The sequence below is a fragment of the Cervus elaphus genome, chromosome 25 (genome assembly GCF_910594005.1).
Source record: "Cervus elaphus chromosome 25, mCerEla1.1, whole genome shotgun sequence".
In the NCBI taxonomy this organism is placed as follows: domain Eukaryota; kingdom Metazoa; phylum Chordata; class Mammalia; order Artiodactyla; family Cervidae; genus Cervus; species Cervus elaphus.
Genome location: NC_057839.1, coordinates 20,033,477 through 20,177,655, shown reverse-complemented (window position 1 = coordinate 20,177,655; position 144,179 = coordinate 20,033,477). Strand labels below are relative to the sequence as shown.

At 38.2% G+C, this 144,179-nt stretch overlaps 2 protein-coding genes and 1 pseudogene across 9 annotated transcripts; 2 read left to right on the top strand and 1 right to left on the bottom strand.

The window, feature by feature from the left end:
- Positions 1 to 18,797: 18,797 nt before the first annotated feature.
- On the top strand, positions 18,798 to 18,987 carry LOC122683526 (annotated as a pseudogene).
- Positions 18,988 to 59,058: 40,071 nt separating this feature from the next.
- KIF2A (kinesin family member 2A) lies at positions 59,059 to 130,651 on the top strand. Of its 5 annotated transcripts, XM_043887149.1 has the most exons (21): positions 59,059 to 59,402; positions 100,362 to 100,456; positions 100,850 to 100,969; positions 102,744 to 102,798; positions 103,834 to 103,956; positions 104,515 to 104,615; positions 106,363 to 106,458; positions 108,436 to 108,490; positions 108,859 to 109,021; positions 111,174 to 111,264; positions 111,362 to 111,425; positions 111,985 to 112,076; positions 112,426 to 112,568; positions 112,877 to 113,081; positions 114,366 to 114,476; positions 115,540 to 115,607; positions 118,657 to 118,770; positions 119,822 to 119,972; positions 124,336 to 124,437; positions 126,661 to 126,796; positions 128,945 to 130,651. In XM_043887149.1, the coding sequence occupies exons 1-21, from the start codon at positions 59,339 to 59,341 to the stop codon at positions 129,028 to 129,030; spliced, it is 2,235 nt and encodes a 744-aa protein (XP_043743084.1). In that variant the 5' UTR covers positions 59,059 to 59,338; the 3' UTR covers positions 129,031 to 130,651. The 5 variants fall into 5 exon arrangements, with proteins under 5 accessions (XP_043743084.1, XP_043743080.1, XP_043743083.1 ...); XM_043887145.1 differs by lacking the exon at positions 118,657 to 118,770 and having other exon boundaries at positions 59,063 to 59,402; positions 104,497 to 104,615; XM_043887148.1 differs by lacking the exon at positions 118,657 to 118,770 and having other exon boundaries at positions 59,064 to 59,402; positions 103,834 to 103,899.
- Positions 130,652 to 132,071: 1,420 nt separating this feature from the next.
- On the bottom strand, positions 132,072 to 143,757 carry DIMT1 (DIM1 rRNA methyltransferase and ribosome maturation factor). 4 transcript variants are annotated; one of them, XM_043887150.1, is made up of 12 exons: positions 143,539 to 143,757; positions 143,117 to 143,190; positions 140,989 to 141,075; positions 139,226 to 139,287; positions 139,043 to 139,136; positions 138,905 to 138,954; positions 137,993 to 138,116; positions 137,262 to 137,354; positions 136,375 to 136,439; positions 135,345 to 135,408; positions 134,043 to 134,149; positions 132,072 to 132,599 (listed from the first exon to the last, which is right to left on the bottom strand). In XM_043887150.1, exons 1-12 carry the CDS (start codon positions 143,615 to 143,617, stop codon positions 132,557 to 132,559), a joined length of 942 nt encoding a protein of 313 aa, XP_043743085.1. In that variant the 5' UTR covers positions 143,618 to 143,757; the 3' UTR covers positions 132,072 to 132,556. The 4 variants fall into 4 exon arrangements, with proteins under 4 accessions (XP_043743085.1, XP_043743086.1, XP_043743087.1 ...); XM_043887151.1 differs by lacking the exon at positions 143,117 to 143,190 and having other exon boundaries at positions 143,539 to 143,692; XM_043887152.1 differs by lacking the exons at positions 143,117 to 143,190; positions 143,539 to 143,757 and having other exon boundaries at positions 139,226 to 139,289; positions 140,990 to 141,059.
- Positions 143,758 to 144,179: the final 422 nt, after the last annotated feature.

Sequence of the window (144,179 nt, the reverse complement as noted above, 5' to 3'; positions counted from 1 at the left end):
GGAGTTTCAGAGCATTGAAGGCTCTTGCCCTCTCTGTCAGCTGGTACGTGACAGAACTGGAGTTAACACTCACATCTTCTGACTCCACGGCTGGGGTTCTTCCCATCATGCCCAAGTAGCCATAATCTAACTACTATGCAGCCTGACAAGACGTGATTTAAGATATGCAGGTATAAACAACAAAACAGGGATGTAAGGTTGCCTATAAAGAGGTCTAAAATAATCAAACCAATTGAAATAAAAAATAGAGACATCACTTTGCCGATAAAAGTCTGTATAGTCAAAGCTACGGTTTTTTCAGTAGTCATGTATGGATGTGAGTCTTGGACAATGAAGAAGGCTCTGCCCCAAAGAACTGATGCTTTCGAAGTGTGGCACTGGAGAAGACTCTTGAGAGTCCCTTGGACTACAAGAAGATCAAACCAGTCAGTCCTTAAGGAAATCAACCCTGAATATTCATTGTAAGGACTGATGCTGAAGCTGAAGCTCCAATACTTTGGCCACCTGCTGCAAACAGCCAACTCATTGGAAAAGACCCTGATGCTGGGAAAGATTGAGGGCAGGAGGTAAAGGAAGTGAGAGAGAATGAGATGGTTGGATGGAATCATCAACTCAATGGACATGGGTTTGAGCAAACTCCAGGAGACAGTGAAGGACAGAGAAGCCTGGCATGTTGGGTCACAAAGAGTCAGACACAACTTAGTGACTGAGCAACAACAAGGGAGAAGTGAATTTTCTAGGGTGGAGACTGATGAAGAATAATAGAGTTACTCAGTCTTAGACACAGCAGCCAAGCTCTGGAGACCACGGCCTGTGGGAGTGGGGGAGATATGGTTACCACAGGGTGGGGGTAGGAGTGTGGTCAGCACAGGCAGAGGTCAACACACGGCCAACTTGACAAAAACCGGAGTCACAAATCTGGTCTGATCAGAACCAAGAAACAGATCAATGCCCAAGGTAGGCACTATTAGGAAGACCTAAAAAAAAGAGAGAGAAAGAAAACACTACATGATTCCTTTCAAAAAAGCAGGAGGAAATGTGAAAAATTATAAAGATGGATGCTGGTGACGGCTGTACAACAATGTAAATGTATTCAATATGACGACAGAGGATGAGATGGCTGGATGGCATCACTGACTCGATGGACATGAGTTTGAGTAAACTCCAGTTAGTGATGGACAGGGAGGCCTGGCGTGCTGCGATTCATGAGGTTGCAGAGTCGGACACGACTGAGCGACTGAACTGAACTGATGCACTAAAAAGAGTTAAAATTGCAAATTGTATTATATGTATTTTTATCACAGTTTTTGAAAAATCATGACATAACTCAGGTTAACCTATTTCTCTCTACCTCATAGGGAAATCCTTCTGGGTCAAAAAGAGAATCTGTTAAAGCAGTGGTTGGGATGAAATAGGGGAAATATACCCTCCTAAGGGGACACTTTGTAATCTTGTGAGTGTTTCTAATACACAAAATAAAAAGGGTATAACTGGTCAGGGTCCTGGGATTAGGGAAATCCAACAATCTGTGTCAGTCATGCAGACAAAGAACTGTCCATGTCAGAGACAGCTTTGAATGTCATTTGTAGGTGAAAAACACTGTTTACAATGATCTGAGCCTAAAACCTAGCTTCATTTTACATATAAAACAGATTATTTTTGAATTGTTTTAAATGCAATGAATTTTCTAGGAATGCAGCTACCACATAAATGCAAGGAAGACTGGACATTTTCTCACTCGTAACTTCACTCAGAATTGTTTATTATTTTGGGAAATCACTTTCTCACTGACAATGCCACGTGTGGTATTTGAGCCATTAATACATTATCTCAGTCTCAGTTTGCATTTGTAGCTGCCACAATCACAGTGATTCTGTAAGTGTCACCAACTGACTATAATACATATTTATTATAAATTGCTTTCTTTTAATTTCTCCTTTATCGTATACTTAGGGCTTCCCTTGTTGCTCAGATGGTAAAGAATTTGCCTGCAATGCAGGAGACCTGGGTTCAACCCATGGGTTGGGAAGATTCCCTGGAGGAGGGCATGGCTACCCACTCCAGTATTCTTGCCTAGAGAATCCCCATGAACAGAGGAGCCTGATGGGCTACAGTCCCTGGGGTTACAAAGAGTCAGACATGACTGAATGACTAAAACTTTCACTTTTCTTTGTTATACTTAAAAGGCTATCTTGTAAAATTATGTATGGGACTAGGCTATATTATCTATTCATTTCATTTTAGAATAAAAGATATTTGCAATGGAAAATGGGAGCTGAGACTGGTGAGATGTGTCTACATCTGGCCCAGATGTCTTGGTGATCAGAGTTATGAGTAATTTTCTAAACACTTTGGAGGAATCTGCTGTCTGAACAAGACCACCCCTTTATCATTGGCCTCCTACATTCCTTTTGTGCTGGATTAAGACTCTACCCTTGTTCAGACAGACCAGAAATAGTTCTTTCAGTAGTCTGCGACATCTTCACTGGGGAAGAGGAATATCAGATATTTGCCCACTAGTCTGACAATGGCACCTAGCACAGAGTGTAGTTAGTAAGAATTCTGAGGAAAAGAGTAATGATCAGCCAGAAAAAGAGTCTATAACATGTTGTCTGGCTCCGAAGATTGCTTCTAAATTAAGCAAAAACTTTAATAGATATTTGCAAAAAAATTTACACAATCAAAAGCAAGTTGAACTTAACTATGATTGCAATTATTTACAAGATTGGTCAACTCCTAGATCATTTTGAGGAGTTGATCACATTTTTATGTGCCTTGGGGAAAACACTGAAAAAGTTATTAAAGCAAAGGAATCTCACTGGGAAACATAGTCTCTGTCCTCACTAAAAACAGTTTCCACACTTTCTTTTTGATGGCCAAACCAATTTCCTTTATAATTATTTTCCTCTGATAAATAAACATCAGTTTATTTTCCTTTGCTACATTTAATTCCCTTGGAAATTAAAAAGAACGTTATATATTTCTTTCAGAGCACTTTAAAAACAACTCTTCTTTGTACAACTATTTTATAAAAGCAAAGCATGCCCAAACTTAATTTCATAATCTAAATTGTAATTTGAAAAAGCCAATGGTCAATTATGAAATTTAAATTCTAATTACTTTATAGCTCTGTTGTTTATAATAGCAAAAAGTTGGGAAAAACTTTAATGTCCACAACAGGAATCCAGTACATTCATAAATGGGATACCATGCAGCCTCTAAAATAATCTTATGGAATTATTAACATTATTGAAAGATGTGCATGATATATTTAAATCATGAAAACACTACTCAATTTTTTAGAAAAAAAATAGATATGTATTTAGAAAGAACTGAAAGTATATGCATCAAAATGTTACAAGTCATTATTAGACTGTATTTGGGTAACAGCAACAATTTTTTGTGTGTCCGTCTGTATTTTCTACATTTTCTGCATACATATCACTCCTGAAATTTAAAAAAGCCTTATCAAAATAAATAAATACATTTAACTTTTATTATATTTCATATATAATGCATATAGATTATATATGTTATATCTGGGAGATAGTGAAGGAAAGAGAAGGCTGGCATGCTGCAGTCCATAGGGTCACAAAGATTCGGACATGACTTAGCGACTGAATAACAACAACTTTTATTGACTACCAATATTTTTTCTGGGGGTCTCACATTTTTTATAAGGCAACAGGAAACTAAGCAATTAGACAGAATAGGAAGGTAAAAAAGTTAAGCTCATTTTCTTTAACAGTTACTCTTGGCCATCATTATCCAACTTCATCACCCCCAAATTCCAAACTCTTCTCCAGGATCCCTTTCTCATAAATGGTATCATCCAGCTAACTGATCAACGAGACTTTGTTTCCTTTACCCCCAATCCGGGTGCCCACTTCTCTCTAATGGTCTCTCCGTATTAGCTCCCAATTCAAATCCCCTCCTGCCCCTATCACCCTGCCCTATGACTGCAGCAAGCCTCCTAATTCCTCTCCCTTCACAAGGCCTGTCCTGACCCAGACTTGCCCACATTGCTGTCCTAGTGAGGTTTTTAAAATTCTGGGCTGGTCATATTACTCCCTGCTTAAACTCCTTCCACAACTTCCACCACCTTCAGGAAAAGGGATAAAAAAAAACCCTTCAGATTTGGTGCTTACTTATCCCTCCAGCCCCATCTCTCACTGCTCTTCGCAAGCAGGCACACAAGGCTGTTCTCAGATCAAATGTCACAGTGTATATAAAGGTGAAATTAACTCATCCTACGTCTTATCTAATTTTCTTTATATTCTGCTGTGTGTTTTTCTTTTTGTTTGCCTGTTTTGCTGTGCTACTCCGCATGCAAGATCTTCCCAACAGGAAGCTCAGAGTCTTAACCACTGGCTCACCAGTGAAGCCCCTGCTGTGTGCATTTCTTACTTATGAATCCTCTAACTTCCTTTTATTAGAAAGTGGCAGCGTGGGTATAAATAAATGAATACAGAACTGGAAACTCCTGCTCACCTTTCAGAACTCAGAATTGTGTTACCTCCTTCAGGAAGTCTTCCTTAACCACCTCCACTCTCCATGCCTGAGTCTCATTTAGATGATCTCCTACTTGCTCACATATCATCTCTGCACAGCTCTATAATTACAGGGCACAACCATGACTTGCTCCCTTGGCTAACTTTTCCATCCTCTTTCCTTAAGGAAAAAGACAACGTCTTACTTTTCTTGGCACCAGAAGATCCAGAGCAGTGTCTGACACATTCCAAGTGCTCGACAACTGTTTGTTGAAGACGTGAAGAAATGGCCATTCACAACTACCTCTTACAACCCAATTAATTCCCTTTAGACTCTTTCATAGGTGACTTCCTGGGACAGTTTTGAATTTTTTTTAAATCTCTGAAGGGTCTCCAGCTCCTCCTAGCAGGAGAAGAGGTATTTCAAGTTGACACCTCGGCTCTTTTCATGCCATTTGCCCAAAGAAGGCCTGCCTTTCCTTCTTGCCAATGTCAAGGTAGCTTTGATGTTGGTACCACTGAAAACATTTCTCATCCATAAATCCTTTTTCAAATTCTTCCAGTAATAAACAATGAGTGATCTTTCATCCTTTGAATTCCTTTAACATATAAGGTCTACAATTATTAACCCAACAATCACCATGTACTGCTAAGCACCTCTTTTATATTGTTATACTCAACTGCTACTTTCCTTCAGTCTGTAGTTTAACTTCCTTAAGTTTATTTCTTTTTCCCCCAACAGAGAGAGTGTATTCCTTGTAGTAGCTGCCAAGTCTTGCTCATCGTGGCCTTTCCTGCAGTGTTTTGCATGTGTGTGCCCACAGATGTTTTTTAATCAACTTGAAGACAAAGAGACTGTGTTTAAGGAGCTATAGTCTCTGTTTACCAGTTCTCACTGATCCCCAGCCCCTTGACTCCCTCAATCCATCCTCTGCATTTTTGCCTTTTTTTTGTCCTTTCTCTGAGGGCAGATAACACCACCTTCCATCTTTCTCACCAGGGCTCCTTTGCCTTTTGGCTTCCATTTAGTTTCAGCCAATTCAATGCTATAAAGAGCAATATTGCATAGGAACCTGGAATATTAGGTCCATGAATCAAGGCAAATTGGAAGTGGTCAAACAGGAGATGACAAGAGTGAACATTGACATTCTAGGAATCAGTGAACTAAAATGGACTGGAATGGGTGAGTTTAACTCAGATAACCATTATATCTACTACTGTGGGCAAGAATCCCTTAGAAGAAATGGAGTAGCCATTATAGTCAACAAAAAAGTCCAAAATGCAGTACTTGGATGCAATCTCAAAAACGACAGAATGATCTCTGTATGTTTCCAAGGCAAACCATTCAACATCACGGTAATCCAAGTCTATGCCCCAACCAGTAATGCTGAAGAAGCTGAAGTTGAACAGTTCTATGAAGACCTACAAGACCTTCTAAAACTAACACCTAAAAAAGATGTACTTTTCATTATAAGGGGACTGGAATGCAAAAGTAGGAAGTCAAGAAACACCTGGAGTAACAGGCAAATTTGGCCTTGGAGTACAGAATGAAGGAGGGCAAAGACTAATAGAGTTCTGCCAAGAGAACGCACTGGTCATAGCAAACACCCTCTTCCAACAGCACAAGAGAAGACTCTACACATGGACATCACCAGATGGTCAACACCGAAATCAGATTGATTATATTCTTTGCAGCCAAAGACAGAGAAGCTCTGTACAGTCAGCAAAAACAAGACCAGCAGCTGTGACTCAGATCATGACTCCTTATTGCCAAATTCAGACTGAAATTGAAGAAAGTGGAGAAAACCACTAGACCATTCAGGTATGACCTAAATCAAATCCCTTATGACTATACAGTGGAAGTGAGAAATAGATTTAAGGGACTAGATCTGATAGACAGAGTGCCTGATGAACTATGGACGGAGGTTCATGACATTGTACAGGAGACAGGAATCAAGACCATCCCCAAGAAAAAGAAACGCAAAAAAGCAAAATGGCTGTCTGAGGAGGCTTTACAAATAGCTGGGGAAAGAAGGGAAGTGAAAAGCAAAGGAGAAAAGGAAAGATATTCCCATTTGAATGCAGAGTTCCAAAGAATAGCAAGGAGAGATAAGAAAGCCTTCCTCAGCGATCAATGCAAAGAAATAGAGGTAAACAATAGAATGGGAAAGACTAGAGATCTCTTCAAGAAAATTAGAGATATCAAGGGAACATTTCAGGCAAAGATGGATTCGATAAAGGACAAAAATGGTAGGGACCTAACAGAAGCAGAAGATATTAAGAAGAAGTGGCAAGAATATACAGAAAACTGTACAAAAAAGATCTTCACGACCCAGATAATCACATTGGTGTGATCACTCACCTAGAGCCAGACATCCTGGAATGTGAAGTCAAGTGGGCCTTAGGAAGCATCACTACGAACAAAGCTAGTGGAGGTGATAGAATTCCAGTTGAGCTATTTCAAATCCTGAAAGATGATGCTGTGAAAGTGCTGCACTCAATATGCCAGCAAATTTGGAAAACTCAGCAGTGGCCACAGGACTGGAAAAGGTCAGTTTTCATTCCAATCCCAAGGAAAGGCAATGCCAAAGAATGCTCAAACTACCGCACAATTTCACTCATCTCACACGCTAATAAAGTGATGCTTAAAATTCTCCAAGTCAGGCTTCAGCAATACATGAACTGTGAACTTCCAGATGTTCAAGCTGGATTTAGAAAAGTCAGAGAAACCAGAGATCAAATTGCCAACATCCCCCGGATCATTGAAAAAGCAAGAGAGTTCCAGAAAAACATCTATTTCTGCTTTATTGACTATGCCAAAACCTTTGACTGTGTGGATCACAATAAACTGTGGAAAATTCTTAAAGAGATGGAAATACCAGACCACCTGACCTGCCTCTTGAGAAACCTATATGCAGGTCAGGAAGCAACACTTAGAACTGGACATGGAACAACAGACTGGTTCCAAATAGGAAAAGGGGTGCATCAAGGCTGTATATTGTCACCCTGCTTATTTAACTTATATTCAAAGTACATCATGAGAAATGCTGGGCTGGAGGAAGCACAAGCTGAATCAAGATTGCCGGGAGAAATATCAATAACCTCAGATATGCAGATGACACCATCCTTATGGCAGAAAGTGAAGAAGAACTAAAGAGCCTCTTGATCAAAGTGAAAAAGGAGAGTGAAAAATTTGGCTTAAAGCTCAACATTCAGAGAACGAAGATCATGGCATCCGGTCCCATCACTTCATGGCAAATAGATGGGGAAACAGTGGAAACAGTGTCAGACTTTATTCTTCTGGGCTCCAAAATCACTGCAGATGATGATTGCAGCCATGAAATTAAAAGATGCTTACTCCTTGGAAGGAAAGTTATGAACAACCTAGAAAGCATATTAAAAAGCAGAGACGTTACTTTGTCAACAAGGGTCCGTCTAGTCAAGGCTATGGTTTTTCCAGTGGTCATGTATGGATGTGAGAGTTGGACTATAAGAAAGCTGAGCACCGAAGAATTGATGCTTTTGAACTGTGGTGTTGGAGAAGACTCTTGAGAGTCCCTTGGGCTGCAAGGAGATCCAACCAGTCCATCCTAAAGGAGATCAGTCCTGGGTGTTCATTGGAAGGACTGATGTTGAAGCTGAAACTCCAATACTTTGGCCACCTGATGCAAAGAGCTGACTTATTTGAAAAGACCCTGATGCTGGGAGGGATTGAGGGCAGGAGGAGAAGGGGACAACAGAGGATGAGATGGCTGGATGGCATCACTGACTCGATGGACATGTGTTTGGGTGGACTCTGGGAGTTGATGATGGACAGGGAAGCCTGGCATGCTGCGTTTCATGGGGTTGCAAAGAGTCGGACACGACTGAGCAATTGAATTGAATTGATTGAATAGAACACACAGCTAGGACACCAATGACGGGAAGACAGCATGGTAGGGAATTGCTTTTCTTTCTTGACCAGTTCTGCAGTGTTTGAGTCCTTCCAAAACTTGAGCTTCTCTAGGGCTGCCCCTCTTCTAAGGTTCTACCTCTCACTTGGGCTCTCATAACATCACTTGCTCCCTTTGTTTTAGGCCTGATGTCTTAACATCCTTACTTGATTCCCTTAACCCTGGGCACACTTCAGTGAAAAATCCTGTCATTGAGATCTCTTCAGAATCCTAGTAGAGTGTGCTATTTCCTGCACAGGAGACTCTGGTATAGGCAGGATAAGACTATGGTAACTTTACAGGTTATCATCCAAACCAGGAATATTTTTGAGACTGAAAGGGGCACTATTAATAATTAATTACACCATGTCAACAGGTATAAATCACAGCTGCCTCAGGCAACCTGGAATGAATGGAGATGCTCAGTAAATCAGCCATGTAAAAAGAGAACTGTCATAATGAAGAGCTAAAAATTTTCTAAAAGAGATAATATTACAGGAGAGTATAAGATAAGTGCCAAAGGGTGGATTAGACTCTCAGTGCTACAGACGTTCCAGGAAAAGAGAGATCATTTCTCCTAGGGGAAGACATCTGAGTTCAGCATGATGCTCAGCATTCCTTCTCCAACTAAATGATATAATGCAATCCAAGTGTACTTGGCCCATTTTGTAGGTTTTCTCCAAGAAACTTCATTCCCTGTTTAGGCCCCACCTCCACGCCTCCCCCCCCCCCTCCCCCCCCGCCACACACACACATACCCAGCATAACCCTCATCATTTCTTTCTGTTGCAGAGCTCTGGGTATTTAGAGAAAGCAGATAATTTAAATTTTATTCAATTATTCCTTTCCAAAAAAAACATCAAACACATTCCTGGTTCAGCTATAAATCACTGTAGAAATATGCTATTTTGATTCTTTAAAAATCATCTTTTACCTTCATTTTGAAAAGATATCTGAGGGGTGGTTTATAAGCTTTGCTCTCAAAACCAAGCATTCTTTTTAAAAATAACATAAAGCCTAATAAGTAACCAAGGAATATTTTTAATGTATGTGTGTACATTTTGCCTCTCTAAACAAAGGTTTGGACAATTAACAAATGCTTTAAAGTCTTGTCATCCTTAGCAAGGGCATCATTCCCTACCTTCTAGCTGATTCAAAGCCACTTGGCAAGGAAGTGATTCTAATCTTCATGTTGCTAGTAGAAGCAAGTTGCTATGAACCCCAGTGTGTGGCTTCAGGCTTGCCAAATCACTGCTTTGTTAGGCATTTCATAATGAGAATATTTCATAAAAACACACCCCTACCCAGGCCATGTGGATTAGTAGCAAGAATTTCTTTTCCCCTACTTCTTAACCAGCACAGCCTGGTTGGAATTAGACCAGTGAAAATGGGGCTTGGAAAGATCCCTCTTGGGAGATTCATAAAGGGTTCTATCAGACCAAGACGAACAGGAGAGGAAAGCAGTCACTGGAGAAAAGAGCAGGCACAGAAGCTGGAAGGAAATGGGACAGACGGATGCAGACAGGCGGGAGTAAGGGGGAAAGTCAGTGAAAGCGATGTGAGAGCTAGAACAGCCACAGGGCAGCCTCTTATTCCACACTGGCAAGCCATTAAGATCTGAAGGGAGCAGAGCACATAGAGCAATTTTAGCAGGATGCGAGGTTTAGGCAGGAGGCAAGAAGACGCTACAGTGTGCCTTTGATAGCAGAAAAATTAGAACTGACCTAAGTGGTTTTACAGATTCGTTCCATTTCAGGCCCCATCAGATTCTTCTGAGGCACTTTCAACCTCCTGCTCCGCTTATCATCAGGGAAGATCTCCAGCTGCTGGGCTGATGGATGGAGCGCTTCTCTCTCCCCTGGTAGCCAGTAGATGTCATATTCTGTAGGGGGAAAGGGAATACTGGAAACTCCCTGATGAGAATATTCTGGGTCCATATGGGATGGAACATTCTATCAGCCTGTGAATTTTAAAAACCACCCCAAGGCCCAAAACTAATCCTTCAATTATGGGCCATCGCCTGCCATGCTTTGCATGCATTATGTGAAATGGATTATAACTAATTTTTCTAAGTCAGCAGATTGTTATTTACCCATATGTTGACAATCAGTTCGAAGAGGTGGAAACTGTGTGTCAGCTACTCTACAAAACACACTACACCTACTCAAAAGTCCTCATTAGCAACATGTAGATTAGTAGCCAGTGTAGATCATTAGCCAGTGTAGATGCTAATGTAGATTCTTTTCAGAACTATACTAAAATAATTTTTATTACATATAAAATTACTTATAATAAATACTTTAAAAATTATCCATATAATTTTATAGCATATTATATAGCTATAGAAATTTATATTAAAATGTATAAAAAATAATAAGGTATATAAGGTATACTTTATTATATATAGATATCATAATATCTAGAAATAATTTATATTATATAATATATGCATCTAATAAGCATATAATATAAAATTATATGAAAATAATTTTACATTATATATTATTTTTATATATCAATAATTTTGTTATAGATAATTTTTCAAGTGAAAACCAATGTAAATGTTGCTAATCAGTGTGTGTATGTGTATGTGTGTGTGTGTGATACATAATATTGATAAAAATTTTTCTAAAATATGCTATGGCAAAATGTCCAAATAAGTGTATGCATTTTACAAATTTACCATTACAATGGTTCATTGAAAAGTAACTACATTTTTATATAATTCATTTCCATGCATCTCACAAACACACTATGAAGCTTACTATGTGACAGGCACTATGCTAAATATCCTGATATAAAGATAGCTGGTAAAGAATCTGCCTGCCATGCAGGAGACCTGGGTTCGATCCCTGGGTTGGGAAGATCCCCTGGAGAAGGGAATGGCTACCCACTCCATTATTCTGACCTGGAGAATTCCCATGGATTGTATAGTCCATGGGGTCGCAAAGAATTGGACATGACTGAGAGACTTGGACTTTCACTTTTCATTAAGAACCATGTATGTTAAGCTGGCCACCTGAGAAGAGTTTCCGCAGTGACATAGCTTGATCAGATGGTAGAGAAAGAAAGGATGAGTTTAAGGAACACGGGTTAGAGGACAGTCTTGGAGGCTTTAAGCCACCCATGGAAGAGGGGATGAAAGACAGTGGAAAGGAAGAGGTGAAATGACTCAAGCTGATTAGAAAGGAGAATCTAACATCTCAGGACTGCTTGAATTGAGAGCGTTTGTGGGAGGAAGTCTAGGCTGTTTCCCATATTCAAGCTAACATCACAGGGTGAGTGAGTAGTGGTACTATTCCTGGATACTGGACTTTTGGAGGATGAATATGTAACCATTGTTGGTTATTTACGTTTTGGGGTGTTTGGGAAGGAAGGATGTGGAGATAAAACATTCCATTTGGGGGTATTTTTGTTTGGGGAAGTTATATGGCTCTGGAGCTCAGCAACAAGGCCTGAACCATAAACTTGAAAATGGATACAACCATTGTCTAAGCAGACGCTGAAGTCATGTGTTCTGGGAGAAGTGAGTGCAGGGAGAAGAGGAAAGGTCAAGAACAGAAACTTGGGGGACAGCATTGTAAGGCAGGCAGCAAGCACAGATTATAGTGGGGCAGTCAGAATTATGTTTCTTCTTTTAAACGAAAGGGAAAAGTTTTAAGGAGAGAGAGGCTTAGAGTGTCAGATGCTCCACGGAAGTCAAGAAAGGGTTTTTAAAAAAGAAAAAGGAATACTGTCTTGGCAATGCATTTCAGTGTATTCAGAAAAATTGAATTCTGATATATAATTGGTTGATAAATTTTAATGTGGCAATTTAATAATGAAAGTCATCGATGGACTTCAACGCAGCATGTAGCTACTCTCTAACAGTGGCTGAAAGATCATCCCCCCAGCCAGACGTAGAACTGTTTTAAGGTGATTCACTTTATACCATGTCACAGGCTGGGTTATCAAAAAACAGATGCTGAGAAATGTGGAGATGGAATCTAGGATGAGAGATGTTTATGAGAGATCAACACTGAAACGAAAGGGAAGGAGGAAGGTTGAGAGAGAGACTTGCCCCTTCGAGTTCCCGTACCAGGCTGAGTGCCCGGCCCCTGAACCGCTGTTTCACTCAGTCCATGAAACGGCACAGCATCACCTTAGGTCTCTACTGCTGAGATGGACCCTGAAGGAGCAAATGGCTCAAGTACTCTCCCACAGCAGGGCCGCAAGCCCCTCCGTGAAGGAAATTTGGGCACATTTGTTCCAGCCTCACATAGCTTGCAGCATCTTTGGCCAAACATGTGAAGCACGTTTGTGAGCCTCTTCCAGCTATGATTATGGGTATCTGTTAGCCAACTATTAGCTCTTTGTCCCTTACTGGTATTATAAAGCTGTTTCTCTGTCATTACAAAATACGAAAAAAATTTTGATAGTAAAAGACACTAAATTATGGTCCTATTACTATTACATTGGTGACTTGGGTGTAAAAATCTGGACTAGACAAGAATGTCATAATTACATTTGCTTTTGAAATTAAGTGCTAGATGTGTTTTATATTTGAAGAAAATAAATTGAAGTATAAGACAATAAGGCAGTTGAGCTGTTACGATAATATTTAACACAAAGTTGGGTTATGCAAGTTGAGAGGAACATCATTTAATAAACACTTTCCCAAAAAGTGCTCTGTAATTGGACAGCCCTGAGAAAATAGAATGAGGCAATCATATTTGGTTATATATTGCATTTATACCATTTGACATCTCCCCGTTTGCAAAATAAATTTCCTCTGTGCCAACTGTAATTAGGCGCTGAGATAAAGCTGCCTTAATATTCTGCATATTTGATCAGAGCTGCCAGCAGCTGTCGGATCACTGCTCTGTTCTCCTGTACAATGAAAACATCAAAGACATCTGTGGTTTGCCCTAAAATTAGTGCCAGAATTGGCCTCTCTCCTTTATTGTGTAACCAGATTGACTGTTTGCATAACTAACAAGGGAACCTCCAGACATTGCTTCTGGGTCTGTGAGGGAAAACAGCCAAAGGAAGATTCTGGAAAGTGGCCAATATGTCCTTGTGCCCCATGTAAGACTTCAGTGTCTGGGGTTTGGAGTCACAGAGACCCCAGATTCAGACCTCAGTTTTTACTACTTACTTGTGAATTTAGGCAACTTACATACAGTCTCTCAGCCATAATGCCTTTCCTGGAAAAAATGAGAATGATAACAGAACCTACTTCATAGCTTTGTTTTGAAGAACAATGAAGGTAACTTACGTAAAGTACTTAGCATATGCCCAGGGCTTAGTGAGCACTCACTGACATTAGCTATCTTCATTCTTTCATCTAGTGCCCTTTCAAGAAATAATAACTTCAGTGGCTTTGAAACATTCACTTATACTGATAAAACAAAAGTAGGAAGAGAGCTCTCATTAGATTTAAAATCGTGAATACATAACACGCACATACAGTGTCTTAAGAATTCTAAAATTTATGGAAACCTCTTGAAGCTTTCCCTAGCAAATAATCAAAGTCCTTTTCACTCATGTTTACAATTTTGTAGCAGGGCCCAAAGAAGACCTTTCATTTCCTTCATTTCACTTCCTGTCAAGACACTGCCATCAAGTGATTTGTAAGGACTCTTCAGGAAAGTATATCAGATAGTTGTCCTTTAACTGCAGGTAACAGAAAGCTTGATTTGACTGCCTTAAATGATGAACATTTATTATCTCACATAATAAGAAATCAACAGACAGCTCCAGGGCTACTCCGTTCAGTTGCTCAGTGTCCCATCAGGGATGTAGATATTTCCTAGCTCTGCAGTCTGCCGTTCCCTCATGTTGACTTTGTCTTCAGGTGAGCTGCCACGTGGTTGCAAGATGGCTGCCATATACGAACAATTATATCTGCTCTTCCTGTGTCTCTTTTTAAGAAGAAAGAAACCTGACTCAGAAACGTCCCAGCCAGTGTCTCCTCAGATCTCATGGCTCAGAACCAAATCACATAGATATTCCTAAACCAATCAGTAGCAACAGAAACAGAATTACCATGATTGGCTTCATGAAGCACAAGGTAGAGTGGAAAAAGATGAATTATCTACAGAAATTGGGGTTTTTATAATAAAAGAGGAAAGTGGTGGAATATGTGTTTATCTTCTATAGTATCTGTATGGTATATAACTGTGTATAGTTATTTCAAGGCTAAAAATCAAAATCCTGCTTTTCTCACAGTCTTCCAGAAAGTACTTCCAGCTTGCCATAAAATAAAATAAGCCACTAAGCATATTCCAGCAAGGCTCCTATACCTGAAGTGCTCCAACATTTAAAATTAGAGCTATTTAATGTCCTCCTTCCTCAACCTCTGGGTCCAATACTGTTATTAACCTGGGCAAGTAAGGTACCCCAAGTAGGTACATTAAAGTCAAATCAGCCTTTCCAATTATTCTTCCACCGTCTCAATGCACTAGCATTTTCCTCTGCACCATAGCCCTCTCTGGGCATCCCAGAATCCTCCCACTAACAAATTGATTTTATGTCTTTGAATTCCAGTCTGCCTCTGACTGGGCGTTAACACTGCCACCAGGCCTTTTCAAAGCTGACAACCTATGGAAGAGGACTGCCATTGACAGAAAGAAACATGTCTTATAAAGACACCACTTTCAAAGGCATGTGGTTGACCTCAAATGCCCAGACCTCCTCTTGTCAGTTAGGATTGCTTGTGTTCCCACTCTCATAAGATTATCTGTGAGAATTAACTTGGGATTGTATAAAAGATAATATAGGATTAATTGAGAATCCAGAAAATAAGACCCATATCAGTTCAGCTCAGTTCAGTCGCTCAGTCGTGTCCGACTCTTTGTGGCCCCATGAATCGCAGCACGCCAGGCCTCCCTGTCCATCACCAACTCCCAGAGTTCACCCAACCCCATGTGCATTGAGTCAGTGATGCCATCCAGCCATCTCATCCTCTGTCATCCCCTTCTCCTCCTGCCCCCAATCTTTCCCAGCACTAGGGTCTTTTCCAATGAGTCAACTCTTCCAATGAGGTGGCCAAAGTAAACCATGGCCTTGACTAGACGGACCTTTGTTGGCAGTGTAATGTCTCTGCTTTTAAATATGCTATCCTGTTCATATATTTGCAATATAGTCAGTTTTAGGGGGGAAATATATGTGTGTGTGTGTATGTGTGTATATTTAGGATTCCAATTTAACTTCCATTTTTTTCTCACTAGGATTTAGTAAATCCTTTCAGCAGATGTTGAGTGGGGAATGGAATCTGCTCTGGTCTAGTTCTCTTTTCCTTTCTGCATTAGATGAGTCTCTGCTGATTATTTCTTCTTTGAAATGACTACCTTCTTGAATTGTACTGGCAACGCCAATTGTAGAAAATAATTAATCAATCCCTGCTTTGGGTAGTCTACTTTTTCATCTGAATTTTGAACAAATTCAGACAAAGTCTTCATTAATGGATTTCTAAAATAACTTTGCTTTTCACCAAGACATTTCCTCAAAATATCTGCTACTAGTGAGCTGTGATGTTGCAATTGTTTCTCTATTTGCTCAGTCCTACAATTCTTAGTGCTGTGAGGGCTCTTTGCTCCTGATTTACTCTTCTGTCTGTACGATGATGATAGAGGGGAACCTGTGAAGTGCAGGCTGGCTGTGTTCTCTAGGGAAGAAGATATATGATGTGGTGAACACTGCCCCAGGGAATTAGAGGGAGATGTCCATCACACCATTGCTTATGAAAGCAAAAGACTGGAGAAAACTGAGTGCTCCTAAACAAAGGTATGGTTGGGTGGATTATGGCACATCCATATTATAAAATGTGAAAGCTGTGATTAAATAGAAAGTGGTAGTTCTGTGTGCACTAATATAGGTAAATGCCTACAATATATTGGTGGGTGAAAAAAAAAAAGTTGTATAATAGTAAGCCTGATATGGTATAATTTTTATTGCACATAATGTTAACTGGAATGCAAATAGTCTAGCCTCAAGATAAGGTCTTGTTCAAACAAACTTAAGCCTATTCACATAATGGAATGCTGCCTGCTTGCTAAGTAGCTTCAGTCATGTCCAACCCTATGGACTGTAGCCTGCCAGACTCCTCCATCCATGGGATTCTCCAGGCAAGAATACTGGGGTGGGTTGCCATGCCCTTCTCCAGGGGATCTTCCTGAGTCAGGGATCGAACCCACGTCTCTCAGGCCTCTTGCGTTGGCAAGTGGGTTCTTTACTGCTGGCACCACCTGGGAAGCCCATGGTGCTATGCAGGTATTAAAAAGAATGAACAGCTCTATCTATACTGGTAAAGAAATATCTCCAAGAGGGGTTATTAAGAGAAAATGTGAGATGTTGAGCAGTGGATAAAAAATGCTAACTATTATATAAAATTTTTAAATGTTTGTTCACATATTTTTGCATGCATAGAGAAGATGAAAACCTCAATGTTTTAAGGGTGGAAAACTGGATAGATAAGGAACAGAGAAAGAAAACCTGGGCTAAGACAGGCACAACTTTCATAACAATTAACCTTTTGTACCTTTTACATTTTGTACCATGTGGATTGACTATGTAAAATATAATTTTTAAACCTCCAGGCCTGAGGAAGTAGAGGTCAGGCAATTAGAGGGAGAAGGGGTAAGTCAAGTCCTCTGTTGCAGACAGGCTGACTTTGAGATTGTCTATTAGACAACCCAGGGGTGATGTCAGGGAGCAGCTGGCATATAAGTCTGCATCTCAGGAGAGAAACCATGGCTAGAAATTTAAATAAGGGAGTTTTCAGCATATAGATGATATTTAGGCCCATGAGAATGGATAAGATCACCTAGGGCGAGTACAGATAAAGAAAACGAAAAGGACCTAGGCCCAAGTCTGAGCTACTGCAAAATAATGCATGTTCATGGCCAAAAGTTTGGAAAATGCTAAAACTCACAGAATAAGAAATAAAAATCAGCTATAACCCCACTCTCTAGAAATTAAATCAGTGAACATTTTTGTATAATGTCTCTTTCTAGTCTTTTCTCTCTGCACCTAAGAATATGCCATTATGAACCTCCTTGTATAAAAAAATCTGTACATTTCTAAACAAGGAGAAAGGGAAAATGGAGAAAAATAAACCAGTATTCCAACAAATCCAGAAGATTTGAAAAAGAAACACACTCTTTAGGGAAGTGTCATGTAACCATTTAAGAGCGTTCAATTTCTTATCTACAGCAAGTTTCTTTAAAAATCTCTTTTACATCTCTTGGGCTTCCCTGATGGGTCAGCTGGTAAAGAATCTTCTAGCAATGTGGGAGACCTGGGTTCAATCCCTGGGTTGGGAAGATCCCCTGGAGAAGGGAAAGGCTACCCACTCCAATATTCTGGCCTGGAGAATTCCATGGATAGTCCATGGGGTCGCAAAGAGTCCGACACGACTGAGCGATTCTCACTCTCTCACACTCTCTCTCTCCCTCTCTCTCTCTCACACACACACACACACACACACACACATGCACACAAGGATCTTCTGCTTTCTCTAAATACCCCAACCCCTCTTTTCCTTTGTCTGCAGGGCTCTGGCAGTATTTCCCACTCCTCTTCCTGCCTGCTAAGATATATATTTTCAGAAACATGTTGTGCTGGACATCCCCCAATCGCCTCTCCAGCCTCCCCCGCTATCCTGCTTTGTGGCCTGCTCTGAGGCTGACCTAAACGGATGATATCACCAGGCCCCTTTGTCTTCTGGCTTCCAACTGAGCGGGGCCAGTGGGGAGTCTTGGCAGGAAGTAGAAGGAAGGGAGGAGAGTGAGGTCAAGTTCTTTTCCCCCGGGGGGCCCTTCCTGCTGAGTTGTCAGCCCGGGTTCCAGCAGCAGCAGCAGCCCACCCCCCACTCCTTGCCGCGGAGGCTGGAGGAGGCAGCAGCTCACAGGTGTTAGGAGCCCTGGGGTACTTCCGCACCTCTGGGTAGCTCCTTTAAACCCCGCCCACCCCTCTGTAAACGATCCTTCAATTAAGCTTTTTTCAATGCCCCAGCCTGAGTGTGCCATCTGTTTCCCACCAGGATTCTGACTGATACAATCATCTCAGGCTCCTTCCAGTTCTATTTCTTTTAGCTCCACAACCAAAAACCTGAGTTTCAAGTAGGCAAAGCTTCTTCTCTTCATGATGAGAGGAGTGGGAAATTCATAGAGAAACTTGGTGAATGAGGGCTAAGTCACTTCAGTCGTGTCCCACTCTGTGCGACCCTATGGACTGCAGCCTGCCAGGCTTCTCTGTCCATGGGGATTCTCCGGGCAAGAATACTGGAGTGGGAGTTGGGGGAACAAGGTCGTGAGGCAGCAGCGCGCGGTTTGCGGCCGCCATTACTTCCGCCTTCAGTCTCTGGATCTTTGGTAGAGCTTCCAACAGCGCTATGTTGGGACAGAGCATCCGGAGGTTCACAACCTCTGGTTCGTCGGAGCAACTACGAGGAGGGTCCTGGGAAGACTATACCATTTTCAGTGGAAAACAAGTGGAGGTTACTAGCAATGATGACTTTGTTCTTTGAGTATGGATTTGCTGCACCTTTCTTTATAGTAAGACACCAACTGCTTAAAAAGTAATCCATGAGACAGATAGGAAGAGGAACATTTTAAGAGGTGCAATCTCTTAATAGGATCAAACCCTTGAACTCAGCATCCTAAATATGTTTGTAAATAAACTTATGGCATAAATCCTTAAAAGAAAAAAGAATACTGGAGTGGTTTGCCATGCCTTCCTCCAACTTTGTGAATACTATTTAACAATTTTTTAAATCCCATATGAGACATTAACATAGATAACATGAATACATTTCTATATGCACAAACAAAATCTATAAGGAGTGGCTAATCCTAGGGAGTTGGGAGTGGGGTAAAAGGGGAAGAAAGGAGAAGGTAAGCTTTCAGTTTTGTCTTCATGCATACTTTTATTTCATTTTGACTTCAATAGGCAGGTACTACTTTTGAAAAAAAAATACACTTTTTTTACATATATACACACATATATAATATATATGTATATATTAATATACAAATTTATATACAATTATATACATAATATAGATACATATACATATATACACACATATAATATATATGTATATATTATACAAATTTATATACAATTATATACATAATTTATATATACATATATATATACACACACACACACACATAATGCTTTTTTTACTTTAAGAAATAAAATACAGGTTCTAGGACCCTACCCCAGAAACTGAATCAGTGAGTATGCAATAGGGGCCCAGAATGAAAACCGGTGATGCAGTGGTACACTGATGTGATTGCTTTCAGAGAGCCACTGTGCACATTTGCGTAGCAGATCCCACATGTGGGCCCTGGTTGTTGGGAGCTGACATCAGCCTACAATTCACTCGCACCAGCCCTTGAGACTTAACATTGAGCAACACCTCCTGGGAGGCGTGACTTTCACTAATTTGCACCAAAGCACCTTAAGACCAGAGGAGCCTGGAGGCCCGCAGTCCATAGGGTCACAAAGAGTTGGACACAACTGAAGTGACTCAGCACTCACACACCGAGGTGGCTCTCTCCTGCTTGTCTGCTTCTGTGCTGATTCTCTGCCACTTAGAACTTTGGGCTGTTGTCCTCACTGTCTTTACTAAGACTGAAACCTGGACTTGGGGCTTGAATTGGAGTTATGCTTTTTATATGGTGAGCTCAGTCATGTCCGACTCTTTGCAACCCCATGAAGTGTAGGCTTCTCTGTCCATGGAATTTTCTAGGCAAGAATACTGGAGTGGGTTACCATTTCTTACTCCAGGGAGTCTTCCTGACATGGGGATAGAACACGTGTCTCTTGTGTCTCCTGCCTTGGCAAGCAGATTCTTTACCACTGCGCCACCTAGGAATATATATATATAAACTACCGTGTGTAAAACAGCTAGTGGGAACCTGCTGTATAATAGAGGGAGCTCAGTGTTCTGTGATGATCTAGAGGGATGGGTGACCCTGCTTATTTAACTTACATGCATAGTACATTATGCGAAATGCCAGGCTGAATGAAGCACAAGTTGGAATCAAGATTGCTGGGAGATATATCAATAAACTTAGATACGCAGATGACACCACCCTTATGGCAGAAAGCGAAGAAGAACTAAAGAGCCTCTTGATGAAAGTGAAAGAGGAGAGTCAAAAAGTTGGCCTAAAACTCAACATTCAGAAAACTAAGATGATAGCATCTGGTCCTATTACTTCACGGCAAGTAGATGGGGAAACAATGGAAACAGTGACAGACTTTATTTTCTTGAGCTCCAAAGTCACTGCAGATGGTGACTACAGCCATGAAATTAAGAGACGCTTGCTCCTTGGAAGAAAAGCTATGACCAAGCTAGACAGCATATTAAAAAGTAGAGACATTACTTTGCCAACAATGGTCCGTCTAGTCAAAGTTGTGGTTTTTCCAGTAGTCATGTATGGATGTGAGAGTTGGACTATAAAGAAAGCTGAGTGCCAAAGAATTTATGCTTTTGAACTGTGGGGATGGAGAAGACTCCTGAGAATTGCTTGGACTGCAAGGAGATCCAACCAGTCCATCCTAAAGGAAATCAGTCCTGAATATTCATTGGGAGGACTGTTGCTGAAGCTGAAACTGCAACACTTTGGCCACCTGATGTGAAGAGCTGACTTACTGGAAAAGACCCTGATGCTGCAAGATTGAAGGCAGGAGGAGAAAGGGATGACAGAGGATGAGATGCTTGGATGGCATCACCAACTCGATGGACTTGAGTTTGAGCAAGCTCTGTGAGTTGGTGATGGACAGGGAAGCTTGGCATGCTGCAGTCCATGGGGTCACAACGAGTCGGACACAACTGAGCGACTGAACTGAACTGAACTGAGAGGGATGGAATGGGGAAGTAGGAGGGAGACTCAAGAGAGAGGGATGTGTGTATACTTACAGCTGATTCATGATGTACTGCAGAAACTAACACAGCATTGTAAAGCAATTATAGTCCAAAAAAAAATTTTTTTTAAAGAATTCGTTGTCTTTTTTTTATTTTTTTGGCTGAGCCCACTCTTAGTTGCAGCTCATGGGATCCAGTTTCCTTACCAGGGATCAAACCTGGGCCCCTAGCTGCTGCTCCTGGGAACATGGAGTCTTAACCACTGGACCACCAGGGAAATCCCTAGAGCTAAGCTCTTGATACTTAGATCTTGCCTGTCTTTTTTCCCCACTCCACCCAAAACCCTGCTTGGACTGCTGCTGCTAAGTCACGTCAGTCATGTCCAACTCTGTGCGACCCCATAGACGGCAGCCCACCAGGCTCCCGTCCCTGGGATTCTCCAGGCAAGAACACTGGAGTGGGTTGCCATTGCCTTCTCCGCTGCTTGGACTAAGGCTGCTTAAATCCCCTGTCCGTTGGCCTTATTCTAGAGTTCTTTACTAGACTAAACTTCTGCCCTCTAATTTTTCTGACCTAGCCCAATCCATTATTCCTCGAGCCCCAGGTTAGAAACTGCAATGATTCTCTTGGAAATTTTCTCGAGTGTTTAAATAGCTGTTTACCACTTCTCCGCCACTAACCAAGTCACCAAGAGTTACATAATCTGAATCTGTGCTCAGTCACTCAGTTGTGTCTGACTCTTTGCAGCCCCGTGGACTGTAGCCTGCCAGGCTCCTCTGCCCGTGGAATTTTCCAGGCAAGCAAACTGGAGTGATTTAGCTTGATTTTCGATCTCTATTCATATCTGGTCTTTTTCTCCCCCATGAGTAGCTTCCATTTGAAGATACATTGGAGTATTTCCTTATTTTCCTTACCTTAATGGCCATGACTTACAATGTCAGCACCGCAGCCATTTCTAAAACAGTCCCATCTGCCCCAACCCTGACTCAACAACCTTTTTAATAAGCCAATATATTCTGAACTATTTGTTATAATTTCAAAGTAGTCATTAAAATATACATTTAAAAATGAGGGAGCACTCTTTAAGATCTCTCTACAATGACATTTTTTAATGATGAATACAATATCCATGGCTGTCTCCAATTTTCTAAAGGGTTCCAGAGTGAGCCGAGGTTCTGTTTACATTAATACTCCCTGGCACAGTTCCATTTGACTCTCCCTGAAACAAAGGGGGTGGTTTAGGGCCAACCACATCTCCTCCTAATCTTTGAATCACCTACAGAAGTTGCTTCACTACTTCCGGAAGCTCAGACATCAAATAACAAACTGAGGCTCCATTCACTTTTGGTTCAGCAGACTCCTATTCCATTATCTTTCCCTCCCACTCAGGAGCAAGATTTAGTTACTCATTAATTTTCAGGGGATTTCCTAAGAGACACCAGGAGAGATTTACTGGTGATGTGGGCTGACAGCTATGAAAGCACTAACAAGGGAAGTCATAAAATCTCTTCCCTGGGAGTCTTATGAAAAGCAAAATCAAATGAGTCTTGTTGAGAAGCTGTATTAGAAGGATGTGGATAACTTGAAACAGGTGAAATGTCAGCTGATTCTATGATTTGGTAGTAACAAATGGACTACTAATTCAAAATAAGCAACCATCAAGTGACAGAGTTCATGATTCCCATATTCCATGAGTCTCTTAACCACAGATTTATGCTAACTACATTCTCTACCTTCTTCAGACTTAATAAAATGTCTACCTGAGTTACAGTGCAGTATTAACCATTACACAAATAGCAGGTTTAATTTGTTCTTTGATATCTGATAGCAACCTATCTCCCTCCTCCCATGTCGTTCCAATTTCTAGTAGAACAAAGATTTTCTGATGTGGGTAGAATGTAGGATGTGGCTATTTATTATTCAAGTTCCCTGTTAATTCTCTTTACCCTTCTTGTATAGGAAAGGATGAACCAAGAATACAGCTTGTCTGTTGTTGTTTAGTTGCTAAGTCCTGTCTGACTCCTTGTGGCCCCATGGGCTAGAGCCCTCCAGGCTCCTCTGTCCATGAAATTATCCAAGGGAAAATACTGGGGTGGGTAGCCATTCCTTTCTCCAGGGATCTTGCCTACCCAGGGATTGAACCCATGTGTCCTCCATTGCAGACTTCCCTAGCAGCTCAGATAGTAAAGAATCTGCCTCCAATGCAGGAGACCCAAGTTCAATCACTGGGTCAGGAAGATTCCCTGGAGAAGGGAACGGCTACCCACTTCAGTATTCTTGCCTGGAGAATTCCATGGACAGAGGAGCCTGGTGGGCTCCAGGTCCATAGGATAGCAAAGAGTTGGACATGACTGAGTGACTAACTCTTTCACCCCTCCATTGCAGTCAGATTCTTTGCCACTGAGCCACCAGGGAAGCCCTTATAGTAGCTTTAATCATTATCAAAACTGGAAGCAACCAAGATTTCCTTAGGTGAATGGGTAAACTGCAATACATCCACGGGAAAAAAAAAGATATTACTCAGCAAAGAAAAGAAATGAGCTGTCACGCTATGAAAAGACGTGGATGAATCTTAAAAGCTCACTGATAAACCAAGGAAGCCAGTCTGGAGAAAAGGCTACACACGACATGATTCTAAATACACAATATTCAGGAAAAGCAAAACTATAGCGATGGTGTGATTGCCTCTTGCTAAATCAAAACGGAATTCAGCTTTGACATAAGTTCCCACACCTGATTTCTCCACACAATTTACAATAGTAATCACATGCTTTAACCAAATTGTTGGCATACAGTGAACATAGCAGCAATCCTTAACTTTACCTGTGAAATCAAATATTTATATCATTCGTACAGCAGAGGTCTCCAACCCCTGTTAGGAACTGGGCCACACTGCAGGAGATGAGGCCTGGGTGCTTGAGCTAAGCTCCATCGGCCACTCCCCATTGCTTGCATTACTGCCTGAACAACTACCGCCATCCGTGGAGGAGTAGTCTCCCACTAAACTGGTCCCTGGTGCCAAAATGTTAGGGACTGCTATTTTACAAGTTTGCTGTGGTGACCCTATCACCATCAAGTACAAATCCCCTACAGAGACATGTATCTGTGTTTTTCTTTTAAGGACTTTGTTACTACAATACAAATGCTTTTGAACTATTCAAGTAAAAGAATGTTATAATGGTTGAGTCTCAAAAGCCAAGCACCTGAGGAGAAGAATCAGAGCAGAGGATGTGGAGCTATATTTATTTACTGTACACTGAGAATTTTTAATTCTAACATTCACAGTAATAGAATAATATTCAATTATTGAGCCCCTAGTATACACCAAACATTGTTCTAAGGTCTTTCTTATATACCTCATTTGAGTCTCTTAATGACCCTGCGAAATACTCCTACTATTATCTCCTTATTAAAGACAGGAAAAAGAAACAATGAGGTTGAGTAACTTGCTCAAAGTCACAAGCAAGGGAGTAGTAGAGCCATGATGAGCCACTTGAGGTTCAAACAAGCTTTTATTATCCAAAAGGGCTTTTGCATCCAGAAAAGCATATTTACAATGCTTATATTTTGAGTAATATTCAGTTTAATAAAATACATATTTTAAAATCAATTTTTGTTATGAATTTTTATACCAAAATAAGAACAATCATTTCTACTTCTTCTTTGATTGACCCTCATTTATTGTGTTTGACAGCTCTCATAAATATTCAGCTACTTACACATTTAATTAATCAGATTCTCTCAAACATTCTAAATTAGAATGACAGAAACTCACCTGACAAGTCAGTATTAAAACCTAGAAAAATCTTTCTCATAGGCAATTTTATGTACCTGATAAACACAGATCTTTACATTTAGGAGCTCAAATCCTCTTAAGCCTAAGACACAAACAGAATATACAAAAGTGGCTTAATTACAAACCTAGTTATTAAATATGTTCTTAGATTTAATATAAAAATATTAAACTACAAGCTTCTGATCTAGCAATTCATTATTTCTTCCTGAAGTTACAAATTTATTTACCCAAACAAAGAGAACTGTTACCCCTCCAAAACTAGTTGTTTTAGGGGCAACAAGTATGGGCACCTCTTTCAAGACTAAGCCAGTAAATATTGGAGAGTGCCTCAGTTTGTGGTTGGATTTTATCTCCATATCTTCTGGCATTCCTAAACCTGTCCTTCCAGCTTGAAAACTATATTTACAATCCCCCATCCCTTAAAATACTGGGGGCTTTCCAGGCCCTCAGTCTTTAATTTCCTCTTGATTAAGGCCTGGTTAATAATAAATGTTTGAAAAAAAAAATAATAAATGTTTGAACCTGCTACTCAGACTTCAATTCCCCACCTTTCACTTTCATCTTTCTTATCAACCACTATTTTATGGCAATATTTCCCCTGTTCTACATACCCTAAAAAACCTTCCTGTGCTTTCTGTAGCATCTCTACCTCTGGGAATGAGTTTCTAACCATTACCATCTTCAACAGCAAAGCACGCTGTTGGAACACTTCTTTTTCACTGTGGAAGTCTTACTGCAGTGTCAGGCTGTGCCTCCAGGAAGTGCAGAACTGAATTGTCCTGTTCAGAGTTCCACATGAAACCAGCATAAAGTATTTTTCCCATCGGAGTGTGTCAGAACATAAGAATACCAAGAAACATTCAAGTGAGTGAAAGTCACTCAGTCATGTCAGTTTTTTTTTTGACCATGGCACACGGCATGTGGGATTTTAGTTTCCCAACCAGGGATCAAACCCACAGCCCCTGTACTGGAAGCATGGAGTCTTAACCAGTGGACTACCAGGGAATTCCCCACAGCGCTTCTTTAAGCTCTGTCCATGTACCCTCGGGCCTAAAAGCCTTCTTAAGAAGTCATACACAGTAAAGCGGCCCAGGAAACAGGGTCAGGTATGTCTGAGCAGGAAATTAAGGGGCTCCTTGATACCCAGAATGTGGTCAAGACATGGGTAAACAGCTTCCAAGCGGGCATGTCCCACTGGCCCTGTGGACTCCTCACCCTATGCAGAGTGATAGGCCCAAAGGTGGTCAGCATGGAGGCCTACAGCCCATTTCTAAGGAAAATACTGGTGGTAGAGACATGGGTTTCCTGAAAAGTATACCCAGTTTATTTTACTAAACAAAGCTGCTCTGTTGGATGCATCTGTTCCTGAATAACTCCTTTGCATTAAAATTTTTCCCCAAGAACAATGGGAAAGAACTTACTTTACTTTTCAGTACAGCTTTCCCCAAAATAAAGAAACTGTCTGTTCCACAGGCAAGTTTAAGTATCAAGCTTAGAAAGTAAAAAATGCTTACAACTATGAAATGGCAAGTTTTGAAAAAAGCTGCCACACCCATGAAGTTTTCCCCAAGAATTAATGTTTTGAGTACCCTAGCACACCACAGCACCCTATTACCTGAACTTCAAACTTCCTGGAGTCAATCTAGATTTAAGAGGGGACAATGTAGAATGTGATGCTGAAGCTGAAACTCCAGTACTTTGGCCACTTCATGGGAAGAGTTGACTCATTGGAAAAGACCCTGATGCTGGGAGGGACTGAGGGGCAGGAGGAGAAGGGGACGGCAGAGGATGAGATGGCTGGATGGCATCACTGACTCGATGGGCATGGGTTTGGGTAGACTCCTGGAGTTGGTGATGGACAGGGAGGCCTGGCGTGCTGGGATTCATGGGGTCGCAGAGTCGGACACAGCTGAGCGACCGAACTGAACTGAACTGAACTGAATGTAGAATGGATATTATCTTATCTTTGATGATATACAGAGTTGATACATTTGATACCCAGGAACAGATATTGGGCTCTGTACCAAATGATGTCTCTAAGACAGAAAGTCTTAAAACATAAAGCTATTTCCAGCTAACCATTAATGCAAACTTTTCACCATCCTTAAGGTAAATGTTCCTGGAATAAAGACAACAGCTCACTGCCTCCTTGATATCACCACTGCCTAGGACCCTGGACATTCCTCTTCATGAATGCCACTGTGGTGGCCGCACATGAAGCTGTCACCTAGACCTCTTCTCTGGGGACTGCTCCTAGGCCTGGATTGTTTCCCAGAGGTCAAGTCTGTGTTATAAAACTCTGCAGCTTTGGCAACAGTTTCTTGGTCTGGGGGCACCTGACTCCAACTGGGTCAGCTTGATTCCCTTTGAATTAGGAGAGAAAAAGAGAATGTTTCTCTATATAGCTGAACCTGAAGTAGGCAAATTTGGGCGCTGAGGACCAGTGATGAATTGTCCCATGCAGGTAGGGCACCAAGGAAGCCTATCTGCAGAGACATAAGTGAACCAGATGTTCAGAGAAGAGAAAGGAATACTCCCCATGTTTCTACAGCAGCTGCATTCCTGGCTTTGTGGTCTGTGGGTCATCACTGGAACCTGATGGCAAATTCTTTGGAGGAGCTTAAGTTAACTCGTAAGGGTTTCTGTTACTTACAACTGTTCTACCCAGAAAGGCACCACAAGTGGTGCACTAATTTGACTCCACTCCCTCCTTTAGGCCACCATGCAAACCTTCAGGAATTCCAATTCATTTCAACTCTTAATACCCTATGTTCACTGCCACACCTTCATTTAGGCGCACAACTTGAAGTCATAGAGACCTAAATTCAAGTCCCAGTCTTGGCACTTACTAATTGTGTGACCTTGAGCAAGTTACTGAACCTTCCCCAAATAGGGATAATAGTAGTATTTTCCTCATGAGATTGTTATAAAAATTGAACAATACTTCATGTAGCAAAACACAGACCCATAATGCCCAATAAATATCTATTATTATGGCTATACCTCTACTGGTTTTACTTATACTATACTATTATTAGGGCTTCTCTGGTGGCTCAGATGGTAAAGAGTCTGCCTGCAATGCAGGAGACCAGGGTTCGATCCCTGGGTCAGGAAGATCCCCTGGAAGAGGAAATGGCAACCCGCTCTATTATTCTTGCCTGGAGAATCCTTTGGACAGAGGAGCCTGGCAGACTATGGTTCATAGGGTCATATAGGGCTGTGACTTACTGACTGAACACACATACTATTATTAAAGGAGAGAGTTTAAGTTACTGAGAGTTCCCAACTCAATTGCTAATAGACTCAATCATAATTTTTTTAGGAATCTATTTTAATGATTGTAATAATGTATATAAAGGACTTTGCTTTATTACAGTATACTAAAGTTATTTTAATTTAATTCAGGTTTCTAAAAGGTAGGATATATTGATATTTATAGAAGATTTGATATACCAGATACTCTAATAAGCATTTTACATACATTTTCTAGTTTAATTTATAAAGATGATACTATCTCTATTTTAAAGATGGCAGAACAGAGGCTCACAAACATTAACTTACCAAGGGACAGATCTGGGGTCCAAATCCATGTCTGTCTGACTCCGAAGTCCATACTCTCTGCACAGTACTATTTAATCTCCTGATTCCTGGGTCTATTTTTTAAATATTCATTTCGCTGTGTCAAGTCTTAATCGAGGCACGCGGGATCTTTCTTGTGTCGCGCTGGGATCTCCCCATCGCAGCACACGCACTGCGGCTGCGGTGCTCGGGCTCAGTAGTCACTGCGCGCAGGCTTCGGCAGTTGTGGCATCTGGGCTTAGTAGCTTCGCAGCATCCGGGATCTTAGTTCCCTGACCAGGAATCGAACCCAAGTCCCCTGCATTGCAAGGTGGAGTCTTAAACACTGGGCCATCCTGGATATATTTTTACACTGGACGGAGATTTAGGAAGATTCATGGCAACAATTTTGGTATATGCTCTTGTAACCATATCATTTCAACCTCGTGTGATAGCTGCCAAGAATCTATTTTTAAGGAAATAATCATCTGAGCATGCTGAGTACCCTGAAACTCTGCTATCCCTAAGTCGAACCCCTTCATTCCACCTTGCACAGCAAACTGAAATGACCGTACTAGCCGCTTAGATGGCGCTCCGGGCAGCTTTAAAATAAGCAGAAATTTGAATTGCTGATGTAACAGATATAAAGAGTCTGTCAATATACCAAATGTTATAGAGGTATAGATATAGGTATAGATGGAAATACATACTGAATTCACAAGATATTTGGCATCTAAGGCTTTAATAATAGGTAATTAACATGAATTTGGAATACATACAATTTTTCTTCTTGGTAAGAAAATTCAGAACACTGCAACTTTTCCAGAACTTTCTCTTTTTTGATGGGAACCATTAATGCAGACATGTTTATAACTCTTCTTGTCTGAGGGTACGTATTACTTTCAGATAAATTTAAGAAAAAGGAAACAAATTCAAAGGACTTTTGATGCATCAAAAATTAAAAATAAAAACTAAAAAAGGTATTTGCTTTTATCATTTCAAAGACTTTTGATGTTCTGAAGGTTATAAAAACAAGTTACACTGTAAGAAAATATGCTTTCCTTAAATATAAATTCAGATGAAATAAAAAGAAAATACTTTAAAAATGTGTGCTCGATGTTTAAAAAATCACTGTCCTGTTTAAGAACAAAGTTTAATTTGCTTCAATACAAAAAGCAAAACATATAGTTCATCTCATTCTTTAAAAATCTGACTGGTAGGTAAGTCACTTGGCCTAATGCGAAGAGAATATAATTTCTCCTACACAGTGTTTTATGTTGAGTCCTCAGAATGTGAGAATGCCTTACAACACAGACCACTGTTTGTGTCTTCTTGAAACCAAAATATGTTTGAGAGTGCACTTTTACTGTGGTGTTTAAAAAAAAACACTCAGGGATATTTTAAAATAGGAAAATATCTTTAGTCGAGAATGTTGATTATATTGCCACTACTACGATGGTATTTTCCTAATCCTATTTTCCCCTCCATAAGCTTCTTCAGTGTGCATTCTCTGCTAAAATTGAGGGTCAGAAGAGAATCACATTTCTGGTTCCTGCTGATAGTGTGAACCCAGAATAGCAGCCAATGAAAGCAATCATCTGTCAAAGCTTAGTCAGAGCAGTTACTCACTAGTAACATCTCTTGAAGTGCCCCTGCTTTTACTCTCAGAAAAAAAGTCTGATGTGCTTGTTCAGTGTTTAGACCAGCACCCTCTAATCACCAAAGCTATCGTCCAGGGAAACGATGTGTACAGAAAAATAGCTTTCCCACCAAAATTGAAGTGGGAGATAATGCACACCACCAAAAGTATTGAGAACTCAGTAGTACAGACATCAATCAATACAAATGGGATATAGACATCAGAATTTCCAAATTCAAAATATTTTATGGCAAAGCCGTACCCGTCATTGAATAAGATCATACGTATTGATACAATTGGTGCTTTTCACTAAGTAAATATCATTAGTTAAGAGTGACATGTTAGTATTCAAATTCATCAACAATCCACTGAACAAAAAATTTATTTCTCAGTTTTAAGGATACTGATGGAAGGCTTGGATGCAAATGGAATGACACTGATTCTCCCTTGTAGATGACTCATCCAGGGAAAAATACCTCGGAAAAGCAAAGCTATCTACACATGGTGTATATATTTATAAATCTATGTAGCTTTCCTAACATAGATTGCTAGTGGTATGGCAAAGTTCCTTCTTAAAACATTTTTGCTGACCATCCTTAACAGCAAGGAAAAACACAGAATGCCCCACCACAGACTCTAGCAATATCATGATGCCCAAGAAATCCATTCATTCATCCAGTTCTTTATTGAATGAATTATTGGGACTTCCCTAGTGGTCCCATGGTTAAGACTCCAAGCTATCATCGCAAGGGACACAGGTTTGATCCCTGGTCGGGGAACAGATCCTGCATGCCATATGGTGTGACCCAAAAAAGTATTAAAAAAAAAAAACTTCACTGATTATTAAGATATGATTAAGAAAAAAATGTTATAGAAAGTCTCTTTGCCAATTATTCATATATCACAACTGGATCTGACTGATTTCTTGCACTTCTAGCCAATGTGTTAGTAGTGTTGAAGTGAAGTGAAGTGAAAGTCGCTCAGTTGTGTCCAACTCTTTGTGATCCCATGGACTATACAGTCCATGGAATTCTCCAGGCCAGAAAACTGGAGTGGGTAGCCTTTCTCCTCTGAGATCTTCCCAACCCAGGGATTGAACCCAAGTCTCCCGCATTGCAGGCAGAATCTTTACCAGCTGAGCCACAAACATCCATTTTACTAGAACAACTATCTTATCCTGAATCTGAAATTATACATTTGGATTTCATTATTTTATGAGTAATTAGGGTCACCAGACGTCAAACGATGGACACTCTTTGTCCCTGGCCTTGTTTTGATGCATTTTGCATGGCCAGCCCTATCAAGGTCAATTTCTTAGACTGCCTCATATCATTGACTCTACAAAGAAATCTGCTAAAAATGTGGATATGACATTCTTGATTTGCTCTCCCATCCCCATTCTGTAGACTCTAATTTGCACATAATGTTGACCCATTTCAAAGTGGCACTAGTGGTAAAGAACCTGCCTGACAGTGCAGGAGACATAAGAGACCTGGGTTTGATCCTTGGGTCAGGAAGATCTCCTTGGAAAAGGACATGGCAACCCACTCTAGTATTCATGCCTAGTATTCAGGCTCCCATGAACAGAGGAGCCTGGTGGGCTATGATCCATAGGGTCACAAAGAGTCAGATATGACTGATCAATTAACACTTTCACGTGCATGGTTTGAAATTAAGAGTATAACAATGAATCATTATCATTAGTAGGCTCTCCAGAGAAACAGAACCATTAGGATGGAAAAAGAAAGAGATTTTAAGGAAGATGCTCACTTAACTGTGAGGGCTGGCAAGTATGGGATGGGCAGGGGGGCCAGCAGCCTAAAGACCCAAAGGCAGACTAGAGCCAGAACTCCATCTTCCTCAGTCTTTTCTCTTAAGAGAAGTCAAAGAGGAATCTGGCTGTTGCAAAAGGATACTGTGGTAGGTTAAAAAGTTGGCTCCCTGAAGATCTGCCCACATGCTAATCTCCAGAACCTGTGAATGTCATCTTTAGGTGAGATTGCCCTAGATTCTCTGGGTGGCCTTAATGCCAACATAAGTGTCCTTATAAGAAAAAAACAGAGGACAGTTTAACACAGATACATAGAGGAGAAGATGATATGAAAATGGAGGCAAAGACTGGAGTGATGGGACCACAGACCAAGGAAACTGAGGAATGCTGACAGCCACCAGAACTTGCAAGAAGCAAAGAAGAAATTGTCCTTAAAGTCTCTAGAGAGAAGTTCTTTATTTTTGAGCTTCTGGCCTCTAGAACTGGAGGAGAATAAATTTCTTTTGTTTTAAGCCACAAAATCTGAGGCAATTTGTTACAGAAAACCTAGGAAGCTAACACAAGTACCTTTACTCAATTCATCAACTTGACTTTTCTGGTCCTGAAAATTCAGTTTCATTAGTCCACTCATACATGCTCTGATGCTACATGCCTACATCCCACTAATCAAATTCACAAAAAATGAAATAAAAACCAGATTATGAATCCATTCATTTACCAAGGAAAACATCCATGCTTTAGTAACTGGAGCTAATGCTATACTTAGAACTTGTTCTATGTTTAGAAAGAACAAGATTCCTCAGACTCGGGCACTAGTTTCTGGGACCTCATTAGCTTAGTCTGGGGAGAAGACAGACAAGACCTAGGGACAGTGGGAGAGGTTAGGAGAAAAGTGATCCTGCTGTAGAACGGATGTTGGCAGAAGTGAAAGTGTTAGTTGCTCAGTCGTGTCTGGCTCTTGGCAACCCCATGGACTGTAGCCCACCAGGCTCCTCTGTCCATGGAATTCTCCAGGCAAGAATACTGGACTGGGTAGCCATTCCCTTCTCCAGGGGATCTTCCCAACCCTGGGATCAAATCCAGTTCTCCTGCATTGCAGGCAGACTCTTTACTGTTTGAGCCAGCAGGGAAGCCTGCTAAAGACCACTGGAAAATAAAATGTCCAGTACTCTAAGAAATGGAAAAAATCATGTTTGGGACAGGCAGGTAATAGCACTGGTGAGAACAGATACAAATAAAGTGACAATGGGAGAAGAACCAGCAAAGAACAAAGAACAAATCTCAAAGTCAAGGGGTAAAGTCATCAAGGTTCAGAACAATGAATCATTATCATTAGTAGGCTCTCCAGAGAAACGAACCATTAGGATGGAAAAAGAAAGAGATTTTAAGGAAGATGCTCACTTAACTGTGAGGGCTGGCAAGTATGGGATGGGCAGGGGGGCCAGCAGCCTAAAGAGCCAAAGGCAGACTAGAGCCAGAACTCCATCTTCCTCAGTCTTTTCTCTTAAGGACTTCAATCAGTTGGATGAGGCCCACCCACACATAATTTAAGGTAATCTACTCAAACTGTGCTGATGTAAATGTTAATCACACCTTAAAAATACCTTCACAACAACATCTGGCCTGATATTTAACCAAACAACTGGGTGACATAGCCTAGCCAAGTCAACACATAAAGTTAACCATCACTCTGCCTATTCATGACAGGACTCCAACCAAGAGACAGAGAGCAGAAAATGCAGGCTCTAGCTCTCCAGAGAAGAAGCTAAGGAAGTGGAGTGAAGGACCCAGAGAAACCAAGCCTGGGAATTATTGAAGATTATGAAGAGGAGTAACGAGCGCTAAGGATTGAAGCCTTATCTATGGCAACGTTAGTACAAGATACTATCACCAATAGAAAGGGAACATCTATCATATTTAAAGTGGGGTCAGGTCTTAGATAAAAGGGTTCGCTTTGCGTTTTACCTTAAAATATAGTTGCAACGTACTGACATCTCTACATTTCGCATTAAGATGTAGGTGGCTGCCCAGTAAGTCTAGAAGCAACCGGAATCATCATTCCAGCCAGCTGGGTGACCACACAACTCCTGGGCTATGATGTCAGTAGGCACAGGGAGACACAATCAAAATCATTCCAAAATCTACAACCAGAATGACTGGAAACAAATCCAAAACAAACAAGGTGATGCTGCCATCCAAAAAATTAAAGCCACACAGGGTGAAAAACAAAATCAGAACCATGTCTTTGAGATTTTGTTAATTAGAGGGCAGTGAGGGTGTGGTAAATAAATACCTGTCTGAAGTATCATTTATTCCTCTGGAAAGAGTGGGAATAGGGGAACTTCTGAGGGTTGCCTGCAGGAGATGAAAGGCAAAGAGCGAAAGTCTGAAGGTCAACTTTCGTGAGAGACTTTCGGAAACTCTGGGCACAGTAGGGTTACTTTGGATCCTGAGATGAAAAGAACTCCATGACCCAGAGTCATGGAGCAGATGCCAACATCAGGAGATGGCAGCCTTAGGACAAGACACTGTCATCAATAGAAATTTCAGATATTTTTATACCTCATTATAGTTGTTGCAGATGTCTCAAAAAATCATTATAATCAGGACTGTAGCCCATAGGGCTCCTCTGTCCATGGAATTCTCCAGGCAAGAAAACTGGAGCTGGTAGGCATTCCCTTCTCCAGGGGATCTTCCCAACCCAGGGATCAGACCCAGGTCTCCTGCATTGCTGGCAGATTCTTTACCATTTGAGCCACCAGGGAAGCCTGTATTCATCACCATGTACTTCAAAATTATGGTAGTTATTGGACACAATCACTTGATTTAATGGATTGATAAAGAAATCCATGCATTATTTTAATCTCAATTTTCAGGAATACTTTATTTCTTCAATATATTTGATTTCCTTTGTAATTTTGCATGTTTTATTTTGTGTATTAAAAGCTTTATTCTGAAGTGGCTTCGTTAGACTGCCAAAGAAATCCAGACACAGAAAGTTAAGAAGCCAGAATAAAATAATCTATTATTATGTCCCTATTTATATTTATTCATTTAACAAATATTTATTGGAACTTACTTTGTTTCATGCATGAATTCCTAAGCCAAAAGTGTTTGGGAGGAATTTGGGAGAAGGTTTTTAAAAAGAAAACATAGAAGATAGTAAAGTATTAATTTAAACCACAGCATAAATGCTACAAAAATAATGACACAACGAAAGCCATGAATTTAGAGACAAATCCATTTGAAGGATTTCTTAGCACTGTGTAATTTGTTACTGCTAAGCTTCTGATTACTATATAATCAGGCTGACAGATGACTAATACTGGGCAGGTCCAAACAAGTGAATTCTAGCTTTGTTTGGGACTCTGTCTCCCCATCTCTGTGCAGAGTCTTACAGAATGTAATGGCCCTACCTCCCTTTGAGCTGTCTATCTCTCTGTAACACTGACAAAAGTTTTATAATTTTTCTTATCTAGACCACAGATGGATTGATTACCCAGAAGCCTAGAACACATTAACTGTACTTATTATTCATTTTTAAAAATTATATTCAGAAGTGGAGAGAATATACAGATTTTTCCAAAATGTGAAACATTTTATAATAAAATACTTGAAAAGAAATAGAAGACAGAAAAAAGTGTAAATCTGCCAAAATGCATAGAATTCACTTTTAGGAGTTGACCATTGATTATTTAAAGGAAACAGAATTATAATAATAATGAGCAGTAGATGCTGGCCTTGATGAGTCTGAGAAGAACATTGCATCGAAATTTGAACCTCAAAGTAGGTAAAAAAATCAATGAATGAGAAGACTCTAGATGAAGGCTAAAGTTTAATGGAAAAGCTAGTGGCATTAAACATAGTCCCAGAAATGTGAAAAAGCCCAAAGTCAGGAAACATGGAAGGCCAGGGAAAAATGAGCACGGTAACTTAACAGGCAGTGGGGGAGGCTGGCATATGCTTCCTCCTCTTTCAGCCCACACATAGGCAGAAATGAGTGGGGAACACTGGTGTTGTGGCAATCATGCTTCCCTGGTTCTAATGCTGACTTCAGTGGTACCACTAAAAACATGGTGGGCGTAGTCTATGATAAACAATAAAATGGATAGTTTTGGTTGGGGGGCATTGAAGAAAGGATCTAATAGGCTTCATTCTTCCTAATCCCTCCCCTCATAACACACACACACACACACACACACACACACACACACACACACACACACACACTATCTTATCCTTGCTGACTTGAAGCCATTTACTTGATAGCAAACTACTGGGGCTTAAATACTTTTGTGCCCCCCAAATTCATATGTTGGAATCCTAACCTCCAAGGTATTCGGAGGTAGAGTCTTCAGGAAGTAATTATGTCTTGCAAGCAAAGCCCATGGAATTCCATCCATGGAATTAGTGCCTTTTTATTTTTTTTTTATTTTTATTTATTTATTTATTTATTTTTTTATTAGTTGGAGGCTAATTACTTCACAACATTTCAGTGGGTTTTGTCATACATTGATATGAATCAGCCATAGATTTACACGTATTCCCCATCCCGATCCCCCCTCCCACCTCCCTCTCCACCCGATTCCTCTGGGTCTTCCCAGTGCACCAGGCCCGAGCACTGACCCTGGGACTTGCCTGGTGCTTTAGTGGTAAAGAGTCTCCTGCCAATGCAGGAAACAAGGTTCGATACTTGATCCTGAAGATTCCACATGCTGCAGAGCAACTAAGCCTGCGTGTCCCGGCTATTGAGCCTGTGCTTGAGAGCTGGGGAACCACGACTACTAAGCCCATGGGCCACAGCTACTGAAGCTTGTGCGCCCTAGAACCTGCACTCCACCAGAAAAGAAGCCACGGCAAAGCCTGTGCACCGCAACTAGAGAGTGGCCCCCACTCACCTCAACTAGAGAAAAGCCGGTGAAGCAACAAAGAGCCCGCACAGATAAATTAATTAATAAAATTATTTTAAGAGACCCTGAAAGTTTCCTTGCCTGTTCTGCCATGTGAAGTTATGACAAAAAGAGAGCCATCAAAGACGCCAGCTCTCACCAGATACTGAATCTGCTAGTGCCTTGATCTTGGACTTCCCAGCCTTCAGAACTGTGAGAAATGAATATCTGTTGATTATAAGCTACCAGTATTTTGTTATAGCAGTCCAAAACAGACTAAGAAAGGAATGTTGTAAAGAAGTAACTTTACCGTGATCATAATTTCTCTCCCTTTAAAAACTAGATCAAGAACATATTCTTCTATACTTTCACATTCAGTAGTCTTATATTTTCTATTTTTACTGTAATAACATTTGTAATGGAGGTCTTAAAACCTTTTAGAGACACTTTCTTTTTTGCCAAAGTACATGAAACAAAAAAGAGTAGGTAGCATCAAAAAACATTTGTGTTTAAACATAGGCATTAAACTCCCAGATGCTGAAGTCAGTTATTAGCAAATCTACCGCTGTTGTCACCAAAATTTTAGAAGGAGGTAGGTGTTATAAAAGTCATCTGGATCCTCCTTTACGGCTAAATAATGTAGTTAATGCTGTAATCTATAGTTAATCTCTTCTGACACCTCAACACATCAGGAAAGGAAATTAAAATCTTAATTAAACCCTTTTCATTACATGGAGCAATACAGACAGTGATTTCACCCCAGCCAGGATAATGTTGTAATTATGACAAGAACATGAGAAATGTTACCCTGCCTCAGACCAAGATTCCAGCCAATCATTTCTCACAGTGACATAGAGACTATCTTGGGACTTCACATCAAGCTCCAGAAACTGTGTTGGACCTTGGACAAACTTCATGTTTTATAATGAATATGTCATCCTTTAACTTATCTAAATCTTCATGGAAGAGATGCCTATTATTTTGTCTACCCAGCAGCTCTTTTCCAGGAATTGCCTCCACCCCATGGTCCAATCTCTAGGGTTGCAGCAGCTTTTGCAATATTTTTTACAATGTGACACTGCCCCCCAAACATGATCAGTTTGTTTTGGGAAGGGAGACTTGACCTTAAAGGAGTCTATCAGTCATTTCCCAAGAATTTTACAACTGGAACTGAGAGGAACAGATCATCTCTCTCTAATCTACTCTACTATAAATACTAACTTGAGAACCGTTCCTACTGACATGTGGTTTGAAAACAAGAAAGCTGGTCAACACTGAAAAAGTGAAGCAGATGTGAGAAGAGAGTAGAGACAAGGGTCACGAAGAGAAGAATTTCTGGGTTTCCTTTTGTGCTACAGTTAGTGGTTCTAGTCTTGAGGACCTGGAGCCTCTTGGATTCCATTAATTACCCCAGTTTACCCTCTTTTTATTGTTAAGCTAATTTGAGCTGGGCTTCTGTTCCTGGCACCAACAAATAAGTCTTATCAAATTTTCATTTATTCAATAAATGTTATTTATTTAGTGTTGAACATAAATTATTCATACTTTAGCCTATTCTAACTTTTGCAGATACAAATTCCATAAACTTCTAACTCATTTCATCTATAGAGCATGTCTTTCAAGTGTCAAGAAATTTAATCTGAGATCTGATGTTGATTCTATATACTAACCATACCTTGAATTATTTAAGAACTCTGTTCATGTCCTCCTCTGTTTGGTTTCATTCAATTCATGTATATTTGGCTGTCTACTTTGTGCCAGATAACGTACTTGGTGATGTAGACTCAAAGATGAAAAAAGAGATCTCATAATCTAGTAGAAAAGAGATAATTGTAAATTGATGACTGGGATATAGAATGCCAAGAGGTAACACAGAGATTCACTCAAAGCATGAATAATAGTGTTTTTAACACTGTGACTAGTATCAACATTTATCTTTCCCCCAGCATTCTTCCCCTGATTTTTCCAGATATTTCTTTTTCATCTACTCTGTCCATATAGTGCCTCTTCCCTTCACTCAAGGGAGTGGAATGTTTTCCTGTGATATCATATTTTATCCTCACTCTGCCTACATAGACCAAGAACCTAATGCAAGCTGTGCAAATTACAAACACCTTGGCATCCATTGCCTCAAATTACCCCAGTGAATCTCACCTCCTGTCATTCACACATGCGGGTAGTCTCCTCCCACACTGAAGAGGCTGACCTATATAACTATTAGGATACTAAGGAAAAACAGAGTATGACTTCTATGTCTAGGTCACAGAAAATATTATAGCTTCATAATATATTACTATATGTGTTATACCTCAATAAAAAATAAAAATAAATTTTAATAAAAAGTAAATTAAAAATGATATTACAGCATCTTTCTTGCTCCTTTAGATCACTCACTTTGGGGGGGAGCCAGATGTCATGTCATGAGAACATTCAAACCATTCAAGCAGCTATGAATATTTCCACATGGCATGGAACTGAGGCCTCCAGCATTAACTTAGCAGGTGTGTTTATTTTTGCTTTTATTTCCAATATTCTGGGAGGTGGGTCATAGAGGATCTTGCTGTGATTTATGTCGGAGAGTGTTTTGCCTATGTTCTCCTCTAGGAGTTTTATAGTTTCTGGTCTTACATTTAGATCTTTAATCCATTTTGAGTTTATTTTTGTGTATAGTGTTAGAAAGTGTTCTAATTAAACTTAAAAGCTTTTGCACAACAAAGGAAACTATAAGCAAGGTGAAAAGACAGCCTTCAGAATGGGAGAAAATAATAGCAAATGAAGAAACAGACAAAGGGTTAATCTCAAAAATATACAAGCAACTCCTGCAGCTCAATTCCAGAAAAATAAATGACCCAATCAAAAAATGGGCCAAAGATCTAAACAGACGTTTCTCCAAAGAAGACATACAGATGGCTAACAAACACATGGAAAGATGCTCAACATCACTCATTATAAGAGAAATGCAAATCAAAACCTCAATGAGGTACCATTACACACCAGTCAGAATGGCTGCTATCCAAAAGTCTATAAGCAATAAATGCTGGAGAGGGTGTGGAGAAAAGGGAACCCTCTTACACTGCTGGTGGGAATGCAAGCTAGTACAGCCACTATGGAGAGCAGTGTGGAGATTCCTTAAAAAACTGGAAATAGAATTGCCATATGACCCAGCAATCCCACTCCTGGGCATACACACCGAGGAAACCAGATCTGAAAGAGACATGTGCACCCTAATGTTCATTGAAGCACTGTTTATAATAGCCAGGACATGGAAGCAACCTAGATGCCCATCAGCAGATGAATGGATAAGAAAGCTGTGGTACATATACACAATGGAATATTACTCAGCCATTAAAAAGAATACATTTGAATCAGTACTAATGAGATGGATAAAACTGGAGCCCATTATACAGAATGAAGTAAGCCGGAAAGATAAAGCCCAATACAGTATACTAACGCATATATATGGAATTTAGAAAGATGGTAACGATAACCCTATATGCAAGACAGAAAAAGAGACACAGATGTATAGAACAGATTTTTGGACTCTGTGGGAGATGGTGAGGGTGGGATGATCTGAGAGAACAGCATCGAAACATATATATTATCAAGTGTGAAACAGACCGCCAGTCCAGGTTGGATGCATGAGACAAGGCTTGGGGCTGGTGCAATAGGATGACCCAGAGGGATGGGATGGGGAGGGAGGTGGGAGGGGGGTTCAGGATGGGGAACACATGTAAATCCATGGCTGATTCATGTCAATGTATGGCAAAAACCACTACAATACTGTAAAGTAATTAGCCTCCAACTAATAAAAATAAATGGAAAAAAAAAAAAAACTTAGCAGGTGTGTAAATGAGTCCCCTTGGAAGTAAATCCTTCAGCCTGGTCAAGCCTTCAGGTCATTGCAGCTCCAACTGACATCTTGACCGCAACTTCATCAGAGATGCCTTCTACTTCTGCCCAAGGCAGAAACCTAGCAAAGCTGCTCCTAAATTCCTGGTGAACAGAAACTGTGAGATAACAGACAGCCATTGCTTTCTAAAGCTTCTAAATTTGGGAGTAGTTTATTATACAAGAATAGATCATTAATATCTTACTCTATCCTTTGATACTACATAATTTATCCAAGGATGGAAAACTAACCCAAGTAAAACCGTTGAGTAATTTCCCGCAGATTTTTTTTGATGGACTATCACAGAAAGTACAAAGACAGTTTAATGATTTAAGTGACCACATTTTTACCAGGTGAAGGAAAGCAGTTTTAAGTGAAAAAGGATGAAGTTGACACAGACAAACAGAATAGCAGGAAGAAAGCCATGGTGGTTTAAGATGTTAGTTCCAACTATTCCTGACACTCAGCTGAAACTTGCCTTTCCTTTGGCTTAGGTATTTGACTCTTCTCCGGAGTTCCCCATCCTGATATTATTGTTTTAAGACTTTTGCATATCTTGGTCATCTTATTCTGTTGGCCCAATCTGTCACTTTAGTAGCTGTGGAAATGTCATCTCACCAATGAGATCACCCTGCCCAAACTAGATTATTCAATGTGTGCTGTGTTTCTTAATTTATCAACTGGGCTGAGTGGAACATTTCCTAGAATTCACTTTCTTTTATGTGTCCAGTTACAGTGAATCACAAGGAAGATTCTTGAAAGATTTAGAGGATATTAGGGAAACAGCAACTGTTCTATCTTCCCCTGGATCATCCTTCAGCTCCTCCAACTCCTGGTCCAAGTGTGTATTTTTTGTCTCCATGCTGAAGAGCCCTAGCTTCTGCAATATACACTTATCATCATCAGGTATCATCATCAGAGGCAACAGAACAAAAATACAGGTTACTGTTTGTCCTTGTGGGATTACACCTCAGGTTTATTGGATCCCTGCCTGTCCTTAGTCATCTTTCCCGCTTTACATCCTTCTTCCTTCCCAGTATCAGCAGAGATAGAGATAATAGTCCTACACGGAGAGCACTCAACTAGCTCCAACAGTTGCATAAGGCCAAATATAGATGATAGATAAGATGCGTATGTATGTGTGTGTATCTACATTAGAGAGAGAGAGAGAAAGTAATAAGATTTTGAAGGCTAAAATGGTTTTCATGAGCTTAAAGAGAGTTGAGGGAGAAAAATGCTCCAAACCAAGGAACTAGCATATTCAAAGACAAAGAAATATGAGATGGCTTATTAGGAAACATGTTTCCCAAAACAAAGATGGCAGTGATAGTGGTAGCACAAAAAAATTAAGAGGTGATAGAAGTCAAATGCTATAGAGCCTTATACACTCTGAAAAGTTCAGATTTATCTTACAGATTAGCATTCACACCTAAATTTGTGTATAAAAACCACTTTCTAAATATACAAGTCAAAAATGCAAACTTCAGGGTTATGTCCCCAGAGATTCTAAGTCTTCCGTAGGGCTTAGGAATTTGTATTTGTAATATCCCATCCAAGTGATTCTAGCCAAATGTGTTCTAAGGACCACACTTTGATAAACAACATAGTAGAGGCTTCCCTAGTGGCTCAGACTGTAAACAGTCTGCCTGCAATGCAGGAGACCTGGGTTTGATCCCTGGATTGGGAAGATCCCCTGGAGAAAGGAATGGCTAGCCACTCCAGTATTCTTGCCTGAGAAATCACATGAATGGAGGAGCGTGGCAGGCTACAGTCCATGGGGTTGCATAGAGTCAGGCACGATTGAGCAACTAACAAACAAACATAGTACAGTAGTGACCTGCTGGAGGGTTTTATTTTTTTATTTTTTATTTTTTTGCTGGAGGGTTTTAGATAGGAGCATCACTTCCTGAGATCTGAATTTTAGAAAGACTGCACTAGAGCAGTAAGGGAAAATTTGAAGGTAAATCTGGATGTAGAGAAATTGATTAGAAGGTTGTTGCAATAATTCAAATGGAAAGTAGTCATAACCTCAACTAAAGCAAGAGAAATAGTGACGAGATTCTAGAAAGATGTAAAATATAAAATCTGTTGATTGACTGGGATAATGGGGAAGCTAAGGAGAATCCAGGATGATTTTCTATAGTTTTTTCCATGAATAAGTAGGTGGGCGATTAGATAAAAATACGGTTGAAAATACAGATTACAAGATTGGAACGCATTTGAAAATAATGAGCTCAGTATGAAAGACTTTACGTTCAATATACCTATGTGACATATCTTAGTGTAGTTGTATACTAGATAGTTACATGTGAACTATTAATCAGGAACATTTCTCCCCCCACCTGATGTTACCATGTCATGGCACTTCTGTTAGAATAAACACTTCAGTCCTCCTTTTTTCTCATCACCCACTGACCTCCACAGAGCAGAGAGGCATCTGATAGATGAATTTGGAGGAAGAAATTAAGACAAGTTCAATTCAGCCTATTCTTTCCTCTTCCTCTGAGATTTGCCTGCCTGTAGAATGCAAATATTGTATGTATGTACAATTACATATAGAAAATGTATTAATGAAGGGGACTTGAGGACAGATGTTGTAAGGCTGTCCGGGCAACCACCAGCTGAAAGAGGTGATGTTCTTTCAGAGAAGGTCTTTGGAGTTGTCCTAATCTACTCAGAGTGCTGCAATAGAATACTATGGACTGGGTGGCTTATTTGTTAAACTTTATTTCCCACAGTTCCTGAGGCTGGGAGATCTTAGGAAGTCCAAGATCAAGGCACTGGCAGATTCTTTGTCTGGTGAGGACTTGTTTCCTGGTCCATAGCTGGCCACCTTCACATTACATCCTCACATGGTGGAAGGGGTGAGGGACCTCTCTGGACTGTCCTTTATAAGGGCATCAATTCCACTCATGAGGGCCCCTTTAAGAGCTAATCACTTCTCAAAATCCCAAGCTCCTAAAGCCATTACACTGGAGGTTAGGATTTCAACATATAAATTGGTGGGAGGGGGCTGGAGAACATAAACTTATTTAGCCCATAACAGGAGTAAAGGATGAAAGAGATCCTTAGCATGAGAGATAGCCAAGATGACTCTGAGAAGTACCCAGAGAAAGTCTCACTTGCCATCTACAAGGTAGAAGCCATCACCTGGCAGAGTCCAGCTACTGAGAACAGGTCTGGACAGAGTCAGAGGAAGACCAGTTATACAAGGCAATCCTACCTCTCCTCCTAGAGAATTCTTACCCAGTGAATGAGAAGAGAAGGGTTGGGGGAAGAGCCAGAGAGCTGACTTTGAAGGTCCTTTGACCACCGATCAAGTCCTAGTTGGTGGAAAAGTGGAAATGTGGTTAGAGTTTAAAGTGGAGTCCACTGCTGTTTTTAGTCTAGAAAGCTGTGGGCTCTTCCTGACCCATCATGAAGGACCTATTTTAAGGAAGAGTTGATATAACATTGTTAGAGATGGGAGAAAAGTAAAATCTTTAATGTTGGTATTCTATTAAGTTATTCTACTAAATAACTTGGTGATGTTTATATGGACAGTTTTCTGGGGTTGAAGGTCATCATATTCTCAAAGAGTTATATGAACCAATAAAGGAAAGGAATGCACAATGATTCACTGTGAGAAGAGGAGAGGACTAAGGGCAGAACCTAGGAAGCATCCCAGCTTTAAAGAGTCAAGAATGGGAAGAAGAGACAATAAAGAAGACTGGGAAGTCAGACGAGGCAAGCCAAGTGCGGAGGTCAGGAAGGAAGTTGTTCTGTAGTCATTTATGTTGCATTAATGCCACCTGACTGGCCCCAAGTGCCACCAGTCTATGAATACAAATCTCCTTGCATTCATTCCCAGACTTCACAGGCCTGACCCCTTATCTGTATAAGTGGTAATAGCCTTCCCCCATAAAGTCTTCTCTTCTGTGAGTTCTTCAAGGTAATATTGTCTCTTTGCTGCCTTTCAATTCTGCAATATCTGAAATCATGAAATCCTGAATAAGCTAAAAGGGCTGCCTTTCATTTATTCCTCTGTGCAGCAAAACCACATTCTCTTCCCTACAAAAATGGGGAGCATGATAGTAGCAGCTATTGTATTCGATGTCCTTTCTGTCTGTTTGCTGTCCTAGGCCACCAAAAATAAAGGCTACGTAATCCAGATTTCCTTGAAGCTAAGTATGGCAATGTGATTAGATTTTAGCAACAGACTGAGCAGAAGTAGCACATGCAGCTTATGGGATATTTCCTTTTCCTTCTCTCCCTTCTTCTAGCTGGGTGAATACTGGAGTTACAGCAGCCATCATGAACCACAGGTGACCTTGGGAATGAAGAGGCCACAGGAACTGATTCTGAGATGTACCTCCCAGCGTTTCTTCAGTGATGCTGCTAGAAGTGCTGGCAGTAGATAGTCCAGAGCTCTTAGTCCCCTCAGCTGCAGAGAGCCACCTTGCTCAAGGTCACAGCCATTCCAGGGTGGCCCACATCCAATAACAGATCACTGTGGGAGTATAAAGGCCTGACTATTTAGGCCTGACTCAAGGCAGCTCCGAGGGATTGGCCATGGCTGCATCACAGCTTGCATCATCACCTCTGTTCACTCCTGCTCTTCCTCAGACCAACCAGACAGGACTTTGTGTGACTGCTTCCTCAGGCGGTGGTGCTCTTTGCCCATGTAGTCATGTAGTCACAGAGTTAAATTCCTTCAGATCCCTCTGATCTGTGTTCACAACCCACTATCTCAATGAATCTTGCCCAGATTCTCCTCCTTCATCCTGCAGACTATTCGTCCCACCTACACTTCTCGTCCTTTTTATCCTGCTCTACTTTTCTTCCCCATATACCTATCACCCTCTAATATATCACTTAGTCACTTATTTATTTTGTTTTTATTTACTTTCTTTACAATAGGATGTCAGGTTCCAATAACATGTGGACAAGGATCTTGGTTTTGTACACCGATGTGTCCCATGCACCTACAATAATGCCTGACACATAGCAGGTATTCAGTAGATATTTGTTGAATGAGTGAACAAGTGAATTATTTTCAAGGAGAATTTGGCAAAATTCACTCTTCAGCATCTCCATCTCAGAAACAGTTCAGGAAGGATTCTTTGGCAGCAGATTCACAAATATAATATATTCTACACAATCTAATAAGACAAAATTGGTCATGTATTTTTATGGAGTATCCTAAATCATTCCTTTTATAGTTTACATTCATTAGTATTTCATACACTGACTCACACATACACACACACGTAAGTATTATGAGGCTTTATTTCCTAGGTAAGGCCTATGACTTCTGTTCCAATGAGATAACCATCAAAAAGATTGATTGTCCCTAGAATAGGAAACTTAGAAAAAGCAAACCTGAATTTCTCAAGTGTGGTAATCCAGGGCAGTTTGCTGGGCTACATGATAGGGTACAGTTACATCTAACAGGAACTGTCTGTTCCCAAGTACAATTCATTGCAACTGAGTTTGGAAACTTTGTTTTGCTTCATATTACCAGCTTCTGAAAGAGGTCAGTATTTGTAAGGTTTCAGGAAGTTTCCTTTGAAGTCAGCACTCCAGTAGAAACATGAACTAGATCAACTGAGCACCCTTGGAATTGGCCTGAGGATTTATTTCTGTAGCTCTGAACTCTTAGGGGGATTTCCTCTCCTGGGCAAGTTCCCACTTTTTCCATTTGTCTTAAGAGTTAGTAAAGGTTATCTAAATGTCACTGTGTGAATTAGAAAGTCATGGGGTTATGAATGAATATAATTCAAACCAGTCATTTTTATAAAAAATAAAGAATATAATTTAAAAATATTTACAAGCATAAAACATCTTTAACTATGAATAAAATAATTATTATTTAGTAACAAATTATTAGCTATTAAAAGTACTGGTGCCAAGATATGGAATTGACCCAAGAGTCCATCAAAAGATTAATGGATAAAAAATGTTGCATACATATATGCAAACTTATATAAGCAATAGAATAGTACTCAGTCACAAAAAAAGATGAACCTTGCCATTCACAACAACATGAATGGACCTAGAGAATATTACGCTAAGTGAAATATCATAGGAAGACAAACACTATATAATTTCACTTATTTGTGAAATCTAGAAAAAAACAAATAAACAAACATAAGAAAACAGAAATAGACTCATAGGTACAGAGAACAAGTTGGGGGTTGCCAGAGGAGAGGGATGAATGCAATAGATGAGAGAGATTAAGAACTATAAACTTCCAGTTATAAAATAATAAGTCATGATATGTAATGTACAGCATAAGGAATGTAGGCATTAATATTGTAATACTTTTGTGTGGTGACAGTTGGTAACTAGATTTATAGTGGTGATCATTTTGCAATGTATAAACACATAAAATTATTATGTCCTACATTTGAAACTAACATAATATTGTAAATCAATTATACTTCAATAAAAAATAAAGAGAAAGATTATATAACAATAAAAAAGTACTGGTGAGTATACAAATGTTAATTATATTCTTTTTTGGGGGGACGGTAATAATATCTTTGAGGAAAAAAGGTAGATACTCTATCATTGCAGTTCTTTTGTTACCCCTGGAATATTATTGCCCTCAATCTACAAGCTCGGTCATTCAGAGTCTATGAAGCAATCAGAGTTTGGGATGTAATTTTAAAACATTAGACTATGCTCCAAATGTGGTTTATCTTTGGGCAACTTTTCTACCCGTTCAAGACATTATTCTGAAGCAAATACTAAAGATTCATTAAGAGAAAGATTGCCTTCTTTAAAAATGTATTAAGAATCAAGTTTTAAAGACCTACTGAACCTTTGTTTTGATCATTTTAATAGTCCCCAACTGGTTTTCAGTGAAATATTATCAACAAATGGGTAATCAGAAAGTCAGTGAAGGGTAACATTTAGAAGCTGTGCTTTATTTCAAGCAGTTATCTTTAACCGGGTCTTTTGGTTAAAACCTCCAGGAAGATTCCCCTACTTCCCCCATCTACTCATCTTCTGCTGTCTTAATATTATTTTCTCAAACTCCTTGGCATTCAATACAGACTTTACTAATCCCTTGGCCTTAGTAGGCAGTCTCCTTCGTAAACAATAAATAGCTCCTCGGCTTAGTCATTAAAAGCATATTGTCACTCACAACCCAGCTTCTGGAATATTTCTGAAGTGGATATGTATTGCACTGCCCAGACCCATCTTTAAGGCATTAATTTCCCGTTACAGGAGTGTTGGCTACTGAGGACTCCCAGCCGAATTCCCCTTCAGGGGCTGCCCACTGCCAAAGGAAACTGCCTCATCCAACATCTTCTCCCCTCCTCCAGGAAAACCCATATGCAAAAACTGGCCCATATGCAAAAACTGGCCCACATTCAGGGATACAACTGCTCCCTCATTTCAACTTGAGAATCTTTTGAAAGAATATCCTAGCTCTAAAGCTCTCCATGCAATTGCAGCGCCCTTTGTTGCCACGGCATCGCAATACAACTTCTCCTTCCGCCCAGTCCTACTTCTTATGTTCTCCCAAAGGTGTTGATCCTTAAGCCACTTCCTGGTAAATTTCCTACATACGTGTAATCTCTATATCAGAGTCGGTTTCCTAGGAAACCTGTGCCCTGTGAGAATTCTCTGGTCATAATCAAACCACCACTTTTAGTTATCATTTAATAATCTAAGATGCTGATGGTGACTTGTGTATTAATCGTAACAGACTAACTTCTGTAATAAACAATATCAAACTATTAGTGACTTAATCCGATAAAAATTTGCTTCTTATCCAACACATAGTGCCCGGTAGTTCAGTGGGGAGAGGGACAGTCATTCAGGATTCAAACTCCTTCCAGTTTTGGGCTTCACCCATTTCTGGGAGTTCTGTCCTTCAACTGAAAGGTGAGGGGAAAAAATGAGAACAACGTAGGAAGGTTTGATGGCTTGAAAGAGTGCATATCAATTCTACTAACCTTCCATTAGCCAGAACTCTATCATATGGCCGCTCAAAGACAAGGGAGACTGAGGATCACCAGCAGTTTCTGCTATTCCTTTATAGAACTCTTGTGATTTTCATATCTTCCATTTTCCATGACATGTGACATTCTTTTATCAATCTTCAACTTGTAAGGACTGAAAATTTCATCTTTATCAAAGAGTTTAAAAGATTCATGGTGTCTCCCCTTTGATAAAAGTCTCTGTATGGTGTGGGTGTGCCTGTGCACACGTGCATGCATGTGTGTGTGTATCTTTAACAAATAAGGGATATTTTTAAATACAATTTTTTTTAAAAAAGAGAACAATGATATCACTTTCACACCCAATAAAATTAAAGATGATTCTTTAATATTTACAACATTCAGTATATGTACACATCCTGATTGTTCCTCAAAAGTCTCCTTCTGAAGTTCTTTTAATTCCTGGACAGGTACTGATGGTTGTGTCAGAGTTCAGCAAAATCTTCCCAAAACTTCTGCAGGATCCACTTATTCCTTTTCTTTGAACTGCTCTGAAGGCTTTGTCACAATCAGAGCCATGCCTATTTAAAAACCATAAACTAAACCAGCCTGGATTCTCTAACATCAACTGATATTTTACTTATATTTTCTTCTCCTTCTTCAGATAGTCTTCATCCATTTCCTTAGTTACCACTCTTTTAAACATGGCTCCGGCTAGCCCTTCAACAGCAACTCTTAAAATGCAAGTCTTGGGGCCACTCCTGCTACAGTCTTTCCAGGTCTAACATGATTTATAGGGAACTGCTTCTACATTCTGAGAAAAATCACTTTTTAAAAAAGGATTAAATCTTTAAGTTCAATAATAAGGGCATATGTTTACTCAATGACTTGTTTCAAATAGCACCTTAAATCTTCAGATTGTATTTGGGATCTTACATAAAGCCAAGTTTGAACTGATTTCAAAATGAAATCTTAAATTTCTCATTTTTTTAAACAGCTGTTAATGTAGTACAAAGACTTCTCATCAAGAGGTTAGAAAATAAACTAAAATGACTCACCCAAGCTACTTTACATCTTTAGCCCCATTTCTTCCAGTACTTGGCTAAAGGTAAAATGAAGCTTGATAGGAGATTGCTAAAAATAATTTCTAGAAGCCAATTGATAATAAATCTACTAGTGAAACTATTTTAAATTCTGTATCCCTGTGGGAATTTGAACCTTAGGGACTTCAGCTTCTGTTATAAACTCTGTCAAAGCACAAATTCAAACCCTAACCTTTGATCCATTTTTTGCACATGACAACGTCCTACAGAGTTCAAGACAGTACTAAGTGTCTGACACACAAGTGCCATGTCACCTGTATTTATTGGGATTTTTGGTTGCAGAAAGGAGAAAATTCAGCTTCAACTAGCTGAAACATTGAAGTGAATTTATGGATTATGTTGTAGGAAAACTCAGAAATAGATAGGACTTCAGGTAAGCTTTCACTCAGCCCAGCAGGTTAAGAATCAGGACAAGCACCCAGTTTCTCTCCCTCAAAATTTTGGCTCTGCTTTGTCAATGTTGAGTCCATTTTTTTCACCAGGCTCTCACTTTGTGGTCACAAAGATGGTTGCTAACAACTCTGGAGCTACTTTCTTCAGGTTCATTTTCTAGCAGAAAATGGGAGTTTGTTTACCTAATTACTCAAACCAGTTCTGAGAACAGAGACTATTTGCACCTATTGGAATATTTTCATCTATACAACAATCATTGGGTCAGGGGGATGAAATCTACTGACTGGCTTATACTAATCAGGGCCTACCTTTGGAGCTGTTGGAGGAGGGGTCAGTCCCACTCAAACTGTATAATTGAGAAATTCAAGTTATTACTAGGAAAAAAGAAGAAATTAATGAGAAGGAAGCAACACATGTTCACTACAATACCAAATCTAAATTGACTGACTTGGGCATTCTATCAAAATAAAATACAAAGTAAATTATAGCTTTTTAAATAAATTGGGTTTTTGCTTTGTCATACCTGTCCTCAAAGGAATTCCCCACTGATGTCTCTACCAAGGGTGAACATCTCTGCACAATGTTCAAAGCCCATCACAATAATATCCATCTTCAAGGTGTCTCTTATCAGCCGTGTCTCTTCAATCTTCCTCCTGTAAACACTGGTGATTCTATACTTTTGTGAAAAAAAATCTGATTATAAGAAAAATACATGCTAACTTAAAGGTCAAGCAATACAAAAGTGACTAAAGTAGAACGCAGAAGTCCACTATATTTAGCATGAGCATTAGAGACAATATGGATGTCTGGTTGTACACACCCACATTGATTTAAGGCTGAAATCATGACTCTTACATTTTAACTGGGCTGTCCTACCTATCATCAAAATGGCTTCATTCAGTGGTTGTATGAAAAATATCCTACTTCTGTTTATGGGTTTGTTTTTTTTTTGCCTCGTTTGCTTTCTTCTCTGCTATTTAGATCTCTGTCTATATGGATCTCAGTCATCTTTCAGGGCCTAGCTGAAATCGTACCTCTTGATCCCTACCCTTTTTACAACTGAACTTCTTCAATGGTCATAAACAAAATATAAAAACATGAAGACTATTTTAAAAATTCTTTCCTGACTTCTCTAGGTCAGATGGACTTTCTTCTCTACTTAGAGCCTACACTACACAATCAGCATGTAACTACAAATTATTTACATAGTTTGTTATTGTTCCATGTGTGTAGGAGTAGGTGAGAAGGATGTGGGTGGAACTGTTTTATGGAGTCCTGGGCTGGGGTGGGGACTGACAGAATCATGACATAGCAATGAGTACAAGGGAGGCGTGGAAACAGCTAGCCCTGGGAAATTACAGAAAATTGGGCCATAAATTTAGAGCTGGGGTCTGAATCAACTCCTGAGGCAGGCTTTGTACACAAGTTAGAAGTCAGAACAAGGCAGTATGTCAAGGCCAAGAATTTGGTTAGAGATCTGGAAATCTATAGGAATAGAAGAGGGTATATCAGGGCATAGATTAACATGATGATATATTATGCTTAGTTCAAATAATGTGTGAAACATAATTGATGTATAACATCAAAAATATCAAAACAACATAAAAATTGCTCAATTTTACCCAAAATTGTAAATGTGACTATCCTTTGGCTCAGCAATTCTACTTCTAGGATATTATCCTACAGAATGATTCACACAACTGGACAAAGTGAATGTATTCAACACTGTTGATAAGAGCAAGAGATAAAATGGAAACAATCCAAATAATTATCTAAATGCTTATTTGCCTATACTCTACTATTCAAACATACAGTGGAATAATAACCAGCTATTAAAACAGAGATAGATCTGTGAACATTGTCATGGAAAGGGGTCCAAAATATATTTTAAAAGAAACTTTCAGAACAATATATAAAGCATGATTTCTTTAAAATATAAATTATAGGCATTACTACATATGTTAAATGATTTTTAAAAAACTTTTTGAAAGCATCATCATATATTTGTATGAAAATCACCTAAAGTACCTAGAGTACATGTTAAAAATACATATTCTTGGACTTCATACAAGATCTTCTGATCTATTAGATCATATAAGATCTTCTACTGAACTAGCATACTAGACCTACTGAATCAAAGTCTCTGGTGACTGAACCCTAGACTCTGCATAACAATCAACCCACATGAATCTCATGCCCAATACAGTTTGAGGATTACTGGATTGATATAGTATTAACAGGGGTTCCACCCAGTCCAAGGAACTTGGAGGGCAAACGAGGGTGAGGGAGTATGTGAGAGGTCGAGGGGGGTGGGGTGGAGGGCTAAGAGTTTTCCCTTTTGTTTTACTTTATACTCTTTCACATTTAAAAATTCTTTATGAGAATTCATTACTTAGTAATTATCTGTATCTACTAGAGGTTTTTGAGGTTTAGAAGACAAAAACATTAAATATGGATTTTCCAGGTCTTGTAAATAACAAAATACATTACCAGTTTAGCCAATTCAAGAAAAGACTGTCACTTCAGGAGTTAAACTTTCATTTATTCAACAAACATTTGCTGAGCATCTGTGTTTCAGGTACTATTGCATGAGTCGAATATGTAAGAAAGAATATTAGACAAAGTTCTTACCCATGGGTAAGGTTACTTTAGAGTCGAGTAGTTGGGGGAGGCAGATAAATCAAAAAGTAAATAATGGAGCAAGATAATTGCAGGTCATTTCACGTAACAGAATGATGTGATAGAGAGTGAAGTGGGGTTAAGTTCAGGGGTAAGGGAAGACTTTTATCAGCAGGTATTTTTTTTTACTCAGATCTGAAAGATAACAGAAAAAGTCGTATGAAAAGTTGAGCAAGAGCCACTATCTTGATCTGGGGAAGAGCTTGAAATATTTAAGGGAAAGTAAATAACTCAGTGAAGCTAGAGCAGAATGAGCAGGAGTGTGTGGTACCAGACTAGGGTGGAGAGATCACCAAAGCTAGATCATGTGTTGTTTTGTAAAGAATTTAGATTTTATTCTAGGAAGCTGGTGATTGGTTCTAAGAAGGAAGTGATGTTATCTCCTTTGCAATTTAAGTGATAACTTTCATATCCTTTGATGTGATATTTTCATTTGAGGAATTTTCCCACAAAAATATTTTTCAAAGATGTTCCTAATTAGAATTTTATATTGAAGATAACCCAACAATACAGTGAATGTGTAAACAAAAAATGATTTAGAAATACATGGAATAGCAAGGGAATTCCCTGGCAGTCCAGTGGTTAGGACTCTGCTTTTCTGCAGTAGAGGTCATGGGTTGGATCCCTGATTGAGAACTAAGATCCCATATGCCCCAAGGTGTGACCAAAAAAAGAAAAAAAAGAAGAAATATATGGAATAGATATGGCTATTAAAAATTATAAATATATGGGACTTCCCTGGTGGCACAGTAGATAAGAATCCACCTGCCAATGCAGAGGACAGGTGTTCAATCCCTAGTCCAGAAGATTCCACATGCCACAGAGCAAGTAAGCCCATGTACAACTACTGAGACCATGCTTAAAGCCTGCATGCCTCAACAAGAGAAGTCACCACAATAAGTCCGTGCAACTAGCCCCACTCTCTGCAACTAGAGAAAGCCCGTGCGTGGCAACGAAGACCCAACACAGTAAAAAAAAAAAAAAAAAGAAAGAAAATTATAAGTATAGGGACTATAAAAAGCACTGAAATAGTCATAAGAGTGAAGTCAAGCAAAACAAATATTTTAAGAGATTAAATCTACAATGAAAAAAATGTCTTTGTTTCCACTGTTATGTGCTTACTTTGTCCTAGCTAGGTTCCGATCATGGTACATAACATGTATGTTTGATTTAAAGAATGAATTCAAACAGCCATAAAAGTAAGTATGTATATTAACAAAGATTAGGGAAATAAGGTATGTTTGGGGTCTTAATATTTATTGGAAACTTTGCTTTCTGTAAAGTTTTTTATGATTACATCATAACAGCAACCAAAAAATCAGATGGTATCCTTTAACGACGAGAAATATTTCAGGGAACCCTATTATCTCTAGCTAAACTTGACTTATACTGAATATATTGAACAAACTAACACCGGTCATAGTTTTTTAAAATAATGAGTATGGGTAGCACAACATCAATCATTCTATTTTACTTCATTGATGCTCCACAACAACTCTATACAAGAGTTTACTAAGCTCTCGAATTAATAACTATTGTCAGTTCAGTTCAGTTCAGTACAGTCACTCAGTTGTGTCCGACTCTTTGTGACCCCATGGACTGCAGCACACCAGGCTTCCCTGTCCATCACCAACTCCCGGAGTTCACTCAAACTCATGTCCATTGAGCCAGTGATGCCATCCAACCATCTCATCCTCTGTCGTCCCCTTCTCCTCCCGCCTTCAATATTTCCCATTATCAGGGTCTTTTCAAATGAGTCAGTTTTTCGCATCAGGTGGCCAAAGTATTGGAGTTTCAGCTTCAATAACTATTGTAATAATATACAAAATAACTATTGTAAGGATATATAAATGATTTTCACTTTGAATATATTACTCCAAATGGTGAAAAGACCATTTCTTGTTATTTATGAGTTATACTCATCAAATTACTGAAAATCTGGTGTAAGGGAAAACCTCTACACTTCCTATATTTGAGAGGAATCAGTAGTATAAATGAAAAGGCAAATACTTCATGACAAATATAAGGATTAGGAATACTTCAATGAAGACAATAATTGAATATGATACCACATTATTGATATTTCTATACAGATCTAAGTCCGATATGGACCTTAAAAGGCCTTAAAATTAGCTCTCTACCAAAAGTTTACTGTTAACATAATCCAATACACTATCAAAAGGTATAGATGAAAGTATACTATCAAAACAAGTTTGATAAGTAGACTATCAAAAAGTATACATGAAAGAATTATAACAAAGAAGGTGGACTAGATAAATAACCAATCAATGTCTATTCAGTACCTAGTCTCTAAGTGGCCAGTGTATAGAAAATACCAAATTATGGAAATTCAGGGATAATCAATAGTTCTCAACAAGCTATACATACATTTCAGAATCTTCCTGATGAGTTTTTTAAAAACAGACCACATTAAGTTCCCCTCTGGAAATTTTAAACTGTTAGGCCTGGAGTAAAGTTTGTGCTTACATATTTTTATTAAAATATTTCTTTAGTGTGTCTGATGATCATGGCTGGGGGAGAATCACTCAGACAGAGCAGTCATTATAGATTAGATTGAGTGGACAAAACATCATAAAGAAAGCCCGCGTGCCTACAGCTGTGCTTTGCCACATGGAAAACGTTTAAACAGAGAATACGGGAATTCCCTGGCTGTCCAGTGGTTAGGACTCTGTGCTTCCACTGCGGGGGTCATAGGTTTGATCCATGGTTGGGGAAATAAGATCCCACAAGCCATGCAGCACAGACTAAAAAAGAGGAGAGTAAACCATTTACTCTGTGAGCATAAACTGAGGTGGGAATGGGCAAGGTATCGTTTGGGAGAGAGCAGGTCGGCCATTCTCCAGAGAATTCAAGGTAAATAAAGATGGTAGTGTGTACTGAATGAGGTAATTACAAGGTAATTGCTGACTTTAAAAAAAATAATACAGTAGAGGACTGAATCCAGGTTTAGGGGTTAGAAAATGAATGAGTGATGCAGAATCAAGGTAGTGAGTATTTAAAGCAGTCATTTGAGAATTTGGCAGGGGAGGGCAAGAAAAAAAGAGAATGGAATTTGAATAGGAAGAGAAGGATCAAGAAAATTTTTTTCTGAGACAAAGGAGTCTGAAAATGTTTGCAGGCAGGAAGAGAAATCCAACAGAGAAAAAGCGCAGATATTATAGAGTGGGTACAATTGGGATTCATATCTCCCAAGTGTTTTTAATGTATTCGTTTGAGGACTAAAATATATTACAGTAAAATTACAACAGTTTAATTAGAATTAAAATCTGAGTAAATTTAATGGGAATGGGAATCACTGACAAACAGAGTCTCCCAAACAGCCTAGGACAGAAAGTAGACAATCAAGTCAAAGAAACTTTCTATCAACTCTGTTATCCTTCCATTCGATCCTAGATTCACAAACTTTGTGGAAGTAACTGAGAGCAGATGCAAACATTGAATGGAAAATTTCAAATAAGATGTAGACAAGTACATATAATTTGAGCTAGAACTGAAGCCAGGCCCTTCCTCTGCTCTTTGCCAGAGGAGCAGTAACTGGTTCCGGTGAGTGCTGGCCTCTGCTTCAAATCTTGCTCACTGACTTAAAGCCTCTTTCTTGGAATAATCTCTTAATGTTTATGTACTCATGACTCCAAAGCAGAGAAAAATAAATTTTAATCTAGGCTTTATAAGGAGATTGGCTTGACTTTATTACAGAAACGATGATTTTTTTGAAATGGTTTATCAATTTAGGATAGGGAAGGACAACAGCAGCCACTATTAATAGGATATGACTTGATGGAAATTATCCTTGAGCAAAATTATTTTTTAAGTTAAGGTAGGAAGGACTCAAGTGGGTAGAAGAATACAGACAGGTCTGTTAAGCTCTTGCTATCCTCTCAGATATGAGGTGTTGAGGGTCAGAGCCAAACTGCAAAGTGTGTTTAATTTTATATCACTGGATATAAAATTTGAACTAATGATTTGAAGATTACAGTAAAGTATTAGGCTCTGTTTTATAGGGTGGTTTACTCTCTTTTTAACTTGATTATACTTATAAATACAAAATACTATCACATTTTATTATTTCATTTGATCCGCATGAAAATTTTCTGCATTTGAGAGAATAGAAGTTATTTTTCCAGGCTGTTCAAGAAAGTAACAGATATTTGGAGCAATTTAACAAGTTAATTCATTGAACAAATGTCTGAGTGCCTACTATATGCCAGTCACTGTTCTAGTCAGGGTTATGTAGTTTGCTAACGCTGGAGCCAGAGCCAGAATTCTTGATATAGGATGTTGATGGAAACGTAGCTGCACGGCATTTATTTACTGGTGCTCTTCAGAAGGCCATTGGCACAGAGCCCAAGATGTGGGTCTAGGGAAATATAAATGCTGGGTGGGGTATAGGGAAAAACATACGCCTTTTGGGTATGACCTATAAAGGAAAGGTTTTTATGTTTGACAAGTAGCACATCTCATACATTTTTTATTGAGCAGGATAATGTAAATATTTTTTAAATACCTTTGACTATGGATTAAAGGTTTAGGCTTCTTAATTATATAGCCCACGGAGGACAAGGTATGTGTCAGCAACCATGATAAAACACATTTTATGAAGCAATTTTAAATTTAATAGATGTATAGCTTGATTTCTTTGTATTCTTTAAAGAATTTGCAAGCAAATACATAGATACTTTATACGTCAGTCATAGAGACATCAGAGGCATTCTACTAGACAGAAGCTCAGAGTTCAGATAAAACGCTCAAGATAATAAAAAAAAAATAAAAACTGAATCCTGATTTGGTCGAATCTTATTTTGAAAGAGGTCCTAAATTGAGATTTACAGTAATGTCATTTCTGATATGTAAAAGCTGGTTATTTTCAAAGTTGTCTACCTAGTGTTTTTCTCACAGACGTTATTTTTACTTTAGACTGGATCTAAGAAACTTTGTTCTTTGACAAGTATGCCTTCAATACATTTAAGTTACAAACAGAGTCCAAATCTTTCTCAACAAAATGTTTAGGGTCTACTTGACTTGATTATATTAGGATAAAAACTCTAGCCATTTGTATATACTCCTACACACACTTAACACACATATGTCCAGTTTCCAATTTTTAAATTTTAAAACTGTATGTTTTATTTTTATTTTTTTAAACCGTATGTTTTAAATTATCATTACAGGGAGATTAACAATGATTAGAGAAAGTAGGGCACGATAAGTGTGTTTCCTCCATATCAAGTCCTAAAACTAGAAGCAAATGTCACACGTTTGGAGGTTTGTACCCAGTGCTGTAAACAGTTTCCACGGTCCCTGTCCACAAGGCCTTCCTGTTCTGCCAGGATGAAGAATCCTGCTCTCCACACGCTGGTGTGGTCAGACTCATCAACTGACCACCGAAAAGGCACATTCCTTAGTCAACTTTACTCGGCCCTCCGTTCTTGAATCATAGTTACTGATTTTATGGTCCAGGACAAATAGTCTTGAACTCCACAGCAGAGCCAAGACATCTGCATCGGATGCCTCATAAATCCAGCAGTCAAATCCCCCAGTCCCCGCCCACGCCGTTTCTTTTTGAATGGCGATGAGCTATAAGTCAAGGCCTTGAAAAGCGGATCTTCATTCCGACTAAGTGTGGGTGACACCTCAAAGGTGTCTTCTACCACTGGATGGGAAGCCTTGGGACGTCTCCTCGCACAGGCCACCTCTAAGAAGCAATGGAGGTGGCAGTGTCAGATGAGACCCTGAACCCATGCTGTCAATGGCCGCCCCTAAATGCACATCCCCCAGCCTCGCGCTCCGGCCGGAAAGCCCAGAAACCGCAGGGCGCTTAATCTATTCCAGCAACAGTGCAAATTCTTGGAAGCGCGGATTCCCGCCTCTTCCAGGCCGCGCGCAGAAATCAAACTAGACGCAGGCTCCCTGGGGGCCGGGCCGCGCGCGCTCCGCTCCCTCCGCCGGCCTAGCCTCGGCCGCCGCCCGCCCAGCCGGAGCTGGGCGGGGCCGCCTCCAGGCAGCGGGGCAAGGCGGGCTGACCAGGAAAAGACGCGGGAGGCACGCTCTGCGCAGGCGCGCGGCGCCCCGCCCCCCCCCCCCAGCGTCGGCTCTTGGGCGGGCGGCGCGGGCCCTCCCACTCTCCCCCGCGCCGCCGCACCGCCCCGGCCCTCGCTTCACCCCGACGCCCCGGCGTGCGCGTCCTCCCGCCGGCCTGCAGGCCCGGGGCCTCTGCCTGCCAGCCCGCCGCTGCTCCTCGCGGCCCCGGCTCGCGTTCACGCTGTCGCCCGGGCCGGCGCGGCCGCGGGCAACCGCTCCCCCTCCCACACCTACCCCGCCCCCTCCCCGCCTTTTCCGCCCTCCGGTCCCCCTCCCTCGGCCCGCCGCCGCTGCTCCAGATGAGGTGATGGCAACGGCCAACTTCGGCAAGATCCAGATCGGGATTTACGTGGAGATCAAGCGGAGCGATGGTGAGCCTCGCCGCCGGCCCTGCCGTCCGGCCCCGCTGTCGGCTGTGTGCGGCGGAGACGCGGGCGCCGGCCGCCTCATTGATTGCTCCGCCGGGCTGTTGGGGCGGGAAGGCGGCGGCCGCGGCGCTTTTGTGTGTGGCGTGTGTGCGAGTGAGGCCAGCTTGGGGTCCGCCCCGGGTGCCGCTGCAGTGCCGGGCCGGGGAGGGGCCCTGCGGGGGACTGGGCCGGGGAGGAGGCCGACGGGGAAGGATCCGGGGGTCTTCGGATGGGTGCGCCGGGGGGTCCCGGGTCGGGGGGCCCCCCGCTCCTCCCCCGCGTTCTCCATTCTCCTCGGGGACCCCCGCCCGGGGACAGCAGGCTCCGATAGGATTGACCCAGCCTCGCGGCTCACCCCGGCCTGTTCATTTTCCGGCCTCATCTCTGAGGGGATGGGGGGTGGGGAGAGCGTGAAGAACAGAGATTTCAGCATTTAGGGAACCGACTACTGGTCCGAGGCCAAGGTGGGAGAGAAAGGCCAGCCCCACTCGTGTAAACTGTTCGGTTGTCAGGTTTCTTCGTCTTTCATTTCTCGAGCACGCCTCTTTCTTTTTTGCCAGTCCCTTCCTTGGAAGAAGGATGGGGAGCCTGTGGTGCTCAGCCATGAATAAGGGTGGGGGAGCGAAGGGAAGAAGTATTCGATAAGCTTCTCAAAGGTGATGAGACAGGAAGGGAAGGAGCAGGATGATCCTTGGCTGTGCGAGGCACCCCTGAGAGGGTGGGGGCGGACGACCGGATGTTGATATTCTCACACCCTCCTGAGAGGTAACAGAAGTGTAAGTCGGGGTGGAGGCACATGCCTAATTAAAATTATAAAGAGAGAAAAAGCCCTAGGCTTGTGTCTCTTTCTGTAGGTTTCTCTTGGGGAAAATGTTTTACGCCCCTAGCCAGCCAGGTTTCGAAATAATTTATATTAAAGGGGAAAACGCATGGAGGCGGGTAAAATCATGTTTCAGTCCAAACATTGAGCGAAGTAGAGGTGTGTAATACCGAGAGGCGTGCGGTATTACCATAACCTTTAGGTTATGGCTTATTAGCGTTTAGCCTAGTCAGTGGTAACTGTCGCTGTCTCATCGGTTTCTACCAGGTTTGATCAAGTTATATGAAGCTTAGATTGACTGTCAGGTTTATCTGTGATAACATACATTGGAAGACCCTGTGCAGCTAATGATTTTTTTCACTTTCCCTATATCTCGCATAATTTGTGTCAACAGCTGGAAGCATTATTATCCTGTATGTGAAAAGAATAATTATACCACATAGAGCTTTAGAAGTTACCCGTAACACTAGCGGGAAAGAGATGTCTCTTTTACTTTGGTTGGTGTTTCTTCGTATTTTCTCTTCAAATTGCTTTCCTTAAGCTGTGCTGTTACTGTAATTTCAATTTTACTTAAATGCAGGTTCACTGTGTACTAGGAGAAGTAGGGTTTATATATATTATTTAAAATTTGGGGGAGAGGCAATAAAATGTGTGAGGTTTTTACATTCTAAGACTTTTAACTGTGACTGTAGGTTTAACTATAGAATTTATCAGAAAAAGTATCATGATACTTGAAAGGTTTGGTTAATTTTATGTTTTCTGGGCTGACATCTTTTTAAATGTGTCAGACTGGAGACAATTTTGGTTTGGGGGGGGATTCTAGGATATTCTTTATTTAGTACTTTATTTAGTACTCTTTCTGCCTTCATCTTCTGCCTATGTCAGAAACCCAGACATCTAAGAACTTTGTGTTTTTACATAAGTGCTAGTAACCTGAAATCGCATTTCAAAACAGTTTGCCCTTGGGAAATAATGGAAATCATTACAGTGTATCCCATCTCCACTTACAGTCATGTATGTATTTATGCTCCTCAGGTGCATAGTAGAGTTGAAGGTAACGGATAGTAGAGAACTTAAGGGAATGATCATTTGCATTGGGTAGTGGTGTTTCACAGTGGAAATTGACATCTGGGAGACTCACCTAAAGCTTTCCCTTTTTCATTTTAAAGAAGCTGTTTCCTCCCATTTCTATGGTGTGTCTCTTTCGATAAAACAATAGTGATCATTGTAACAGAAATAAGCTTGGTAGTTGGATGAGCACTAATGTAATGCCTGAGACAATGGAGACCAAATGAATGAAGAAGGGCTGTTCTAGACTGCTGTTCACTGGTGATTTGATGTTTCTCTGCATGCTTGATAAGTGGTGATCCTTGTCCTTGTTTCTGAGCATCCCATCCGTGATGCTCATGTATTAAAAATATTTCCAGGCAATTAATGTGAACTTGTTAGTATCTTTCAACACCCTGCTGGAAACTAATTCCCAATATGTTTTCATTGATTACTAAAACTGGATGGCCAGTCAGTCACTGAATTCCTAAGTCATTAGGAGACTCATGAGACAGCATATTTCCTTAAGTATTAATGTTTGGGTACATTTTCCTTAATATTATGTTTTCAGACTGCACTAGAGAAGGGGTGGTGTGGAGAACGCTGTTGATGGATGGCAGACTGCCCACCCCCACTCCAGCCACAGCCTGGGCATTACAGGATTTTCAGTTTCCAGAGTTCATCTGCTCCTCGATGAGTTCCTTGCATATAGTTTTTGAGTGAATCATTATTGGACTTAGTTTTCTAACATTATTTTGATTAATCATTATGACAAAATCTTACCTGGAAGGAAAAACAGTTCCATCTATGCGCATCCTGTGCTGCCACTTCCTTATTCTGCTCCCCCACCCCCACCCCAATGCCTCATACAGGCCTCTTAGGTCAAGATGCCCAGTGTTGATTGAAATTGAGTGATCTAGCAAGGCTAATTGGACTGGTTTCTGGAAATGAACACTCAATGTTTGTTTTCTTGCATGTGTCTTTCGATTATCTTTCTGATTCAGTTTCTTTTTGAAATCTAATGACTCTAAAAACTGCAATCTTAACTGTTGTGTGGTTACGTAGTCTTCATTAGGAGACCTCACACACACCTCACACACACACGCGCGCGCGCGCAAAACTACACTGTTAAATTATTTCTTGTTTGTTCTACAGTAGCTTTGACTATCCTTTGGAGGCTGGGGGAGTGATGAGAAATGTTTTGCATATTTGGAAGCTGCAGCCACGATGGAATTAGTCTTCGAGGTGTCTTAGTCACAGAATTGATAGATGTGATCTGAAGAGAATCATACACTATTTCAACCAGACAGATCCTAGGAGATAATCAAGTTCTCATTTTTAAAGATGTGGAAACTGAGTCCCAAGTCACTGTAAGTGACTTGTCTAGATTCATACAGTGGAAGTCAAGAACCTGGCTTATGTAGCATAGAAACCAGACTATCAACAGCTGTGACAGGAAAGGAAGAATTCTGTGTTAATTTGGGAACCATATACAGCTTTCTCTAGCCCAGTTAAGAAGTAGGAAATTGTTTCTCACTCATGGGAAAGTCACTGGAGAGCAGCGTTACAGAGCCCAGTTGGACTGATCCCGGTAAAAAGTGTTGTGGTATGTTTACTAGGTTACAAAACTCAAAAATTGTGAGAGGAAAAAATACATCTGTTTCTTAATTAAACAGTGAAAAGAGTGCTTTAATTAAGCATCTGAAATCCAGAGGAAAGAAGATTTCAAAGGACCCATCAGGAATCTTGGAGTTTAGGGCAGGCCATCTTTAGAAAAGATTTTAGTGACCTAATTCTCTACCTATTTTGCCACATTTATTCTTCTGCTTTTTCATTTTTCCATGTCATTAGACAGGTTTTTAGAGAATGGACTGTGAATTTAGTTAATAAAAATGAACCACATAGCAGTATAGTTCCTTTTGGTACAATTATGTGATTCTGATTATGGAGTGGGTGGAATGGAGGGAATTGTGGATTCGGTTCAGGTCAGTTCAGTTGCTCAGTTGTGTCTCTTTGCGACCCCATGGACTGCAGCATGCCAGGCTTCCCTGTCCATCACCAACTCCTGGAGCTTATCCAACTCATGTCCATCGAGTCGGTGATGTCATCCAACCATCTCATCCTCTGTCATCCCCTTCTCCTGCCTTAAATCTTTCCCAGCATCAGGGTCTTTTAGTGAGTCAGTTCTTTACATCAGGTAACCAGAGTATTAGAGTTTCAGCTTCAGCACCAGTCCTTCCAGTGAATATTCAGGACTGATTTCCTTTAGGATGGACTGGTTGGATCTCCTTGCAGTCCAAGGGGCTCTCAAGAGTCTTCTCCAGCACCACAGTTCAAAGCTTCAATTCGTTGGCGCTCAGCTTTCCTTATAGTCCATCTCTCATATCCATACATGACTACTGAAAAAACCATAGCTTTGACTAGACACATTTTTGTTGGCAAAGTAATGTCTCTGCTTTTTAATATGCTGTCTAGATTAATCATAACTTTCCTTCGAAGGAGCAAGCATCTTTTAATTTCATGGGTGCACTCGCCATCTGCAGTGATTTTGGAGCCCCCAGAATTAAAGTCTCTCACTGTTTCCATTGTTTCCCCATCTATTTGCCATGAAGTAATGGGACCAGATGCCATGATCTTGGTTTTCTGAATGTTGAGTTTTAAGCCAACTTTCTCATTCTCCTCTTTCACTTTCATCAAGAGGCTCTTTCGTTCTTCTTCGCTTTCTGCCATAAGGGTGGTGTCATCTGCATATCTGAGGTTATTATTATTTCTCCTGGCAGTCTTGATTCCAGCTTGTGCTTCATCCAGACCGACATTTCACATGATGTACTGTATAGAAGTTAAATAAGCAGGGTGACAATATACAGCCTTGACATACTCCTTTCCCTGTTTGGAACCAGTCTGTTGTTCCATGTCCAGTTCTAACTGTTGCTTCTTGACCTGCGTACAGATTTCTCGGGAGGCAGGTCAGGTGGTCTGGTATTCCCATCTCTTTAAGAATTTTCCACAATTTATTGTGATCCACGCAGTCAAAGGCGTTGACATAGTCAATAAAGCAGAATTGTGGATTAATGATTTCTTTTTACATGGTGATTAGCATGATGTTGGTTATATATTTTAGGTCTTCATAATTTTTCAAATAGGTTATGTACTTGGATCCTCCTAGAAACCCTGTGAGGTAAGTAGGGTAATTGGGTGGTAGATTCGTTGCTTTATAGGTGAAGAATCTGAGGTTGGAGAACTTGCCAAGATCATATGGTTAATAAAGAGGCATGACTTGGACCAAAACCTGAGTCCTTTTGCTCCCAGCTCTCTTCAGATGCTGGCAAATGTTTGCTGATGATAGTATGAAGTTTATCACTTTGTGTACTTTGATTTTTTTTTTCTTTTTTGAGATATAAAAGCCTCTTTAGCTTTAGATAACCCACAATTAGTAATGTTGCTTAAATTTGCCCAACTGGTGAGATCAAATTGATTTCTCATATTGTATTAACTGTAAGTGTTAAGATTCATGAATCTAAGGCTCTAAAGCCCCTTTCAGTACTCTGTCACGTGTTGCCTCCAGAACTACCACAGAAAGAAATCTATATTCTTTGCCTAGTCACTTGAATTTTGTGACAAATTTTGGAACTGTGGGGAAAGGCTATTTGTTGTTTTGTGTGTAATAATTTTTTAAATATCTAGAGAAAAGAGCAAAGAGTCAATTAAGTTTGTGTCCCTTCAAATAGGAAGAAGGTACAAATATGGAAAATCCAGACCAAGATTCCTTGGAAGATCATCCAGACCCATTCTTTCTAGTCACAAGTATACTTGTCATTAATATTGCAGTTACCTTTTGCAAAGCTTAATTCTTAGAATTAACCACCCACTTTGCTTTTAGCACCTCTATCCTGTAACTTGAAGTAATCTTTTAAGGTGTTTGTTTAAGATTGTAGTTTTGAGCTTGAGAATAGATACAGCTTTTAAATCCTGGGTAAAACTAGTTTTTCACTCTTGTGGCCCAATTGTGGAGCAAATATAGGAGGGTTGCCCTTCTGTCGCGTACTAACTCTTATAATTAAAATAGTACTAATGTTATTATAGTGTCTAAGTGAAAATAGATGTTAGAACCTCACCATATTAAGCATTTAAGTCCCTAATTACACATAGTGGATGCTGTGTCATATACTATGTGGATGAGAACCAAATACAAGTTACTGATCATGGGATATGTCTAGTGAAAGCTTACACAAACTGAAATGGAGTATCGCTTCATTGTAGGTTAACCTTTCATTTAACTTTTTGCTACTATATCCCAAGGGTAAAAGCTTCCCAAATGGTACTAGTGGTAAAGACTCCGCCTGCCAATGCAGGAGATGAAAGAGATGTGGGTTTGATCCCTGTGTTGGGAAGATCCTGTGGAGGAGGAAATGGCAACCCACTCCAGTATTCTTGTCTGAAAAATTCCATGGACAGAGGAGCCTGGCTGGCTACAGTCCATGGGGCAGCAGAGTCAGACACAACTGAGCAACTGAGCACACACAGTCTAGAGTGAAATAAGGGGGGGAGTGTCCCTTCTGAAAGTGGTGCTTCTAAATCTAGTCCTGGGCTTTCCCGTTTGGGCCATTGCTGATTTTTCTCTGTACCTGCTGCAATCAGCTTGCTGTTCAAATGGGCATTTACTAGAGTGTGAGAGGATTTTTGTGTGTAGACCTTAAGTGATTATGCCCATATCACAAAATAATGTGATCTCATAATTCTTTGTTTCCTTATTACAGAGTTAATAAATACACCTTAAAAAACCTTTATTTATTTATTTTTGGCTGTGCTGGGTCTCCATTGCTACTCGGGCTTTTCTCTAGTTGTGTGAATGGGAGCTACTCTAGTTGAGGTGCCTTCTCTTGTTGCGGAGCACAGGCTCTAGGGCACACGGACTTCAGTAGTTGTAGCAGGTGGGCTGAGTAGTTGGCAACTCATGGACTCTAGAGCGCAGGCTCAGTAGTTGTGGCACTTAGCTGTTCTGTGGCGTGTGGGATCTTCCTGAATCAGGGATCAAACCCGTGTTTCCTGCATTGGCAGGCAGTTTCTTTACCACTGACCCGTCAGGGAAGCCCGAAGTATGCTTTTATTAATAGTTACATATGAGGCATTCTGATAGGTGTTGAAGTTCCTGCCCTCAGAAACAAATAAATGATTTTTATGTAGTATGATTAGTACTGATAGGACTATGCCATTCTGTGTGTACATCATTATCACTTACCTTTTTTGATGTAGATTCTTAGATTACACTCTCTAAGGTATGAGTCTTCTGGATGGAAAATATATGTCATACATGCTGCCCCCTTCACGTCCTCTGCCCATGGCAGTATCTATTATCTCTCATGGCATGCTTTCCTGATGAACTGATAAATTCAGTCTCAGAATTCTTCTTAAAATACAGTGCCACCAGTCCTGGTAGCCCTTGTCAGTCAGTTGAAATTGGCATTATTTGTCATTCCTAGCCTATTTTCTATTCTCTAATAATCATTTGAAATTTTTACTTTATACCTTTTAATCTTTGTTTTTATACCTAAAGGAGCAAGGTTTACTCCATTTTAAATTTCTGGCAGACCAGACCCTGGCAGCAGGTTCCTCTCTTGATATCCTATGTTGGGATGCTTGTAAACACAGGGACCAAGGAAGCAGATAGAGCGAGCTGCTGGCGCTTCTGTGTAATTTGAGAACAGCCTCCTCACACGGTGTGGCCAGGGGACTGTAAGAATCAGGCATGTCCCTGGGCTGTGTTTTACTTACTTTCAAGACTTTTTCTCTAGGTTTTTTTTGTTTGGTTTGGTTTGGTTTTTGGCATTAATTTTAACCAGATTTGACCTAAATAGGAGTTTTTAAAGGAAAGTTTGCATCAGGATGAGACATTCTTGTGGTAAAAATTTGTCAAGTGTTTATACTATGAATGAATCCTTTGATTAGAGCTCTTGGCCAGGAGCTATCTGCTCAGCCTCATCCAGATAGCTGTGTCTTCCATACTGCCACTTAAGTTTTGTTTCTTAAAAAGTGAGTCCACGTGTTATTCTTAATACCTGAAGGGGTTTAACATTTGTGCCTTTTATAATTCAGTTGTTTTGCTAAATGTATGATAATCTTATTTGACTTTTGTGACATCCCTATAATGTACACAGTATCTTCCCATTTTACAAAAGCGAAACCCTACACTTGAGTGTATAAACTACTGTAAAGTGTTTAAGCCTAATGATGGACTATTTTAGATATTCACATTATATGTGTTGGTCAAGGCTATGTAGTAAGTGTATTTTAGGGATGTGGATATGTTTAGGGAACATAAATGCTATGGGAGTTCTGTTTCTAGCCTGGGTAGAGTTAATGTAGTGGTTCATGGCCCTGATTGATTAAAACCACATGTAGGGCTTTGGAAAAAACAACCAAATATGAACAGCTCCCCACCTGTCACCACCAGTATCTGGGTACTTTGCCCAGAGATTCTGTTTTAATTGATCTGATATAAAGCCAGGGCCTCAGTATTTATGACAACTCCACTGGTGAAACAACTTCATACACACTGATGATTCTAGTATATACCCAGAGTTATGATCCATTATGTTAGAAAAAGTAGCATTTTCTAACAGTGATCTGACAAGACCTCATGGCAAGTGAAGTTAAAATGATGGAAGATGACCGACCAGTAGATGGTCTTGGGGGAAATGAGGGATTCCAGGCACATGGCACCACATGTGAGCTGGAAATAGAGGACTGTCAGGTAAAGGGCATTTAAACCTGGCCTAGCAGGGCTTCCCCGGTGGCTCAGTGGTAAAGAATCTGCCTGCCAGTGCAGGAGACATGGGTTCGATCCCTGGTCCGGGAAGATCCCTGGAGAAGAAAATGGCAGCCCACTCCAGTATACTTGCCTGGAAATCACCACAGACAGAGGAGCCTGGCAAGCTACCGTCCATGGGGGTCACAAAGAGTCGGACGTGACTTAGCAACTGGACTGCTGAACAACGAGAAGGTGATAGATGAGGAAGGGAAGAAAGGAGTAATCTGGGGCACCTTATTAAAAAGACTTGGCAACAAAGGTAAGGTAATGCATCTTGGAATTAATTTCTAGGCCACTTGGAAACTGCTGTAGGACTTAATCTCCTAAGAGCAGTAATAGGAGTTAGCTAGTGATTAGTGATAGATTAGAGGGAGAGAAGTACTGAAAATGAGAACTAGCAAGGATCAGATTGCATCAGTTGAGGAGGGTAAGCAATGATTAAGAAACAGATGAGATACAGAATACCGAAAAAAGAATTGATGCTATATGCATATATCACTTGTGTTGAATAAAGGGCAGATGTGTTGAAAAGAATGGACTTAGCATTTGAAAAGTCTGAGTGTGGGTTATAAAATCTCTTCAGTCTGTTTAATCAAGCTAATCCTATTCATGAATACAGCATAGAGAACTGTAGAGCCAGTGTACAGTGTGCTGTCAGAAAGCATCCAGCTCAAGAGTGTTCATAGTTTTGCCACTAGTATCTTAAAAGTGAGTCTAAGATATGAGTCACTTCCAGTAAATGTTTATATGGAGATCAGGAATTTACTTAAGCTATAACTGCTTTGCCTACTTAAGAAGACTCAGTTATAGTGTATTAGCCAAGACCATCTTAAAATTCCTAGAAGGGAAAGGAAAAACCGTACTTAAAGGATCTGGCTTTGGCTCTTTAAGGGGTGGAGTGTTTTGATTCTTAAAATGCAGCTGCTCTCCTTTACTTTTCCTCTGCTCTTATTTTTGGCCTACTTTTTTCTGCCCTGACTTTTGCCTTCCCTTTTCATCCTCAAAATTCTGAATGTCATTTCAGCATTTAGAATCTCTTAGCTACTATTTGCAGTTTAGGAGTTAAAAATCGTTTTTTTCAGTAGTCATGTATGGATGTCAAAGTTGGACCGTAAAGAAGGATGAGTGCCGAAGAAATGATGCTTTTGAGCTGTGGTGCTGGAGAAGACTCTTGAGAGTCCCTTGAACAGCAATATCAAACCAGTCAATCCTAAAGGAAATCAACCCAGAATATTCACTGAAAGGACTGATGCTGAAGCTGAAACTCCAATACTTAGACCCCCTGATGCGAAGAGCTGACTCATTGGAAAAGACCCTGATGCTGGGAAAGTTTGAGGGCATGAGGAGAGGGGGGCAACAGAGGATGAGATGGTTGGATGGCATCACTGACTTAATGGAGACAGTGGTGAACAGGGAATCCTAGCGTGCTGCAGTCCATGGGGTGGCAGAGAGTTGGACACAACTCAGCAACTGAACAACAACAAAGTAAAGGATGAGTAGACAGAACCCAGTAGGTTTTTAGGGCAGTGAAATTATTCCTTGTGATACTGAAGTGGTGGTTTACATGTTGTAAATTTGTCAAAACTCAAAGAAGATACAATACCAAGAGTGAACTCTACTGTAAAATATGTACTTTGAATAGCAATGATGTGCCAGTCTAGGTTCATTGATTGTAACAAGTGTTCCCAGTGTGGAATGTTGACATTATGGGAGGCTATGGGTATGTGGGGACAAGGGATGTATGGAAGATTTCTGTACCTTCTGCCCAGTTTTGAAAACTACTGCTCTTAAAACTACTTTTAAAGGAGGGAGGTGGATGCAAGCTTTAGGGGTTAAGTCAGAGCTATTCTTGAAATAATTGACCCATTAATGACAAGAATTTATACATTTTAAGAATAAGAACCCAATAGTGTTGCAGTTAAGGTAAATTTTTGCTCTTCATTTTTGTTATGTTTAGTCTGTTGGCCAATATGAGAGACTTGGGGTTTGCTGACAGAATTTTTAAGTGAGCTGTAGTGAGAGGATTCAGACAATGCTACCAGCTTTAGCTCCATCTCTTTACTTTGGCCCACAGACATTTTGAGTTGTAATTCAAATACTATAACAAATGTCCAAGTAGTGTACTAGAAGCTTCATCCTTGAAATTGGCCAAGGTTTAAGTTAAATAAGAGTTTACCTGTTCTAGTTAAACTTCAGGTAATTCGTGCTCTTAAGATATGCATATGAAATCGAATTATGTGTCATCCTGTGAAAAGTTAGTTGGGAGTGCAAACAGCATTAAGTTTTGGAAGGTGAGGAACGTGGTATTTTTAAGCCTGAAGTTTACTATGGACAGCCTAAAGAGAAATGGATATAGTGATTTACCTAAATGGTTCTTAGGAAATTGGAAGAAATCTGAAGCCATGATTAATGAGGTAAGTCTTAAAATTTAAGCACAGACAGTTCTCTAATACTGTTCTCTAATTCAGTTCTCTAATACTGAAATACTGCTACTGGTCAAAACTTGGTTATTTTTCTACGGTGAGGAAATTGACTTGTCCACAGTTGTACATAAAGTAGCAGAAATGGCAACCCACTCCAGTATTCTTGCCTGGAATATCACATGGATGGAGCCTGGTAGGCAAAGACCCCCATGGGGTCACAAAGAGTCGGACACGACTGAGCGACTAACACACATGAGATTGGAACATAGATGATCTGCCTATAATTCCTCTACACTCGTAATTCCTTCAGAGTTCTTTGTGTACTATGAATGTACCAGGCATTGGAAGTCAGATCATTAATTGAATAATGCTTTTACTTTTCTTTCTATAGTTGAGATTGCCTTCAGGTGTTTTAATTAATCCAGCTAGCATTTGCAGCATGACTTATGATGAGTCCCTTCGTCTGATTCCTTTGAGGAAATAAAAGACTTCCCCCTAGAAAAGACTACTTACTTTGTTAGTTACAACAGAATATTAAATAGCTATTGTACTCAGTGAAAGTATTCTGGCTATATAATTTCTTCTGAAAAAGAAATTCTAGGGGCTTCCCTGGTGGGCCAGTGGTTAGGATGTCCTTTCAGTGCAGAGGATGTAGGTTCTGTCCCTGGTCAGGGAGCCAAGATCCCACATTCCATGACAAAAAAAAATAGACTGTCTGCATTGCCTAAGTTTAGGCTCTCGTTCACAAACTTCCAAAAGTTGGACAAGTACATATGCTGGCAAGAATGTGGAAGAATGCTTCTTACTAGATGAGCAACTATATTGTCAGGGAAATATAACTACTTGCTAGGAGTCCACTGGTAAACTTGATTAATTTGGGGGCCTATCTAAGATTCAGTGATCTTTATTTTTATGAAACTGTTATTTGAAATTATTTGGGGATAATATGTGTTGCATTTTGACAAATTGTTTTCCGCCAGTTATAACTGATGTTGAGAGTTGACTAAAACATGGTCCTAGAAGTTGGGATGTAGTTTTATTAAGACTGATACTCATCAGAAAGTCTACAAATAATAAATACTGGAGAGTGTGTGGAGAAAAGGGAACCCTTCTACACTATTGGTGGGAATGTACATTGGTGCAGCTACTATGGAAAACAGTATGGAAGTTCCTTAAAAAATGGAAATTAACACATTATGGCTTCCCAGGTGGTGCTAATATTAAGGAATCTGTCTGCCTCTGCAGGAGACATAAGAGACGCAGGTTTGATCCCTGGGTTGTGAAGATCCCGTGGAGCAGGGCATGACAACACACTCCAGTATTCTTGCCTGGAAAATTCCATGGACAGAGGAGCCTGCCGGGCTACAGTCCACGGGGTCGCAAAGAGTCGGACACAACTGAAACAACTTAGCACATACTTCATTTAAAAAAAAAACTAAAAATAGAGTTACTGTATGATCCAGCAGTCTCATTCCTGTGCATATATCCAGAAAAGATGAAAACTAATTCAAAAAGATAGATGCACCCCAATATTCATAGCACTGTTTATAATAGCCAAGATGTGGATAAGTGTCCATCAACAGGTGAATGGTTAAAGGTGTGTGTGTGTGTGTGCGTGCGTGCCTGTACACACAGAAAGAATATTACTCAGCCATTAAAAAAGAATGACATATTGCCACTTGTAGCAACTTGGATGAACCTAGAAATTACCGTAGTGGGGAATTCCTGGCGACCCAGTGGTTAGGACTTGGCGTTTTCACAGTGGTCCAGGTTCAATCCCTGGTCAGGGAACTAAGATTACACAAGCCATGAGTTGAGGCCAAAAAGAAAGAAAGAAATTATCACACTAAGCAAAGTAAGTCAGAGAAAGACATATTATATTACTATATGTGGACTTTAAAAAATAATACAAATGAACTTATCTACAGGACAGAAACAGACTCACAGACAAAGGAAAAACCTGTTACCCAAGAGGAAGTTAGGGGAGAGATAAATTAGGAGTATGGTATTAACAGATACACACCACTGCATATAAAATAGATAAACAACAAGGGTTTGCTGTATAGCACAGGAAACTGTATTCAGTGTCTTGTAATAACCTAAAAATGGAGAAGAATCTGAAAAAGAAGATGTGTGTCTGTGTAACTGAATCACTGTGCTGTACCCCTGGAGCTAACGCAGTATTGTAAATCAGCTGTAGTGCAACCGAAGAACTCTTGGTGTAAAACTAAAAACCTTACCTGGTCTTTTGGATCTATGAAAATGCATCTTTCACTCTCCATTTTCTAAACGTTGGTGTTCTTCAGGGCTTGGTCCTGACCCTGCAGTACTTGCACAGTATTCTCTCTGGGTGAACTTAATGCCTCTCTTCACCTCAGACTAGCTGAAGACCTGTACTATTTGTATGTCTAATGAATTACTGATTATTTCCACTTGGATAACTCACATATACCTCAAATTCAGCATGTCCAAAATTGAACCTAGTACCCATTCCCCAGATCTATTTCTTCAGTATCTCTCATCACTTTCATTCACCCTGTTGCCCCAGTAAGAGACCTAGATATCTTTCTTGACTCCTTGTTCTCTCTTAACCTCCTGTCCTAACATCAGGTTCTCTTAATTTAACTGCTTAAGTACTTCTTCAGTCCATGCACTTTTTCCCCCAACTCTACTATGCTTTGGTCAGGCTAGCATTATGTCTCATCTGCCACAAATTCATAACCCTAAGGTCTCTCTACCTATAGTTTGGTTACTCTTAAACCTGCTTAAAACTTTTTAATAATGTCCTCTATCTCGATTATGCTTTGGATCAAGCCCAGGCCTGTAACATAGGTTACTGACCACGCGGAACCGCCTGCCTTTGTCTCCCCTGTCATCCCTCGCCGCTGACCTGCGGCTCTCCAGACACGCTGAACCCTCAGGTTTGTACCTGACCTGCCTGACGGCTGTTGGTCCTTTTTGTCTCTGTTAATCGTCTCGTCCTTCTTTGATTCCTAGACCACGGTGTGTCCCCTGCTTTATGTTCTCTGAATCCGTCTGTTTACTCTGTCAGAACAATCAGGACGGTGTTACGTGTTTTATTGTCTCTGGTCATACTCGTTTTGTCATATCCACAGTGCCTGGCACAGGACCTCTATATACTTAATAAATGATCTATTTGCTAATTAAAGGAATAAATATCTAGCTGTGCTATTCTGTCACTATGTCTATTCAGATTTTGACATTCTGGTAAAAGTTGATTTGTGTTCATTCTCCAGGTATCAAGAATATGACTTAATTCAGTAAATGTCATTGCTTTTCTTATCTATTTACTTGGCTGCGCTAGGTCTTCATTGCAGCATGCAGCCTCTTTGTTGCTCGGAAGGCTTCTCTAGGTGGGGTGAGAGGGGTTCTCTAGACTCAGTACAGTGACTTAGAACAACGCACAGGCTTAGTTGCAATATGTAGGATCTTAGTTCCCCGAACAGGGATCAAACCTCGGTCCCCTGCGTTGGGAGTTGTTAGTCTTAGCCATTGGACCGCTAGTGAAGACCCAAATGTCATTGCTTTTTTAAAAAATTTATTTACTTAATTTTGGTTGTGCTGGGGCTTGCTGCACGGGTTTTCTCTAGTTGGGACAAGTTGTAGTGCGTAGGCTTCTCATTGCAGTGGCTTCTCTTGTTGTAGAGCACAGGCTCTAGGGAAAGTGGGCGTCAGTAGTTGGAGCGAGTGGATTTGATAGTTGAGGCTCTCACGTCCTCCAGAGTGTGGGCTCAGTAATTATGGCACGTGGGCTTAGTGGCCTCACAGCAGGTGGGATCTTCCTGGAGCAGGGATTGGACCTTTGTCCCCTGCATTGTCGAGTGGATCCTTAACCACTGGACCACCAGCAAAGCCCTGCTTTGTGATTTTATTTTCCTTTAATAATAACAATCTCTTGGAGAACCTTTGAATATGTAAATAACAATTATTTTTCTTTCTTTAATTTTTATTTTATATTGGAGTATAATTGTGTTAGTTTCAGGTGTATTATTCTTTTTCAAATTCTTTCTGCATTTAGATTATTACAGAATATTAAGCAGAGTTCCCTGTGCTATGCAGTAGGTCCTTGTTGGTTATCTATTTTAAATATAGTATGTGTACATGTCAATCCCAAACTCCCATTCTGCACTGTCCCCCCTTTCCTCCTTGGTAACCATAAGTTCCTTCTCTAAGTCTTTGTAAAGTTTCTTTTTTGTAAATAAGTTCATTTGTATCATTTTTTTAAGATTCCTATAAGCAGTAGCATATGATGTTTGTCTTCCTCTGACTTACCTCACTTATTATCTTTCATAGCTGTATTTTATTAGTGATTTAATATACCACTAAAGGTTATGCCCATTCTGTAGCTATTGTAGAGCTAGTACTATACTGAATAACCTTGAACTTACGTCATTTTTTACATGCATGATTATGTCTGAAAGATAAAGTCCTAGAAGGATGATTGCTGGGTCAGAAAATTGTACGTTTTAAAAGTTGATAGAAAAAAAAAGTTGATAGATCTTGCCAGTTTGCTTTCATAAACAGTATGTGAATTTACCTTGTTTGCAGAAGTGCCTGTTTCTTCATACCTGTGTCCATACAGGATATAGAAACACATTTTTGAGGTTTGCTAGCTTGGATCATGGAATTCATACTGGACCTAGAGAATGTTTTTTTCTGAACTTACATGGCCCATAGAAGGTAACAGGTTTAATTTTTAAAGTGTTTATGATTTCTGGACATAATAATGAAAAACACTCAAGTTCTTGTGTTGTGAAAGCCAGTATGAAAAAATAAGATTTTGTGTATTGTGTCTGATTATGAGCAGAAAGTGATTTTTTTAATTAAAAATTTTGAAAAATGGACATTATTGTTTTTAACCTAATAAACTTGAACGGCCTTACTAAATAATTGATTGGGATTTTTCAAACTCTGAACACAGTTATACTAATTATACTGATGAATTATTTGCCTATATTTCTATCAGTTTGTACTTGGTTAACTCACTTAATTGTCTGATTATTTTAGACCAGAATCAATTAACTTAATCTCTATAGAGATGAAAAGATTAGTGATTGCTTATGATTATTAGTGATTATTGGAGGAATGGGGAGGTAATAGCTAAGGATAAAAGGGTACTGTTTTGAGGATAAAAGGGTATCCTTTTGAGGTAATTAAAATGTTATAAAATTGACTGTGGGAATTGGGTTTTAGTCAAATCTCAGACCCACCAGAGACACTTGGAGGGTGCAAACAAAACCTTGTGCACACCAGGACCCAGGGAAAGGAGCAGTGACCTCCACAGGATACTGAACCAGACATACCTTTGAGTGTTTGAGTGTCTCCTGCGGAGGCACAGGTCAGCAGTGACCTCTTGCGGGGACAGGGGCTCTGGCTGCAGCAGCCCTGGGTGGCACAGCCTGTGGCGTGAAGTGCTCTTGGAGGAGGTCGCTGTTAGTGCCACTATAAAGCCGTTGAGCAGACGACCCACAAACTGGATAATAATTATACCAAAGAAGTTCTCACATTATTGTAAAAGTTCTAGGACCCACAACAGATTTCTCAACCTGGGGATCCTGCAGAGAGACTGAGAACCCCCAGGGAATTTGACTTGGAAGGCCAGTGGGATTTGATTACAGAACTTCCAGAGGACTGGGGAAATAGACTCTTGGAGGGCACAATAAAACCTTGTGCACACCGTGACCCAGGAGAAAGGAGCAGTGACTCCACAAGAGACTGAGCCAGACTTGCTATTTCAAATTCTAAAAGATGATGCTGTGAAAGTGCTGCACTCAATATGCCAGCAAATTTGGAAAACTCAGCAGTGGCCACAGGACTGGAAAAGGTCAGTTTTCATTCCAATCCCAAAGAAAGGAAGTGTCAAAGAATGTTCAAACTATTCCACAATTGGCACTCATTTTGCATGCTAGCTAAGTAAGGCTCAAAAATCTCCAAGATAGCCTTCAACAGTACGTGAACTGAGAACTCCTAGAAGTTCAAGCTGTATTTAGAAAAGGCAGAGGAACCAGCGATCGAATTGCCAACATCTTTTGGATCATAGAAAAAGCAAGAGAATACCAGAAAAACATCTCCTTCATTGACTATACTACAGCCTTTAACTGTGTGGAACACAACAAACTGGAAAATTCTTAAAGAAATGGGTATACTGGACCACCTTACCTGCCTCCTGTGAAACCTGTATGCAGGTCCAGAAGCAGCAGTTAGAATAGGACATGGAACAATGGACTGGTTCCAAATTGGGAAAGGAGTACATCATGTATAGTGTCACCCTTCTTATTTAACTTACATGCAGAGTACATCATACAAAATGCTGAGCTGGATGAAACACGAGCTGGAATCAAGACTGCCAGGAGAAATATCAATAACCTCAGATATGCAGATGACACTACTCTTGAAAGCAAAGAGGAACTAAAGAGCCTCTTAATGAAGGTGAAAGAGGAGAGTGAAAAGGATGGCTTAAAACTCAACATTCAAAAAACTTGATCATGGCATCTGGTCCCATAACTTCATGGTAAATAGATGGGGAAACAATGGAAACAGTGAGAGACGTTATTCTCTTGGGCTCCAAAATCACTGCAGGTGGTGACTGCAGCCATGAAATTAAGAGATGCTTGCTGCTTGGAAAAAAAGCTATGACAGATCTATAGACAGCATATTAAAAAGCAGAAACATCACTTTGCAGACAAAGGTCCATCTAGTCAAAGCTATGGTTTTTCCAGTAGTCATGTATGGATGTGAGAGTTGAACCACAAAGAAGACTGAACACCAAAGAATTGTTGCTTTTGATCTGTGGTGTTGGAGAAGACTCTTGAGAGTCCCCTGGGCTGCAAGGAGAGCAAACCAGTCCTACAGGAAGTCAGTCCTGAATATTCATTGGAAGGACGGATGCTGAAGCTGAAGCTCCAATACGTTGACCACCTGATGCAAAGAACTGACTCATTGGAAAAGACCCTGATGCTGGGAAAGATTGAGGGCAGGAGGAGAAGGGGCTGACAGAGGACAAGAGGTTGGATGGCATCACTGACTTGATGGACATGAGTTTGAGCAAGCTCCAGGAGATGGTAAAGGACAGGGAAGTCTGAGGTGCTGCAATCCATGGGATCATAAAGAGTCAGACACAACTGAGCAACTGAAGAACAACAAAATTGGTGTGGCCACTGTGACTACCATATAATCCAACAATTCTATTTCTGGGTGTTTTGTGGAAACAAAGGTCTGTCTCGGAAAAATATCTGCATTTCCATGTTCATTGCAACATTATTTATAATAGCCAAGGCATGAATTTGACTTACATGTCCATCAGTGGATGGATGGATAAAGAAGATGCAAGGGGGTGTGTGTGTGTACGTGTGTGTGTGTGTCTTCATATATGCAGCAGAATATTTCGCTGTAAAAAAGATGAAATCTTAACTTTTGCAACAGCATGGATAGTCTTTGAGGGGATTATGTGAAGTGAAGTAAGAAAGAGAAAGACAAACACCGTATGATCTCACCTATATGTGAAATCTCAAAACAAAAAATTCAACTCATGTGCCTGAAATAGATTGATAGTTGTTTAAAGTGGGAGGTGGAGGGGTTTGAGGGTTAGGAAAATGGGAGAAGGGGATCAAAAGGTACAAACTTCCAATTATTAAATAAGTAAATCATAGGATATAATATGTGGTATGGTGACTAGTTAAAACTTTATTGTGTATTTGAAAATTGCTTTCAGCAATACGTGAACTGTGAACTTCCAGATGGTTTTAGAAAAGGCAGAGGAACCAGAGATCAAATTGCCAACATCCACTGGATTATCGAAAAAGCAAGAGAGTTCCAGAAAAAACATCTATTTCTGCTTCATTGACTATGCCAAAGCCTTTGACTGTGTGGATCACAATAAACTGTGGAAAATTCTGAAAGAGATGGGAATACCAGACCACCTGAGCTGCCTCTTGAGAAACCTATATGCAGGTCAGGAAGCAACAGTTAGAACTGGACATGGAACAACAGACTGGTTCCAAATAGGAAAAGGAGTACGTCAAGGCTGTATATTGTCACCCTGCTTATTTAACTTATATGCAGAATACATCATGAGAAACGCTGGGCTGGAAGAAGCACAAGCTGGAATCAAGATTGCTGGGAGATACACAGATGACACCATCCTTATGGCAGAAAGTGAAGAGGAACTAAAGAGCCTCTTGATGAAAGTGAAAGAGGAGAGTGAAAAAGTTGGCTTAAAGCTCAGCATTCAGAAAACTAAGATCATGGCATCTGGTCCCATCACTTCATGGCAAATAGATGGGGAAACAGTGAAAACAGTGGCTGACTTTATTTTTTTGGGTTCCAAAATCACAGCAGATGGTGATTGTAGCCATGAAATTAAAAGATGGTTACTCCTTGGAAGGAAAGTTATGACCAACCTAGATGGCATATTAAAAAGCAGAGACATTACTTTGCCAACAAAGGTCCGTCTGGTCAAGGCTATGGTTTTTCCAGTGGTCGTGTATGGATGTGAGAGTTGGACTGTGAAGAAGGCTGAGCGCCGAAAAATTGATGCTTTTGAACTGTGGTGTTGGAGAAGACTTGAGAGTCCCTTGGACTGCAAGGAGATCCAACCAGTCCATCCTGAAGGAGATCAGTCCTGAGTGTTCATTGGAAGGACTGATGCTGAAGCTGAAACTCCAATACTTTGGCCACCTCATGCGAAGAGTTGACTCATTGGAAAAGACCCTGATGCTGAGAGGGACTGGGGGCATGAGGAGAAGGGGACAACAGAGGATGAGATGGCTGGATGGCATCACCGACTTGATGGACATGAGTTTGAGTAAACTCCAGGAGTTTGTGACGGACAGGGAGTCCTGGCGTGCTGCAATTCATGGGGTCGCAAAGAAAGGACACAGCTGAACGACTGAACTGAACTGAAGATTATTCTCATCACTAGAAAAAAAATTGTAGCTGTGTGTGGTGATGGATGTCAACTTATTGTGCTGATCATATCACAGTATATACAGATCATTATGTTGTACACCTGAAACTAATATAATGTTATATGTCAATTATATCTCTGTAAATAAAAGGAAAAAAGTAAAATTCCAGGTGAAGGGGAAAAATTTGCCATTTAAAAGTGCACAGTTCAGTGATTTTAAGTATATTCCAATGTTGTGTGATTGTTATCACTGTCTGATTTCAGAACATTTGCATCACCCCAGAAAAGAAACCTATACTCTGTAGTAGTCCATTAGTGGTCACTAGATTCTCCTTCACTTCACCCCCCAACATCTGTTAATCAGCTTTCTGTCTTTATGGATTTGCCTGTTCTGGACATTACATATAAATGTGTCAGTGTTAGTCGCTTAGTCGTGTCTGATTCTTTGCAACCCCGTGAACCGTAGCCCACCAGTATCCTCTGTCCCTGGAATTTTCCAGGCAAGAGTACTGGAGTAGGGAACCATTCTCCAAGGGATCAAACCTGGGTCTCCTGCATTACAGGCAAATTCTTTATTATCTCAGCCACCAAGGAAGCCCCAAAAAGTAAAACTGTTAGTCACATCCGTCTCTGTGACCCTATGGACTGTAGCCTGCCAGGCTCTTCTTGTTCATGGAATTCTCCAAGCACGAGTATTGGAGTGGGTAGCCATTCCTTTCTCCATTGTATCTTCCTGACCCATGGATTGAACCTGGGTCTCCTGCATTGCAGGGAGATTCTTTACCATCTGAGCCACCAGGGAAGCCCCTACATATAGGTGGAACTGTTTAATATGTAACCTTTAATGTCTAACTTCTTTCACTTGGCATAATCCATGCTCAGAGTTTATCCATATTATAGCATGTTTCAGCACTTTATTCTTATCTGTGTCTGAATAATAATTCATTTTACTTATTCAATCATCAATTGATACTTGAATTGCTTGTTTGTTTGTTTTTTTCTTCGCTATTGTGAGTAGCATTTACCTAGAAGTTATTGTGTGGACATAATATTTTTAGTTTTTTTGAGTATATTCGTTTATACCTATGAGTGGAATTGCTGAGTCACGGGGTAACTAATGTTTAACATTTAGAGGAACTGCCATGCTATTTTCCATTGCTACACCATGTTTCTCCACATCCTTGCCAAAAGTTGTACATCTTCTTTGGAGAAATCCCTTCAGATTCTTTGCCACTTAAAAAATTAGGTTATTTATCTTTTTATTGTTGAGTTGTAAAAGTTGTGTAAATATTCTAGATAATGTTTTCTTCCCACATATATGCTTTGCAGATATTTTCACCCATTACATGGGTTGTCTTTTCTCTTTCTTGATTAGTATCCTTTGAAGCACCAACAGTTTTGAATTTTGATGAAGTCCAATCTGTCTTTCTTTCGTTGCTCTTTTTTTTTTTCTAAGAAGCCATTGCCTAATTCAAAATCTGATCTGCTTTTGTGTGCTTTTACTTCTGTAGTCCTTTTCTTGCCCTGTATCACCTAAAATATTTACATATGTTCTTCTTTGATCCTAATACTCATTCTTTATCTTTTAACAGAGAGCAGATTAATTTAGCATTGTCAGCAAGTACACTGCAGTTTTTTTGATATGGGATGAATAAGGTTTTGAGATATATTGGAATCCTAATTGTGAAGTCAGCTGTCTTTGTTACCAGAGTTGAAAGATTCCTATAATATGTGTAGATATGCATATGTGATATAGTATGTCTAGGGTTTAGAGGAACCTTAAGAAGCACAAAATCAAGCATAGAGAGATATGGGAAGTAGAATTTAAACTTGAACTGTGGTAAAGGTGATTTATTTTGGTTTGGTTTCTTTCATGATCACATACTTAATATTATTTTTAAACAGATCAATGGCATGTAGTTCGATTTATTTAAAACCCTTCTAGCTGTACTAAATCATCTGGGAGGAGAGAGAAAAATAAATTCATAAGAAGGAATTTCCTTTTAAAAAGAGAATGTGAAAACCCCATAAACTATATCTCCATACGGACTGAAGTAAATATGGATAAATTGATATGATATCTGGATTTGCTTCAAAATTGGTGGTGGGAGGAATGGCAATAGAATTGGTCGTTTGGTAAGATTATGGAACTGGATGAATGGTGTTTGTATGCTTGTAATTTTCATAATGGCTTCCCTGGTGACTCTGGTAGAGACTCCACCTGGCAGTGCAGGAGAGATGGGTTCCTGACCCGCTCAGATCCGCTGGGTGAGGAAGTGGCGGCCCACTCCAGTACTCTTGTCTGGAAAATTCCATGGACAGAGGAGCCTGGCATGCTACAGTCCACGGGGTTGCAAAGAGTTGGACATGATTTAGCGACTGAACAATAACAAATTTTCATAATAGATTTAAAATTTTTAAATAAAAACTTTTTAAAAATGCCCCCTTAAACCTAATCTTTCTCTTTAGTTTCAGATCCAACTTCCAGATATTAACATATGGATTTCCTCTGATATTTCTAATTAAATTGATCAAAAATGGAATCCATTGCCTTTATCTCCAGATTTCTGTATTTTCTGTATTCCTCATATTGATTCCTGGTAGCTTCCCTGGTGGTTCAGACGGTAAAGACTCTGCCTGCAGTGTGGGAGACCCAGGTTCAGTCCCTGGGTCAGGAAGATCCCCTGGAGAAGGCAGCGGCTCACCCACTCCAGCATTCTCGCCTGGAGAATCCCGTGGACAGAGGAGCCTGGGGGGCTACAGTCTGGGGTCGCAAGGAGTTGGACATGACTGAGTGACTGATACTTCACTGTGTTGGTTGATGGAAGCACCATATACCTGGTCTTCCGAGATAGAAACTTCAGACATTGCCAACTTCCCTAATTCCTTGAAGATTTTTGCTCCTGTTATTCTCTCCTGTGCTCTTCCTATCATAGTATTTGGTAATTGCATCATTCATACATAGATGATCTTTCTAGTACCCTCACCTCGTGGTTCTTTGCGCTTGTTTCCTCCTTCCCTCCCATCCCTTCGGTTCCCCTCCCTCCCTCTCCCCTTCCCTCCTTCTAGTGATCCTTCCCTTCTCCTTAGCTCATCACATTCCTGACATCTCCATAATCTTAGTTTCAAGTATCCCAGTTTTCAGTCACCTTTCTGTCTTTCCAGCATATTCCCTCTCGTATCCTGACTCGACTAATCTTTTGACCCCGCCAACATTTATAATCCTACTACTTTTTTATTGTTCTTATCTTTCCCTCATGTCCTCACTTAGCTTTCTTATGAACACCCCCTTATATGTATAACTTAAACCCCCTTGTCCCCTGTTTTGACTAGTAGAACCTCAAATCATTCCCTTATATATGCTTTAAACCTCCTTCCCCTTCTAGAGTGTTTGAAAATGACTGGAGGGGGAAAAAATCATAATTATGCTAACTGGTCACAATTTAAATTCATGATTACTTCCCTTTGAATGAGCAATCATATCTCTAGCCCATTCATTCTTTCCTAGCTGATTTTTCATAAAATCCTTAGTGTTTATTTACTCACCCACACTCTGAGCACATGACCTCGCTTACCATTTCACCGCTGAGAAATACAAGCAATCAGGAAAGAACTTTTACAGACCTACCATCTACCCAGGTACCAGCACCTGCACCTGTAAATCTTCCTCCCTCCTTGGCCATGGGTAAGCTCTTCCTCTCACTTGTGCACTAGATCCTATCTCCGTTTACTTGCCCAAAATTGCTACTTCATCAGTTCTTTGTGCAGTATCATCAATATTTTCTTTGGTACTGAGTTATTTCCATCAACATACTGGACTGTTATTTTTCTCATCTGAAAAAATGGTAACTCTTAATCCCACTTTCACATTCAGGCATTGCTTTTATTTTACTTGATCTGTTAACAGCATTTGACACAGTTGACTCATTCTCTCATCCTTGAAATACCTTCTTAACTTGACTTTTAGGACTTTATTCTTTGGATTTTTCTTTTTTTCTCTGACAATTTTTTACCATTCTTATAACCTTATACCTGGTAATAATACCTCATTGATTTCAAAAAACAAATGCCTGTGCTTTTTTCACTTACATCTTTCTAAAAACTGAGCATAGTAAAGGACCTAAAAAAATCATTGGACTCAGCTAGCTCTCTGGCTAAGTTAGGGAATGTAGAGATTTTTCAGTGGCTACACTCAGAGGCAGCTTAGCTGGATGGACAGAACAAAGGCTTTGGAGAAAGTCTCTGGCACCTTCTTGATCTCCTTTGCTGGTATCTCGTTATGTCCTTGACTCTATACGTTGAAGATCTGTAGACATCTACCTTTGTTCTCTTGGTGGTCATGTCTGCTTTCCTTGCCTTAAATACTGTCTATGTGGGTGTTTTTCAGATACTATCTGTATCAGTGTTTTTTCTTTATTGTTCCTCTCCAAAGAGCCATTTTAGACTTTTTTTTCCACACCTAGTCATACTTTCCCATGAAATTTTAATACTACATATACTCTGTTTGTATGTTATGTTCTTCTATGACTCTACTTTTCTTTATATACCTTTTACTCTGGCCACACTGAATTTGCTATTCCACATTTTACCTTAGCGGTAAAAGGGTTTAAAAGAGTGATTATCTGTTTTCTTAATCGGCATTAGCCAGGCATTGAAAGTAGACATTTCCTTGGATCAGGGCCTCTGCCATCACAGGCTTCCACAGGTAGAGTGGAGCAGAGATTGTGATGACAGGTTCTTGGAGGAAGTAGTGACATTGCAACTAGAGATTGAGTTTTGGCACAGAGCAGAGAATGCGCCTTATTTATCTGTATTCGTACTGCCTGATGATGTCTTTTACTGTTTGAAAGAGGGTATGTTAGTCTGCATGGGCTGCTATAACAAAATTCCATAGAGTGGGTGGCCTAAACAAGAGTTATTTATTTCTCACCCTCCTTGAGGCTGGAAAATCCAACCAAGATTAAGGTGCTGGCTGGTTGGATTCCTGGTAAGAGTCTTCTTCCTGTCTTGCAGATGGCCGGCCATCTTTTCACTGTGTCCTTATATGGTGGAGAGGGAACATCTCCCCTTTCCCCTTTACAAAACCACACATCCTCCTAACAGGAGGACCCTGCCCGCAGGACCTCAGTTCAGTTCAGTTCAGTTGCTCAGTCGTGTCTGACTCTTTGCGACCACATGAACTGCAGCACACCGGGCCTCCCTGTCCATCACCAATTCCCGGAGTTTACCCAAACTCATGTCCATTGAGTCAGTGATGCCATCTAACTATCTCATCCTCTGTCGTCCCCTTCTCCTCCTGCCTTCAATCTTTCCCAACATCAGGGCCTTTTCAAATGAGTCAGCTCTTCACATCAGGTGGCCAAAATATTGGAATTTCAGCTTCAACATCAGTCCTTCTAATAAATACCCAGGACTGATTTCCTTTAGGATGGACTGGTTGGATCTCCTTACAGTCCAAAGGACTCTCAAGAGTCTTCTCCAACACCACAGGTCAAAAGCATCAATTCTTCAGCGCTCAGCTTTCTTTATAGTCCAACTCTCACATCCATACATGACTACTGGAAAAACCGTATCCTTGGCTTAGACGAACCTTTGTTGACAAAGTAATGTCTCTGCTTTTTTAAATATGCTGTCTAGGTTGGTCATGTCTTTTCATTTCATGGCTGCAATCACCATTTGCAGTGATTTTGGAGCCCCCAAAAATAAAGTCAGCCACTGTTTCCACTGTTTCCCCATCGATTTGCCATGAAGTGATGGGACTGGATGCCATGATCTTCGTTTTCTGAATGTTGAGCTTTAAGCCAACTTTTTCACTCTCCTCTTTGACTTTCATCAAGAGGCTCTTCAGTTCCTCTTCACTTTCTGCCATAAGGATGGTGTCGTCTGCATATCTGTGGTTATTGATATTTCTTCTGGCAATCTTGATTCCAGCTTGTGCTTCCTCCAGCCCGGAGTTTCTCAATGATGTATTCTGCATATAAGTTAAATAAGCAGGGTGACAATATATAGCCTTGGCGTACTCCTTCCTGTTTGGAACCAGTCTATTGCAGGACCTCATCTAACCCTAATTACCTTTCAAAGTCACCATCTCCAAATACCATCTCATTGGAATTTAGAACTTCAACATGTGAATTTGAGGGTGGGGCACGGGGAACACAATTCAGTCCGTAGCAGAGGATCTGTGGGTGAACATTCTGAGCCTGGACCACTGTTTAAAACCATAGCAAGACAGTGTTGCACCAAGGAACACCTTTTTGTATAGTGGTTAAGAATGTGACTGTTTAAAATTAAACTGGTTCATTTTCAGTGATTAGTAATTTAATAAAGACTTGACATTTTCAATTAAGCTTTCTATTATATCTGTAGCAGTTTTTAATGTTTAAGTTAGATATCATTATTTGTCTTGGGTAGGTATTTCCTGCATTCTCTTGTAGTGTTGGCATGTATTGCTGTTTCTACTTCCATAGCAAGTTTCTCTTCTAAATATTACAAAAATCAGGTAAGATTTGCCTCCTGGTGTAACATTTAAATTGTCTAGCCTCTTTATATCAGTGCCTATTGGTGGTATTTTTGTTTTGGGGTTTTTGGCAGGGGGACAGGTGTTTTGTTTTTGTTTTTTTAAAGATTCTAAAGTTACCAGTCTGCTTGAGTCCGCTTGGTGTTCACGTTAGCACATCTACAAAGCACTTATTGCACTTCATCACCTGAATTCAGACCTTAAATTCCCTAATGAAAGTTAGGAGTGTAGGTGAAAACTGGAGGGATGGTCAGACATTTTATAAAGTTTTCAGCAGCTTTCCTAGTTATGTTTAAATCTTGTTAATAAATACATGTGCAAATCTACTTTGCCTGGGTTACTGCTGTTGAACACTGTTGAAATACATCCCAGAATATCCCTAGCTCTTGTTAGAATGTAGTTAAGCATGAGAGAAGATGATGTGTACATGTAGATAGAAAAAGTTCACAGATTAATGCAGCTATATTGGCATGGAATTCCCTTTTGAGTAAATCAGAATTTAAGCCAGGGAGCAGTTAGATAGCATTGCTCAATATATGCAGCAGATATCTGTGAAAGTAGTTCACAGCTTTGGGTTAGTGCTTGCTTCGGGAGCACATATCCTAAAAAATTCTGAATTATCAACAACATGTTATTTTAACACCACCACTTTTAAAACTTTGCAAATCTTTTATTGTTAATAAACAATTGAAGAACGATGTATTTTGGATATTTGTCACCCATGAGAATGACCTTCAATTAAAATGTGTTGAGATTTATTTAGTTATTCAACATTAGTTAATATACTCTATAACTTTATTTAATGCAGTTTTCCAAGGTTTGTTTGTTTAAATTTTCACTAGTTCAGTTAGCATCATAATCAGGTAACTTATCATGATTTTAGAAATTCATTTTTTATGTTTTCTTTATTAATAGTTGTGGATACTTTTTTTTTTTGGATACTTTTTTAACCCTCTCTTCCCCCAACCCGAAATATGCAGCATAATGTTAGAAAACTGCAGTGATTTAATACTCTTTAATGTGATCATGGCCCCTTTGTGACATTTTTATTATTATTCTTGTGGATAAAAAAGAATGGAAATTTCCTAAAAATCTGCACAGTGGGCTCTTCTAAACGATAATTTTACCCAAATTGTTAGTGTGCAGTGTGTTTCAAGCATTGCCATAAAAACCCAACAAGATTTGAAGTTCCCCATCAGCCCAGAGAAATTGAGCAGTGTTGAATTTTCACATGCCTTTTCAAAACAATGGACAGATGAGGTAAGAATTGCAAATTTTTTGGTTTGTTTACAATATAAATGAGGTTTGTCCCATTTTAAGTTGTATTTTCTTTATGAAAATTCTTAGCTGTAGCATTCCCACTCTTCGAAGTTACAGCTTTGGGTTTAAAAATCCAATTTTATGTTTAAAATTGTGTCAGAATTCCAGCTTTGTGTTTAAAGTCTAAGAAAGGAAATGCTAGAACTTTTGAATTTAGTTATAAACAGTAACATCTTAAATGTGATAAACCACAACAAAAAGGTCTCTATGTTTGGCAAAATCACATTCCCCAGGGACTTAGGAAACAGCAGCAGCACTGTTACAGTGTCAGCTGAGGCTTTATTTGTGCCCTTCTCTAATGGCTCCTTGTTCCTCCAGAGCTGTTGAAGAAGGTGTGATGCTTACACAGTCCTCATTAAGGATTCTTTTCATCACTGCTTAGATTAGCTAAGGAAGCCTAGATATCAGAGTTTGGGAGTTTGACTTCTACTGGATCTGCTATAATGATCCCTGGAAAATCACCAGATTGTTTTTTTCTGTCCTCATTTATTGGTTGGTGGCATCTAGGAACAGATTGACGTCTACTGTTGGAGAGAATATAAATAATTTATCAATAGCTTTGCAGTAGCTGGCAAGATAAAAAATAATGTATGGATATTTGCATTTAACATTTTTCTAAATAGTGCTCATAGTAACATCCTTTGATTGTCAAATCTAAGCTTTGTATTTTAAAGCAGCACTTTGGAAATCTCCGTTTTTCCCAGTTTTTTCCCATTGAAATATCATCATGTTCCTGAAGGAGCATCCTATTAATAAGTTGAGGAAAGGAATTGTATGTTTTAAAAGACAGCTTTAAAACAAACCTCCTTAGATAACAAAAGTTAATTAACATGTTTTGCTATGATTCTACTTGAAAAGATGCACTCAGATTTGCCTTCTTTACTGGCACTGGTTCTTTTAGCTAAACATACAGGTGATTTATTTTCCTGGAATCAATATTTTGTACAAAATTTAGAAATAATAAGAAACCTATTTAAGACATTTTAATCACATGATACGAGGCTTCAAATGTTTTGAATTCATTGTGTTTTAAGAAAATTTATCAGGATTCTCTTCTGGTAGGAACTGACTTGGAAGAAAGTGCTTCTTTCAAATATTTATTTACCAGCTACTTTGAATTGAGTAAGCATATGCATTTTACTCATCATCTGGAAACAATATTATACCCAGCACTTGTTATGAATGTGTGATTTTATGATTCAGAGCAATATTTAATTTTTTGTTTTTCCTGGTATGGATATTTATACTTTAGTCCCTGCTTGCAGAGAGTAGAAATAGTTTCTATTACCATTTTTTGAAAACTCAGTGTAAAAAAAAAAAAGAGCCTTTCAAACTATGCAGTGGTGTTCTATTGAAAACTGAGGAGGTTACTATATGTTTTACCAAGAATAGATATCCTGGAGAACTATTTATTTAAAATTATTAGCATTTTTTTTTTAATTATTAGCATTTAAGCTAGATTTGTTTTCCTTTCATTTTCACATGAATGATCAGTGACGACTAGTTTATCCAAAGTTTGTGTAAAATTTTTAAAAAATATTTTTAACTAAGGATATTTATAAAGCATTGATTTTTGTCATGTTTTTAAATTTATCAGACTTTAAACAAAAATAGACATTAACTTTTAAGGGTTTGTCAATTGCCATTGTAAACCATCACTGTGCAAGTTTTATTTTTACTAATCATTTTAGTTGTGTTATTCTTTCATGTTTCAGTTTTGAAATTTTTATTTGCATCTTACTACTTTAGAAATATGAAAAGAAAATTTCACATAAACAGCTCAAGATGGACTGATAAAAATAATGTTTACTTGAAAAACTTGTTTTATGTATACTCATGTAATACCTCAAACTCTGTGATTAGGGTAATTAGAAATAGAAAAAAAAGCATGGAGTTTGTAATCCTAGGTATGTCAAAAACAGCTGCAACTTTTTTTTTTAAAGCATGGGTCTGAATTGTTGCTTTTTCATAATTTTCCTTATGTTCTACCACTGTATCCTTTTAATAATATACATATATTTGTTAGCATTTTAAATATTCAGACATTTACATACTTGTAATGATATTTTATTAGTATTCTTGGATGTTTTATTTTAGCTCTTGCCTTCTACATTTGCAACCAAATTATACTTTATATGCTAGACAAAGTTTATGCCAGCCTAATTGGTTGCTGGCATTTCTTAGCCTCACAGCTGCTGTGAATTCAGCTGTGAACTACATATAATAGGATCCTGTTTTCAAAGACCAAAAGGCAATTGTCAACATGTAAAACTTGTTTTTGACAAATAAATATATGAGGTTTTATGGCAAATTAAATAACACCATTAGCAACCTTAAGTATCCATTTTAATTTTAGAGATTAGAAAATCCTGAAATGTAGAATTCATATGCTTGTTATTTTTTCATCACTGGGGCAAAGGTGGCTTGAATTCAGGTGTTTGTTCTTTGATTTGCAGGGTTTTTTTCTTTTTAAAAAAAAATTTGTCTTCTTATTTACTAACAGATTTTTAAAAATTGAGAGCTGGACTTTTTCCCTTTGATTTCTCCATGACAGAACGTTGAGGCTTAAAATGATGTAAAGATATTTCCTAAAATGAACTAAACATAAAACTTTGAAATAAAAAATAGGAATTCAAAATATTTTCTATATTTACATTACTTAGTAAATATTATTTTTATAAATTATTCTGACATCTAAATTTGGCATGAAATTTACATTTCTCTTAGGTTTAACCTTACGAAATTGTCATTTTTTAGGTTAATAAAAATATGGACTATTTTTTTCTTCTTATAGTTATGATGGTTCTTATGTGATTTAATTATATTTAAAAATCTGTTAGTTCTCAATAGTAGAAACCAAGAAGATCCTGTTTTTAAACAATACATTCATCTCCCACTGAAGTCAGTAATCTGTTTCTAAAAGTCAGGTGTTTTGTGTAGAAAATGCTGCCTGGGAATCTATTTGCCTTTATTATAAATAGGAAAAATTGCGATGTGAATCATCGACTCAGACTGGGACTTCCTCGTGGTCCAGTGGTTAAGTCTCTGCACTTCCCATGCAGGGGACGCGGGTTCCATCCCTGACTGCAGAAACTAAGATTCTGTTTGCCATGCAGTGTCATTAAAAAAAAGTAACTGACGTTATAAATCCACCTGCATATAAGATACTGTTAGGTTTAACAATAAATAAAGATTCCAAATCCATTCAGTTCAGTTCAGTTGCTCAGTTGTGTCCGACTTTTTGCGACCCAAATCCATTACATATACAATAAAATCTTTTCTTCCATTATAACTGCTGTTTCCCTGTCCTCACTATATCCTTTCAACATTTTCTTAAATGTTTGGGACCTCATTCAGCGCTGGGCCAAACAAGGACTAAATAAATATAAAAGGCTGTGGAAATACATTTAGGACAAGCACACCATGTCAGAAAGTAGCTGACACTGAGTATCATGCCTATGTTTTGTATCACTTTGATGCTTGGTGTGCATTTTTATTATGATTCTGACCATGTATCAGTTATATTTGGAATGTAACTCAGAACATTTCTTTGCACATTCTTGTTTAAAATGCAAATTGAATTTTGGCATACAGATATAAATCTTTTCCTATTTAAACACTGGCCAAAATATCTTACATTGAGAAATAATTTTTTGAAGTTTGGGTATTAAAAACCAAGAGGTGTTTTCATGGGAAAATGATTGGAAAGACATTTGCAGGATTTCCCTGGTTTGTCAGAACTTTGTAACTATTTTTTTACTTCTCTCTCAACAGATGACATTTTCTACACTATAGTTTATCTTTATAAGTAGGTTGAAGTAAAGCTGAAAACTTTAAAATCTGTCCCTAGATTATTGTTTTAAAAAGTAGTGTTTTGAAACTGTAAGAGTTATTAATTTACATAATATTGATTTTAATATTATAGTGTGAACTTAATAGCTTTAAATCTAACTTTCATTTTCTATGAATATGAAATATAACTTAAAGATGGATTGACACTTGTGGTCAAAATAGTAGAATAAAATTCATGTACTGGCATCCATCTACCCCAGATATGAGAAAACCTTTAAAAAGACATAGCTGAGCTCAAGAACAAGGCATCACCATGGATCAGAAGTGCTAAGGGGTGAGTGAGGCTGAGCAGGTGGTGGTGATCTAGTCGCTAAGTTTTCTCCAACTCTTGTGACCCCATGGACTACATACAGCCTGCCAGGATCCTCGGTCCGTGGGATTTCAGGCGAGGGTAGGTAGCTGAAGTTTGATTCTGAAGGATGATGGGGGACCAAAAAAAAGAATCAGAGTCAGGTTCACTGTTTGAAGACAAAGACTTGTGACGCCTCTTTAAAAATGCTGATAAAAAAAAAATTCCTGGTGATTTGCTCCCCAGAGCTAGATTTAAAGGATATTTTCTTCCAGGGGAGGCAATCCAGTGTAATTAAGGTAGAAATACAAGGGTACTACTCGGCCACTGTGCACTGGGTAAGTCAGACCAATTATTTGTGGCTTTATCTGTTGTGATATATCTCACAGTAGGATTACTGAGAGTCAGAGAATCATAAAGAAAATTAGAAAATCGTTTGAACTGAACAATAACAAAAATACTACCTATGGAAATTTTTAAGATGTGCTAAAAGCTGCTCTTGGAAAGAAATATGTAGCTTTATTTGCTTATAAAGAAAAAAAAAGTTTAAGATGAAAGAACTAAGCATCCACCTTAAGAATTTAAGAAAAAATACCCAAAGTAAGTTGAAAGAAAGAAATAAGGACTAAAAGCAATAATTAAGTATTTAATAACGTATAATAAAGGGGCTTAGCAAACAGAAGTGTTGTTCTTGGGAAAGACAAAATTGACAAATCTCAGATGACTTGTCAAGGAAAAAAGTTGAAAAAGGAATAAAAAGTGATTATCATTACAGATGCCACAGGCATTCAACATAATTAGGAACAACTGTATGCCCCAAATATGAAACCTTAAAAATATAATTATCAAAACAAGAATAGAAGACCACAGCAATCTTATATTAAGGAAATTGAATCTTCTCACAAATAAAACCCTAAACCAAAGTGACTTTAACCACTATCCACCAGACATTCAAGTTTCAAATAATTCTTGTTTTATACCAAGTATTTCAGAATAAAGTTGGTATGAAAAGGAAAAACTTATGGCCAGTATTAAGCTTGATAAATGATGTAAAAGTCTAAAACAAAATATTCAGTGCAATTCTAATCAGAATCTTAACAGGTGGGTTTTTTATTGCTAATTTATTTTATTTTTGGAACTTGACAAGCTGATTCTATAATTTATACAGATCTGCAAAAGTCTTAAGAAGACCCAAAGAAACTTAAACAATAAGAATGTCTGGTAAAATAAGCTCTTCACCAGATAGCAAGATTTATTGCAAAGCTATAAAAGTAATAAGACAATGTAGTTTTGATCCAGGAGTAAAGAAATAGACTTGTGTGAATGATTGGAATTTGATGGGTAGTTTTGCAGATAAGTAGACGGAAGGGCTTTTCAGGAAATAGCACTGGATAAATTTGTTTTTCATGGGGGAGAAATGGAACTTGTGTTATCATACACAAAGATCAAAATAACAGTGGATTACAGCCTTGAATATAAAAGGCTCTGTAAAACTTCATTTTAAAAAAAATGTTGCATTTGTTTCTGCTCTATTGCAAAGTGTATCTGTTTTATATATATATATATATATACATATATTCTCTTTAGATTCTTTCCCCATATTGATCATTACAGAGTATTTAAAAGAATTCCATGTGAGTCCTGTAAAACATTAGAAGAAAATATAGGAAACTTTCTTGATGACCTGAATCTCAGGACGAATTTTTTGACTTAAAAAGCCATAATTGAGAAATACATATGTATATATTTGACTGCATTAAAATTAAAACTCATCTAGTTCATCATAAGACACATAAAAAAAGTGAAAAGATAAGCCATAACTTTGGAGGAAGTGTTTGTTACCCATGTAACAAGATTATTACCAAGAAAATATATAGTGAATTTCTGTAGAGAAGTAGTTAAAAAAAAATTTTAAAAACACATGAAAGGCCTCAATGCCCAGTGAACTCGAAATAGGCATAACTTCATTAAGTTAGAGAAATTAGAACCACAGTGTGATGTATTAAATATAAATTAAATGTGACAAATATTTTAAGTATTATTTTGAGTATGAAGTAATTGCTAGTGGGATTACAAATTTTTACAGGTACAGCCACTGTAAGAAACATCATAACACTAAGTTGAAAAGCTATAGATGTTTTTTACTGTGTATTTCTTCTCATTGTATGTTCAGGATACTTGTATATTTGTATCAGTACACATATGTAGGAATGCCTGCAGCACCATTCCTAACAGTAGAACCATAAAAACAGATGTCCATCAACAGAATAAATTTTGGCATATTCATACATAGTGAAAATGGACATAAATGAGTGAACAGTGACATAAGTGAATCGTGGGAAAAAAGCTGTTAGGCAAAAGAAAGAAGTCTTAAAAGTAGTGTCCATTTGTGTACAATTTAAAAATAGGCAAACTTTAGGTTGTTGTGTGTGTTACATTTATAAGTGAAAAAACTGTAAAGAAAAGCCACAGTATGATTATCTCAGATATCAGAGTTTTGGTTACTTCAGTTGGGGTGAAAGGGGGAGGAAGAAGGAATTTCACTTAGGCGGGGGTGGGGGGTGGTGGCGGCGGGAGTGGTGGGGGGATGTGAAGTTTCAAAGGTATTGATTCTTAACCTGGCTCATACACGGGTGTTTGCTCTAATATGTTTTAAAGTGTAGATGTGAGTGTGATACAGCTTACAAATTACAAGTCAGTGGGGAATCAGACAATTAGGATAGAGGATGGGGAAATGACAATTTAGGATAGAGTATAGGAATATTTTCAAACCAGAGAAATGGGATGGTCACATGCAGGGCCACATGGGAAGATTGTCACAGATTCTAGAAAAGGTATTTCTAACCTTGATTTGTCTATGAGCTTGTGATTCTGTATCTGTAGTTGTCTTATTAACACCAGTGCATGACTGTTAAGAACATAGACTTAGATAAACTACATCATTGTTCCACCATTTCATAGCATCATTTTCCCAGTCATCCAGGCTCAAATTTTCCTATAATACTTACACATTATTATATCACTAAATCATGGTGATTTTTTCCCTTTGAAAAATCTCACATATCTGTCCCTGTTTTTATTATATAACACCTCTGTTTACAGCTGATTACCATTTGACTTTTGAAGAAATCAAATTGTAAGTTTTTACTATAATAAAGTATAATATTTGTGTATCTCAACTGAGCCTTATATCAAACAGACAAAAAAAATCTTCAAAGGCATTTTGGGAATTCAGTCTTAGAATTTTTTTCAAGGACATCATTTGGTAATCATAATAAAACCCTGCATGCTGCACAGATGCTCCAGATATTTCTAGTTATCTAAACCACTGGCAAAAAGCAAACACTCAAGACTTCATTGGTTCATTCAGATCCAGTCTTTTTATTTATTTCTTATTGCTGGAATTTCACATTCATTTCTTGTTGATGAATAAACTGAACTGTGGTAGAGATAAACCAACATTTTCTCAATTCTGCCCTACTAAATATCTAGAGTTTAGTCTTAACTGGTGGATCAGCTGCTTTTGACTCGAGAAGCTCTATACAGTCAGCAAAAACAAGATCAGGAGCTGACTGTGGCTCAGATCATGAGCTTCTCATTGCGAAATTCAGACTTAAATTGAAGAAAGTAGAGAAAACCACAAGACCATTACCTAAATCAAATCCCTAACGATTATACAGTGGAAGTAACAAATAGATTCAAAGATTAGATCTGATAGATAGATAGAGTGCCTGAAGAACTATGGATGGAGGTTCTAACATTGTATAGGAGGCCGTGATCAAAACCATCCTCCCAAAAAAGAAATGCAAAAAGGCAAAATGGTTGTCTGAGGAGGACTTACAAATAGCTGAGTAAAGAAGAGAAGCTAAAGGCAAAGGGAAAAGGAAGGATATACCCATCTGAATGTAGAATTCCAAAGAATAGCAAGGAGAGGTAAGAAAGCCTTCCTAAGTGATGAATGCAAAGAAATAGAGGAAAACACCAGAAAGGGAGACACTAGAGATCTCTTCAAGAAAATTAGATACCAAGAACATTTCACGCAGATGGGCACAATAAAGGACAGAAACGGTATGGACCTAACAGAAAAAGAAGATATTAAGAAGAGGTGGCAAGAATATACAGAATAACTATACAAAAAAATCTTCATGACCCAGATAACCACAGTGGTGTGATCACTCACCGAGAGCCAGACATCCTGGAATATGAAGTCAAGTGGGCCTTAGGAAGTATCACTACAAGCAAAGCTAGTGGAGGTGATGGAATTCCAGCTGAGCTATTTCAAATCCTAAAAGACGATGTTGTGAAAGTACTACACTCGATATGCCAGCAAATTTGGAAAACTCAGCAGTTGGCCACAGGACTGGAAAAGGTCAGTTTTCATTCCAATCCCAAAGAAAGGAAATGCCAAAGAATGCTCAAACTACCACACAATTGCACTCATCTCACATGCTGGCAAAGTAAGGCTCAAAATTCTCCAAGCTAGGCTTCAACACTACATGAACTAAGAACTTCCAGATTTTCAACCTGGATTTAGAAAAGGCAGAGGAACCAGAGATCAAATTGCCAACATCTGTTGAATCATCAAAAAAGCAAGAGAGTTCCAGAAAAACATCTGCTTTATTGACTGTGTCAAAGCCTTTGACTGTGTGGATCACAACAAACTGGAAAACTCTTCAAGAGATGGGAATATCAGACCACCTCACCTGCCTCCTGAGAAATCTGTATGCAGGTCAAGAAGCAATAGTTAGAAGTGGACATGGAACAACAGACTGGTTCCAAATAGGAAAAGGAGTACGTCAAGGCTGTATATTGTCACCCTGCTTATTTAACTTATATGCAGAGTACATCATGAGAAATGCTGGACTGGATGAAGCACAAGCTGTAAAATATCAGTAACCTCAGATATGCAGATGACACCACCTTTATGCCAGAAAGCGAAGAAGAACTAAAGAGCCTGTTGATCAAAGTGAAAAGGGGAGTGAAAAAGTTGGCTTAAAGCTCAACATTCAGAAAACTAAGATCATGGCGTCTGGTCCCATCACTTCATGGCAAATAGATGGGGAAATAGTGGGAACAGTGGTAGACTTTATTTTCTTGGGCTCCAAAATCACTGCAGATGGTGACTCCAGCCATGAAATTAAAAGACGCTTGCTACTTGGAAGAAAAGTTACTAAAAAGCAGAGACGTTACTCTGCTAACAATGTCTGTCTAGTCAGAGCTATGGTTTTTTTCAGTAGTCATGTATGGATGTGAGAGTTGGACTATAAAGTAAGCTGAGCGCCGAAGAATTGATGCTTTTGAACTGTGGTGTTGGAGAAGATTTTTGATAGTCCCTTGGACAGCAAGGAGATCCAACCAGTCCATCCTAAAGGAGATCAGTCCTGAATATTCATTGGAAGGACTGATGCTGAAGCTGAAACTCCAATACTTTGGCCACCTGATGTGAAGAACTGACTGATTTGAAAAGATCTTGATGCTGGGAAAGATTGAAAGCGGGAGAAGGGGATGACAGATGATGAGATGGTTGGATGGCGTCACTGACTCAATGGACATGAATGAGTTTTTGATGGACAGGGAAACCTGGCATGCTGCAGTCCACTGGGTCGCAAAGAGTTGGACACGACTGAGCTGAACTGAACTGAACAGGAAGATTCCACATGCTAGGGGGCTACTAAGCCCAGGAGCTGCAACTATTGAGCTTGTGTGCCTAGAGCCCAGGCTCTTCAACAAGAGAAACCACCCCAAGAAGAAGCCACCACAACTAGTGAGTAGCTTCCTCTTACCACAGCTAGAGAAAAGCCCATGTAGCAGCCAAGATCCCGTGCCACACCCCTCAAAAAAAGAATGGTGGTGTTGGTCTTGCCTTTTGAAGCATTCACATGCTTTTCCCTAGTCTCATTAATGTGATAATTCTGTTGGAAATTGCATGGAGATCCCTATCTGTACTGCTCTTCAACAACTTCAAGCACAGCCTCTCCATTTCTTGCTGGAAGTTATTTATGGTAGTTCAGTGCTCAGATACATCTTCTTTGGGGTCATTTCCTATTGAAGAAATTGTTATCAATGTGTTATGTTAACCTTTATAGCAATAATCTTCTTGGCCCTACTAGTGGATATTATGGTTGGAGGCTGCTAAAGGTGTTGGGGTGGGGGACGAGTGGCTGCTGGGTCTCAGCCTCACTACTCATGCTATAGCGATGGTGATAAATTTGGAGGCTGATGCAAGCCGTGGTAGCTCCTCTTAGGGGAACTTCTTCCGCTTCAGGGAGCACATTTAGCTGATAGCCTTAATATCTTTAAGGCTCCGTAGCTCTTGAGCTGAGGCCTTGATGTTTCCTGGGAAACCTTCAGCTAGTGAGTGGCCATGAGTACTAGAGCATTTCCGTTTTGGCCCGCTGTCGGGCTCCTTTAATGGTCAGTCTTTGCTCTGGAGCTCCGTGAAGGGTTGGCCAAGACTGTCAGATCTGCCTCACCATCTGAGGCTTCCTTTGCGTCCCCTTTCTTTTACAGGTTTCAGCTAATGCATCACAGTCTGAAAGTTTTCCATGACTAGTCCTGTTTCCTTCTCCTTTTCTCTTTTACAGTAAACCTTTTGTTCTCATAACTATCTCAACATCTGCTTCCCAGAGGACCCAACTGACACATACTATTTGTACTGGTTATTTACCTAATTTCTGTCCAAATCAAACTTCAGTGAACGTTATCTAATTTCCCTAAAAAGCCTCTCCCTTGAATCCTCTTAGTATTTTCCAGTTCATCATTTCCCTCCACTCCCAACACTTGCTTCCCTAATGTCCACTTAATCTGAATAAATGACCCCACTATTTACTCAGTTGCTTTTATATTTGTCTTTACATTTTAGTCCTTGACCCATTTAGAACTTTTTGAGGGGAGTGAAAATACTGTGTGAGACAGCGATCAGTCGGTAAAACTGGAGAAATACGGTAGTCAGGGGTGACTGAGGTCACAGAGGTAGGGAGGGGTCAGATCGTGGAGGGCCTTGTTTCGGGACATTAACGGCCATCACTTTGGCTTTTACTCTGTGTGGGATGGGAGCCACTGGAAGGTCTTGAGCAAAGGAATAATCTGACTTGGTTTTTACCAGGAATGTTTAGACTGTTCTATAAAGCATAGGCAGTAGAAGAGAGAGTAGTTGGGAGAGAATTGCCATAATCCAAGATTAAGGCCTTGGCGACTTATACCAAGGTGATTGCTGTGGAATTGGTAACAAATGATACTATTTGGGGTAAAACTCAGGCCAACATCATTTTATTTTAAAAAAAAGAAACCTCTCTAGGAGTTTCTGGGTACACAGTGAGCGTTGAGGATCTGTGCTACAGCTTATAAATGTTTCCAGGGGTATTTGGAATTTAAGCCACACAGGCATCTTCCTCGTCAGCTTAATTTTAGGAGAGTAGAGAAACATAGTGATAATAGCAAGTGCTTTTGCATGTGACTGAGGTTCAGATATGTGCCAACTAATAGCTGTGTGACTGTGAGCCTCAGTATCTTCATTTTAAAGAAAGAGATCTCCACTTCGTAGGTATGTTTGTGATGTTAAATGAACCAGTGTAGATTTTATTTTATTTATTTTTTTTTTACCAGTGTAGATTTTAAATGAGCCGGTCTTTGATGTATGTGTGCTCACAAAGTAGTAGTTTAAAGGTCTAACCTATCATATTGGTAAAAAATATTTTAAATTGATAATGCTCAGTGTTGATGAGGATATAGAAGAATAGGCCCCATCGTTGGTGGGAATATAGAGACCAATTTTCAAGTAACTGTCAAAATTTCAGTTTCCTTAACCCAGTCTGCTTCTAGAAATTTTATTAATGAAAACATTCATATTATGTACTTATACTCAGTGCAACATCTTTTAATGGCAAACAATTGGAAACAGTTTAAATTCTTCTTCTTAAAAGAATAAATTATGATGTATTCCTTTTATAGAATGCTTATGAAGTTGTTAAAATTAATGTTGATCCATAATGCTGTCGTGGGAAGATTCCAGTGTATATTTTAGTTTTTAAAAAAGCACTAATAAAAAAAAAAGCACTAATATATTGCTGACAGTATATACTTAAATCTTCAAATGAACTCTTTTTTTATAAAGCTCTGGAGCTCTTTTCTAACAGATATGCATTGTTAAGTGTTAGTCGCTCAGTCGTGCCTGACTCTTTGCGACCCCATGGACTGTAGCCCACCAGGCTCCTCTGTCCATGAGATTTTCCAGGCAAGGATACTGGAGTGGGTTGCCATTTCCTTCTCCAGGGGATCTTCCCAACCCAGGGATCGAACCCGGGTCTCCTGCACTGCAGGCAGATTCTTCACCGACTGAGCTACAAGGGAAGCCCCTTAAATCTTCAATATTTGAAATTTTAACAAGATTATATGTATTCATCACTTAATTTTTATATGAGCCCATATAGAAAAAATAACTGGACTTTTTGGACTCAGATTCCTTTTCCTAATAATTTCTAAACAATTTGATCAATTGAATAGGGAATGATAGTGAAATTTAAGTTAAAAGTATTTTATATCTATATAGTATTAAAAATTGCTTCATGAATTTTTGTTATGTGTTCTTCAGGATCATTGTTGGCTCATAGTAAGGACACTTTAACATTGGAGCTGATGTAACAGTATAAAATTTCAGGCATTCCATGTCACTGTGTAACCATTTATCACCTATGCTGAAAATAAAACTTTCAATCTAATCCAGTTTCTTGAGTTCTTGGTCTTAACAAGTGGCAGATTCATTTATGGTTCTATAGACAAACCTCATTCCCCAATCCCAAGAATCTGTGCAAATCCCTCATATCATAGTTTTTTAAACTTGTAAATTATAAAATTATTTTTGACAGTGTTTAGGGATACCATAATTTGTAACATTTTAAAAGTGTATATTTTATTCCAATTAGGCCGAATACATCAAGCAATGGTAACATCTTTAAATGAAGATAACGAAAGTGTAACTGTTGAATGGATAGAAAATGGAGATACAAAAGGCAAAGAGGTATGATCACTAGGTTAAATTTTATTTCTGGTCTTAAAATCAAGATTCCGAATATGCAACAAAACAGAAAATTGTGTAGTTTAATATAGTGCATGTATCTGCTATCATTCCTTGAAAAACTTTCAAAGTGATTAAAACATTTCACTCAAAGAAAGTTAGATACCTCCTGCCTATCTCATGTAATTAGACAAATAATCAGACCACAAAATACTACCTTAAGAGAGATTCTTTTAAATAAATAGATGTTGGTTGTAATTCTAGGTAATCTAATTTTTAAGGTAATACTATTCATTAGGCTGAAATTGTTTAACATTTACCCTTTATGTATAAATTTATTTGAAAATGAAAGATTGTCTAAATTCACTCTGAAAATATATGCATTTTGAAAAACAGATTGACCTGGAGAGCATCTTTTCACTTAACCCTGACCTTGTACCAGATGAAGAAATTGAGCCCAGTCCAGAGACACCCCCACCTCCAACATCCTCAGCCAAAGTAAACAAAATTGTAAAGGTTAGTGATACAAATTCAGAGCGGGGTATGTGTGTGTATTCTTGTTTGAAATGGGACTGTGAAGAGTATGTATTTGTTTGCTTTTAAGAAAAACCTTAATTCTTTCTGCCATCTACATGTATATATACACACACATACTTTAAAGGATTGAAAAGTTATCTAATTCACAATTCTAGATTCTAGAAATTTCATGACTGGTTACAATTTTTCGTAAGACTAGTAGTTTATTAGAAGACATTGGTCAAAATCGTTTGCTTGTTAGTATTTGTTGAGTGAATACATATGACTTTGATAAAGAAAAAATTAGTTTCTTTTTCATAATGAATTCCCATTTTAGTAGTCTTTTCAAATAGTAATTCTCCTGTTTAGATTTATTTTTAAAAATGAGATGACATTTTAGATTAACTATTTCTGTATTATCTGTGAAGATAAATTTTAAAGCCATGCTATGTCCCTCCTAACAGTTAAAAATGTATGTGATTTTTAAATTATTTTAAAGTAATTCCTCTTCTCTATTGAAATGTCTCAATGTTAAAACTTTGTATCAAAATACAACTTTTTAAAAATCAGAAAACTGTCAGATAGTCCCTGACAGTTGTTAAATCTGCAGTTCTTTGTGTTCAAAATTTTTTGCATTGTTGATTTTATATTCTACAGAAATTAATAAGATTTTAGCCCTGTAGCAGCTCACTGTCTTGCATGGAAGACATTCATAGGCATCCACATATAATATGATAGAAATTCAACAATATCAGCAAAACATTCTGCTTTTATGAACGTAAGACATTTTCAGCTCATATAATTTCAGCATATTGAGAATCTCTGCTTAGTGATCCCCCTTAGAATTACTCCCTTGTAAATGGACTGTTGTTCATATTTGGCTTCACAGCTTTGAAGGATCTTCATAGTTTATCCTTATTGATATGTCCTTAGCAACCTTTGCTGTGTATTAGAATCACCTGGAAATTTTTCAGAATACACTTGATTCCTAACCCCACTCCTAGAGATTCAGTTTTATTTTATCTAAAGAGTGGCCCTAGCATCAATATTCTTTTAATAGTAGCCATCTGATTTGATGTGCAGTTAGCATTAAACCTCACAGCATTATTTGGTATCTTTTTTTAGGTGAATATTAAATAAAGTCTTGGTAAATAAATAATAGGACCAAAAACTTGCTGCCCTTATGTACTCAGTTTGAAGTCTTTAAAAGTCTAATGAAACCTTTTAGTAAAAACCAACAGTGTATTTCATAGTATTTTGATGTTTCAGTTTAACAATGAGCTGTACATTGCCTAAAAATTGTTTTGTTACTTACCCCTGACGTCCAAAGATGAAATGTATTACATGATTTTGGCAGGATAGCATGATGATTAAAAAACACCCACTTTAATGAAATTATTTAATCTGTTTTTGCTTCAGTTTCCTCATCTGTGAATCCAGAATAGCAATAATAATGACCTCATAGGGTTGTTGTGAAGATTAAATGAATTAATACATATGAAACCCTTTGAACAGTACCTGGCTCATTTTAATTCCTGCCTATTTTGGGACAGTGGCAGGATATTTAAATAAACTTGAATATTGATGGCATTACTGGTAATTTATTATAAGATAATTTTAGTTTTTCTCCATTTATTTTTTCCCTTTTTTCCATTTAGTTTTGTATTATTGTATGTCTTAATCTATTTTTGTTTAATTAAAGGAAGCTGATTATGATAGATATACATATGAGGAATAAACAGAAAAAGTAAAATGAATGTTTTCTTTATTATAGAATCGACGGACTGTGGCTTCTATTAAGAATGAACCTCCTCCAAGAGATAATAGAGGTAAAATTTTTATGTATTAATTTTGCCTATGGTCCTGCCAAGGTAAATCAAAAGTAAACATTACCCCTGGTGTTATTATTCATTTAAACTTTATATGGCTAATTTTTAAGATTGGTATCTTCTTGATTTCCCGAGACAATAATGTCAGTGATATCTAAAAAATGATTTGTAAAGGTATATGATAAATGTGAAATTCCATGTTATGTGCAGTTTTGATTCATCTTATTTACTCAATCATTTTTCAGATTTGAAGAGAGTATTATGAGAAAGAAAGGAATGGGGAAGTAGTCAATTGATTTAACAAGGGCAAATTTATCATTGACATTTTTACATAATTTTTTGGCTAACAGACTTTTAAAAAGGATCATGGGTAACTGAAGACAAGTTGAATAGGTATAAATTGTAGTTAATTTCAGGACTCTCATATGTTTTCAGCTGAGTGATGTAAAGCTTAGTTAATCCTTTTCTGCTGTTCAGAATGGTCCTTTCTAGTAGTGATGTTTCCTTGTATGTACAGATGATGAGGCAGGATAGCCGTGGGTATTAGAGGAGTCAAGGCAGACGGAAAGGCCTGCACTCTCAGCACTATTCTTTGAGTCTAGCGAAAATTTACATTTCTTTGTAAAATGTGATGTTTGTATTTAACTCAATATTGTTTTTTCCACTTCTGTAACATCCACAGTAGGAAATTTTCTGTTGAAGATTTGCCTGTTTGAGGAGCAGAGTGGGATCTAAAATACAAGGAGGGTTGAGATACTTTTACATTGTTACTGTCTATATGTCTGAATTGTTTGAGTTTTTCCAAATGAGAGTGCATATAAAATCTGTATTTTGCCCACTTTTTTTTTTAATGATTATTTAAAATCAAGCTTGGCTTTGGTTTTATATAAATTATTCAGATTGAGTTTTGTAGCTACAGTTACATTGGTAAAACCTAAGTCTGTACATGTTACTCTGAAAACCTTTCAGCTTGTCAGTGTATTGACCAGAATTGATTATTATTACATATATTTGAAAATTGTGTTTCCCTTTCAGTGGTTGGTTCTGCACGTGCGCGGCCTAGTCAGCTTCCCGAACAGTCTTCCTCTGCACAACAGAATGGTAGTGTTTCAGATATATCTCCAGTTCAAGCTGCAAAAAAGGAATTTGGACCCCCTTGTATGTAAATCACGTATCAAGGATTCAGTCATTTTAGTCATACATGTAACTTCTCTTGGTCAATTTTATAAGTCCCCAAATTGCAAGCTTAATTGCAGGTTTTATTTTTACCATTGTAGAAAATTTTTGTTGTTGTTAGTTTAGTCTGTTAATTGGGTTTTTTAATGTATATTTTGGAAGAAAAAAATTATAAAACTATAACAATGTTTCAGTTGCTTTAAATTTAAAATACTGGCCAGATGATCTTGACAGATGTTACAGAAGAAATATGCTCCTTTATCCTTATCAGTTCAAAGATCTTTGATTCTAAACCAAGAGATGACATGTATCAGTATGTTAGAGTCACTTTTCATGACTCTTACTCGTATTTTGTCCTGTTCCTAGTTTTGTTAAAGCAGCTCATAAGTAAGTTCACATATTTGTCATGGGCATGTTTTGTCACTGTGTACCTTTTTTTGGGTGTATGTGGTAAAATTACATTGATACATAAAATTTTGTGTATAAGTGCAATACTCTAAAAAGAAAACTATACTTCTACAGCTCATCTTTTTCTTCTAGCACGTAGAAAATCTAATTGTGTGAAAGAAGTAGAGAAATTGCAAGAAAAACGAGAAAAAAGGAGACTGCAACAGCAAGAACTTAGAGAAAAAAGAGCCCAGGTTTGTAACAGAAACATATTTTGTTTATGCGCCAAAGATTTTACTGTGTCAGTGAATGGGATTGGCTTATGAAAACATAACTCCTTTAAAGATTTCAATATAGTTCCTTAGATTGACATTGAGGAATAATATAAACTCTTGAGAAAATAAGTTATTAACAGATCTTTTTTTACTACATAAATTTCTCAAATTTTAGTTGGTATGTCTTAGTCCTGAGGCTTTTTCCATTTTGAATAGTAAGCCATTGTGCTGCAAAATTCTAATAGATTTATAATATCAAGAATAATAGGATTTTAGGTTTTTTAAAAGGACTAAAAATGCATTCTGAAAGTACCAGTTAAAGTGTATGGTTATACTATAAATGTTACTGTTGTTTTTCCATGGTTAATAAATTGAACATATCATAATGAAAGAGTGGAAATTTGTTGTGTGTTGATTTATGCTAGATGTTGAGAGTGTAGCTCTGTCATGCCCCTCTTCTCACATTTCCTTTAGATGGTTAGCAAAATTTTTCCAGCAATGGAAAATTGCATAGAAGACTGGTTTATTATTTCTCTACAAGTCTTCACATTTTTTACTGTTGTACAAATAATTCCTCCGTTGTGCTTATATTGTAACTATTATATTCTCAGAACTCGTTTCCTGTAATGAAATACCAGGATTGTTTCCTTATTTAAGAGTATGTTCAAATGCCCTTAATCATAAAGATGTTGTGTTGTGGAATCAATATAATACTAACCTCAGTAAAGCAGCTTATATCTGAAAGTGACCTGAGAATGACCAGTTGGGTTTTGAAATAAACAATGCTGTTGTCTACTGATGCTTAGCACAGATGCCACCTGGTGTCTCCTGTGGGTACTTCATAATATTTTTATCTGAACTGTTTACATTCTTCTTCTTAATTGATATAGCTGGTGTTATTTCCCAATAAGGTTAATTGAGAGTAGTGACATTAACAGTTTTGAAATTGAGTTGTACTCGAAGCAAATGTGCAATAAAATACATGGGGAAAAAAACTGACTTGAAATATTTAATAATTTATGCTCATGGCCTGGCTAGGAGAGGCTGTTAGCTCTTGCTATTTGTGTCTTAATCTGAATTTTCTCAATTTTGAAGCAAAAAAGTAAATTGCTATTAGCATTCAATAATTTGAATTTTAAAGATTTAAAAAATTGTCTTGGCTTCCAGTTCCTTTAAATCCTATATCCTGTTGATTTGGAACTGTTTTATACCAGGCTTTAGTTTTTTTTTTTTAGAGACTCAGTAAAAATAGGAAATGGATATAAGTGAATCCATCGTTCTATTTTCCTGAAACATTGAATTAGGAATTGGAAATAAGAATCTGATTAAATGCATTTTTCTAAGAATTTCAGCTTTTCTAGAGTTTTTTTTTTTTTTTTTGATGTTTAGGATGAGTACTTTCTCTTGCTTAATTTTCTAGGACAATTAAGGTATGTGTATAACATTTGACATAATACAAGGGTGGGTTTAATAAGCAATATATGGCTTGGAGTTAACAGATTGCACGTAGACTAACAGAATTATGTTTTTAAAATAAAAGTGATTTCTGGGCAATTACTGATCTTGAACTCTGAAACTATATCACATCTCTGCTTTGAATTTGGGCTTGGCTATTACTAGTGACATAATTTATTACTTTAATTTTAATTTTCAAACCATGTATAAATGCAACAAATGCTACTTTATTGTAATTATAATAAATGATGAATTCTCTGTCTTCTTACAGGATGTTGATGCTACAAACCCAAATTATGAAATTATGTGTATGATCAGAGACTTTAGAGGAAGTTTGGATTATAGACCGTTAACAACAGCAGATCCTGTAAGATTCTTTGTAAATGATTGCCCTGGAACTTTTTATGCTGTGAATAAAAATATGTTTGATACCCCCTAAATTAATATTATATTTAGCTCTGTAACTTTCTTCTCTTTTTATGGGTGTTCCTTCTCCATATTTTAAGAAGAAAATCAAGAAACCATTGAGAATTCCCTGGTGACTTAATGGTTAGGACTCCAAACTGAGGGCCTAGGTTCAATCTTTGGTCAGAAAACTAAGATCCCACAAGCCACTCAGTGCAGCCAAAAAAAGAGACAAACTACCCACATTTACTCTTAATTCCCATAATTGATATATTAGACATGCTTCTCACAGAGGTACCTGTTTCACAGCAAAGCCTTCAAGTCCTTGGTGGTGGTCATTCGGTCACTAAACCGTGTCTGACTCTTTGCGACCCCATGGACTGCAGCACACCTGGCATCCCTGTCCTCCACTAGTCCCAAAGTTTGCTCAAGTTTAAATAAAAAGTTAATTAGTAGTAGGAATGATGGTCGAATCGACAGCCCAAGACAAGAGGAAATAACTTGGAATTTACATAAATGATGGTCAGAAAGCAGATTGGGTCTTCTGACATCATCCTTGACTGTTGCTCTGCCCTACCAAGGACTTTGCTAAGCAACCATCACTTATACTTTCATCTCAATTCCAAGTTTATTTCCTCTTGACTTGGGCTGTGGATCCCACCATCATTTCAGCTTACTGCTAATTAATTTTTTTTAAATGTTTATTTTGGCTTTTAACAGTGAGTAATGATTGTTGAGGACTGCTGTAAAACAAAACTCTAGTGCTTAAAAAATGTCTTATTATGCATTTCTTTCCTATTAAAGAATGAGAATTTAGGGACATCCCTGGCAGTCCAGTGGTTAAGACTTTGTTCCCAGTGCAGGGGGGCGCAGGTTCAATCCCTGGTTGGGGAGCTAAGAACCCACAAGCCTGGCGGCCAAAATCCAAAACATGAAACGGAAACAGTATTGTAACAAATTCAATAAAGACTTTAAAAGTGGTCCAAATCAAAAAAAAAAAAAAAAAAAAATGAGAGTTTACTAGACAGGGAATACTTTTGTAATTTGTATTTGTGAAAAATAATACATCTGACCTAGCATACATGGAATGTCTTCGGTACACAAAATATGTTTATTTTAGGCAGATGTATTATATGTGATTTAACAGTAGTTCATAACATCTGATCTCATGTATTTTAGTTCTTGTTGCCCCTCCATTTGTTTCATTTACATCTGAGCTCAGACTTTACAGCAGTGTTTGCAGAACTTTTTCTGAAAAGGGCCTGGTATTTTTGGCTTTGTGAACCATATTTTCTGTGTTACAACTTCTCAATTCTGACTTTGTAGTATGAAAAGCAGCCATAGACAATACATAAATGAATGGGTATGGCTGTTTCAGAAAACTTCAGTAGTGACTTGGGTTGGGTTTTTAGGCCATACTTTGCAAATTTCTACTTTATATTAAATATCATTACAAGACAAACATTGGGAACATAAGTTTTATGAAAAAATATTTATGTCTAATTAATTGGCACATTATGAAATTATTCAGATTATTTTGCCTAATAATCTTCTGATAATCCTGTTTCTTGTCTACAGCTAGTTATCTTTGCCAACAGCTTTCCCTCCAGTTCAGTCTGATAGGAAATTTGACTTTTGTCGTATACAGCCCATCTTGACTTGAATAAGGTGGCTTCTTAATGTGAACCTGTTGCTATCAAGAGTAGTAGTGTCATCTGCAAAGTTATTTCCTAGAGGTTTGCCAAATGACACAATCAGCAAGTTTCCATTATACTTTGAATTTTTAAAATAATTGTGTCTGATGATTCTTAAAATTTGTGTATTACATATCCTATTTTTGCTGTGCATAAATTTCTAAAACCTTAGAAATATCACATAATTAATTTTTCAGTGTTTTATAATTCACTGATAATAACTGGAAAAATTATTTTATTTCTAGATTGATGAACACAGGATATGTGTTTGTGTAAGGAAACGACCACTCAATAAAAAAGGTATGTTTGTTGAGCTCTAATCAAAGGTCGATTTTTGTCCTGTTTGCAGTTTATTTTGATAATACCAGAAATCAAATTGATTTGGAAGAGTTAAGTGTAAATCATTTCATTTGTATATAAGCATTAGGCAGATTTCTGTGGTTAGGGCTGTTGTGTTATTGCTGTAAGGCTGCCTTTCCTGGCTTTACGGAAATCTTGATTTTTTTAACTTTGTTGAAATATTCTATTTGAATGGCATGTTTATGGGATATTTATATTTACAGGGTTACTACTTTTATCTAAATTCTTACTACTTAAAATAATTTTTGTTCATTAACTCAAATGATGTGAAAAATACTGGCCATTGACTTTTTTTTTTATTCTTTTAGAAACTCAAATGAAAGATCTTGATGTAATCACAATCCCTAGTAAAGATGTTGTGATGGTACATGAACCAAAACAAAAAGTAGATTTAACAAGGTACCTAGAAAACCAAACATTTCGTTTTGATTATGCCTTTGATGACTCAGCTCCTAATGAAATGGTTTACAGGTAGGTAAATTTGTTGTAAATCATAATTTGTTCTTATTCTATGTTCAGGGTGTTCACCATCACCCTGAAACTTATATTGATCTTGGCATATCTCTCCAGAGGTGCAATATTCTTTTTTTACCCCCTTAGTTTAAACAAATAAGAATATTTAATAAACACAATAATAAATAGTAATACATGTTTTCTTTAATGCTCCCCAAATCAGTTTTCATTACCAATTAACTTATACACTATGTAACACACCATATGTATGGATAAGAAGTTTCTAGACAACATTTTCTCTGCCTCTAGAGATGGGATGTGGTTATTTTTCCTTTTTAATATCTGCAGTATTTCAAAGAAATTTAAAATAGCTGTTATACATCAGACACTTATTTGTCTAAATCTTTATTGACCACTTAAGGAACAAAAGTTCTGAAATCTACGTGCATTTGCCTAGTTTATCATATTTAAGCTTTGAAATAGTTTTAGCATGAAATTCTTACGTGTTTGCATATTTAACCTACAAATAATTCAAACTTGTGTATTATGCATTGATGTCCTACATTTTTATCCAAATTTAGATTTTCATACATAGTTTATAAACATTTACTTCTCATTATTTAACAGGTCAATTTTAGCAGCATTGTTATTTCAGTCTATATTAAATGGTCTTGGCAGTCACTTGAATGCTATGCTTCATTGCCCTTTTATCTTATAAATTTGACTGGAAAACAAAATTAATTAGTGAGAATGCTAGCAAGTTATGATAAATGAGATCCTGTTAAGATCAACTCCTCTGGTCTTAAGCCAGTAAACTGTGAGTTCAGCTCTAAAGAAACAGGACAAAATTAAAGAGTATGTGAATGCTAGATAGAGGTATTGTGAAGAATTTGTTTTAAAAGGGAATTGTAAATTGTATATTTTTTACCTTTCTGAGAGCTGAGTCCTCTCCTTCTCACTCACTCCCTTGTCTCCTTCCACTACTGTCTCATAAATATATCTGTCTGACTTTTATAATCATTTTCAAGAGATCATTATAAACGTGTGTTTCTGTGTATGTGCTAGATTTAGTAAACATTTTTGTTTCACCCTGTATTTATGCTTCTTAATTTTACCAATATTAGTTCTGTCCCCTCTTATCCTTAACTTCAGTGGATTGAGGAATTAGGCTTTTTTTTTTGTCCTATCACTCTTCAGACTCATTTCTAATTCTGTTTGATTAGAACTTTTTTCTCCTTCTTTTGTTCTATACTTTCTCCAGTTGTGCCTTTGAAAAAATCAATAGAGCTATATAAAGTGTTCACATATGTTCTCTTGAAGCCTGTGTAAAAAACCCATTTGTTTTGTATCATGCATTTTAGAGCACTGCTCAATGAAGTATTTTTTTGTCCTTCCTTACCTTTTTAATCTTGACTCCAGCAGTGATTATACCAATACATAATACTGGGCATCCTTTTCCTGAATCAGGACTGTCAATTCAAAATTCATTGTCTTATATAAAGATCATTTATAGTTACTTATTTATAATATTTGGGGATCCTTTTCCTGAATCAAGACTATCAGTTCAGAATTCATTGTCTTACAAGCATTGTTTATATTTGCTTATTCACATCCAGGAAAATTTTTACCAGTTTTATACTTGTTAAGATAATGTTTTTGTACTTTTTTCTCCCTCTAGCTTTTCTTTTCTGAGATTACCAGTCTTGATTCTGTTTCTGTTGAAACCTTTGATACATTTTTGAGTTTGGGTTGGGGTTTTTTGTTTTGGTTTTCATGTATGTCCCACTTGTCTGGCTGATATTACCATATTTTGTTGTTATTTTTTAAAACTTTCCTATTGTCTTCTATTAATACATATGTCTTTAGCTCAGCTACTATCAGGTTTTTCCCCCCTGGCAGTTATTAATTATTGTGGCCATTTTTTTTGTGGCCATTTTTTATCATGGAATTATTGCTTGAAGATATGCGTTAAAGAGCTTTAAGCAATTCTAGGACATGGACATTTAAATTTTAAATCAGTGAGTTCAGTTGTGGTCTTAGAGTTGAACCTACTGGTTTGTTAAAAATTTTGGTGTAAGATTTGTTTATTAATAACACTAGATACTAGTTTTATTACTTATTTAATTAAAATATCAACTGTACATTTTGACCGCTGCATTTTATTTTTAAGGTTTACAGCTAGACCACTAGTGGAAACTATATTTGAGAGGGGAATGGCTACATGCTTTGCTTATGGGCAGACTGGAAGTGGAAAGACTCATGTAAGTAATTCGTTAGTTACATCCTGATAGGAAGCTGGTTTATTTTTCTTATACCTTAATTGTAAGACCTAAATTCTTTTTTCTTTTTAACATATAGACAATGGGAGGTGACTTTTCAGGAAAGAACCAAGATTGTTCTAAAGGAATTTATGCATTAGCAGGTAACTCCTTTTTGGGTATCATTTATAACATTCTTCTTGAATATTATTCAGGTGGTTTGGAAAAAGATTTGGAAGTACTGTACAGAATTTTAAGGGTGATTAATGCTGCACTTACTACATATTTTGTCAGTTTTAGGTTATCGGACTGCTTTGGAAAGAGCTTTGCTTTGGGGTCAGAAATCTTGATTGTGTGTGTGTTGTAATCTGACACATTGTTGGAGCTTAGTATTGTTGAATAGCTGCTTTGTGAAAAGTTCCCATTTGTTATAATTACGAAAGTACCCTTATTATGACCACCTATAATTTTATGCTATTTATAAAGATAAGTAGTAGCATTCTTTTCTTGAATATGAAGGAGAGTGACTTCTAAACTGACAGTGTAGACAAACTTGCTATTTTTTGTAAAGTTAGTATCCACTTGAGTCTTCATTTTTATTATTGATACTATCATTCTAGGTAAGCATAAACTGATTCCTCTGAAAATAGAAAATTTTAATATCTTTTAAAAAATAATTTTTTTGCATCTTAACAAATTTTCTCCATATGAAATTATTGGCAGCTCGGGATGTATTTTTAATGCTAAAGAAGCCAAACTATAAGAAGTTGGAACTTCAAGTGTATGCAACCTTTTTTGAAATTTATAGTGGTAAGGTAAGTTGAAATTTTAAACTAATTTTTGTAAGCTTTTTAAATTGTGGTTTAAAAATACATAACATAAAATTTACCATTTTAACTTTTTTAGTGTAGAAGTTCACCAGAATTGAGTACATTCACATTGTTGGACAGTTGGTGCCACCACATAATTGCTATATGTATTTAGAATATTATTTTGAAGTTTTTTGTGTATGAGATTTTTTCTAAATTCCCTTTGAAATTCTTTAACTTCAATATCAATCATTATTATTCTATAACAATTATTACGATTCTCTGAAATAATTTTTTAGAATCTGAATGACTCATTTTTATAGAACTGTTCTTATTTTCAAACTTTTTTTTTTAGGTGTTTGACTTGCTAAATAGAAAAACAAAATTAAGAGTGCTTGAAGATGGAAAACAGCAGGTTCAAGTGGTGGGATTACAGGAACGGGAGGTCAAATGTGTTGAAGATGTACTAAAACTCATTGACATAGGCAACAGTTGCAGGTAACTCATTTTAATAAAGAGAAACAATCTGATGATCAATTTTAGATACTTTGATTATAACTTGAGAGCAAAGCAAGATTGTTATTCAGTGTATCTTGAAAGTAAAAATCATTGTTCATCAAGACTTTATGAAGTGTGCCAGGTTAAATTCATTAATCTCATTATGTTTGTGTTGTTAATTCACAATAGCTCTTTTGTATTTAAATAATAAAAACGGGATAGTTTTTTGTTTCTATTTTTAATGAAAATATTGTGGCTTGCACAAATTAAACTTTTTACATATCAAAATGTTCTTAATTACATTGTAGAACATCCGGTCAAACATCTGCAAATGCACATTCATCTCGGAGCCATGCAGTGTTTCAGATTATCCTTAGAAGGAAAGGAAAACTACATGGCAAGTTTTCTCTCATCGATTTGGCTGGAAATGAAAGAGGAGCTGATACTTCCAGTGCAGACAGGCAAACTAGGCTTGAAGGTGCTGAAATTAATAAAAGCCTTTTAGCACTCAAGGTAAATAAAGTCCTTTTAATTGTGACAAGTCTCTTACTTTGGACTTTAACTTTGTTTACTCAGTTGCAAAATGATAGTGTTTGTTTTTTCTAATAAGTAAGAGAGATTATCAAAATTTAGTTGTTTATGTTTGCAGTTATAGATTTTTATTGTTTCCAGAAATTTTCTTTATACATATTATTTATTCTTTTTAGGGTAGTTAAAAGATCTGTTAGTTGGCAGGCCACTTCCAAATAGTTGACAGGTTATTTAGGGAGATTCTAGGGAGCCTTAACCACTAATCAGTCTTTTTTCTTGACGGAGAGCAAGGAACCACAAGACTGAGCTAAGAAAGTTTCTCTGAAAAATGTGGAATGGCTTTCAGAAAGTTAGGCCAATATTATATATCTCCCGTGGCTTACAAAGAAAAGAAAGCATTCTGTTTTTTCTTTTATGGAAAAAGTTTAACAAAGCTATGACAAATCTAGATAGCATATTAAAAAGCAGAGACATCATTTCGCTGACAAAGGTCCATAAAGCCAAAGCTATGGTTTGACTATAGTCAAACCAGCAGTCATGTATGGATGTGAGAGTTGAACCATAAAGAAGGCTGAGCACTGAAGAATTGATGCTTTTGAACTGTGGTGCTAGAGAAGACTCTTGAGAATCCCGTGGACAGCAAGGAGATCAGACCAGTCCATCCTAAAGGAAATCAACCCTGAATATTCATTGCAAGGACTGATCCTGAAGCTGAAGCTCCAATACTTTGGCCACCTGATGCAAAGAGCCGACTCATTGGAAAAGACTGATGCTGGGAAAGATGGAAGGCAAAAGGAGAATAGGGTGGCAGAGGATGAGATGATTGGATAGCATCAGCGACTCAATGTACATGAAGCTAAGCAACCTCTGGGAGATAGTGAGGGATAGGGAATTCTGGTGTGCTGCAGCCCATGGGATCACAACAAGTCAGACATGACTTAGCAACTGAACAACAGTTATCCTACTGCCTGTCACTTCTAAACACCAATCATAGTCTCCGGCAGAATCTTTTGGAGTTAACAAAGTAGTCTTTTGGTTAGATTGTTTTTTGGGGTTTGTTTCTGGTATTTTTATTTCCCAAATTTCATTTTCTTGAATAATGATTTTTGAGAACATTTTTACTATGCTGTAGACCTCTTGATAGAATTTTCAGAGCTGATCAGATTTTAAATGTTAGGGTTATTGTAAGAGATCTTTTAAATACGTTCAATAAGGTTAATCTTTATAAGAAGCATAATCTGTGAAATTTGCTTTCTTAATTTTCAGGAGTGCATCAGAGCCTTAGGTAGAAATAAACCTCATACTCCTTTCCGAGCAAGTAAACTCACTCAGGTGTTAAGAGATTCATTCATAGGTGAAAACTCTCGTACCTGCATGGTAAGTTTATGTTTGTTTTGTCTTAATCCTAAATGAATAATTATACAACATCTGTGGGAAATTTATGAAATACATTAGTAGCATTTAAAGTCTTCTACTGTGATACAGTGAAACTTAAAAATGTGGTCCCTGCCAGTCTGATAGGATTGTATTGCTGTTATAATACATTCATGCATTCAACTAATTACAACATCTGAGTCCTCTTGAGATTGGTTTCCATTGCTTTCTGTTTTTCTTACATATTGGTCACACTTCTGTCTTTCTTCATATATCTAGAATTTTGGATTATATAATTTTCATTATGATTGAATATCTTATAGACACTCTGGATTCTGTTATGTTCTTCTGAAGATTATTGGTTTGTTGTTGTTACTGTTATTTTAGCAGAAAGTTAACTTAGCTGAACTCCAAACTCTTGTCTCCCCTGCTGTGGGCAGCAACTGACCTTGAAATCTCTGTTTAGTTCTTTTAGACTTAGCTATGTTTCTTATAGTCAGCCTGTGTACTCCAGTTTGGGGGTCAGGCAGAGATTCGGGTAATGTGTGTATTTGGGTAGAGTACTCATGTGTGTATATATATATGAATATACACACATACACACACACACACACATGAGTTTCTCCCTCTGTGGTTACTTCTCTTCTGGGACAAACTTCACTTCCCAGCTACTATGGTGCCCGTGTCCAAACTGTCCTTCTTAACTAGTGAAACTCCAGGTTTTTATTGAAGTTTTAGTTGTCCTATGTGACAGCAGCACAGTTTGCCCTTAAGCAAAAAAAAATTTATCGAAAAGAGGGGCAGTCAGTCACTCAGTGTTACTCCCTTCTTTGAGGTGTTGACCTCCATTTTCTGCCTGATGTTTGATCATTTTGTGGTGCTGTTAGAGCTGTTTATATTTTAACTGGAGTTTATAATTACTATATGATTATGGGTGTGAGATACTGAATTATCTCAGAGTTTCTTTTCTTTGGATGACCATATTAAGATTAGACCTTAAGGAGCCATGTGTCAATATTGCTGTCATCTATAACATTTTCTTTATCTTTGCACTTTTCCCCCATAGATTGCTACAATATCTCCAGGAATGGCATCCTGTGAAAATACCCTCAATACATTAAGATATGCAAATAGGTATGAGATATGGTTATTTTTAAATTTGAAAGGAATAGAACAGTATATGATTTGATTTAATATCTTACAGGGTAAATCTTATTACATTATTCTTTCCATTTTCAAAAAAGTTTTTGCATATTTGTTGAAATGATATTTAAAATCATTTTATCACATCCTAAAAATAAAAATAATTAGAAATGTGTTGAGTAACTTGAGAAGACAGTTATATTTTTAGTAGAATTGGTCTTACTCAAGAACATGATACATTTTTCCATTTAACCAAGTTATATTTCATAGTGTTAGTTCTCATTATGTTAAGACTCAAAAGTGAGTGAGTATCAGGCACCAGTTTGTATTTCTTAAGTTATTTTGCTATATGCTAAAAAATTATTTCTGATAATGTTAAGTGTTATACATGGGGAATCTAGGGATTTAGTAGTGATGGCACCGTTCTTTGTGGTGTTCTATATGGGTTGCTGCTGCTGCTGCTGCTGCTAAGTCGCTTCAGTCGTGTCCGACTCTGTGCGACCCCATAGACGGCAGCCCACCAGGCTTCCCCGTCCCTGGGATTCTCCAGGCAAGATCACTGGAGTGGGTTGCCATTTCCTTCTCCGTCTATATGGGTTACGTTTTATTATTTATGAAAATACTGTTACAAACTTTTCATAGACAGTTGGATTATTACAAATGAGAGGACAGAAAGCGTTACACACCGTTAAAGCAATTTGTTCCCATTGCTCTTATTTTAAATGACTATTTATATAGTTTAAAATTTCTGTTATCACATACTGCATTTGTGATTTTAACCTAAAGATAAAATTCCTCTTTGTGTTACATTTCTGGTGTGGCGAGTCTTGATTTAGCTAAACATAAGTATTTGTACTGTTTTTTTGTTTTAGTCACTACTGAGATTTTTTCTTTAATCTTTCATTAAGATGGTAAATATATATGCATATAGGAAAGTACCCAGACATAATTAGTAAATGAATACTTCATACATTACATAGTGTAATGTAATGAATACTTACAAAGTGTAAATTCTGGTCATTAGACCAGGAAATAAAACATTTCCAGTCCCCCCAGAAAATTCCCCATGTGTCCCTTTCTGATCACAAGTCCTGAATAACATGCCTAAATCCATTAATCTCAATCCATTATCCTGATTTTGGAATAAATTGCTCAGTTTTCTTTCTTTCTCCCTTTTTAAAAATAGTTTTACTACCTATGAATGTGTCTTTGAACAATATAGGTAGCTGTATTTGAACTTCACATAAATGAGAACACCCTTTGTTCTTTTGTATTTTGCTTTCAGTTTAAGAGATTTTAAAAAATCATCAGTAGAAACTGTTAGAAAGTATAAACTTACCTTTTGCCAAAAGATGAAAAATAATTTCTTTAAAAATATAATAGAATTTTATTTTTAAACTTAATCCCTTTTAAATTTTGAATTATAAAATCCTAGCTATGAACCTTTAATAATTCTTTGTAGTGAACATTTTTGGTATTGTAGGGTTTTTATCACTAATTTAAAATGTTCCTTATTTCAGAATTGTTCATGGGAGAGATGAGGAACAGCTTAGTGTTACAGTCCTGTTGTAGAATTAAAACCCTCATATCTTCAGACTTCTGTATTTGATCATTCCTCTAGTTCATTTAGACCCAAGTAAAATATTTTAATTTTTTATCATGTAATGTGATTCATTTGCAACATTACTAACCATCTGGGACAAACAATTCTGTCTTTTATTTCCATATCTTTAGGAATAAAGATTTTCAATCTCCTTTGATAGCTCATTTGAGGAGTATAATTCCTGCATATAGTATAGTTCAGGTTGGGTAAGAGAGCTTTGAATAGAGGGAAAATGTGTGGTTAGGGGCTAAAAGGGTACCTAAATGAGGATATTCTGAAAGAATAAGATAAGTAATGGGGTTGGGAGTAAAAAAGTGATTAAGTCAGTATTAGAAATTTGGGTTTGTCAGCATGTATGTAAATAAGCTTTCCAAAGTAACTATAAAGGAAAAAGGGTAATGCATGTGATATTGAACCTTTGAGAGCAGACATTACCAAAAGGTCAAAGAAAGATTCTAAGTATAAGACATTACTAGTTTTATCTATGTGACTATTTTTGATGTGTATAAACAGTAATTTCATTTAGTTAAACTTGAGAAGTAATGAGAAAAACAGAATATGGTTGGTATATATTGAAATGTTCAAACATAAAATTTGTACTCAGCCAGGTTTGAACCTCAGTTATGCTACATTCTCACTGAATGAACCTGGGTAAGGTACTTCATTGCTCTGAACCAATTTCTTAACAGTAAAATGGTGGTAATGTCACAACTTTGTTGTAATGGTTAAATAATGTCTTAAGAAATACTAATTATGCTATCTGCTGATAGAAAGTAATTAATAAATATTGCCTATGATTATGAAGTGAGATTGGCCCATAGAGGATATAGGAACTCAAAAAAGTTGGCTCAGAAAACCCATGCTTTGGTTAATACACCTGTTAGAGACATTGGCAAAAACAATTAAAATTCCATTGCTAAAGGATTTTCTTTGCCATGATTCATCATCTGAATCACCAAACACAGAAAATTATTTGAGTGACTGTTTTTTCAGTTTGTTCCAAAGTTGCTTCATAACAGATATATTCTAGGTGCATAGGAAAGAAGTTAATTCATTATTAAGATTGTATGCCATTAGGACTTTAATTCCCTTCCGTCCTGTTTGAAAAGACTGCAAGACTGTTGAGGATTCATTAATGCTAATAAAATACTCATAGTATTGATTACAGAAGAAAATTAGACACGAGTGGTCATGTAGCTTAATACAGGGCATTTCAAATTTAGTTGATGGTCTAGTTACACTTCTATAAAAGATCATAGGAAAAGGAAGAATTATGGAGTAGGGAATCAATAGAACAGAGGGGTTCAAAAACCTGTTAACTTTAATTATTTTTAAGACCCTTTTCTAGCAAATTGGTAATAAATGAAAACTTGAAATGTGCATTCCTGCCTTTACAAGAGCGTTTTCTTTTAATCTGTCGCTGTTGTGGTGCTGCAGAGTGAAGGAGTTTGGAATTAGCCCGTCAGACATCCCCTTCTCACAGGGCAGCGGCAGCCGCCCTGACCTCTCTCCTTCTTACGAGTATGACGACTTTTCTCCTTCGGTTGCCAGGTCTACTTTATTCTATGCATACAGTGTTTGTTTCAGTAGTTTCTTTTGGAAGGTGCTATATATAAATGTTTCATAGCATTTACTTTCATGGCATATACTTCTTTTGTCCCGAGCCATTTTATTTTTCATTTTCATTTTGTTTGACAGGTGGTGGTTATACTGCATGATCTTAATTTTTACATACTTTATTCGTTTATTTGCTTTAAAATGTTGATTTAGAATTCAGGCTTCCTTTTCCCCTCTCATATTTTTAAGGATGATGTCATCTTTGCATATTTCTTATTGAAGGATAGACAGTCTTATTTAAAAGGAAAAGTTTACATTCTTTGTGCAAGGAAATCACAGGGATCCTCTTGACTTAAAAAATGGACATTTGGGGGCTTCCTTAGTGGCCCAGTGGTAAAGTGTACCCTCTTCCAAATGTGTAAATTTAAGTGTAAGGGGGTAAACTTTTTTTAATGATAAAACTTTACAGCTTCTGATCTTTATGGATTAGAAATATTTCATGTGTAGGTATTTTAATTGAGCCTCATAACTACCAAAAATTTGCAAAGTACATTAAACTCTTTGATTTTTGGAGGACTTCCCTGGTGGTCCAGGAGTTAAGACTCTGCTCCACTCCAGAGTGCATGGTTTCGATGTCTGGTTGGAGAGCTGAGATCCCACCTGCCATGCAGTGCAGCCAAAAAAAATAACTGATTTTTGACAATGATGCATTTATTAATCTAAGTACTGTTGTTAACATTTTTAACTGTAACAAATGTCTCTTATTTATTTTGAAATTCTGAATCAGCATACTTTGCTTCTCAATTTGTTATGCACAGTAATTATTTTTGAAGTAATTATAAAGCTGTACCTAAGTAAGTTCCTGAAGTTTAATATCTTGGCATACCTTTAATAATATTTCCACAGATTTCAGTTAGATTTGATCTGGAAAGCTGACATCATCAATATTAATATGTTAATTGAATTGCTTTTATATTAAATAGGTTGATATTTCTTGTCCCTCATGAGTCTTTGTTAATAAAAGATACCTCTTATGTGTTTATAGGGTTAAAGAACTGACTGTGGATCCAACTGCTGCTGGTGACGTCCGTCCAATAATGCACCATCCCCCAAATCAGATTGATGACTTAGAGGCACAGTGGGGTGTGGGCAGTTCCCCTCAGAGGGATGATCTAAAACTTCTTTGTGAACAGAATGTAAGTGATGTAATATCGTTGTAATTATCTAATCTTAGTTGTGTCATACATACCAGAATAAGTGAAAACTGTCCTCTAAATCAGGAATCAATAAAGCCTGTGGGCCTGCCATCTATTTTTACAAATCAAGTTTGTTGAAGTATGACCATGCTCACTAAGAACAGAGGTGACAATGACCATATGGCTCACAAGCCCAAAATATGTACTAAAGTTCACTGACCCCTGATCTAACTATTCTTTTTTCCAGATTTTATACTGATTAAAATTTGGGGACTTATTTTTAGCTATGCTGGGTCTTTGTTGCTGTACGGGCTTTTTTCTAGTTTCGGTGAGCGGGAGCTACTCACTAGTTGAGTTGCACAGGCTTCTCATTGCAGTGTACAGGCTTTAGGGCATGTGGGCTCAGAAGTTCTGGCTTTTGGGCTCTAGACCACAGACTTGATAGTTGTGGCTCACTGGCTTTGTTGCTCTGTGGGATGTGGGATCTTCCTGCATCAGGGATTGAACCCATGTCTCCTGCATTGGCAGGCGGATTCATTACCAGTGAGCCACCAGGGAAGCGCCTAAAATCAGGGAATTTTTAAAGTAATACAGGAAACAGACAGGTTTGAGAATTGTACATGCAATATATCCTATACGTAAAGCTTAGAAACAAGATTAACTTTGGACACATGGATATATACTAAAAGGACTCAGGAACTATATCAAAAATGAAAAATATCTGACATTTGTTACACCTAACTGCTTTCTGTATTTTTGAATGTTTGGTCACATTTCATTATTTAAAATTTTTGATTCCCCTGTTGCTTAAAAATAATAATGCATAAGAGCAAAGATGTATTAAAAAATAACAAAAAAGCACAGATATTTTCACATAGTTATTTAACTTCATTTTTAAAATGTATTATCTGTATAGTTTTGTATTACTTTTCCCACTGATAATCCTATAGTGGCATTTTCTTTTTTTTTTTTTTTAATTAGTTGGAGGCTATAGTGGCATTTTCTTATAATGATAAAAGATAACATTTATTAGTTGCTTATTACCTCATGACACATATTTGCTAAGCAAATTATTAACTGACATAATCCTCACATTTTCTAAAAGATTAAGTAATAAGTGCTGAAGCCAGGCAAGATTGAAGTCTGGGTCTTTCTTATTCCAGAGTGAATCTTACGTCAGCTAAATTTATTGCCTGCTGCAATAAGATATTCTTTGAAAACAGTATAAGTTTAATGTGTTAATACTTTCCAGCAGATATTTTAAAGTCCAAATATTCTAGAGTAAAAAATGGACATACTAATTTTGTTATCATGTTCCAAAATACTTCCTATTAATAAAGCAGGACTTAATGCAGCAGTTCTCAACCAGGAATGACTTGGCCGCTCTCCAGGGAAAAATGTATGGAGACATCTTTGGTCATCCCAAGTGGGATGGTGTTGCTAAGATCTTGTGGGTTCAGGCAGGGGATGATGCTCAATATCATACAATGCACAGGGACATTCTCCCCCCACAAACCCCCACAAAATGTCTGTGATGCTGAAGTTAAGAAACCTGGTTTAAGTAAGAGTTCTCAACTTTGAACCATAGATAATAAATAACTAAAAATGAAATCCTGGTGTTAGTCTATCCTCTGTGCCCCAAAAGCTTTGAAAGAGAATGTATTTGCTTTTGAAATCCTTAAAGCAAACCCTGCCTTGCTCCTACATATGGTGCCTCCAAAGATACAAAAAACCAAAATGAGATAGGCACTCCCTACAGCATCTCTCTCTCATTTTATTCTTGTATCTGTTGGGTCTCTGTGGGACCTTAATTTGGAGAGCTTGGCTAGGTCACTAGAACTGATCTAGACACTTTTTAAGCATGACATTATGGGTTCTTGCAACCTTTTCCACGTATGAGAGAGCGTGAATTTCTTTCAACTTTGCTTTCCCCAAGGAACTATCTTGAGATAGTTCAGCATTAGCCTTCAGTTATAACAGTATTGATGCATGTGTTACATATTCTTACTGCTATATTAAATTTTAACAAGGTAGGTAAAATGGAATCGTGTCTGGGACATACTCTGGAGATAAAAGTGATACAGTAGACAGACAAGAGGATAATCAAGTGATTAGAATTCTGAAAGTAGTTGTACAGATAAAAAAGTACTCTGCGTGGACTGCATGGAAGTGATAGGAATTTGCATAGTATCTTGAAGCAAAGGAAAGACAGGATGTTCTGGGCTTGGCAGGGAGGTGGGCAGATAAAATAAGTAAAGGTTTTTGATTGTGGATTTACCAGAAAGACAGAATATGAGAGAATCATGCCTGCATGTCTTGATTAAAAACAGATTGCTCTTTTCGCAAAGAGAAAATAAAAATTTCTTTAGCTAACGTGATTATATAAACTTGTAGGGATGGTAGCGTATTGATGAAAGAGTCAAATGTCTACTTACAATATTTAATTTAACCAAGATACACCCATATATTTAGAATTGCGTATTTTGTTTGAAAAATGTTGCTTTCGCACTGACATTTTATAAAACAATTTTAAGTGAACTTCTCTATCACTGTGGCTGCGTTTTGAGGAAATAAATCATTAGATACTAGAGTTGGAAAGGAAGCTCAAAAAAGAAAACAAAGCTGGAGAAGTTTGACTTGGTATAGGACCAAAATATATGATATGTACATTTGTAGGCATTTGTGGATGAAGTAGAGTCGTGAATTATCCATTAAAACTTCTGTAAAAAAACAGTAAGTAAATTATGTAGTGCAATTCAGGGTTTAAATTTAGTAAGAGTTAAGACCTTCAGAATACCAGTTTGATAGTCACAGTCATGAAGGATGTAATATTTACGTCTCTGTTATACTGAAATGTTATTTTAAACGAACATTGAATGAACTTAAAACTCAACATTTTGCTTCTTGTATTGAAAAGAAATTTAAGACATATATATGAATTGTTAGTGAAAGTAAACAATGCTGAAGAAATATTTCAGTATATTTGTAACCTGTGATAAATGTACTTTTGAAAAGTTGCACTCCTGAAAGAGACTGCTTTTTTTTCTATTTATTTATTTATTTTTTTCTAATAGGCCAAACTGATGTTCTTTCTTTCTTTATTTATTTTTTATTAGTTGGAGGCTAATTACTTCACAACATTTCAGTGGGTTTTGTCATACATTGATATGAATCAGCCATAGATTTACACGTATTCCCCATCCCGACCCCCCCCCCCCCCACCTCCCTCTCCACCCGATTCCTCTGGGTCTTCCCAGTGCACCAGGCCCGAGCACTTGTCTCATGCATCCCACCTGGGCTGGTGATCTGTTTCACCATAGATAGTATACATGCTGTTCTTTTGAAATATCCCACCCTCACATTCTCCCACAGAGTTCAAAAGTCTGTTCTGTATTTCTGTGTCTCTTTTTCTGTTTTGCGTATAGGGTTATCATTACCATCTTTCTAAATTCCATATATATGTGTTAGTATGCTGTAATGTTCTTTATCTTTCTGGCTTACTTCACTCTGTATAAGGGGCTCCAGTTTCATCCATCTCATTAGGACTGGTTCAAATGAATTCTTTTTAACGGCTGAGTAATATTCCATGGTGTATATGTACCACAGCTTCCTTATCCATTCATCTGCTGATGGGCATCTAGGTTGCTTCCATGTCCTGGCTATTATAAACAGTGCTGTGATGAACATTGGGGTGCACGTGTCTCTTTCAGATCTGGTTTCCTCAGTGTGTATGCTCAGAAGTGGGATTGCTGGGTCATATGGCAGTTCTATTTCCAGTTTTTTAAGAAATCTCCACACTGTTTTCCATAGCGGCTGTACTAGTTTGCATTCCCACCAACAGTGTAAGAGGGTTCCCTTTTCTCCACACCCTCTCCGGCATTTATTGCTTGTAGACTTTTGGATAGCAGCCATCCTGACTGGCGTGTAATGGTACCTCATTGTGGTTTTGATTTGCATTTCTCTGATAATGAGTGATGTTGAGCATCTTTTCATGTGTTTGTTAGCCATCTGTATGTCTTCTTTGGAGAAATGTCTGTTTAGTTCTCTGGCCCATTTTTTGATTGGGTCATTTATTTTTCTGGAATTGAGCTGCTTTTTTAGAGTTATTCTATAGTAAAACTTGGGCTAAGTGAAAACTGTCTCTTACTGATACGTTTGAGTTGTCTTACTGAATGTTAAATATTTTTGACCCGTGAAAAGAAATTCTGGTTTTGCCTTTTGTTTTTTATTGTTTGTCTTTAACATTCAGGCTTCTTCAGTTTCTCAGTTGCATTTTTGTAAATGACATAGAAAAATCACTTTTTTATTATAAAATTTAAAATATAAACTTATGTCATAGTTTTTAAACTGTTTTTATTTTAAGGAAGAAGAGGTATCTCCACAATTGTTTACTTTCCATGAAGCTGTCTCACAAATGGTAGAAATGGAAGAACAAGTTGTAGAAGATCACAGGGCAGTATTCCAGGTGAAGTATGGCAGAATCCTTAATCACATGTTTTTCTAGAAAAATTAACTACTAATGACTTTCGAATGTCACACTAATCTAAAAAAGTGCTTGTTTATATTTATGCATATGTGTGTTTGTAGGGCATATGACAGTAAATTTTGAATAGAATGAATGATGACTACAAACAAACTTTTTTTGCAACTGTGGTAAAAAGATGTGGTTGATTTTTACTATTCTCCCACTTTATTTGCTTTTGTTAGTTGTCTATTTTTAGAGGAGTTGATCTTCTGCCTTCCTTTACCTGTTTCTTCATGGTAGGCAGTTGGAAAACTCTTCTAAAGGGTGTCAGAGCAGTTGAGGAAGAGTTAGTGTTTGCAGAAAAGGAAGGTTATTTCAGGAGAGTTACTGTGCTGACTGAGCTGTCTGAGGGGGATGAATGAGGGGGAATATATCCCTTCATATAGCTATAACTCCTTAGGTATTTATCCTGTTCTGTGTTCAGCCTATTTATAAAACCTTTTACTATATGAACCTCCCCTCTTTATTAAACAAGAAAATATTCTGGAGGGTGATAGCTATTTGAACATCTTTATGGAGACTTGCTCCTGAACCCCACTCCCTTCCCACAGTACTATAAATCCTTTGTCCTATTAACCTGTATATTTTTCTCTGATATTGAAGAAATCTTTATCTGTAAACAAATATTAACATTCCTCAACTCTAGGCAATTCACACCCTTGGATGAAGGGCTCAAAAATACGAGAACTATTTATAATTGTAGAGTTGGATACACAATGATTAAAACTGTTAAAGTCAAACCCTTATTATGAGGTGCTCTTAAGAGCCTTAAGTTTTCAGATTAAATCAGAAAGGACACTTGTAATTTTAAGAAAATTGTTAGAATAACATGAACACCCGTAAAACTCAAACAGGGTCCCCTGGTGGCTCAGTGGTAAAGAGCCCGCTTGCCAAACGAGGAGATGTTGGTTCGACCCCTGGGTCAGGAAGATACCTGGAAGGAAATGGTAATACACTCCAGTATTCTTGCCTGAGAAATTCCATAGACAGAGGAGGCTGGCAGGCTACAGTTCATGGGGTTGTAGAAGAGTCAGACATGACTTGGTAACTAAATAACAAAACTCAGTTAAGTGAGGCTTTCAAGACCCTAATGCTGGGAAGGACTAGGGGCAGAAGAAGGGGACGACAGAGGATGAGATGGCTGGATGGCATCACCTACTCAAAGGACATGGTTTTGGGTAGATTCTGGAAGTTGGTGATGGACAGGGAGGCCTGGCGTGCTGCAATTCATGGGGTCGCAAAGAGTCGGACACGACTGAGCAACTGAACTGAACTGGTCATTAAATTGCATTGATTTTTGGAAAAGTGAAACTGTTGCTGTAAAAAGCTAGAAAATGTTCATATTTATATCCCCTAACTCTTTAATTTAAAATGATCTGACCTTGTTAATAATCTATGGTTCGTGGCATTGTGAGAAAATGAAATTCATCAGTTTCATATATCTAAACTGAGTTAACGGTGGTTTCGTTAAAGCACTTACAAATAGTAGTAATTAGTTATTATTTAGTGGTTCATTTGACTCTTCTAAAATGGGCTTTCTTGGGAATTCGTTGGTGGTCCAGTGGTTAGGCTCTGCACTTTGACTGCTGAGGGGCCAGGTTCAGTCCCTGGTAAGGGAACTCTTAAGATTCTACAGGCTACACAGTGCAGCCAAAAAAATGGGAGATATCCAGTGTTTCCTTACAGTCAATAATTTTGAAGAGCTAGTGTTTCGAATTTATGATTACCTCTTTGTGCAACCTCTGTGAGGCCCAAATGGATGTTAATTTCAGTTATAGTCTCCCATAGGCCTCCTGAGATTGCTCAGAAGTTTTATCACACCCATTGTTTTAGGGACAGCTGAGGCTTTGAGAGTTACTCTGCTCATGGATGGGCGTGCGTGTGTGTGATTCATTCCCACTTGTTCATGTGTTTGCTTCATTCCCTTCCCCAAACCCCGCTCAAAGTAAACATACGACTTTTTTTATGCCTATCATGTTTATATTTGAATTTAAAGAAATATTTCTTGATTTTATTCTGTAAATAAAGATGTTTTATGGTTATAAATATTTCAGAGAATACTGTCTTGAGTATGTTTGATTATATTTAAGATAAATCTATAAATTGGTTTCTGTCTTATAAAGAGGCTTACTGGATTTTTTTTGCTGGGGTGGGTCATTTTAGGAATCTATCCGATGGTTAGAAGATGAAAAGGCTCTCCTAGAGATGACTGAAGAAGTAGACTATGATGTGGATTCATACGCCACGCAACTTGAAGCTATTCTTGAGCAAAAAATAGACATTTTAACTGAACTGCGGGGTAATTCTGTTTTCGTTTTATGATTTGAAATCTGCCTAATATTTGTATGTAATTAGTGGGAGGATTTCATATTGTAAGAAGACATCTGAAGTGAAAATTATGGGCATGTTTAGCATCTTTCTAGAGTTATAAAGACCAACCCACCATTCTGGGGTTTTTTTTTTCCTGAAAATGAAACATGAAATATTTTAAGTGCTCTCTAGTCATCTTTTTTGTTTTAGTCTTTGGAGAAGATAAAGACATCTTATGATTAAAGAGGGAAAATATGTTTTAACAAGTTTTTAAGTTTTATATACCCATGCAGAGCTTTGGTTTGGTAGGCCAATTCTTTTCAGTATTATTTTCCTTGGTTTAGATCTATTCCAGGTCATTTTTCTTTTTTTTTTTTCCCCAGGTCATTTTTCTATCACCTCTTACCTGCATCTCCTTTCTGTGCATATCTTGTCATGATTTTCCTTTGAACTCTTGTTTTAAAAAAATGAAGGGGAAGCTTCCAAACAGCTCCTCTTTCTGCTTTGTTTATGAAGGAAAGCATGTGGCTTACCCACATGCCATGTCTTCTTTCTTGACTTATAGTTACTAAGCTCATCTGTGCGACTTCAGATAAGCACGTGTTATGTGTGCTGATTTCTTAGGCTTTGGCAAATTAGCTATCTTCATTTATATGCAAGTAGGCTTCTTTGTGTGTACATGCAGTGCAACATGAAACTAGACTGAAGTTGCTGGATTTTTTAGCACTAAACAAGCTGCTTAATTTTTTAAACTAGGTTCTTTATAAAGTTAGTTATTTGAAATCATATCCTATAGAGTCAGCAGTGACCATTTTGCCAATTTAGAATTGTTTGTGCAGATGTAGGATTTCTAAAGTTTGCTGTTTTTCATATTCTTCATATTCAAGCCTTGATTTAACGTGTTTTGATCATTTTTCTAATCTGCCATAATGTACAAGCAGCTTTCTGTATGCATTTTATTCAGGAGACAGATCACAATGCATCCTAATTTCTTTTTCACTGCAAGATGTAGATTTCAGCTTAGTTCCTGTCCTTTTCTCAGGATTCATGTAAATATTAAGTATATCCAAACTTTGAAGAAATTACTACCTAAATATTGTATAATTCAGTCCTTACTTAGAAAAAAAATTTACCAAATATAATTTTGATATTAATATAAATTTGAGAGCTATTATGTTAGCAGGCATCAGATTCAGAAGTCCTTATATTCCTTTCTAAATTTCAGAAAAAAATCAACTTTTTCAACATCACTGTACTCAGGAAGAGGGGAAAGAAATCAAGATTCCAACATTGTATCTTTCTTTTTTTGAAAGCCGTAATCTGCACTATTAACACGTTTTAAGTTGGGGAACTATTGGGAGGTGCCATCTCCTGTGCATTGTGCAGGGCTTACAGCTGTCCTGGGTCTGCGCTGAGTAGGTGACGGTAGCACCACCCCAGTCTGACCATCAGAAATGTCTGTAGATGCTACCAGATGTCGCTGGGAGGGGAGCAGAAATCACCCCAATTGAGAACCACTGTTGGAGAAAGATTTCTCATCTTCACACAGCAGACAGTTACTTGCCTCTTCCAATTTTTACTTACCTATTTCTTACTCTGTGTGAATCTGAATTAGTACATGATAGACAGTAAGACAGAATTGTAAGACCAAGAAATGTATATTTTGTAATCTCCCTTCTTCATCGTACCCTTGGTAATCCCCAATAAGGAAAAAGTGACATGTCTTAAAAATTCAAGTGAACTTAAAACTTCATAGATTAAAAGGTAAAATAGGAATTGAAAGTAGACATTTTCTAATACTCTGAGAAGAAATAACTATTTTACGTACATATATAGCCTCTTTACACTGTAAAAAGGAATTCAAAGAAATTAAAATTGAACACTGTAAAATATGCCAAATAGAACAGAAATCTGTTGTGAAGATAACAACAAATAAAACCCACAAGCATTTCTCAGAATCTATGAATTTGTTGCTATACCTGAGCACTATGTTTATTTCCGAGTTTCTGGACTATAAAGAACAAAAGAAAAAACCCTGAGTTGATACTGTAAGAGATGATTTGATAGGATGCATAAAGTTTATTACTGCATCGCATGTAATGTGAAACTTATTCCTTTCTTCTTTTCTTTTTCCAAGATAAAGTGAAATCTTTTCGTGCAGCTCTGCAAGAAGAAGAACAAGCCAGCAAGCAAATCAACCCGAAGAGACCCCGTGCCCTTTAAATCAGCATTTGCTGCTAAAGGATCCCCAGAACCCTCGCTGCTGTAACATAGCAATGGTTCAGCTGTAAGGGCCATTTGAAAGTTTGAAATCTTAAGTGTCTGTGGAAAATGTCTTGTCCCTTCACCTGAATGACATTTCAATTTTGTGAAACACTCCTTTGTCTACAAGATGCTTCTAGTCAGGAGGCACAACCAAGATTTGGGAATAGTGAAGCATTTTGTTTCATTTACCCAGATAGTGAGTTACTTTTGGAGATCCTTGCCAATTTTATTTTCTATATGATGAAGTAAGATTGTGGACTTGATCCAGAGGTGAATAGTAAGGGGAAGCCACAGCATTTCCATTTAACTCAGTTCAGTTTTCTTAGCAAGACTGAGCAGTTTTAAATCCTTTGCGTGCATGCATACCTCATCAGTGATTGTACATACCTTGCCCACTTCTAGAAACAGCTGTGCTCACCTCTTCCTGCTTTGTGCCTTGACTAAGGCTATTGACCCTAAATTTCTGAAGCACAGCCAAGATAAATTACATTCCTTATTTGTCATTGTAAATTACCTTTATTGTGTGTACATTTTTACTGTAATTGAGACTTTTTTTGTGTGTGACTAGTTAATTTTGCAGGATGTGCCATATCATTGAATGGAACTAAAGTCTGTGACAGTGGACATAGCTGCTGGACCATTCCATCTTATATGTAAAAAAATCTGGAATTATGATTTTAAAACCATATAACATGTGGTTATAATTTTCTTAGCATTTTCTTTGTAAAGAACTAAAATATAAACTAGTTGGTGTATAATAAAAAGTAATGAAATTCTGAAAAGAGTTTTATCTTAGGATAATACATATATACGCAGTGTGTGTTCCAGTGTGGTATTACCAAGACTAATAGTGCAATTTGATCTTTACCAGTACCATTACTTAAGTTGAAGTGTCCATTAGCACCCCAAAATGTACCCTTTAAATGGTACAGTTAAAGGAAATTGGCTTCTGATGCATGAATATGTACATGTACATTGAAAGTAGTCCATAATAGAACTGTTAGTTTAAGCCAAGTGTAGACAGTACATAACTATGTTGAAAAAGAATTTAAGCTAAAGAGTTGACTTCGCCGTAAAAGGCAGATCTAACCCAAGCTCCACCCATTACCTAATGTTTGATGTTTCACCACTATTTGGTGAGAACCACCAAATTCTCACCAATCAGTTCATCTAGGGCATGCTACTTTTTAAATGGTGGCACTTATTTTTACAGACTGCTATTCCAAGGAAGAAAACTGGCCACTTTTCATGTAAATATTTTGTTAGAAGATTTCTATCTCTCTAGGAGTTTTCCCTCAGTTCCCAGGATAGTGTCTAGGAGTACATTAACAAAAAGTCTCCCAGGGATATCTTGTTTTGATTTACTTTAGGGAACTACCAGCTCATTCCTGTGGGCCAAAGGGAAGCTATGAATAGAGAGTCATATGAGCCAGACTCCCTACTTCACTGTTCATAGAATTCAAAGGGTAGTCATGGGAAATCCTAACACCATGGTGAAAAGCTCCTCTGTAAACTTGAAATCTAGTACAAATGTAGATTTTCACAGTGTGCTTATTAATAAATTAAATCTGTGTAATGAGTTTTAGAGACAATTTACTTCAATACAATCACCTTTGTTTTGGAAGGAACTCAGGTTTTCTTGCAGCTGTGAGATAATGTTCTACTTGTGTTTATTTCAAGGAGAAGAGGAAGAATGGAGAACTGTTAGCATTGACCTTACAGAGGCTGTTTAAAAAGGTAGTTTCTTAGCCTAACCAACCTTCAAAGGGCATAAAGAGATACGTGAATTTACTCATTTTAAGCACAACAGATTAGTCTTAATTCTTTAAATTAAAAGGGTACTATCTGTGGAAGGCCTCCTGAAGTTAAAATACACTGCCTTATACTATATAAAGGCTTCATTCTGAATAGCATTCAAGGTATATTAAACATCAGTATCAGAAAGGATCTTGGTAGTATAATCCATTCCTTCTGTTTTACAGATAGGGAAATCTGAAGGTTATAAAAGGGACTAAAACTCAGCAGGCAGTTCATAGGAGGACAGGGAAATTAAGAGGGAAAGCTGAATTAAATCTTTAAAGATAGAGATGGTACAAGTAAACTTTGCTAAGTAGTTTTGTGAGATTAAAAAAAACCTACTCTTATTATGTACTATTTATGTACAAAAGTGGCTTTATGCAGTAGCTATTTAAAGAATAACTTAAATTTTTTGGATCTGGATTAAACGTTCTTTACTTTCTCAGACTTGAAAGCTGATATCCCTATTAATAATTAAAATTAACTAAAAATATACATTATTTTAGTTATATAGGAATGTTTAATATATAACTTTGAGGCCAGATTTCTAAAAAATCTGTTTAGGCAAACAACCTAGCTTTCCTTCTAGGTTCACTCGCTGTATGGATCTCTGTTAAAAGTAATCTGGAGATATTCCTTCTATTAAGTTAGGTATAAAGAAAACCAAATGTCACTGAAAATATTTTTATTAATTTCCTTATATAAATAAAATAGTCAACTACTATAATTCTTTCTTAAAGGGCATTTACAATAGTGAATATAATATTGATAATGATTTAAACATTGTAGCTAATTAAGACTTATTTATGACATCTATTGAAATTTTTAATTACCCAGAAATCATGAATCTTGGGAACCTGTGGTTGTGGCAGAATGGCTGGTTGGGTTGGTTTGTTTTGAAATTGAAGAGCAGAGATTTTAACTTTAAAGTCAGTTTTGATTTATAAAACTCTTTTTAATTTTAAGTCTATGACTGTCTCCCCAAGAAAAAAATCATACAGTCTTATAATTCATTTCATTGCAGTTGAGATGCTCATTTACAAGGAATGCCCAGAAGTGATACATGCCTGGCACCGTGTGGTGGCGGCAGCAGGCTCAGGCTTACCCAAAACCCTGATGGAGCCTGTTAACGCTACAGGATTGCTAGAGGTAGGCAGGGATAGAAACTGGACAGGAAAACGGAAGGAATTCGAGAAGCAAAATAACATTTTAAGACAACTGCTTTACTGTATACACATGAATAACAAGAAGAAAGGTTATGGGGAATATGTGACTAAACATTTTAACTTTTTTATGACTTGAAGGACAAAGGCCTGAAGAGCTAAAAGCCTAAAAAAGGTTCTCACAATAATATATAACACAGAAAATAAAAGGGTAACATCTTTATACACTGTTAGAAATAACTTGAAGTGTAAAGTTGTGCGTATCTGCGGCTCTTGAAGATTAGTATCACCCTGCCTTGTATTATATATTAAACCAAAACAAAAAAGAGCAAAATACAAAGAAACCTTGACACTTAGAATTGACTTACTTTCTTAAAAATTCAGAGAAATAAATAGTGACAACAGTAGTACATCAAAAGTAGTCAAGCACATAGTGTCCAAGCATAGCTCATTTTTTCAAATTATTAAGAATATATAATTCCACTTTTTTCCTTGAGCTTGAGAAACTTCTCTTTTTCAGATACCTAAGAAAAATGGATACCTTCTGCATTGAATCCATGTAGCAATCTGAAAAAAAAACCAAGTGGGATGGTATTGAAATGCTAGTTTGTAGTAAGTAACAATGCATACCTCTTCCCTATACCATGAGTTCTAAAACACAAATACTCCTAAGATGTCAGTAAAGAAACTTTATTCTTCAATTAAGTTTATGAGATGTATATTGGTTAAAGCCACCTCATTTTGGTGCCTCTCCTGTCGTAGCCTATATGTCTTAAGGCATGATGAATATAACTAAAATAATCTTAGACCTATAGTAACCCTGGCCTAAGAGCACACTGGTACTTGTTCCATTTCAACCTGGTAAATGAATGCAAAGCTATTTGGAATTAGAGACGGGGGAGAGATGAATGGCTAATCTCATGTGTCCTTTCTTCTCTCTGAGCTCAGTTATTCAGACTCAAATACTTACTTCTCTCTGGATACCTATGTACTTATCAGATCACTGTTGTAGTAAGCTGCATGTTTAGTAACCTTGCAGAAAATTAATATGAATGAAGGAAAATAAGATGAAACATTTCTATTTAGACCTGCCTGAGATTATTTTCAGGATGGCCCATAAGAACCAACAAGAAGGGGTTAAGATATCTAAAGATGGGTACTTATGGATAATGTTCAACTCCTGGCATTAACATCTAATGAAAACAGTAGTACTGCTAGCCTGCCAAGAAAATGTGTCATTTGTCTCAGCTACATACAACTGTTTCTAGCATAAAGTAAACCAGTGACTTTTATATCAATCTACCCTCTTTTTTTCAGCCTCTAGATCATGGAAGCTTTGAAAATGGATAAAGAGACAAAACTTTATGGTTTTTTAGTTATGAAATCAAAGTGTTAGTGATTAAAAACAATGAATCCAGGTCAATTATTACCTGGGTATTTGACACCTTACTCTGCTTTCATAAGATTTACTTGCTTAATTGAAGGAAAGGAAAACAAATTTTTCTCTATACTGCCAAGTTAATTATGACACTGTTCTTTCTTTTTTTCACTTCTGGTGTGTAGAACTTGCCTCAGTCCATGAAATAAGTTACTGAACCAGTTAGAAATGATAACCAGATAACGATTGTAACTAATATTATTTCATACTTAAAAGCTATTCTTTGATTCTTCTACCTGACATGCTACTTTGAATAGACAAACTATTAAGACTATGAATGGGAGTTTGGGGAGGGGGCTGGAAGGGAGAAGCACGCACACCATAACTCACACTGTCACAGAGGTTATCTCCAGGCTGGGACTGTTCTTCACTTCCTGTTCTTACAGAAAATGTTCATTCTGCTGCAGCTAACTAGCCTCCATCTTCTACACCAAATACTATATTGCCATGGAAGTGCTATGCAATAACTCCCAGGTAGCACCTTATAACCGCTTAAAAGCCTTTAAATCTCTAAATATGAAGGTGTCACAGTAAAGAAATGTAAACATGTAGTAAAAGGAAAATGTAGTTACCTGATGAAATCATCTATGTCCATGGAACGGGCCCGCTTGTCACTAAAACCTGTGCTGGTTAGGATTTGCTGTATTTTATCTGCTATGCTGAAATCTTCTGGTATTATCTATCAATACAAGATTCAGAATAAATGAACAACAGATCTTTAATGAAGTCACCTTGACTCTTTTTTTTTTTTTTTCCAGTTCAGTAAGTCATAAACAGTCACTTTATCTCTTCATGATAGTTTTGGAAAGCCTATCTGTGTCAATAAGACTTGCATCTCTTAATTCATTAAGTGGTTGATCTTCAGCACATATCAAATACTCATTGTGTATACTGCCCTATTTCTTCTTAGAAATTCTGAAACAGTTATGTTTCAGGCTTCGCAAAGTACTTCATAACATAATTAAAGCTGTAAACTAAATTTTACAGCAATTGCTAATATCTTTTAAAAAGAACATTTTCTTGGCACAAATTTCATTAAACTAGCTAGCTAGTTTTTCTCAAAGATAGCCTCTCTAACCCTTGAGAATACTTCACACTTCACATTTTCCATCCAAAAACTTCTTAATCCAACTTAGTATTTCCTATGTAGGTAGTTGTTCAGAGACTGTATTCATAAAATGGAGGTAGCTATGCTACCGGTACATTAAACCACGTAAGAGCTGAGTGGGGGAAAAAAAAAAGAAATTTCCTTTAATCTGCTACTCTGTTTAGACTGGAAAACTAAAAAGTTATCAAACATCACAGTCATATATAGATGTCTGTGTTCACACAACTAAAGAAAATGTTGCACAGATAATGGTAAAAGACATGAGGTTCACAACCAGAGCTTGCTATTTATCACTTGCTTTATTCTATTTCAATTTCTATTTCAATTCTATTCTAATTTCAATTTCTGAGTATTTAAAAAAGTCACTGAGAAAATGGTAACTTTGTAATTTCTATGTGAGCAACAAGCAAGAAGGGATGACCACAATTCAAAGGCCAGCAAATAACTTTAAGCTGAGTAAGTTATACATGGTTAAAACTTGGGAGAAAATTATGACTCAACTGAATCTTTTTATAGCCAAAAGACAATAAACTGTCAGTAAAAAAGGATAGAGTATTCAAGGCTGCTCAGACACGTTCTACAGAATACACAGCAGCACTGAACTGTTAGAGTTGACGTTCTCCTGCTAGTTACACATAACATACTGTCTTAAGGGTTCTATGAAATGTTCATAACTAAGAGTTTTGTAATGATATATGAAACAGTAGGAAATGGACATTTTAAAACACAACAAATTATAGAAACAACAAAAACATTTTCTGCTTACAATATTATGGACCGAACAGTGAATTCTGTAGTTTTTTTCCAGTAGCTGTTGCACTGCACTTGACCTATATTACATAAAGAAATGATGTCACTATTATTCCAAACAGATTATAAATTTCCTTTACTGTAAGATTAAGCCACAGAGTTCAAAAGTCTGTTCTGTATTTCTGTGTGAGACTTTTGAACTCTGTGGGAGAAGGCGAGGGTGGGATGTTTCAAAAGAACAGCATGTATACTATCTATGGTGAAACAGATCACCAGCCCAGGTGGGATGCATGAGACAAGTGCTCGGGCCTGGTGCACTGGGAAGACCCAGAGGAATCGGGTGGAGAGGGAGGGGGGAGGGGGGATCGGGATGGGGAATACATGTAACTCCATGGCTGATTCATATCAATGTATGACAAAACCCACTGAAATGCTGTGAAGTAATTAGCCTCCAACTAATAAAAAAAAAATAAATAAATAAAATTTAAAAAAAAAAAAAAAAGATTAAGCCTATGTTCCACATGGTAAAATTAAAGAACTAAAAAAGGTTGAATATTTAAAACTTCTGAAATAATCACAACTACTAATACTTAAACCTAATAGACATCTCTTACATTCTTAAGAAGTTTCAGATTACAAAAAAATCTCAAAAATTAATTTTTTCATTGTGGCTTTCACCATTTTTTTGACCTTGGGCCCCAAACTGCTATTACATGTTTCCAAGTTAAAATGCCATGAATCTTTCAAAAGTGTGGAAGGGTCCATCTGTCACCTCATTTTTCCAAAGAAACAGATGTGGGGTATAGTTTTAGGGTTTTTCCCATTTCTCAAAAAAACAAACCTGATCTAATCTAATTCCGAAGTCCAGGAACTTTTCTTCATTAAATTCTCTTGCCTCCTAAAGTACAAAATTAAAAGTGTGTCTGGACATGGATCATGTGTATGCTTTAGGGTAATACTGTTCAGGAAAATGACCAAATTTTAGTGCTTAGCACAGTATTTGAAGCACTGATCCCTCATATATCATAAATTAGTAAAATACTTACTTAAATGCAGCAGACAGTGTCTTGTTTTTCCTAACAAAGGTGATCCTTACTAGGCCATCCCATTCCTGAAACATTAGATGGTATTTTCTTAGAAAATATTAAATCCCACCAATACCTAGTAGGTACTATTTTGTCTTAATATATAAAACTGAAAGCTTCTGGAGTGATAAAAATGTTCTATATCTTGATGTGGCTGGTTCACATATGGAAAAGTAAGATCTATACTTGATTTTCACACTTTTGTGCACCTCACTGACTATTTTACCCTCAGTTTTAAAAATAGAAAACATTTGTGCCACATCAGAACAAAGAACATTGTATTTATTTAAATCTAAGTATCATTTTCAAAAAACATGACTCAAAAGAGACACAATTTAGAATACAGCCTGTGTAATACACCTAGCTAAACCTTGCAGGAATAGCTGACAACCACACCACTGTCATCAGCTACTGGCCATATATGTATGTTTTTATCCAATGTGATTACAGTGAGGTTTTACATCAAGTCATCTGACTTTCTTCTCTTTAAATGGCAAAAATTGTAATTCTGATTAAACCATGTTACCCACACTTTAAAACAACTATTTTCATTTTATCTTGTTTCCCATGTCTTATTCAAATAGATACATGTTCTCTGTAGATATAATCTTCAGCAAACTGCAATGGTATTCTAATCTTTTTATCTTTTGCAAACATTTTCCATGCTCTTGAGGTCTTCAACAACTATGTTGTGTCAAATAATTCCACCTATTCCATCATAGGATGTATTATAATTAATATTCTCCTATTTAGACATTTAGGTTGACTCATTTTGCTGCTGCTACAGACACACATCTTCCACCTTGGACTTTTTTTCCTTTTATTTAATGACCCTATTTTAACCTCACCTGAAAATTGATAGGTGGTGGTGGATTCTTAGGTTCTATCCTTACCACACTGGATTCCACCTTGGGTGGTGGTCTGAAGTTATTCTTTCCAACCTGTTAATCAGAAAATGTTTAAGTAGTCCTCTCAAAAACAACTTTAATTAGTAATCAGGAATTCCCTGCTGGTGCCATGGATAAGTGCCAATTCAGGGGACATGGGTTCAATCCCTGGTCTGGAAAGATTCCACATGCCAAGGAGCAACTAAACCTGCCAGCCACAACTACTGAGCCAGCATGCTGCAACTACTGAAGCCCACACACCTACAGCTTATGCTCTGCAGCAAGAGAAGCCACTGCAATGAGAAGCCTGTGCACCGCAATAAAGAGCAGCTCCCGCTCGCCACAACTAGAGAAAGCCTGCACAAAGCAAGGAAGACTCGCTGCAGCCAAACATAAAATTTTTTTAAAAAATAGTAACTATACATGCTCTCCTCAGAGAAGGCACAGCTAGATGCTCAGTGATCAGTTCAGTTCAGTTGCTCAGTCGTGTCCAACTCTTCACAACCCCATGAACTGCAGCACGCCAGGCCTCCCTGTCCATCACCAACTCCCGGAGTCCACCCAAACCCACGTCCATCGAGTCAATGATGCCACCCAGTCATCTCATCCTCCGTCGTCCCCTTCTCCTCCTGCCCTCAATCTCCCAGCATCAGGGTCTTTTCCAAGCCCCATCATTTCAACAAGTCACTTACTTTCATTAGATGGTCCACACGTGCTAACAGCTGTGTGTTAATTGACAGTCTGCAGTATAACTTATCTCCAGGTTTTGCAACCAGTCGGAGAGCAAATTCTCTTTGAAACATTAGTACAGCACATCTGAAAAGACAGCAGAAAGGAATAAAAAGAGAAAGGTCATTTTCAACTATAAATGTATTTAAACTTCAATGATTTTTCTTAGGTGGGAAACAGTAAATCAATAGCTGTGGTTAATAATAGTCCAGCTGGCCAGAAGGGAGGAGAACAGTTTCAGCCTGAGCTTTATTCCCACAGAATAAAGCTGGGTCACAGAATGACCCAGCTGTCTTTTTGTTTTTCATTGTATAATGGCTGTAGCTCTAACCCCTTGTGAATGTAAGCCCTCAATGATCAGATGAGAGAGTATTTCAGGTCAACAAAAGTTTCACGAAACTGTAATCACCGGGATGACATGAAATGAATGCCCTCTGATATATTCCATTCCATGTCATTTTTTTAAAAAAATGATAGTCATGGCTCATTAAGTTTACTTTGTACCTACTAAGGAGTTTTTGACCTGCAATTTGAAAAATCACTGCTACAGAGTGTACTAGAAATCAGTTAGCAGGACACTTAAGAATCTAGATATAAGAAGTGTGACCTGGGCTAAAGACAAAAGGCTAAGAAAATACAGAAAGGCCATCTGGTCTCAGAAGCACGACTCAGACAACACCTCTCCCAAATAACTCTTAGCAACTGCTGAAGACTGTAGGACAGAGAGAGCAGCACACAGACTGACATTTTCTACAAAACAAATTCCCCAGTAGTTTTTCTACTGAATTAACCTTAACCTTTAGCTATCCATGTTCATGGCCTAAACTGTAATCTTTCTAAGATTTGGCAGTAACTTTAGTCTTCTTGTCACAAACCTGAAAAAAGGTCGGTGCAGCAACAGCTTGAAGACAAAAGGAGAAGAGATCTGGAAAAGAATTAACTGGTTATTTCTGAGAAAGACCCACCAGAAAACCATTTAGTAAATATAATGTTCCTACATTTTGAAAACATACCTGATAGGGCAGATTTGCCACACAAGCATCAAAGAATGGCAGATCTGTTTTTAACACATCACCCACCATTACTTGAAGCTTGCTGGCCAGAGGCCTGATAATAAGAAAAAAAAAAAAAAGCAATTAAAAAGAACGTTGTTTCATGAGACTGAAATGTACTTTAATTGCATTATGTATACTCACGTGCCCTGAACTCTTTTGTGAAGTTCAGCTACTAGCCTTGGGTCAAGTTCACAAGCAATTACCTAAATTAAAAAAAAAACATTTTTTTTGTAGGTTAATTATGGAGAATAAATCTTTTCCTGTTACCTCAATAGGAACTTACGTTATTGAAATGAATTAAAATTCTTTTCCCAATTCCACCATCATTATTCTTCAATTGTACTCTACCAGTACATTTTAAAGAACTTATCTGAAGAGAATTTAATGAAGAGACGATTTTACAAAATGTGTCATGGGGGTTAAAGGAACAACAAAAAACATCACCCAGACAAGTAGGCAGCCAGACTACATGACCGTTCTACCTAAATACTTGACAGAATCACTGTGCTCATATGGCTCCATGCTTTTTAATTCAACTGATGATGAAAAAAAAATACACAATATGTCTTTGCAGTAAATGTTCTTTAGAAGCACACAAAGCAATTGCTCTGGAATGAGTAAATCACTTCTCTCACCTACTAAGATCCAGAGCATATAGCACAGATAACTTCTCCAGTAAATGAAAAGGGATACCAGATAGGCTGACATTTTATTTCAGTATAAGCTATGGTTTTGCTGACTTCCAGGAAGACCCTGCCTGCAGAGCAGATGTATGTGAGGTTTAGTCTGTTTAGCCCCCAGATCCATTCTCCAGCTTTGCTGTGCCTATAGGGTAATACAGTCCAGCTCCCTCGCCCTGTGACTTCTTGTTGGGCCAGGATAATGGAAGGCATTACTGGATCCAAGCGGTGGGGTTGAGTACTTCCTAATGCCTGTGCCTGCCTTGCACAAGTTCTGGCAGCGGCCGTGTCTGGCTATGAGTGGTCCCTGTCCCTGCTCTTTCTGGGCTCAGGTAAACACATTTCCCTCCGCCTGTCCCTTGAGGTTGCTGGATGATAACTGTTTCCTGCTGTTGCTAGTCCCTAGGTTTTTCACTAAATGTTTACTGGTTCCCTTAATATTCCCACATCTTGTCAATGGCCTCTTCACTGAACTCTCTTCAGATAAGTTCTTTAAAATGTGTTGCCTACATCCACCAGAAGACACAGCAATGATCCGATTTAACTGGAACTGGATCCACCAAGAGACAAAGAAGGTACCAGCAGCAACCAGTCTCAGAGGCCTGTGCTAAATCTCCTCCAGCGTTCTAAGTCCAATAACTCCAATCCCCTTGCTTTGTTCCCCTGAGCCGAGGGGTGGTAGCTGCTCTTTGTAATTCTACTCTTGGGTTAACCTCAGTGTTTTATTCTCTTGGTCCTCTAACAACCATGTAATCAATTCCCTGTATTGAAGCATCCAGTGTCGTTTGTTTTCCTGATTGATATACCCATATTTTTTCTTTTAATCCATTTTAAAAAATTGAGACATAATTGACATAAAACATTATATTAGTTTCAGGCATACAACACAATGATTTGATTTGTATAACATTCATGACCACATAATTACAATTTTTTTTCTTGTGATAAGAATTTTTACTCTATCAACCTTCAAATATACTACAGTGTTGTTAACTAGTCATCATAATGTCCATTACATCCCCAGGACATGTTTATTTTATACTGGAAATTGGTACCTTTTGACTCACTGCACCCAATTTGCTCATATTTTCTAAGATAAAGTCTCTAGCAAAGGAGCAAGAGTTACTGTTAAAATAACAGCAATTGATTAAAACAGATTTATACCTGTAAACCACCTGAGCTTACTCACATGATATCTGATACCAAACACTAAATCCTCTCTACCTTTTTTGCCTTTTCCAGCAACTTTACAGTCATATTGCCAGTTCCAGGTCCAACCTCCAGCACCACATCAGTCGGTCGTAAGGCAGCCTACAAGCAAGCACAACTACTTTAACTTTACAGGCACATCTGAAAACATAATTTAATGTACATCAGAATATCTTTACTCAAAAGTGCACAGTTAGGAGATCTTATTCTGACTCCATTTTTAGGAGACTGCTTCATGATCTATGTTTAAAAAAATTATCTCATTAACATCAGACACAAGTGGAAACTGAACAGCTCTAACTTGGGGCAATAGTTAGGAGTCAGAGAAGTAGGAACAGCAGTTCTAAGAGTGGCATTCTCCTTTCTGTCTTTGAAATGATTCCAACAGCATCTTGTTACCAACACTATTATCACTAGGTTCAAAATGGAAGGACCAAAATGATGAACCATAGCATGTTGTACTGGTATTTCTCAATTCCATATCCATGTATGGTTTCAGGGGTTTCAGAAGGATCCAGAAATTGTGCACAAAAATTAATGTCAGTTCAGTGGTTAGGACTCCATGCTTCCTCTGCAGGAGGCAGGGGTTAGATACCTAGTGTGGGAACTAAGATCCCACAACCCTCAACATGTGGCAGAAAAAAAAAAATGTGTATGTATGCACATAGCTGGAGTATTCTGTCCATAACTTTTAATCAGATAATTAATCATTTTAATATTTAACAATTTAATTATTTAAATAAGAATAAATTTAAAATTTAATAATAATTAAAGTCCATAACTTTAATCAGATGCAGAAAGGAATTCATGAGCCAAGAAGGTTAAAAAGCTAGCCAGTTCTCATTTTGCACATGACACTAAGTTGACATCTCTCACCCAGGTAATGTCCTGTCTACAGCGCCAGGATCCTTCCTTTGCAACCATGCAAGTAATCTGCACCACCTAGCGTTTCCTGTCCTAGCTCCCAATCATACGAAACAATAAGAAAACATCAATAACCCAAAACTCTGAAGAGTTTACACGTGGCATTGGCTTATAACATACAGGTTTCTCTGGGGAACAAACTTCCAAAGGTGTCTGTTTAGATATATTTTTAGGGTTCAGTTCAGTTCAGTCGCTCAGTCGTGTCTGGCTCTTTGAGACCCCATGGACCACTGCACGCCAGGCCTCCCTGTCCATCACCAACTCCCGGGGTTTATTCAAACTCATGTCCATCAAGTCGGTGATGCCATCCAGCCATCTCATCCTCTGTCGTCCCCTTCTCCTCCTGCCCCCAACCCCTCCCAGCATCAGGGTCTTTTCCAATGAGTCAACTCTTCGCATGAGGTGGCCAAAGTATTGGAGTTTCAGCTTCAGCATCAGTCCTTCCAATGAACACCCAGGACTGATCTCCTTTAGGATGGACTGGTTGGATCTCCTTGCAGTCCAAGGGACTCTCAGGAGTCTTCTCCAACACCACAGTTCAAAAGCATTAATTGTTCCGCGCTCAGCTTTTTTTATAGTCCAACTCTCACATCCATACATGACTACTGGAAAAACCATAGGCTTGACTAGACGGACCTTTGTTGGCAAAATAATGTCTCTGCTTTTCAATATGCTGTCTAGGTTGGTCATAACTTTTCTTCCTAGGAGTAAGCGTCTTTTAATTTCATGGCTGCAATCACCATCTGCAGTGATTTTGGAGCCCAAAAAAATAAAGTCTGACACTGTTTCCACTGTTTCCCCCTCTATTTGCCATGAAGTGATGGGACCAGATGCCATGATCTTAGTTTTCTGAATGTTGAGCTTTAAGCCAACTTTTTTTAGGGTTTGGAGTAAACAAAAACTAACAGTGACAGATGCTGCCTAGAAAAAGTGATTGGTAATAGAAGAAGAAGAATCTGGAGTTAAACAAGTAGAAGTGTCAAGCTAATAAGTAAATAATCTACGGAAAGATAAAACAATTTGGAGTCAGAACTCGAGACTCACAGAATAAAGCAAATCATATTGAAGGGAACTTGCGAATCCTACACAATTCTTTAATTCATTCAACAGGTATTTACACAGCATCTATTTTGTGTCAGGAATCCTTTCTGTGCTCAGATATTCCTAAAATCAAAATCAATAACCCAGTAACTCTCTCCCTCTCCTCTTCCACACCCACCTTATCGATAATGCTGTTAACAATGAGAGGATTTTTCAAAATATGCTGCCCAATCCCCGTGTTGAACATGAGTCCTGCAATAAAACATTAAATAGCCTTAATTTCCCAACTAAAAACATTAGACCGTCCCAGAGAAGAAGAGGATAGCTAGGGGACGTTATCCGCGCCAGCTAGGGGCGCCAAACGTCACGGTAAGGAGCCTGGATGACAGACTGTTTTAACTCCACCCCTTCCGCGAAAGAAAGTCAGAGGCGGCGCGCTGGGCCTGCGCTCGTGGCTCGGGGAACCCGGGAATCGCGCGCTCCCGGAGCGCGGGCCCCGACCGGTATCACTGTCCCGGCCAGAACTCCGCCCTGGCCCCGGCTCGGTCCTATCGGAAGTCCCAACCCAAGAGACCCCAGCTCTCTCGCGGCTGTCCCCACCTCCGGCGCTCTTCAGCTGCCCGCGTTGTTGCTGCCGCTCGCGGCGGCGGCCGCTAGCCGCTGATTTGATCTTCGGCATCTCTGCAGGCAGAGAGCTCACAGGCCGAGGAAGTCAAGAAGGACGCGAACCGGCAACCGCGAATCTCTGCACCACGTGGGAATCCGCCGGCCCGCACCACCAGCACCGTATCGGGCTACGTAGGGGTGGGGCGAAAACACGCCCCTTGGTTTGCTCCGGGGTCCGCCCCCAGAAAGAGGGCGGGCCTTTGGAGCCCGATGGCCGCCGGGAATAAGCTCGGCCTCCGGGGAAAGCCTAACCTTGGAAGCCTACAGATCCCAGAAGACACCGCGCTGCCGATTCTGGCAGTTTGGATTGGCTAGTTTAGAATCGCGGGCGGGGCCTTGCCCCTACACGCACCAAGCTAGTTAAATAGGTTTGGGTGTGGTGCCTCAAGAAGTGGAGGAAGCATAAGTTACGTAATACAATTAGGCTTGTGGATGCTTTATTAGACTAGGTTGTTGAATCGCTGAAATCCAAAGAAAATTTATGTCATGCACTTCTCTCGTGTTTCCCAACCGATTGTGGGTGAGGATCCCAGGAGCTTGGGAAGAGGAGCTTGCTCCTCTAGCGGGAGTGAATT

Excerpts from the sequence above, each read along its gene's own strand:
- KIF2A (XM_043887149.1), top strand. The coding sequence starts at position 59,339 with ATGGCAACGGCCAACTTCGGCAAGATCCAGATCGGGATTTACGTGGAG. Across the intron at positions 112,569-112,876 it reads GACATAGGCAACAGTTGCAG|AACATCCGGTCAAACATCTG; the intron begins GTAACTCATTTT and ends ATTACATTGTAG. Across the intron at positions 115,608-118,656 it reads ACATTAAGATATGCAAATAG|AGTGAAGGAGTTTGGAATTA; the intron begins GTATGAGATATG and ends GTGGTGCTGCAG.
- DIMT1 (XM_043887150.1), bottom strand. The coding sequence starts at position 143,617 with ATGCCGAAGATCAAATCAGCGGCTAGCGGCCGCCGCCGCGAGCGGCAG. Across the intron at positions 137,355-137,992 it reads GTGTGGACCATCTAATGAAA|GTTGGAAAGAATAACTTCAG; the intron begins GTAAGTGACTTG and ends TCTGATTAACAG. Across the intron at positions 135,409-136,374 it reads ACACTGTCTGCTGCATTTAA|GTCAAGTGCAGTGCAACAGC; the intron begins GTAAGTATTTTA and ends TATGTAATATAG.